We start from the raw sequence: 144179 nt of genomic DNA on the forward strand, positions 1-144179 counted from the left end.
CATGATTTACATAAAAAATGAAACAGCGTAATATGCGAAAACACGCCGCGGTTAATAAAGAACCGCGTGTAATATGTACTGATATATGGAATCCTATTCAAGCGTGCAACGTTATTTGTGCCGTGTGACGTATAACCCAATGCCGTTGACTCCATTAAAACGGAATAATGAAACACCTGCGGTTTTCGTCGCGAGTCCACAAAGATGCTAAATTTATGGATGCAGTAGTGTTTATTATTTTTCTGTTTAATTTGAAAGTGGAAACTTTATAAAGCAACCATATAAGAAAGTGCAATTTAACGATAACAATATGACAAAATCGAAAAAACTTAGCAATTAAATAAAATCAATTAAAGCACAATTATGGGAAAATAAAAATGCCAAACATTGAGCCAAGTTTCAAGGAAACGCTAAAATATGCCTTAGATAGAGATTATTAAACTTATCAAGATCTAAGAGCATTTCATGAGTTCATGGCCTTATAAAGCAATGGAAATAATGTTTTGGCCATATTATGCCTATAAAGAAAAATACAATTAAAAATCAAACGGAACTGTAAAAGTAAAATGTTGGTATACGTAGGTAGTAAGTGAAATAGATTCATATAAGCGAACTATTAAAAAAATACTGGCTTTCTGCCCGCACTTCACCCGCCTAACCAAAGGAAGACAGACAGCACAGGGGAATCGGCCGCGTCCCATTGCCATGCGACCATTCCCGTATTTTTTTTTTATTTATTTTAGGTTCACCAACAGGTATTACATTAAAGAAATTATATCAAGTAAATATAAAAAAAAATAAGAGCTAAATGCACACCTTTAAAAGGTAAACACAAAGGTGTGATTTATTTCATATTTTCGTACGAATATCCTTTCTTGTCACAAACTATATTTCTAATAAAATTTTTCCAAATCGGTTGAGTGGCTTAGGCGGGAAGAAGAAACAGACAGACAGAATCACTTTCGCATTTATTATATTACGAGAGATAAAGTAGTATCAGCTATTTCTATAATAAATTACTTACCACGTTTAATATTAAAAATGTTGTTAGCAATTGTAATCTGAAACTAAATTTATTAACGTTTTCATCCAATAACGAGAGATTATATTATTTAGTTATAACATTTCCAAGATATAGCTTTATAAATATTTCAAATGAAATTACTTCGTAGTCAGACTGTTAAAGCATTCAATTGCGGTTTATTTGCCTTACACTAAGTAACCTCTAATATTTGACCTCTCGAGTAACCAATACTGGAGGGGATTAGCTAGTTAATGTATATATAGATCAATCAATTCAATGTAAAGAATACATACATATACAATTCATCTTACTGCTTATAATTTCAAAAAAAAATTATTATTAAAGTAAAAATGTACATTAAAGTATAAATGGTTTCCATTTAAAAAAATATCATTAATATGTGATTTTTTAAACTAATGATGACTAAGTACATATAAAGAGAAGAGAAGTAACAGGCTTCAGCTTCATATTACTTAATATAGTATAGCAAGCATCAATATTATTAATACTGATTTCGAATATCGAGAAAAATTGCATATATTCTGGATCCAAAAATATGGAACGTTTTTGAAGTCTGTTGATTATAAACACAGACGAGATTGATAAAGTAAGATTTTATTTATCTTGTTTCGAATGGAGCGAAGCGCGTATCCATATTAAATGCAAACGGAATAGTGAATAATTACAAGTCAATTACGTTAGTTCTACGAAAATCACCCACTCACCAACCAACCAACGTAAACTTCATTGGAAGCTACGCCACTGATACAGTTATGTCATCATCGTTTTGTGAACTAAAGCACTATTATTTACAGCAAAATCAACGCTCCATCTCCGCTCTAAATATTTACCCTTAAACGCGAACAGCTGAACATCCAAGAACAACCACCTCGTAAGTAAGCACAAAGACGTAATTACTCTAACCAAATTCGAGTGACATTATAAATGAACGCCAGAGCCACTATATCACAAGTAAAACGATTATCCGCAACATATACTGGCACTTCTAGCGTTCAGTTATCCAGTAAGAGCTTTGCCAAAGTCTCGCTTTGTTCCGGAGTGTCCGACCGTACAAAGCAGGCGTTGCACAAATAATTATGTGCATACAATTATTTTCTAAGCGTTTGTACGCTCCCTAACCACGAGACGCTCGGAGCCTTTTAATTTGAAATCCTTTTATTAATACGCTCGCCTATTTGTTAGCGTATGGATTTTACTTTGTAAGTTTCTTCTTTGCACGAGGTACGTAAGATTTTAGTTTTCTTGTACCTTGAAACAACGATCTTTGTATTGCCATACAAGTAAAAAATAGTAGATTTAATTTTTTACCGCCAAGGGGATAAAATAGGCGACGAAAGTTTGTACAACGAAAATTTATGTAGACCGTGCGGGCGAATTTGCGGGCTAGTTCATAAATAAAATATCATACTATGAAATCATCAATAACATATTAATTCATAATAATTAATTCATCTTTACCTAGAACTGGTACATCTTTTCTTCGATCTTATGTGAACATGTAATGTCCCCTGTGACCATATGACCCAGTTTACAATATCTCATATCTTATTTTGTTGAGAACAAACTACGATATCTAATTATTAAATAATAATCGAGACAAGTCTATTGATGATTGTTTCTTTGGAATTATCTTTGTGAAGATTACTTTTTATTAAAATAGCAAGATAAAATCTACATGTACTGTTTGTAAATGAAATACAAGGAAATTATTGTAAATAGTAATATTTGTATACAGAATCCACATATACGTGTACATAACCGGGCAACCATAACTCAATTTACGTAAGAGATAAACAGACGGTGTAACGAATCGTTTCCAAACTCTAATGAGCTTTCAAACTATGCGCTTTAAAACCGGCGAATCATTTGCGACACGCGTCATTGTCACACGCAGAATTCTTAAGTCGAGCGTAACTCTGAGCTGTCGGCGACGCATTGTGTTTCCGTATTAACGAGTATCACACAAAAGGACCCGCTCGTATATCAAACTAACGTCACGGCGATGTCTTCCTTCCTCCTTGTTACACTTGGCCCGCAAGAAACGGCCCTTTTTTATTGGGCATTTATGTAGTGTACGAATTATGGCGCGTAAAATTCACTGCTGCGTAAATTTCATTCAATTAAATTTGTTTTTGTCATTTTTATGTATTTTATACTCGGATACTTTATATTAATTTCCCTGCAAATTAAAAACGTGTAAGTTTTATATTCGTAATCTTATAATAAATCTGAACCATACCAAAAAATATTAAAATAATCAAGTACAATAAAAGATAAGCGCTTGTAGCGTTAAAAGTAATTTTATACCAATTTATCTGAGATTGTCATACTCACCAAATAAAACTTTGTACTTAAATTCAAAAACAACAATTTACCCTTAAGCTTTATATCTCCATAATATTACCTTTGATAATACCTTTAATGGCATCAATAAAACTTTGTAATTTCTTGAGAATTCTTTGAAATAATTCGATACAAAGAAACTAAACAAAATCGGGGTATTATTGTTTCCCCTATCCTCAGAAAATATTTATCCTCCCCGGGCGTTGGAAAGTCCAAAGTTCTCTAATGACTTCTTTTTGAAGTAAGAATATTTCAGACGGCTATTCTGGAGGGCTTCCTATCTGCTTAACATTAGTCAAGTCTTTATTGTTTTACAAAGTTTTCACGCTAATCGCTTCGTGCTACTAATACCGAGAAATGGGACAAAATGAACAGCGTTAAGAGTTCAGAGTTTTATATCACTTGAGTAATCTCCTTCGAAATAATATTGCGAATTGTTGTTAACTTGAAAGATATACTTAAATTTTGTTGTTGGCTTAAGTCGATAGTATGATTCGCTACGACTTTATTCGCTGTTCAGATATTCTTGGAAAAGTACGAATAAGATTTAAAGAAATACTCGTAAGCTAAACGTGGGTGTGAACTTGATTCCAAAAATCTTTAAGCTTACATTGGATGCGCGATCCTAAAGGGATTAACAAGTAAGGGACGCATGGGCGAGATGAACAAAGCTAGGTATCTGTACGACATTCCTTTGCTTGGCTTCAAAGTTACTATCGTGAACTTTGCACTGAGCCCCTATAATATTCGAAACATACGTTGCTAAATTCGTTCGTATACCTATTCTATTATTACATAAAGTAATTTAACGAATATGTGATGCAGATAGATTTAGTTGATTCAACTACAAAATACGCAGAATTACTCTTGATCTGTTTTACTGAGAACCGCCATGTTTGCTATTTTCCTCGTTATTATAAGGATGTGAAAAAATAGCACATTCAACTCAACTCATTCTCAGCTTACAACGCAATAACATATTTTCTTGCAAAGTACGAGTATGTTATATCATAGAAATGATTGTTAGATTAGAGGGAAAATATTTACAAAAAAAATACCTTCAATCATCGAACCAAGCACTGAGCAAACATAAAATATTCTTCAACGATATTCTTTATCCCAATGTAAGCGTGGCAAAATTTGTTTATGAGAATTTCCTATAAAATATTAATATCATTTATTTATTTAATACTTAAACGTAGTGTGTATTAGTCCAGATCATATTGATAAAGCACTGTAATCATTAAATCTGTTTAATTTAATTTATTTTAGAAGAAATAAATGTGGCCTGATACAAATTCTCCAAGTTATACTTTATAAACATCTGAGTTAAAATAGAGGTTCAAATTAACGAGGTGAAAATATAAAAAGACGTCCTAAATTCGCGGAAGAAACAAACATTCTACAGAACTGCTTTCGATAGAAGCTTTCGAAACACTTTTAAATTTCTTCTAATTGCTTTTTCAAGAGGTGTTATTAAAATGAGATTGTATTGCATAATTGATATGCAGACGGTCGGTGTCGACGTCAAAATGGCTGAATACTTTAAAGAGTGCTTAATTAGAGTTTCAAGGCGATTTTAATGAGCTGAGTCGACTAGCTAAACATGCGATACTAAATCTGTGTTCCCTGATATCGATTCTCTAGGGGTTCAAGTTTCTTCGAATACTTTAACCTTGAATGGTTCTTTATTCGTAGTTTCTCACAATGTCAAGTACAACGCCAGCTTTCTTATAAAGTTCCGAATGTTTTAAGTGAAAATAGGTAGTGAATGTATAAGCGATGTAAGCCAACCTCCGAACTAATTTAATTATGAAAGCACAATAATATTGTGAGGTGTTGAAATATTACTGATTGAATTAGTTTTTTCGTATAGATAATCTTTTATGTGAATTTTTTCACATTTAACTAAGTATATTAAATATTAACGGGATACGTCGTTTGAGTGTTTTAATGATTTCTTTATTAACTAAATGTAGAGTATACATATTGTACCTATTCTGAAATAGAAATGTAATAAAGACATACTAACTTCATTCGCATATACGAACGTTACTGTTCAATGAAATTTTTAATTGACATTATAATAAAATCTCGCTCATGCTCGCTATAATCAAAGTGATGTTTGAACAGATGATTGAATTTATCATTTGATGTTCAATTCAATTATAGCCCTATGCACACTTATTTAGAGTTTCAATTAAATATTTATCATATCCAAAAATAAACACACCGCACCGAAAATATTTGTTAATTTTCCATAGTCAAAAGCTACTATCAGAAATAATAATCTTTATCAAATACTACCCGCGCCCCGCGGTTTCACCCGCGTAAGATCGTATCCCGTAGGAATATCGGGATAAAAAGGTGCCTATATGTTATTCCAGTTGTCCAGCGTGAAAGAGCAACAAACACCCACACACATCCTTACAAACTTTCGCATTTATAATATTAGTCAAATGTTTCGTTTCGTTTTATTTATTTACCAATTTTTTATTAAAACAATATTTTTTACATGCTTGAAATATATAACGCTATTTCAAAGAGCAACGCAACGCAATAGGTTTAATATTTTGAATTCTACTTATTGTTAATTAAAATAATATCTATAAAAAATATTAGTGTTATATACTTCTTCGGAAAACTGAAGGAATATTAATAAGATAAGGTAACGCTTAATGAAAAAAATTTCAGTTCTTTCAAGTACCTAAATGTCACTCGCTGATGTAAAGTTTTTAAAGCAATTAAGATTTAAAAGTTTTTCAGATTCATTTAAGTTTCAATACAAATAAATTGAACGTTAAAAGCTAATTAAACTATATAAACCTTGTGTCTGCCTGGCGCGCTGTGAGCTGTGAACTGTCATGCAATGCTAAACCTCTAGTGGTTTATTAGTTATCATGTGCTAAAGGATCATAAAACTGCGCAGTGTCCAGTAGAAAGTATTAAAAACATAGAAGATACGATATAAGTGGATCACTTTTCTGAGAAAGTAAACTCTTATTAGTGGTTTTGGGTTCGTGTAGTTATTTTTGTTTTTGTTAAATGCATTACGTTTTTTTACTTCTTTTCATTACATAGTTTGAGGCCTGTATGATTTTCTTTTAAAAAGTTCCACGCAAACGATAAAAGAGTTACAGCTGTAAAAATATCGTTCGATAACCCTTAATTTTAATTCGTTCGTACCATGTCAACAGAATTTAAGATCCGTAAATATGTTTACTTACTTTTACGACTATGTCTAGACACTGGATTTCAATGCTACGTGTTACTTTTTTCTTTTTCTGCCCTTAAAAGATTGTAAACGTTGGGGTTCCTTTTAATCTTTTGCAAATTGCACGTAATATTTCCCACGCTATTTTAAAATATTCGTGAAGGTGAGATTTACTTTGAAGTTTATTATTTAAGACTTTTAATATACCGAATATATTCATATTTGGAATGATATAGAAATATTTTTGATACACTTTCATTATATAAGTATCGTCTCCTACTTTTATTCTTTTTTGATTAATTAATATAGAGCTATCGTTCATGACGAACCAATATATGCATTTTTATAATAAGTTGAAATTAGCATTTTATTTTTACGTACTTCTATATATAACTGCATTAAATATCATAATATTAAATTCAACCGCTGCCTTATTCTGACTTGTTTTCATTTAATACTTTAATAAACACATTTGTATAATAAAATAACACTTCTAGTTGCCATTTACGAATATTTCCCATAACAGTATAGCTGAATGAAATCTCAACTTGCCACACTTACATTGCCATAACAATAACGTTCAAAGGACGAGTTAAAAACAATTGTATTCCTTCAGAAGACCGTAAAGGTAATGGCTAGCTTTAGTCGGGAAATATTTGCAAAACCAACATTCGACCACAACTCGGAGTGTGTAATTTTACGTAGCTATCTTGTGAAATGCACTCGCGAATGGACAATTACGGTAAATGCTCCATTTCACTTACAATACCAGGTTGATGTGTCCGGTTGCATTTACACATTGATGCGCACAGAAATAGCAGTAATTGCCATCATTTCTTTTCACATTGAATTTTGTAAACCTTTGAATACGACATAGCTGTTCATCATACTCTGTACGCACACAAGTATCTGGTTATATTGCTTTGTATGCTTACAAGTGTCTTAACTTCTGAGCTTAATTTCTAAACATAAAATATTTATGTATTCAACCATATAACCAAAGCATACCTATGTCTGTGCCTGCCCGAATCAGAATGATATTAACAATTGTTTAAAGACGTTTATTCAAACAAGTTTAAACAAAATATCAATTCCTTATGCATGGAGGCAGTATTATAAATTGGTGTACTATGAAATATCATGATAATAAAGGAATATTAAAAAAAATGTAATAATACATTGAATTACAACGTTTGCAGTATATGGTTGATTGTAAATTTCACACCATAAGATTAACATTTTATTTCGTTGTATTCAGTCGTCAAAATATACGTTTCTGCACATTACAAATACTAAGTAACAAACATCCAAATTGACAGTTCGAATAAACGAATACGCCCAATTCAGAGAATAACTAAAAACGCTGTCACACGTCACTCTGTACAAGGATTGAGCAGAATAGGGTTTTCACAGTGACGGGTAACAAAATGCGGTGACCTCTCCCTCCGCGACGTTTTTCAAATGTCACTTCTCTTTTTATATCGTACAATTTCATTTTAATTACGCAATACATACACAAGTGACACGTTTGTAAGCTCAGTTGAACATTATTAAATAACTATATTTTACCAACTAAATTAATTTAGCTTTGATGATTTCAGAATTTACAGTATCCAAGTAACGAAATTTACAGCGGTTATTCACCCTACGTAAATACGATTGTATAAATTAATAATTTGAAATTCTAGTGGATTTCGAATTTCTCAATAGATATCAATAAAGACTCTGATACGGATCAGAGAACAATCAGACTCGTCACCGATAATTACGTTGTTTCCATGACCGTTTAAATCTCCCTAATTATTCAGCGTTTAACATGCACCAGTTTGTTCGCATTATGTAAAAACTGGGTCATATTGAGTTGCATCAGAAGCACGTGAACTGCGTAATTACAGCAGGGCAAACATGTAATTAATTTACGCCGGTTAAACTCACGTATTTTCGGCAAACAAATATGTGGCGACGGACGCCACTCTCAACTCGATACTAACTTTGTATAACTCCGCGGCACAGCCGTCTAAAATTATTATTTACGTTTCGCTCGCTCGAGTGTATGAAGGATTAATTTTTAATTAATGTTTTAATCCTAAGCAAATTATGAAATTACGAATTACACCACGTGTTTTGTTTGTTTAAGGTCTAGTCGAAGAGAAAATATGCAATAAATGGACAGATGTAAATGTAAACAGCACGATGTTGAGTGGATAAAAAATTTTTAGGTACAATAAACTTAAAATGAAAATATATCTTTTTATACCTTATGTTTAAATGGAAATCCGTCGCGCCTGTGTTTGAATGAAGAGCCTAAAGGCTCACTTTGTATAAAAAAACAATAGCAAATGTAGGGTGTCTAAAAACAGACTGATAGGTATGACTTGTAGTATTGTTCTGTCATTTCCCCATTTAAAACAATAGAAATGCTTTAAGAGCGTACAGAAAGGGAATCATTGGGAGACGGAGTTATGTGTATTTAAAACTTTTCATTCCACTCGTAAACATTTTTTTTTATTACTCTGAAAAAATTGTTTACAATGATCTTATAATATCTACAATTCTATTCTACAAATTATTTATGTGACGTAATCATTTACAAACTTAAAATGACCTTAGGCTCCAAAGATAATTTTTTTTGGTTATTACATTATTCTTTTATCATGAATTATATAGGATTTCTTGGACTATAAGGGGATATAAAATGGGTAAGACGCAGCACATACACGGGGGCCTCGTCTTGAGAGAGTAGCGTCGAGGCAACCACACAGTTGAGGGCCCTCGAGCTCGGAATTCGTCAAACCAGACAGTCCAGCAATTTACGAGGTCTTTATTGTTGTAACTCGTCCAATAGACTATGTAGGCTCGCACGAATGGAGGGAAATTGGAAAACACCACATAAGAATATTTATTTTAGATTCGCTTCTACACACGTCTCGTCTCTGTTGGTACACACGGAGTACGTAAGCGTATATGATTTCCAAAAATCTATTGACTGTACTAAAAATAAGCCAGTAATTATTTATTTATAATATGTTGCTAAAAGATTAATTTGACAGAAAAACGGGATGATTGTAACAGTATTTATGAGCATACTTTTTAATCATTAAAGTAAAGTTTTGGGTGTGATTATTATTTAAATCCTTAATTACAGAGTTTCTTGGCAGTTTGTCCTTGTAAACCACTCTCTGAACTGGTGGTAAATAATTAAACGCATTTTTACGATTCAATCGCGCTTCCCTATGATCTAGTTGAGTGGATAAATGTTTGAGTTTAACTAAATTAACCACTAAAAACAAAAAACTTTTGTGTTTTGTAAAGATACAAATTTCTAAAGAATAAAATTATACAAGTACTTTTTAGTGTTTTACTTTTAAACCATATAAATCAGCTACAATGTATCCATGTGATCAATATTGCGTCATTTCAAAACAAAGAATATCTTATAATTGTTATATTCTTCAAGCAACAAATCAAATAAAGATTCTCTCGTTTCTTCGACATGAAAGAAACTACATTTCTGCACATAAATGAGTGTAAAGTTACAATTTCATTTTTATCTCTCCTACAAGGGAAAGACAATTTCCTCTTGACATTTCACGGGTCTGTTACAATAAAATACAATGTCATACAGTCACGTATTCTTCACATTTATAGCTGTTCAGTTTCAGGTTAATGGTTCGAGATCAAACTGCAGTTTAATGTTGCAAAATTATACTATAAAATTTACGTGATATGCTGCGATTGTTTCGCAGTGATAGCTCAATAGTTAGATCCAGATTTTCAATGAAATTTCAAGATGATATATATTATCTAATATAAAAAAATAATAATTGGTTATCAAAAGGCAATTGACATGAATATTAATTTGAACGTATTAAGAATGCACTCTGATTCTAGCTTCCGTAAAGTTCTCTGGGATAGCAAGTATCCGTCCAAAACTATTGTTATCGGAAACCACCATGTTTTAAAAAGTTTTATGTTGCATCTATGAAACCAATCAGTAGCATACAGCGGAAACATACGTTCATACATATGTACGTTTTTGGCATTTGTGTAGTCAGTGGAAAATTACACTTGTTCTGAGCCCTGTTAATATCAAGTTTTATAAATATTACTGAACCATGAAACTATATATAATTAAGAAATACTTATATAATTTAATATCAAATACTGCTCTTCTCCGTAATCGTTGGTCTTTTAACTAATTCTGATGATAATGAACCACTAAAGCATTTATAGTTTCGCTTTGCAAAAAGAAAGCTAAATGTACCTATAGGTATTACAAGAAAATTTAAATTTATTCTTGAACACGAGACTTATAAATAACTTATAGAGTTATCTCAAAATGATTTCGTCTGCAGAATATATAACTATTTTTCATAGATAAATGAGCTGTGACGTTAAGCATGCCAGATGAGAAATGCGGAGAACATTATTCAGGAAAGCTGGACTGCCAATCGAAAACTTTGAGACGTGATCTCGAACTAAAAGTAGAGGTTGAAACGATGCGTTATTAAAAAAGTTTAGGACATCAGGTGGCAAAAAACGATACACATAAATTGGTATTCATTCAGCGAATTCAAATCTTACAGTGAATAATGAATTTTAAATTAGTGTACAAGAGTCTCATAATAAGATTATTTGGATTATTTAGAGAACATTTCGATGGAAGCAACGAAAACCCTTTGAAATATTTCATATAATTGCCTACGCTCTGTCGGAGAAATATTCCGGTCTAAATTTTCAGATTTATCAAAACATATATATTGTGAGTTTACTCAAAGTAATGTCTCGATGGCTGATTAAACAATGATTTATTGAAGGATAAACACTTTATACTTTAGTATTATTTTAAATATTTTGTAGATAAAGAAATCTCCCCGAGTATCACTCAAAGTTTAGTGGAAGGTAAATTTGTAATAAGTTTGCCATAAACGACAAATATAATGCAAATATTGTTCTGATTTAGTTATATTATTTTATGTACCATTGCATTGGTATTCAATGTTGTTTTCAGTTTTACTGAATAGCTGTAAATTAGTTCAATGATTGCATTTGTTTACATCAGCCATAAATCATAACTAATTTTACACTTGGTGTTTATGCGATAGAATTTATTAGTACTGTATAAATAATGAAGTTTCGATTATTGTTGTACAATATTGCATTGCAAATTACGGGACAGTATACAAATGAATACCGAGAGCTTTATTATTAACATTTCAAATTTTTTCCGTAAAGAGATCTCTAATGTAATTGCATTTACATATGTTAATAAATTGGAGTGTAGCAAAAATGCACTTTAAGTAATTGCTGATATTATAGAAACGTTGCATATGCATTTTTTGCATGTCAAGTTAAAGTTGAGGTTTCATGATATTTGTATGCAAAAAATTCATACACATTTTAATATGAATGTTTGTGACATTTCTATTTATATTATACTAGCGACTCACCCCGACTTTTCCCAGGTAGACTTTGTTTTTTCAAAAGATTTCAAAAGGTTAACTTATCATGCTGATGCAAGTGGAACCAATCTAAATATCGCTCAATTCTATTTAGGTCATATAATTTATTATTCTGAGTGAATACATTTCTCTTATGGCTTAAGATTTGTTAAAATATATGTTTCCTGTTTTTCTTGCCTAAAACTACTAAACATTGATAATTTTACTGAGATACAGACGACAATAACACCGTGACAGAGCATTTAATAAACTTGACTGCTAAAAATGGATTAACAGAAACGAAAAACAAATATAGCAACTTTATGATGCTGCGGGATCGAACAATACTTTGTTGCCACGAACGAGATGGATCTGTCAAAACTACAAATTGTTAAATAATTTCCTGATATGGAGCATCATAAAGTTCTGACACTTGCCTTTCTCCCGATTGCATCAAAAGGAATGTAATGTTTTTTAAAATCAAAAAAGTCCATTATTCAAAATAAAAGTATGAAATCAAATTATTTTTATATAATGGTGTTTAACATGCACTGGAAAAACATTGCACTTCTGTATAACATAGCCACCAGGCATAGGGTTACCATCTAAAATCCTGAGACGAATGATATTCAATACTTTATAAAATTGAATTGCATTTAAACAGAATTCAATTCACACGAAAGTACACAGTCTATAATGGGCAATATGTGATTAACTTCAGATGTCACGACTCCTTGTCAGATCCTCTAAACTTTAGCCACGTCTTTGATTGCTTTAGAAGTGCAGTAAGTTTACAATACAGGACCAATACAAAATAATTTCTGTAATTAACAATACAAAATAATTTCAATTTTTAAGGTAGCCTAAGAGAATGCTGATAAGCGAATAGATTGCCTTAAGACGAAAGTAGTTGAAAAGGTTAAATTACTACTGCGGATGCTTATGATTATGTCTAGTAGTTGTCTATGTAGGTATGTATTTATCTCAGAAACGGTGGCTCTTAGGGAAAAGGCAAATAGTATTTTTATTGATAATAATCTGATTAACAATATTTACCAGAATCGTTTTATATTAATGCTTAGTTTTTTTTCTGAAATTCAACGTTTTTGACTTTTCACCTATTGAACCTAAGTAACTTTTTTCCAGGTATCGAATAGGTGCGGTTTTTTTAGATTTTCTTTATGGAGTAGTTTTAAAGAGTCCCAGCAAATTTCTATTAAAATTATATTAATCAAATAATTTTATGACTATTGCTTCTATATTTTTATTTGACCGGACTATAAGCAACAATATTCATAATCTTTAAGCAAATATAATTTATAAGTGTGCCATTTCGGCATGTAATTAATTATCTTTTGCTTTATCATTACAAGTTTTAAGTAAAATCATTCCTTGTAAAGTTTAAATCCTTTAAAAATATACATGTACATACGAAGTTTTCATTCGTCAGACGTTTAACGTAGATAACGTAGAAATGGCAATCATTTCACATCACCGTTCTGGCATTACGCCAGACTATCACTTTGTCTCGTCAAGAGCCTCTTTCTTAAAGTAAATTACTCGCTCCACTTTATAGCATATTATATTTTGGTCCTGTTTTACGAAAATATTTTAACCACGTCATCACTGAATACTATGTTAGCTTTTATTTATTTAATATAAAAATGACTATAATAGTAATAGTAATAAGTAATAAATCAGTAGTTGAAGTTAATAAAGCTTGTTAAAAAAGACGTTCTACAGCTAGTAATAAAAAAATAATCGCTTTTGCATAAGAACAAAATTAATATGAGTAAGATTTATGCCTAATATAATACAGCACACAAATTTCTAAGTGATATGATAATACGTTTTACCCGGTAAATGATATCAATATCGTTTCAAAATATTTTTTAATGCAAAAACGTAAAATCGCATTTCACAGTAACGAATCTACAAATTCAAATAACCGACTATAATTCATAGCACGCAAATCATGAGGCGTTTTATCTTTTATCAATTAATCACCGCCGCCCATTAAGATATGCATCTGTACTGAAACATCAATATTAAATGTAGACTGAGTACCGATTCATATATTCTAAGACCTAGAATATTGTGTTTGGTAGCCTTGGAGTTAGATTAAGTGAAGATAAAATAAAAATTAAAACCCCATTATCACGTTCATTGGTTTAAAACAAACATAACAATTTTTAAATTAACTAACTGAACATCACACTACCACGCTCCTATTATCAGACTAATATTAAAATGTGAAAATTTGTTTGTTTGGATGTTTGTCCGTCAATCGCTTTGAAACTACTGAACGGATTTTGGTGAAATTTGGTATACAGACAGGGTATGAGCTGACTTGGGTGATGGTATACTTAAATGCTCTCTTAGGATAAAGCAGGAATCTTGATATCCGGGCGGAGCCGAGATGATCGTCTAGTAACTAATAATCCATTAACTGTCAAACCTTTACATTGATCCATGAGCCACTAACAACCGACCGAACAACAACTATCTAAATAACTAAAAAAAATCAAAGTCGAATCAACGTTCACATTCCACTCAAAACAATTTTTCTTCGGAACATTTCAGAATCACGTAAAATATTGCTAAGTAACGCTACTTAAAAGGTATCCAATTTCCTATCTTTACCTTTTATTCCACACCTTGTACAGTTTAGCCGCGCCTTATAATGGATACAATTTGGAGCACTGAAACTAGATAGACAGAAACTATAATATGGTTGTATAACCTACAGTAAAATAAACGGATTACATGAAATTAATTCAATCAGATTATCCATTAATTACGAGCACAGCATCGTTTCGTTTGGTTTTCTTCGATTTATAATTCTTGCTAATTGATATAATTAAAATTTTAATTCATTAAATCTTTGAGAGCCTAATTACAGAGAACTACAAAGCTACTTATTCATTACTATTCTTATTTAAAGTTTGTTAAAGTTCTTAATCAATTTATTATTCAAAGTCACAAGTGTGATTTTAGTAAATAGATAAATAGTCTAAAGGCAAATTTAAACTAATTCCATACTGCAAACATTCTCACTGACATTTAAAAAGCCTTAACAAGACAAAGAAATTGGCGAAATGCCAACTCGTTTCCTGCAAGAAGCCTTCTTAGTTCCTACCAGTAAAGAGTATGAAAATACTGGAAAGCGAAACGATCAAAGATTGTTCTGTTTTAAAACGACAATAATGCAAAGTTTTCTTGTTTGAAACCGGCAGTTTCGAAAACAAACATTTAAATAGTTCCGCTTTTGTTTATTTCAATGTTTAGGGCGGTTCACTGCACGAGTTTTTATGAATAATAAGGCCGCTTCATTAAAAGCTGAGCTAATTTTTCATGATTATACACAACAAGAAGGAATGTCGTGTTAATTACTGGATTGTATTATAGTGGACCGTACTATAATCTGGTAACAAACCAGATTATAGTACGGTCCACTAAAATACTTTATGTGTTAGTTTATTCTGAAATCATATTTAAATGGATCCTTTTTCTCTTGCATGTACCTAAATCTATAGTCAAACCAAAAAATCTATTATGTAGAATCAAGAACCTACTGGCTAACTCAATAGATAAATCTGTCTGTCTGTCTTCCTGTCTTCGTGCAAACTGTGAAACGCGTGAAATTTTAAAAGCCGTTAAATTCTTTTAATATTTTTAATTATTTCAGTAAACTTCTTAAGATTTGCATGCATTCCTTCTCCTGAAAATAACGAACAGAACAAGATGGGAATTAGCGAAAACGATCCAGCTGGTCACGCGTGCTGCCGTGACCAAGGGAAATAGGAATTAATTCTTTATATGTTGATTTTTATTGAAATTAAATGTTAGGTATATTGGTAGTGTTAGCTTTCGCTCTTTGTGGTGCACTTTAAGGTGACCCCTTTCGACGTAACTTCCTACTAATAGAAGATGAAGGAATATAATGTTTTGTAGTTTATTGGGTTACGTAGGCCTTTAATATTGACCACTGCTACTGCAGTCTAAACATCAAAATTATGGAAATTCAACAAATTTAAACAATTGTTATAAAATAAAAATCCATCACGTTCTTTAATTCAAATTAATGATTAAAAAAATACTCTAATTATATTAATTGACTACACGTTTAAATCACTTACTTTACGATAGTATAAATATATATATAACGTTCATATAAAATAAAACATGTTATTTTATATGTGTTTCACGAATTCTTATTGTATTTCTATTGTATTTTATATTTGTTATCATTTTGGCACAATGAAGTGTTACAAAAACTCACGATAAGGCATTCGTGTGTGCGCGGCGAATATTCTGGAATTCAAACAAAAATGATATAATATTTCCGCGCGTTAGGTAATTTCGTCTTAGAAATTCAGCCTAATTTAGAGGTACCCTCAGACAGCACGTAGCGATAAAATACAATGAAGAAAGAATATAAAGTCAAATCAACTCCACCTGCAAACAGCACATCTTGTGAATATTAAGGTGAGATCTGGCGTTCTATTGTAAAAGCTCTCTGAGAATCAACAGCTTGTAATATATTTTTTATTTCATTTCACTTTGAGTTTGCGTGATCACTTGAAAGGACGGCTGAAGTTACCTTTTTATGTAGGGTTTACTACTCATTTGTAAGAAAACATTTTTGCTGAAATAACAGTTCGCTGGGTTCAAAATCTACCTGTACAATTAAGTAAATGCAAATAAATAAAAAGTAAAATGCTTACCTAAATCTTCCGCATCTTCACTCCACTCGCCTGTCCCCAACACTAATACCGCAGATGTCAAAATCACTAAAAAGTACTTAAGTGCCATTTTATCATGCATATAACATACGTCGTATCACTATATTTACACTATTTACTAATTAAACTTTGGCGCATATATTACTTAACTTAATTATTGTCGATTCACATTCAACTCGTATGCCTAATTTACGTAAAAGGATATCGTTTTCAGTGGTAGGAAAATTTTTAAAACTAAAATTGAACGTCCATTCCGCGCTCGCTTTTTGGTTACTTTCATTATTCTATTGATGATAGCTTCGATTTTAGTCATTCAATATAGAGGTTAAAGTCACTGATTCAGCACTTTATTATTTCATTTGCACCACTATTAAGTGTCTTTTTATTTAATGTTGATTGTGTATTAGAATGTCTTTCAGAACTCGCGCCAAAATTAAATAAGCGTTCATACAAGTATCTTCATTGCCAGATAAAAATAATGAAGTCTTGTCAAATGTAATTAATGTTATGTGTTTATTTTATATGCTGGCAACACCGGCGCTATTTAGTGTAATGTGTAACACGCACGGCTTCGCTTGGGTCCCGGCTTAATATGCCGATGAATTATTCAAGACTCTTTTAGCAACGGTGTGCGCTCGACGACAAATGGACACCTGGAACAAAATACAGTACCTCATTCATGTGCGCATATTTTGACAGGTAGTATATAAAATTGATGGGAAGGCTACATTGATATTAGTTAGGGACGGAGGGAGATATTTGTACCCTATAGTTTAACGACCGCTCGTTGGATCGTAGTTTACGAGCTCGCAAACCAAGAGTTGTCAATAAATATGTACTTAAATTACTTGTTGCGTTAAGCTTAACGCCATAAACCAAGGCTTTAAGTTTCATATAATAAACATATATATGGCTTTATTAAGACTATAGTCGTATTGAAGTATCAATAAAAATATATGTACCAGTTTTTCATTGTAAATAACAAAAACGAAAATATGAAATTATATGCACTATCAGAAATAACATTTTATTTTTCAATCAAGAATTTGTATGCCAGTAACATTGTAATCATATTTATAACGTTCTGTATTGCGTGAAATGTTAAAAACGTAATATTATTAGCGACACTATTGAAACAAATGTTATTCTGCATTTGTTTAATATACCATCACAAAAATGGAATACGTCTCAAATACAAAAATTGCTTTTAAAGTAATTGGCCGTTCCCAGAAACCTGAGAGGCTAAAGAAACTATTATGAAGCCATAACAACCCCGGTACAATTCTGTCGCCAGTAAGCCATTTCTATTTATTTAAAGAGGGAATTTCTCTAAGAAAAATTTAACAAAAGCTTTCAAGAAGCAAATCCTTCATCAAAGCAGCTCAACGACCCGGAGCGAGTGCCGAAGCGCTAATGTAGTTTAGGAGACATCGTGTCCCTGTATAGCTTTTAAGAAACATGTTACGTGATGGTGTTGCAAAATATAGTCAAGAATTGCCGCGTAAAAGGAAAATGAACTTCGATATTGTGTTATGCGAGCTAGTACAATTACTGGCTTATACACATTGAACTGGTTGCTTTCTATTGAAATAGCGTAAAAATGAATTCTACACGTAACTGTTGGTTTTTTCACATTTTCTATTACCTGAATCTCAGTTATGACAGCCTAATGGATTTTTTAATTAATGGAAGTTGAAAGTTGATGTTCTCAGAGGCGACGTTATTAAAATAAAATGTCAAAAAAAAAATTGTTGACATTCATTATATTCCTTATTTTTTCTATGACTCTCCAGCCTATCATCTAACGATCCTCAGATTCACGATCCTCATTTTAAGTCCATTGGTTTGCTATTCCAGTAATTACAGCCCTTGTAAATGTGTATTAGTAATTATTAAGCGAAAAAAATAAACAAGATAGGTTTTCAACCTACAAACTGAAACATTTTCACATAATATACTTTGGTCAAAATAAGCTAAGAGGTTACAAATCAAATTTATATGTAAGAATTCCTCAATTTAAGAACTGCTATTAAATGGATTAAATTTGCGATAAAGAAAGATGATTGTCTCTATTAACATACAAATAAAATGTACACATAAACTGAGAGTAGATTTTGCAAATATAAATTAAAATAATGCTAACCATTTCTTGCACGCAACGTTCTCACGAATTTTGTATATTAATCTAGATAATTAAAATGTTGTCTGAATACCAAACTTTTCCAGTATATTATTGACGATATTAAAACAATCAATGTTGATATGATGCACTTATTGATTATTGTTCCTATCTTCATAGTCCAAAGTATTTTTTTTATAAATTTTTTATTTATTGAATGACATGTATACGAATGTTTAAAAATCTTAAAACCGAACTGGAATAATCGCATATTCTGTGGTATATAAAAGATCTTGCAAAGATACATAAAATCTAACTTTTTCAAATTTATTTATTTATGAAACTACAAATATCTAGACATGTTAATCGAAAATATCAAAAAGATAGAACAAATAGATTCACAAGAAAAATATTTCAAACAACAGCCACAACAAACAATAATAAAAATAACAATACAGAAATGTATATAAAGACAAGTAGTAATAATTTACTGAAGTAGGCAGTATATAGTATATATAATACTAATAATAAATGACTGCCGTATTATATTTGCATTCAAACTATGAAAACAAGAATGATGTAGTAATCAAACAACAACAGCAATTTAAAAGGCATTAGAATGGTTTTATAAAACTGATTTTATTGTCACGGTCTTTTGATGTCTTTGATTATAACTTGTTATGGTTTATATATGACTTACTGTCATATATTTTAGGGACATTTTTATTTGAGTTCTAAATTAACTTTTAAATATATTTCAAGAAAATAGAGCATGGAGGTTACACTATTCATACGCAATAGTTCATAAATTTCATCAATAAGTAGTTGTCTGTTCTTTCGTAGCACGCGCTACGAATGTACGTAGCACACTTCTTATACAATAATTAAAGAACGGTGTGAAAGTCATTATATTACATAATTACTAGAAAGTATTTAATAGATTATTAAGTATATTAGAAGTAAAACATTAGTAAACAAAAAGTAAAGTACAACAATTTTTAAATACTAACTTCGCTATAAAATCCTAAATAAAATCCTAAAATAAACAGCGGCACAAACCATATGTAAATAAAAATTAAAAAAAAAAAGTATTTAAATTGTCTGTTTATTTGTGAGTACAAACCTAAGTTGCGCTATCAGTCCAGTAAACAAACATGTGTACGGTACAGTCGGTACACAATCACGTGTCAATGAGGCACAAAGTTCGTACTGCTAAGGGCACACGCGTTCAGCAAAGCGCGTGGCGCGCGGTGGACTGGCTATGCCGAACGAGTCAATGTGTATCGCCACCTCGCTACCTACGGGGTGCGCAAACCGAACTCGCCTCCAGGTAAGCTTTCTCACTGCCAGCTACATATTAATTGCTGCGAACCGAATTAGCGCATTGACCGTACCGTGGTTCTCGTTAAACCTTGTCAAAATGCTTTCCAGAATAAATCGTTATTTCGAGAATTGTTCTAATAGTTGTTTTGACTTTCGCTTCACCTCGACACGCGTATAATTAATGATATAGAAGCAATTTTTCGATATTAATTATTAATTAACAGACTTCGTGAACGTAAGATTTCTGTAATTAGTGTCGCATTAGTGTTTTATTATTATAAGTAAAATGAGCCATATAGGAAGATAACAATTGAATATGCTCATCAGGGAGAATATTGTATAAATATTTGGGTTATGTTGTAGTTATAAAACTTTATTTATAATTAGAGTGCGAATTAATCACATTATTTTCTAAACCATACTTTATTTTACTTAGTAAACTAATTTGATTAGTAATCTTTAGAAATATCTGGATGGTATTATTGCTGAAACTGAAATTTTCAACTTTAACTATAATCTAGGCAACTCCTCGTATTTTAATAGCAGTCTAGCTTTGAAGCTTTCGCTAAATCTCCCAAGGTCATTTAGCGAAAGCTTCAAAGAGTTGCTTATAATGGATTGAAGTTTCATATCGATCCGTCCCTTAAGATTTTTTTACAATCCGAATTAAATAATGTCTATAAATATTTTCTGTGAATGTTGAGAACATGCCCGTAAAACATAATTACTCATCCGTGATGTAAAAGAAATCGAACACTGTACAGTTAGAGTGAATAAGTTTATTGCTCAAAAAAAGTAGAAATACATTTTAATTCAATAAAGATATTAGCTCCCTAACTAGTTTTAATTATAACTCAAGTGTCATTTTCTCTACAATTATTTTATTTACAAAAACTTTTTTTTATGTACATAACCTTAAATGATAAATATTTTTCATGTAGTGTATGTAATATTTTTTTTTATGACACTGCCTTATGGAAAGCGATCACCAACGCCCATCAAAACAGCCATGCCCGCTTTTAAGGGGAAAGAAAAAATAACGGATTGATGTCGGATAAGGAGGAATGGACTAGACAGAGTGAGCAAAAGGAAACAGAAAGGAAATGCTACTATTTCACGCTGGTCTTCTCCCGGTGCGAACTGACCCAACACGTGACGAGGCCTGCTTAAGTCCCACTTTAACATCTTGCACAATAAATTCAATAAACGCCCCACATTCTTAAACAAAGTCGATATATATTAGTGATGTCTAAGCTTATCGATGGCTCGAAACGTTTATGAGAAATTCGTGCCGAAGTTAATCTTCTCACTTCCGTTATCGATAAACGTGGTTACGGAATTCGTTCTGTGGAAAATTGGCCAAATGTCGCTGTGTATTTACTGCGTGCGACCATATAAACTAGCACTTCTGTCATTTATATAATGGTTTAAATGTTTGCGAGTAATGTGTTATACACACGCTCTTTAAGAAGCTGTGGCGTATTTGGTATATTTTCTACAGTCTTATGGTTTCAGAAATACAATTATTTAAGGTATATAAAAGGACTATAAGACTAATATAATACATAATTATTGAAAAACGACGACAGTATTAAGTGAAAGAAACTATAATTGTTAATAAGGATCGCTACATAAATTTAATAAGTATTCCTGTTCATTTCATGAAAAATTGGTGATAAATTCAACGTGGAAAGATTTTTCTACAAAAAAAGTCAATATTCATATATAAAAAGTAACAATATATTTCTATTAAACACAAAACGAATCACGACAATCGCTTGAAACCCCACGGAATTATCAAGTAGAGAAAACCCAAATAAAATACAATCGAATTGACAACCTGTGTTGTTTTTTATAGCCTCGGTTAAGTAAACCATAAACTTTAAAGTGTACACGAATATTATTTAATAGTCCAACAAAGTTTTAAGGTATGATATTATATGAATTGAAAACTTTGGATAACCTACGTAATGTGAACACAATGTTTGAATAAAATCATGTATTTCTATAATTTAACTAATTTACTTACTACTACAGTTGTATGTGATAGTCGAGCGCGCTTCGGCACAAATTGAGCCAGCTCGCACCGGGGAAGTACCACACCCCAATATAATGAAATAGCATACTGCTGTGTTTTGTTCGGTGATTGGGCGAGCCGGAGACCCATATCCTCATTCTTACCCTTCCCAGTCCTTTCCTCTATTCCTCTCGTCAATTATTTATTTATACCTTTCTAATTTGAAGTCGGCAATCCATTTATATAGGCGTAAAGTCTTCAACTGACCTTACGCCTCTCCAAATGTTCATGGGAGGTGGTAGCGCTTACCATCAGGTGACCCCCAGCTCCATTACCGACTATAACATAAAAAAGCTAATTTACTTCTTTAAGGGCATATGATATAATTAAGTTGAATTTTATAATATAACCAATACTTTGCAATACAAGATATAATAAGTACAATAAGTTTAGCATGTGGTTTCTGTAGCTTTTGTGACATCGTAGCTGAAGAAAATATAAACTGATTATAGAAAAAAAACATGTTGAGAAATTCAGGTATTACTTGGAACTAGGGCTCGCTTAATTTCACCAATTTTAAAATTATGGGAAATTTTTATGTTCTTGAAAAAGTTTTTTAATTTAAAAATCACTAAAACTGAGCAAAATAAATTCATCTGACTTTCTATACTATACAATTATTTTCATGGAAAGGTATTTATTAAGATTTAAAAGGTTCTCGGAACAGAACAAAAATATTAAATTATATACTATTCAGAGAAACGGTTAATTTTGTTTGATGTTTTGAACGTATAATACATATAGGGTATAATATGGCTGTTTTTTATGTCATAGAAGAAATGTATGTATGGCCGGTGCTGGTTTCTCGCCATCAGGCGACCCACCAGCTCCTTTGACACCTATCACATAGTAAATATTTAATGACTAGCTGCGCCCCGCGGTTTCACCCGCGTAAGTTCGTATCCCGTAGGAATATCGGGATAAAAAGTTGTCCAGCTATGTACGTACCAATTTTTTGCAATTAGTTCAGTAGCTTTTGCGTGAAAGATCAACAACATCCTTACAAACTTATGTTTTTTATTATATTAATAGGATAATCTAAAGCGATCTCTTTCGCACACATTACACGGAAGGTTGAGATAAAAATACATAAATGAAAATCATAAAAGATCGTTGTTTTAAATATATCATAGATAGATTGTTTGTAAACAGTATCGAGAAGTCATCAGCTATGAATCTATACCGTATATATGTACTAGGCACAAATTAAACAAGACAGAAAAACATAAGAACGGCTCAACTATTCCGTCATGCGGAAAATGTTCATTTGGCTTACTTATATTACTGTAGAACGCCTGAACGATAATCACTGAGTTGTCTTTCTCAGCTTCATGTAGTATATGAGATAAGGGATTTAAGTTCTTATGACAAAAATGATATTTTAAAATTGCGAGTGTATTTTAATAATATATTTTTGGTGTCGTCGCGCTTTTTTTAATTTATGATATGAAAAATGGTATTATATAGAATTATAAATTACACTAAAAATATTAAAATGATAATATTTCGGTTCTTAAAATAGGTAGGTGTTTATTAAAAACAAAAATCTGCAGAATATTTTGAAGTTGTTTTTACTATATATCTAGTAAAATATTGTTAAAATGAACAAAATAAAATAAATGCGTACAATATTTTCCATGAAGTATTGCGTAGTTGCGTAAAAATAAAGCTTAATCCACACACACTAAACCAGGCCATTTCTGAACATTAAATATTTTAAAAGATTTGTTTTTTAGATTTGTTGTAGATTTATTGATGTTTATAGACTCAGTAACAAAACAAACAAAAGTAACTACTTTATATTTCTACTTGTCTCTGTGTCTGATCGGATATATGCTCCTTTGATCGTTTTGTCTGTTTGTATGTGCATCAATCACGCTAAATCCCGGGGCATATTTTGACAAAATGTAACATTGTATGTACATATACATACATACATACATACGAATATTACCCTACGTTTAGAAATTAAAAACTTTTCAACGGATTTTAAACGCGATTTATTCATTATATTATTAACCCAACGTTTCGAACTCGTTCGTTCTTTCTCCTCACTGTAAAGTGTTTAAAAGTTTAAAAGTTTTTATTTTCTAAATGTATAATACTCGTGTAAAATCAAACACAAGAAAATACTATTACCATACGTTCTATTAAAAAAAAATGAAGTGTAACAATCCATACATGTAACTGATAAAAAAAATCGCGAATATATAATTAAACGGTGGTTTTATTGGATACTTCTATAAAAATGAAATAGAAGTTTCCTAACTAATTTATATATTAACGAGATTTTAAGATATTCGAAACGCTTGACGAGATATACACATCTATAGTCGTAAAAAATGTCAGCCTCTTCTTCAAATTTCCACGACGTATAAAATGTTATCGTCCACAAGTGAGAAACCGAGATTTTAAAAATATCTAAAAAATAAATACCATACCTACGTACCTAATGTTTTATTGAAATCTTAAATAAGAAAGTCAAGTTAGTAACATCACGAACGGATAAACTGATTTTTGATATTTTGTTTCTTAAATTTTTCTCTGCTTGGATTAGGATAACATAATTTTGTAAATTTCAAAACGTTCATATAAATAGTCCGAGCGTAACATGGAGAGGAGGAGTCTAGTAGAATTTTAAAAATAAAATAAGAAGAAAAGGGAGAGGTTACTGCTTTCTTTCAAATTATCTTTTTCATACTGAGATATAATTCATTTTAGGAAAAAAATATCTCCTTGTCTACATAAGGCTTTGTGAGCCCTTCGAAATAAATCCTATATTGAAAAATAATGGAGTTGGCTGTATACATTTATTTCCTATAATTGAATTATTCCGTTATTATATGCGGTAACTCCAAATTGCTGATCTTCATTCCCATTTCATCTTATTTTGTGAGGAATTCTTTGCGATTTTACAAAGGACTTTTATTGTTAGGACAATTATGTTTTATGAAAACGTTTATATCTTTATTGCTGCCTTCGTTAAATATACTTACATATGCTGTTATGACACGTGTAAGTAACGATATTTTACAGATTAAATATGTGATTTTCTTTTTTCAAACGAAATAAGTAAGTAGTCAAAACAAAGAAGTGGTAAATTGATTATGTGTAATTCAGTATATATCCAAAGAATTCACCGATAAATTATTTCAAAATTAATTTAAAATGAACGTTTGTTTTATGCCGGAGTTTTTTAATTAATTAACTCGGACCTACGAAACTCCTTTCGAATCTTAATTATGTCATATTGTAACATTGATATTGTTATTGAGGAATTTACAAATACTCCTATTGAATTTTGAAAATAATGATTTTCTAATTATAAAGTCCCGTCACATTGTAATCCTAAATGGTGCTAAAATTTTGATGGAAACCTTACCACTTTTACTTTACTATTACGAATCACTGTCATAAATAAAATGTCAAAAGTCCTCCAACCCAATGTGTTATGTATGTTGCAAAAGAAATTTAAGGTGTTATGGGTATATTTCGATAACGGTAAGTATAAATGTTCCCAAGACATCTATATATATAAAAGTTGTCGCTTTGTTTTTTAAAGATCGTAATTTCTGGGAAATCGTGATCGTGAGATAAATAGATATCCTTTGTCACTCTCAGACACAAAAATCGTATTATAAATTCACTTCGTTGCGACGTGAAAGAAAAACACACAAACAAATGGTTGTAATATTATACCTTACTAATATTATAAACGTATGTTGTGTTATATTCGAGCCACAACGTCAAAAATAAAAAATAAAAAAATTATTTAAATATACAACTGAGTTTGTTGTTCCACGAAACTATTTTCATGTGAGATTTAATTGGCTAGTTTCCATACATACGTATGCTACAATTTTTATTTATTTATTTGAGTAACTGTAGAATATTTTAAACTGCATCGCCCACATTCGTACTTCTATTAAATTGCAAGTATTAACACCTTCAAACATAATTAAACGATAGGCTATAACTGAATCTATCTTAATCAATATTATGTAACTTCCTTAATAATGTAAGTAATCAAACAAAAAAAAATACATAGAAACATAAGATTCAAAACCGCAATTCCTTACTACGCTTGGCTTCTATAAACTCTTTAGTCATATTAGTTTTCTAGAATAGTAAAGGCGTTATCTGTTTTTCCTAGACAATTTTACGCGTCTATGCAAAGTAGAAATAAACTCTATGATTCAATACGGTCATAGAACTTTCAATATTTTTCGCATGCAAAGCTCGTTTAATCCGTGACGACTGGGCTTGGGCGCATTGTTCACAGTGATCAATGGCTCGCCCATCAAACTATGAAAAGGCAGTTTTGCAATACTAGCTAAATTCGGGAATACTATATTGTACATAAATTTAAAATTACTAAACTAGCATTTGAAAAATTAAGTATGACACTTGACAACATATATTTTTTTTATAAGGCCATGAAAGAAGAAGTCGTTTATTAATTTTGTTATTGTTAATACAGATATTTTTTATAGTAACGTAAATTTAAAGGAAAGATTGTGTAATGACGTTATTCATACGGTGGCCCAAAACTTTTGATATTCCATAGCAAAAGAATCATGTTATTTTTATTTCAGGTGCTCAATAATACTAAATAATTTATTTAACTGTTCTAACAAAAATATCTCCTACAAATAACAACGTTATATTGTAACATAATAATACCAAAGCGAGAATTCCTGAATTTGCTCAAATTGAAATAAATTTCTTATCAACATCATCTTACACAATAATATTAACAACTGTAGTATTAAGCCCTCGTGTTTCACTTATTATAAAGCATTACACGTTAATTCGTCTGCCGTCATATCCTTAATCCACGTAGGAGCTTAGATTTAAACAATTATTCAAAACATTTAACATACATTTCGCAGGAATAATTACGTTAACCCGGTAACCTAGTACGAAAGGTATTGGAGGTCGGGTCGGTTGGTATGAGATAAAGTTGCAACCGCGCCGTCGCCGTAATTTACTGTCTACCGACTTACACCGACTATTTCACTATCGTATATATACCTATATTATGTATTGTTATAAATGAAACGTTATGCCAAAACAGGAATAAAATTGGGCAACATCGGTCGCATTACATGTGGTCCACGTGTAAAATTGAAAATGTATGAAGCTTGATATTTTTAGCCGAGAGGTGAAGCTAATTTATTCACAAAATATTAAAATTAGTTTACTTCAATGACTGCAGTATAAACAAATGTATAAATATAAACAATACGTTGTACGCATAATACGCTTACCTGAGAACTTAGGAGAGATTTGCGTCGCAATATAGTAGAAAATATGGATATTTTTATTTAATATTTCTAAGCTAGTAATTAGCAGGGATAGCAAGAGACACATAGTTCAGACGATGTTTAGTCGCTTATGTATGTGGCATTTTTTAATACTCGAAGTGTCATTATATTCAGCATTGGAATGAATTGGAAATAAAGTTTAATTTGCAATTTCTTTATTACTTTTAACATTTCCATACATCTGTAATGATGATATTAAATCTCGGATATAATTTTAAATCACGTAAAATGAATGCAGTACTTTAAGCTCATACAGACTTTAATAAAGATAAAATACAGTTATCTCTAAAACAAGACAGCGGACCCACTATAGAAACGTTACATAAAGCTTGGTTTAAAAATATAACTTACTGTTTCTAGTTTCATATAATATTAAAAGAAACCGCACGTTAGTCTCACTAAAGTTAGTTATAGTGTAATTTTAAATAGTAATATGTATTGCGTACAGATTTAATAGTCCAGAATCATATGTAACAATGTTTTTCCTATCTTTTTTAAATTCGACCATTAACCACAAAGGTTTAGGCGTTCCGGTGGAATGTCATAACTCGTTAACTTCAAAACAATCATCGCAAATGAAACAACAAATAGAATGCCTACATAAAAGTCTAAGTCAGTCTTACCAATAAGCAGAGCATGCATCTTCGAAAAAGGAATATGTTTATAATACAAACGTTCGAATTAGAAGGAATTTAGGGAGAGGGTAGGTTTAGAATTAAATAAGACCTAAGATGTATCATAGAATTAAATCTTCTGTAAAAGAACGGTGAAATATGTCTTTTACGATCTGGTCCATTAGATCTTCAGTGGGCAAACTTTAAAATCTTATATTCACGATGAAGACTCAGTTCTACTTCAAAACAATAATCGTCTAAGGATAGAGGGACGTTACTGTTTTGGATGTAAATAAATAAATTAATAAAAAGCCATTAAAGAAATGACAAAATGACCGTGTACATTGATATTTTTTAACTAATGTTTATGGATGTTTTTGTAGCGTTATTAATTAATATTATTTGCATCTTTTTTTTCCTTGATCTATTTTAAATATAATAAACTAGCTTTTCGCCCGCGGTTTCGCCCTTGTCGACAAAGGAAAAACTCTTTCCCGCATTATTCCCGTTCCCATGGGTATTTCCGGGAAAAGAACTATCCTATGTCCTTTCTCGGGTTATCTTTGTATGAAATATTCATCAAGGTTTTAGCGTAAAGAAGAGACAGATAGACATATAGTTTTGTATTTATAACATTATCAGGGATATCTTGCACAATGATTCAAAGTGAATGAAAGAGTAACAGAATATTTTAAAATAACGTCAGAAGAAAGATCAAATGTCATGTCATATATTAATCTTAAACAATTTTTTTTTATTAAACAACAATTATCAATGCCCTAATATTCAGCTACCCAGAAAGAACACTATTGTATGAAATTCAAACCTTAGTTAATTTATCGCAAAATACCCTTCTCAACGTTTAATTGACATCGGCTTTCCAGTTATTATTATTTAACTAGAATGATGCATTAACTTCAGAAGTGATTCTACCCTTCTATATCTTCTATAATGTAATTCATTATTAACCACTTTTAATATCTTGATTCCAAATATTTTCCAATATTGGTGAGATATAATAAAAAATAACTCAAAGGGATATATAACGATCATCTATATTTAATGGTGACGGTCGAAGACGGGGCGAACCGCTAGTAACAAGTGCATAGCCTGGATATATATGTCGGAGTATATACATATGGCGGATATTAACGAACGCAAGCGCCTCACGAGTTGCGCTTGGATATGGCCGTTGGAGCGTGCGGGCATTCAAAATAGTGGAACTCGTGCTGAGCGGACGCGTCTGTTCGAGTTCAGATATTTGTTTCGAGTATAATTTGTTATATGAAGTGAAGTCAAGTGATTTCCGTGAATTTAATGATTTTAAATATTATTGTGAGATTAAATAAGTGTGAAATTCCGTTTGTGTCTTTTGCTGCTCGAAGTTAACCAAGATACCCAATGTAGTAGACATAATCAGCCTACTGAGCCCTGTACAACAGCTGGAGCTGACATACATTTTAACACATATTAATTTATTTTTGTCTCATCAGCTGAGCTGTTTGATAATTCTGAAGAAATTAAAAACGAGCATGGTCACGGGGAGAGAGTAAAGTGTTCGAAACGTCGGGTTAATAATATAATGAATAAATCGCATTTAAAAACCGTTAAACAGTTTTTAATTTCTTCAGAATTATCAAACAGCTCATATATCAGCATATTCTAAATGTATAATACTCGCGTAAAATCAAACACAAGAAAATACTAATTCTGAAGAAATTAGGAATACTACTTCGACATCTTGAAACACTATAAACAAACAAATTAATATAAGAAGAGCGGCTCTCTTACTATTATCATAATAACTTAACGTCTGAGTGATTTGATAAAAATTCAATGTATCAATTTAGTTATCTTCAAACTCGTCACTTAGTCGTCTAAGATAATAATTTAATTGTTGATTTAATTATTTGATTGGATTGTTTGGATTGCAATTTGTTTTATCATTCCATTGAAAGTTTAGATTTTATATTACGATTGCTGGTGGCTTACGGCTGTAGTGAATTCAAATTTTTATACAATATACAATAAAACGTAGTATTTTTGTAAGTTCAATCATCAGAAGCGCTTCAACCATAGTAACAAACGATTCTCTCCGATTCTCCGAAAGTATCGGTTTTTATTTTACTCGAAAAAGTGAAGCAAAACTGATATTTTTATATTATTTGACGCATACAATTTTTCATGGAAAATTTAAATTCTCGCGTAACTTTTTATTATATTGTTTTTTAAATGTGTAGTTTCTTTGTATTTTTGACGTAAAAACCAATATTTAATGCATGAGCCGATTTATTAATACAATGATGCTAATCGTAAACAAAATGCTTCATATTTATAATAAAAGTATATTTCATAATGTTTGAATGATCAATTTTATAATTAATGTTGGTCTCATATAATACTAGACGTTCGTCCCGGCTCCGCTCGGATATCAAGGTTCCAGTTTTATCCCAAGGGAGCATTTAATCAGGATAAAAAGTATCCTATCATCCGATTCAGCTCATACCCTGTGTGTATTCCAAATTTCATCAAAATCCGTTCAGTAGTTTCAGCGTGATTGGCGGACAAATATCCCAACAAACAAACTTTTACATCCTACTAATCCTATCCTTACTACTAATATTATTATGCGAAAGTTTGTAAGAATGTGTATGTATGTTTGTTGCTCTTTCATGCAAAGACTACTGAACCGATTGCAATGAAATCTGGTACGTAGGCAGCTGGACAACTGGAATGGCATATAGGCAACTTTTTATTCCGACTTTCCTCCGGAATACGGAATTACGCGGGTGATTCTACTTTCATATTTTTTAAACTGATAAAAGCCGTTGTTTATCCAAGTGGTTGTAATACTCGTGATTGAATATTCTCCTCTTTAAATTAAATTACAATGCAATTCACTAATAAGATAGGTAGACATTAACATAACAATAAGTACAATACAATAACTTGGTAAAAAAAAGTAAAAATTAAAATAAATTGTGAATATGCATTTCAAGTTTTGCACATATGTATTAAAAAATATTTTGGGAAAAAAGTAGGCAGAGGGATATACATGTAGCCGGTTATCGAGAATGATATCGTATAACCTAGACAAGGCCGGCCCAGAAACAGTGTCTCTAGAGAAACATACGAGACCAATCCCAAACATCCCCGACACGGTTTAAATTTAAAACAAAATACACCCTCTAATCGCTACAAGTTAAAGTTTCAGATAATAATTCACGCCCTTGAAACCTTTGGAAGTTTATACGCGTTCGTGCAACTTTGTTTTATAAAGCCATTACTCATTCTTTTGTTAGCGATTGCGACGCAAATTTTTCACGATGAGACAAATTTTGTGAATAAATTAAGCAGTGTTGTAATCTTGTGTTATAAAAACAGCAGAAAAGAGTTTCATCTTTTGTTTAGGAAGTGAACCTGCCACTTGAATTAATTGTGTTGTGGTAACTTTTTAAATTCTTCTTGGCAGATGCTTTTTACATTATTAGGATTTACGATTATTATTTCGTATGAAAAATAATCGCATAGGATTTTACTATAATGTATTCTCTATTTTTTATTTATTTATATATTTATTATATAATAGTTTATTCATATACTATATCGTAATTTGCGTGTTATATATCTAATAGTCCCTCATAGGAGGCCTGTGTCACAGCAGTGGGAACATATATGGGCTGATGATGATGATGATATCTAATAGAATGTACATGTATGTGTATATATATTTATTCTTTTGACTGGCGCTTTAACAAGGGGTTACTGAAAATCAACGCTGCGCAGTTCGTGTAGCACATGCTTTTTAGCACCACATTGATTAGTTAAGAGCCCACGTTTTTTATTTGTTTGTTTTATAAAGAGATTGCTATAATAAACATTCTTTCTTTATTCTTCCTTTCTTTCTAAATAGAAGCGTTCTCGTTGATACAGATTAATCAATACCAGGTCATGTATGCCTGTCTGTACGTTTGACACATTCAGTTAACACGGCTGCCTATTGGCGATAAATCCTTATACGTGGACAGTATCATATGTAATAATAAGTTTAAAAGTGAATCGCAATATAGAAATCTACATATTCGTGTATATTAAATATGAGTCTCTGACGGTTTTTAAATCTTATGTTTTTAAAGGAATTTATGCTCTAAAAGTGTAATTTTAAGACAGAAAATTCAAGGTCAATACTTCAATAAAAGTAATAAGTTAATAAGACAGAGCTCTAGAGATCAATCAGATGTTTTGCTTCTGAAATAATTTGACTATCTATAGTTTAACGAACAAAAGATTTTTTTTTGAGATGAAGAGTTTACAGACTTTTGAACTTGAACACAAAATGTTATCCTCGTAGCCACTGTTTTATCTATTCAAAAATTTCCATACTACTTCAAATTGTATAATTTGAGTTATTATAATAGATAACTAAAGGGAAAGATTTAACAAGTTTAATTGTTTTAAAAATATTTTATTTAAGCCGCAACAAGGTTTTGTAAAGAAGTTATGTACTTCTCATCTTATAGGTAGATAATTAAGTTTATAATTTTCCTAAAATGTAGGTAACCATTCCTTACTTTTTTATTACTTGCGAGTATGTATAGATTTTCTTGTTAAGAAAGTTAAACCGTTCACTTATTTATACAAACCAATTGATTCAATCAATAATGATAAAAGAAAGTTAGAAGTCAGTTTTTCTTTTGTTCGGATTCTTGACAGTTCAAACAACTTTTCGGCGAAATAAAGGAATCAAATCTCGGAGATAATTTGAGGTAAATTTGTGTTTGATTTAAAATCGCTAAGTGGAAATGCGAAAACAACGAAAAGAGCAAAAACGGTCGTGACACTTTTTCACAATAAAATTCAGCATTTGGAAATCTAAAGAAGTCCGATAAAGCCTTGCGGAGGGTCTATGTTAATCTGCTTTCATTAGTCATGTCTTTTTTCAAGAGGTCGTTGTTGTAGGATAAATTTACGTAACGAAAAATAAAAACCAGAATCAAGCGTGACATATTGAGAAAAAGGACTATATTATGATTTTGAGTTCTTATAGAAGTTTACATATGTTTTATTTATACACCAATAATAAAACTTAACATCATCAAAAAAAATAATGAATGTACACTTTTTTATGTGATAACGGGCAACTGAGCTGATTGTTCGCCTGGTGGTAAGCTATCACCATCGCCCATAAACATTCGCAGAAGAAGTGCCTCTGCGAATGCGCTGTCCGCTTTTAAGGGGAATGGGATAAGGAACCCTCATAAAACGCCTGTGTCCCAGCAGTGAGAACATTGGGCTGATGATGAGGATAAGGAAAAGATTGATGACTGGAAAGAAGGAATGGACTGGGAAGAGCGCGGAAAAGAAAATGGCTGTCACCAGCTCCCTCATTCACCGTACGAAACACAGTAAAATGCTTCTATTTCACGCCGGTTTTCTGTAGGGTACTGCCCTGGTGCGAGCTGGCCTAATTCATGCCAAAACATGCTCGACTCCAATATCAAAAATCGCCTTTGTTTACATTGGCTTTATGATTTCATCGAATTCATTGTTATACGCTGATTGCTTTTTGTGTTTAAATATATTTTAATTGGTGACTGTTATTTAAATTAAACTATTTAAACACAAATCACGAGATTACCCGCGCTGCTACCAGGAGCGTGCGGAAGTTTCTCGAATATTACAACTTTGTTTTAAAGTCATTATTCATTCTTTTGTTGCTGACGTAGCTCTGCAGAATTTTATGAGGCAAAAAGAAAATGTTCCGACAAATTAAAACGCTTTGTAACGTGAGGTCCCCGCGTCGTTGATAAAGAGTTTAAATTTAATATCTTAAGAATTTACTTTAAACATGGCGCTCTAATTACCCGTTGAAACGCCTTGTTTAAATTTTCTTCCGTCTCTGCAAATTAAAATAAACTGACCTTTATTATTCATCGTTAAACTAATGACAATTATGTTTTCGTAAGCATTATCGAAAGCTTAATATCTTAAGTGCCTTAAAAATTAAAAGCAATGAAGTTTATACAGTAGGTACTTAACGTGTAAATATGTTAAATTCAATTAGTGTCGAATAATCTGGTAACCTTTATAAAATAAAATAAATAAAAACACAATTAAAATAAAGCTGAATTTACTTACAATTTCTAATAGTTTCATTTTATATAATCCATATATTTAATTACATTAAATTGCAGTAGCTACAGATATCCTCAATGAATAATTATTCAATGTATCCAAAATTGTAATATTATTTAACTTATTTTACGTAACCGTAATGCCGCGTTTATGATGAATTTTAAAATATTTATATTTATTGAAAATCAAATTTGAAGCTGAAAAGCAACTATATTGCAAAGTTTAAACAAAAACAGGCTCTATGAGAGGTGTTTCGAATCCCAGCAAATATCAAGGTATGTAGGATTGGACAATACCAGTGCTCAAAGCGACTACCGGGTCATTTCAAAGATCACTGTGTGAGTGTAAAGTTCGGTTCACACTTTTCTACAATAATATCACTTAGAACACTTTGGCTGACAAATTTTTTAAGCATTGATATCAAGGGTCTCTGAATAATGTGTATTTTATATCATAGCCGACAACCAATCATGAGTACCGCTCTTGAACACTTGCAAACTGAGAAGAGAGTTGAGAACTGGAGAGAAAGAATGCACTGGAAAAGGTGAGGAAAAGGAAACGGGCCTCCGGTTCCCCCACTTGCCGTACGAAACTCAGAAGCATGCTACTATTTCACGCCGGTTTTCTGTGAGGGTGTGGTACTTCCCGCTGCGGGCTGGCCCAATTCGTGCCGAAGAATGCTCGACTCCCACATTAAAAAATATTTTTAATTAATATTATCTATAATAGAATATTATTAACTATTTTAATCGCACTGAGCTCAGTTTATTAGCACAACAGATTCCCATCGATATTTTGGTACCGAAATATATTTATTTACTTATATAACGGAATTAAAAACGGTTAAAGTATTTCTATATAAAACACAGTCGTTGTAAACTAATCCTTATAATGCTCGTTCTGAAATTAAAAGTGAACTTCATGAGATGCAAGAGAATAGATTTAAGCAAAAACAATGTCCCTTCTCGCTTGGCCCGCTGCATCTGATTTACCTTTTCAGTACAGAGTATACAGATCCTATGTAATTCACGACAATACTACATTTACTAAGCATCGGGCTGTTTACTTAAGGCTTAAATAAAACATTTGATACGTGAGCTGTAACTCGAAAATTATTATGGATGCCAATTTCGCATCGCTCATTGAAGTGCGGTTAGATTTTAGTGGTTATTTGAGTATTTGCCAAACGAATCAGATATTAGATGCATAATATTCGAATACAAATGTAGTAAAGAGAAATGAAGTTGGACATTAACTGGAATAAATTGTAGCCAAACTATAAAGTGTCAGAATTAACATTATATATACTTTTGAATATCGAAACTGCTAGATCAATTCTATTAATTATTTTGCTATTAAAATGCTATCACTATCTAATAATGCATCTAGGCAATTTTTTACCCTTTTCATCGAAGATAAAGCCAAGTATCTACTAAATCATTTATTAACGACAATATAATACTTGAAGTGAGACGTGTTTTTACGCAGAAAAAGTAATTTTACGCGGATTATTGTGCAAGCGTATCTTTATCGTAATGGTAACACGATTTAAACACTATACCATTATTTTATTATGTTTTCTTTTACAGTATAAATAAATATCATAAACCATTTAATCAAAGACCAGAACAATGCATATTGTACAAGAAAATGTACCATAGCCATTTAAAGTGTCACCATATTAAGTGTTTTTCTATCTAGTAATAACTTAATTCGGAAGACTTACATGACAAATGTACCGATGTAAATAATCAATTTAAGAGTTTGTACTACAAGCTGTATAGATTATTAAAACAGACACAAATCGTAGGTACCTTTCTTGCCGCATGTCAGGTGGAAAACAGCACAATAGTAGCGCAGTCAAGCGTCTTGGCTCTTGACGCCTAGATTAAGATAACACCTACGTACGAGCAGCGTCTATTCTAGGTATTTGAAAAGATGAGATACGTCTACTTTCCCATCCAAAGTGCATGAGCAAATTTTTCTTCAATACGAATTAACAAGCCTTTTAAAATAATTAATTTACCGTGTTTACATACGAATCTGACTAAAACGTATCATCTAAAAAGTAAGTATTCAATGTATTCTGAAGAATTTCAAGATTTTCATTTTGTATTTATTCGATTCTATTCAACATTTAAGCATGATAGAAGTTACGGAAGATTTTACACAATATTTTCTGTGTTATATTTCACATGCTCACCTGTTTTCCCATTTTTGGCTCTTCATCAAAATCTTTTCAGTAAAATTATGTTTCTACTGCGTTTGACAATAATAAAAACCCTACCTTTAGGACCTTTACAACAACAGTTAATAAGGACACAAATCACGCGCCCCAGTGGTCACAAGGCATTTCAATTATATGCTTTGGCTAACATTTAGAATGAGGACAGCTCTGAAGAACATCTAGTCTGGACTCAAAGTTAAGGAAACGGTTCAAAGCTTTGTGATTCCGTTCACGTTTCAGAATGACCCTGATTAGAGTATGGAGGTAGTTGTGGCAATATTTTATTATGTATTTCTAAATATTCTCGATACATAATTAACTTTTTATTTAAAATCATTTAAAATGCGTATTTTTAGACCCAAGAAGAAAATTTAATAAGTAATTGAGAAAGGTGAACAGATGACATATCTAAATTAATAAAACAGAAACGGTTTACTTCTATATCATTTATAAGTAAAGAACTAAAAAAGACTGATGATTTTTTGTTCACGGTACGAACTTTGCCAGGTTGGCAAGATATTTGTTAAAAGGATTGATTAAGCCTTCTTATCAATATATCTTAGTTCTCAGGGTAAATCACGACCGTACAACCAATAACGAAAAATCTCCTTAAATTTGTTACCTTGGCCAATTTGTTAAAATTTTCAGCTTACATTAAAGACGGGTTATACTGTGGAAGTAGGGAAGCCACTTAGCACTACCATAAAAGTTAAATGCTTCATAAATCATGACACAAGACAGCGGCACGCCGCTTTAATGAACTGCCTTCTTATTAATAATAACTTGTTGAGTCGCTTCTTAGAGATGAGCTCGATCTAATTTATTATTAAATTTGATGAAATTACTTTGATATCGTCACAAATACAATGAATAAGCCTCTAACAAGCTCCGTAAAACTCTTCTTCCTTTTTTATGGGTTACTAGCTGCGCTCCGCGGTTTCACCCGCGTAAGTCCGTATCCCGTAGAAATATCGGGATAAAAAGTTGCCTGTATGTTATTCCAGTTGTCCAGCTATCTACGTACCAAATTTAATTGCAATCTGTTCAGTAGTTTTTGCGTGAAAGAGCAACAAACACACACACATCCTTACAAACTTCCGCATTTATAATATTAAGTAGGATAGGATGTTAAAATAATTTTTTTTTATAAGATAATCATCTAATTAATTGTACTTTCAAACTTTGCATTTTGTTACATATCATATACTTTTGTACTCTAAATTATATGGTTTTTGAAATCAAATGATTGTTGGTAAACCAATAAAATAAAACAATCAACACGATTACGTAAAATAAAAATGTTAACCTAAATTAACACAAGAACGGCTAACCTGATTTTAATAATTTTCAGTTTGTTCGTTTTGTCTCCACTTAGATTTGAATAATACAAAAATTTTGAAAACGTATCAAAAAAGGGTAGCGGGTAAAGCCGAGCTGAGCAGCTAGGATTAATACAAATATAAAATTATTCATTTTTTATAGCTAGGAACATAAATCGATAAGATTTTCAAATCATTTAAGTTTTAAAAGCCACATAGTGGCTCTAAAAAGCATCGTACTGGCCAAGTATGTTATTTAAATGCAGTTGCACAAAGCAGTTATTTGGGTCAACCGCCAATGAAACTCCGACTACGGTACATTATTTCCTACGCGGTTAGGCAAGTACAAAATAATGATAAAAATTTTGCCATACACACGCCTCTGTATTTTTATTCATGTTTTAATAAAATGGATCACTTGAGAATGTTCTGGAAAGCGTCGAACTAACATTATCGACTGCCAACCTCAAATGAAAATTGGAATTGTGATGCGATTTTAGGATAAGAAAAGGGATCAAGGATATGGGGTCCGGTTCTCCGAATTGCAGTGATAAGCAACATAAAAATAACTGTTAGATAATCTCCTGTTCCTTAATAAGAACAGATCCCTACATTGAGGCAGTTACGTTTTAGTTTTACTTAATAAGAAGCGAACTAGTATATACAATATCAACCTACAAATCTATTCAGGGATATAATTACTTATTAATTATGTTAGGTATTGCTTTAACTCAACCCGATTTCTGTTGCATATAACAACAAAAAGAAAACAGTTCAATATCTGTATCTATCTGTTGTAAATTATAACAAAACATTAATTCCTTAGTAATCTCATTAGAACTGTTTCTAAGCCACAGATACTACAGATATACAAAATAAGACTCAAATAAATGGAAAAAAAACGCAATAGGGCTGCTCGTCCCAATGGAGTAGTTTATCATTATTAAGTCTTGTCGTAAACAGGCGTTCCCGAGGGAAAGACAGTGGTTCAGCCTCTCTTATTAGATTAAATCACCACTAAATAATTTGACAACAGATTTTTGCTAGAAAATGCATTTTTTTATGTCCAATGACTTAAAATTGATCATATTAATGTACTACACATTTCTTCTTTGTTAACTGATAAACAACGTTATATTCACATAGTTACCCTCGAAATGTATTAATATATTCCTTACATTTATTATTGACAAAATAGAGTATTCAGGTCAGAAAATAAAATATATACCCACGAAATAATTAAATTCTTGAAATTATAATGTGCTACTCAGTCCATAAGAATGATGTTATTCTGTGAATTGGGCGAGTCTTCCACTCTCTTCTTATGTACAAACCATCATTTATACACTATACTGCTTCACGTACCATACGAAAATAAACAGAGGCTTGTTAAATGATCGTTAAAATGACGACATAATGTTTATGTCCCGTCTTTATGTTGCTCACGGGTAATGGACAACTTCCCCACATATACTTGACTCTCGAGCATATTGTACCACGCCTAAACAAACTACACTGTGTACTAACAAAGACTATAAACTGTGGAATGTTCTTGCACTAATGCCATTTACGTTTTTACAGAGGACACTATATCATAAAACTGAGAAACTAATAAACTCAAGATGTTCGTAAAGGAAATGCAAAAGTATGCATCTTTGCGGGACAAATATAAAACATATATGTAAAATGTACTTTAATTTTTCGATTTATGTGATAGTTTATTGAATTGATAATTATTTTACTTTTTTTCATCCATTCAGTCGTCATATACTGTTATTGCTCAGCCATTTTTGACTAACGTGTTTAAAAATAATCAAAATTTTAAAACTTTTTAATTTCTTTGCATTATACGAACTGCCTGAATGCATTATTACATAACAACGTCACAGTCTAGACAATTGGCAAATTATTATCACGAAGCCGTTATCGTAAAATGGCTTTTATCACTCTCAGTCTGAGACTATAACAGTATGAAGAAAACACTCTGTAATATGAAACTCAGAACCGTATTGTCTATAGACTATAAGCCTCTTTAGAAACTGCATATAACGGATTAGTGTGTAAATTTACTTAGGCTACGTCTCCCGTCCCTCAAATAAAGATCGATTGGCGACCGCAAAGTGGCGCTCCGAGTCGTGCGTGCTTATAATCAAATTACATACAAGCAAACACTACAGAACAGCATTACGAAACAAAAATAACACGTTGTTTTAAACAATATTTCAAAATTGCTGCGATTTCTTAAATCGTAAACGTAGAGGACATTTTCTATATACAAAATTTTAATGATGTTCTGTAAGTACTAAGTACATGCATAATTATTACAATTGAGTAGTTAAAAGTAATACAAATACTTCCTTCGATATGTTATATCCTTGTTATGTTAATATTCATATATGCATTCCTCATTTATTAAATTATATTGCGATAGATAAACCTTTACTTATCTCCTCTTTAGTACACACATCCAACTGATGTTTATATGTATATATTCTGTGGCACTAATAAGAACATTCCAAAATTAAATTCAATCGCTGCAAAAACGTCCAATCTCCTTCCAAGTATTACCCAATATAACACCACAGAGCGAGGATTTGTGCTCGCAGACAAGGAGCCACTTACATTGTACTGTGACGTCACATAAAATGCATCGCGCAATCTTCCTCAAGAATACACAATCCTCCGTAAGCCGCCATGTTTGTGTATCCATTTGCTGTATCCCTTTGAATACGACATCTCTATTGGTTTACTTAGAATCATGCCACATAATTTCCCTATTGATTGCTCGGATCGTAAAAAGCAGTTGCATCTTTATATAGTCTTATTTTCTAGACTTCTAGAGTTGATGAGATTTATAAGAGCTTTAAAGGTCTATAATTAGTTTGCTTAGCAGCTTTCAGGTATATTCCTTTATGAAATTTGATGATTACTTGACATACATAGACGTATTTCAAAATTAAACACACATATAACAAATATTTTTGAAAATAATATGTAACAATAATGTTTACTTATGTTATAATATTTTGTTACCAAGATTTAATGGTAAGGACAAAAATTAATATGAAACAGAATAGTAACATATAATAACACACAAAGGAAACTATCGTTTATATTCTTTTTAGAAGTGAATCCTCGTGATTTCTTATAACATTTTCAATACTATTTCCAGCTAATAATTTATTTTTGATTCATCCCATATTGGCCCTTATATATATTATAACATATACATTTATTCGACTTATTTCATAACCTAATCATAAAAGATCTGCTAATAATATAATAATAAATATGAAAACAGCAATCACATTTGCTCATCGAGCGGTCGTAAAGAAACCAAGCTAAACTTGAATTTATTTCTCAATTAACTTTGTTCTGAATTACAAATGAAGTAAAATATTACTTCATTTGTATATAAATTCCACATGACCATACCATATATATATTCTACATGAGATGACTGAATAAGTCTTTAATGTCATATCGGCAAAGGAGCTGGTGGGCCGCCTGATGGTATACCGCCCATGAACATTTGGAGAGGTCATTGGAATAAAAGTAAATTGTTATGAATCAACATTCCAACAGTAGGTAATGTAATTTGGAATTATCTTTATCCACTCTACGCCTCAAAATCAGTATTTAGAAAAAAAAAATAATACATAACCATTCAAATCTATTGAAGTGCATAACGAGATGGAAAGCTCCAAAAGTACTATGGCAGAATCGTTCATGTGTTGACTTCTAAACCTGGTTTCAACATTGAATCTGGTAAGCAAATGTCTTACATGTTGTAGGAGATTAGGCAGGCGTATTTACCTAATCCAATGCCGCAAGATGCAGCCGTGGAACTACGAAATAAATTGCCGTAAAATAAAGTGCAACCTCCACACGAGGTTCATCTGCGATGCAGTACTTGAGTCTACGTAAGATGCATTGCACAAGGTGGCGTTTAAAATTGAATTTTATAGAGCGCTGCTATGACAGCTTTCTGAATTGTTTACATAGAAGCTTAGTTCACAAACAAAGTTTGCATGTAGAAGATTATGCATGTCGGATTTAAGTGGTTTTGGCAAAAAATACAGGTCTTCGTTGTAAATTGGAGGTCTAATTTTTTTTAAACTTTGCGAAGAAGCTTAACGTACATCCAGCATGCTTACATTTTCCATATTCTTAAGTTTGGTTAGATTTTGTCCTCGTTCCTTATACTCAATAACTGCAAAGATGTGATTTATTTACGTAGTTATTTTTTGGAAGATAAGATAAGATTTTGGGATATTTTCTTTGTCCTTTATCATAGCAATACTCGATAGAAACTGGTTATCAAAAACCATTTATTTTAATAACAAAAATCTAAAACAGAAATTTATGTTAACGCAACTTTATATTCACTAATTGGGAATCGCACTGGGAATGAAACAAAACAAAATGAGCTTTAGCTTTGACCCTCGCATATCACTTTTTGTTTGAACTCGCTTCTGTCTCCAGAGGAAACTTAAAACAAAATATGTTTTGGTTCACATATTTTGGTGTATGTTTATTTATACGAATCTATAGCGGTTATTTAGGTTTTGTATATCACTTATAATTTTTAATTAATAAATATAATGTACGATTTTATTTTATAAATATGTCTATTTTAAAAGCAAACATGCATTAGATATATTTGTTCAAATTAATTGGCAGGTACTGACCGAATAATAAATTAACACATATTGATATTAAATTTAAACCATTACCACTTTCTGAATCTGCAAATAAATAAATAAAAACATACTCTGAACTCACCCATGAAACCTCACATACTTCCTCTTTTCATCATCCACAGATCATAATTCATAAGGTGCAATTTTCTTGGATAAATTAATAAATAACAAGTCATTCTGATAGAGGTCTTTAATATATCTTCTAAATAGTCGTTCAAGATTTTTAACACCTGACTCAAACGGGTGTTTGATGACAATTTGTTGAGCCGTTTGTACGTCATTAGCTTTTTTCTAGTTGTTCGGATCTAGTGATCTGGAATGGATCGGACTAATTTTCTTATGTTGCAACTTGAGGGAGATATATGGAAGGGCTTAACAAGTTAAATTCACTATTTCAAGGTGGCCAACAATACAAAATGTGGTCGGGGTTTTTTAATTTTATTGCTATTAAATCTATTCCTTTGATATTAAACTATTTTATTATTACCTAAGAAGTTGGAACTACGCACACAAACCTTCAACCTACGTATTTATGTGAACGAGTCTATTTTAAAGAAAAGCATGCCTACGTATGTGGGGAAGACTGTAATAAACATATTTTATAGGAAATCTTGAGTTTGTATTGCCCTAACAAAGGAGTGAATACCAGTTATTTTTATCTCTAGAATATGATCATATCTTTTTTGATTTTTATAGATTATAAACAATACTGGAAACAATTTTTAAATGAAAATGATTAGTGTACCAGAGCATACAGAGGGGAGTATATCGGTAATATATTATAATTAACTTGAGTTTCCCTTGATATCTGCAACAAATGTGGTAATTTTTTCCTGTAAATGATCTTTATGTACGTCACCAGTTATGAAAAACATCAAATCTATGGCAAACAAATAGCATATTAAAAATATATGTGAAAAAATATGCCCATACATACAGTTTATAGTTTTCTTTGCTTTACCTTTATTAAAAAATAGGACGAAAATAGAACATCTTTATGCCGATTGTACCGAAAAGTCTAGACGAGAAACTAATACCTTAGAACACAACTTCTCCAATAAAAATCATATCCCTCACAAAACCAATGTTATCTAGGAAAACCAACACAATGAATAAACTTCAGCAGTAATCTGGAACTGTATAGATAGTCACGTTTCGTAATCCAAGCACTGTTTTACAAATAAGGAGCTATGTCTATACACTGACCCTTGTTAGAACATCGACCTTTCTCAATTTCCAGCTGGTATGATCTCAAAAAACGGATGAAAGAAGCCCAATGCAAATAAAATTTACCAATGCCCCCGTGACTCTTTTGACGGTTAACTTATTCAGATACGCGTGGATGATGGCATGTTGCCGTGAAATGTAAGGGAATATTCTAGTTTCAAGTTTAATCCCTATTACCTTTTATTTCGGCGACCATTATTATGTTTTGGGTCGAGCTAACAAGCTTAACTTTACATGAATATTTCTAACAGAAGAAGGAAATGTACAGTAAATCTTTTGATATTTTGCGATCGTTTATTTGTTCCTATCATTAATTTCCTTATTTGTGTTTTAAACGTGCTATATTTTTCAAGTGGAATTATTATGATTCCTAAAAAATTAATGTCACATGTCGTATGTACATATTAATAAGACGAAGTTGATAATAATAAAGATATATTATTAAATGATAAAAGATTTTTCATGAAAAGCATAAGGTACAGTATATTCTCTATACTAATGATATAAACATGAAAATTGTCTTTGTCTGTTTGCTTGAACGCGCTTACCTCAGGAACCAGGGGACCGATTTCAAAAATTTTACCTCTGTTAACTATGCAGCCTATATGCAGCTCGGAAGAACCTGGGATAAAAACGCCGGCAGTAAAAGCATTAGACTACTGAATACTAATCTTAGACTTATTTTTTTATCTGTATTATACAATTTATCATAAAGAAATGAAGGAAGCAAAAGCTCTTATCACAAAAGAATTAATGTAAGTAAATAAAACTAGAGTTATAAAATAAAACATTGTAGTAAATTTTCATTCATTCGATACTGATAAACAGGAGGTAATTAAGTATAACGAAGCGATACCTCGTATTTCTTTCCAGCAATTCAGGGTTCTGTAGCCAAATACCGCTTTTATACAGAGTTGTATATTACACAGAGGTCGCGACTTTATCTCACTTTCCGCCCGAGTTGCGTTCACTAGCGATATAGTGAAAATAGTAGTACAATAAAACAGGGTTCAACTATATCGGTGGAGAGGCCAAGAGCCCACTCCTTATCGGAAAACTGTTACTGTGATTCATTGCTTGCCGCTATTTACTTACCGCTCTGTTAAGCGTGCATCACAACGCGCAATTGCTCGCCGCGAATGCAACTGCGAGCAAATTCGCGAAGCTTCTGTTATTGCTACTGCGAATTAACTCTGTAAATGCGAATAACTTCTGTGTCATAGTTTAAGAGTGTATTATGTTAAATCCCTACTAATATTATAAATGCGAAAGTAACTGTCTGTCTGTCTGTCTGTTACGCTTTCACGCCTAAACCACTCAACCGATTTTGATGAAATTTGGTATGATGATAGAACTAAACTTGGGAAAGGACATACGATACTTTTTATTGCGAAAAAAGTGAAGAAGGGCTTGAAATAGGGGATGAAAGTTAGTCAAACATAAATGTGAGATTATTTCACACCTAAACTACTTAACCAATTTTGACAAATATTTCAGACCTATGGGAAAACCTATTAGCTACTCCTTACCATGTCGCGCGATATAACCAAATTCCACGCAGGCGAAGCCGCGGGTAGAAAGCTAGTGATGTATATAAGAAAGTTGTATAGCAAAAGCAACAAAGCTTATTTCAGGCATAGACGGCTTTATGTGAAATGAAACAATATACCAAATGAATCCTTGTTAATTTTCGTTGACTTTTTCTAAACGACAGACCTGTTTATTTACCACTTATTTGCCACTTGGAGAAATCTGAAACGAATAGATGCGAGCAAAACTCGTTTCGTGTGAGATAAGCTTTACTCTGCATCTGTGCACCTATTACATCCTCTGTGAAGTACCTACTTACGTTACTCACTCGTTTTATTATGGTAAACCTTGATTTAAAAACAGAGATTTGTATTGTTCAAATAGAAATTTTAAATTAAATCTAACATAAAGTACAATCATACATCTTAAGATTTATGTGATATCTGAAAAGGCTTATGATATTTATTGTTCTGATTTTTCCATTTCTAGAAGATTATCTATAATTAATGCATTCATTAAGTGTTGATGTCAATGTAACATTGAGCAATTAAAATATGTGTATCCAACGATAACCGCACGGAAGTTTACCACAGTGTATAACTATGTGTTCATATGAATTCAATTCTATTATTCCCACATTAAACGGCAGTGGCTAAGCGGGGTGCCGATCGCCGACCACAAACCGCACCCTATTTGTAGATATCTCCCTAGTGTTACGCTTAAATTAAATCATTGCTAGCTCATGCGCTATCATTGCTGTATTTGATTGATTGAGTGAATGTAATGAGTACTTGGGCAAGCTTGACGATGAATTAATTACGTGTGTGTCTAAATTCCCAACAACAGACATGATATTGTTTAATTGGTGATACAAGCCGGCGTGTGGTTTGACAATCATACGCTCGCCAAGAGCGTGCACGTGAATAATAGCTTTCGTGTTTTGGAACTTTTTTCTTTTCTTTCATTTTTATTGAAATCAAATTATCTATTGTTAAGTAAATACAAGGATATTTCCCATTGTTAAAATTAATAATGTCAGGTTTATGGCATGACGTGGAACAGACACGATATTGGGTATTATATACCTTTTTTATATTATATCACATAATATAGTATGTGATAGTATTTGAAAGTATATTCTCATAACAAAATTTCATATTTCAATATAGCATGTGATATTACAAAATTAGCGTGATTTTAGCCAATCACGTGTCGTCAGACAATTGGGGAAAAAATAAATTTTTATATTGATTTCCAAATATCAAAATTTAATACATGTTTATAATAAGAGAGAGAGAGAGAGAGTTGCTTTAAATATGAGGACAAACAGAGAACGAAAATAGAAAGAGATGTCCTTTTTGATATTGATAATGCCCATAGAGTAAAGATAGTGTTAAATACGAGAATATTATCTTTAATAATACTAAGAAAATGTTATAAGACATGGACCTGGATTAACTTATTGATAGTGATAATTGACACTGTATATAATAATATAATAATATATCCTTCATTTAAGCTGATAGATAAGAATATAGCCAGAAACTGTAATACCGGTCATTTTTTAATTTTAAATTATTTGATGATTTAATTTATTTCTTCTTTTTCTTTTTGTCTTGAATATTAGAATAAATTGTTCACTATACACATGGACACAATATGGTAATATTACGCCACCATAATCGGTTCTTTATCGGAGCTTATAGCGTTTGGTCGATGCTGTGTCACGCTGTATCCGAATTCTTTTTTTTTTTTTTTTTATGTCATAGCGGGCAGCTGAGCTGGTAGTTCGCCTGATGGTAAGCTATCACCACCGCCCATAAACATTCGCAAAGGTAGTACCTCTGTGAATGCGCTGCCCGCTTTTATGGGGTAAGGGAAAAGGAAAGGATTAACGACTGGAAAGAAGGAATGGACTAGGACGGGTGAGGAAAAGGAAACGGGCCTCCGGCTCCCCCACTCACCGTACGAAACACAGTGGCATGCCACTATTTCACGCCGGTTTTCTGTGGGGGTGTGGTACTTCCCCGGTGCGAGCTGGCCCAATTCGAATTTCCAGCTACTTGGGCGCTAACGTAAAAAAAAACTACTTATATATTATACTTTAGAAAACCATAACATACATACTTAGTATATTTATTCTTCAACAACAAAAGTAAAATATCTCGCACAAAACAGTGCTAAATCTCCAAACACTTTATGCTACCATCGCGATATTCTCATGTTATGAAGTTTGAATGTCGCTACAAAATTTTAAATTTACGACAATATAAAGTTACAGACCGAGTCACATATGCAGAAAACATAAAAAGCGACGCTATATTTGTGGATTAGTAAAAATCTGAGTACATTGTTGTGTAAAGGTCTTAGTTGAAATTCCTGGTGGCCTTTGTTATGCCGTGCAATAAAATATTTCATTACTGTGCGAAATATCCCACCGGCATGTACGTGTTTTATTTAGTTTCCCTAACTGATGTTTCTGAATTCCTATGCAACTTGGATGTTGTGTCATAAAATATTCAAAGTGCTATTTGACGCTGAAATATTTTAGGACGCTTGTTGAATATTAGCTGTGAAAAAATGTAGGTATATGAAGAAACATTGTTATTTATTTAATGCTTTTTGCTCTTATGTATCACTAGCCTTTCGTTCCGACTTCACATGGGTTGTCCGGGAAAAAACACAGTAAATATAGTTTTTATAATAATGTGGCTTTCCATTCCTAAAAAAATTTTTAAAATCGCCAATTGATACAATTCTGTGACTCGAAACACAGTTCAAGATATTTTTCTTATATTAATAATATGTAGTATCACGTGTGCCAGAATATATTGGACTAAGCCAGTCGTACAAATACAATAGAACTTTAGGTTCAGGTAAGTTCGTTTAATTAAACGTATAAAATATTATAACTATATAGAATTGAATACTATAAATATATTGTTAATACAGAGTTAAAGCAATACACGACAAATACATTTGAATAAAAGGTATAATTTAGCAAACCAATATGTGTTATTTGCAATAATTATTTGTATTCCATATGACCCAATATCATGAATATTTTGTTAGTAAAATAATAATTTGGTTACACGAACCAATCAATATATTAATCATAAAAGATCGAATGAAACACGATGATCCTTAAGGCTTAAGTGCCTCTGATACAACGAGTGTAATATTATCTTAGTGAAATATATTCACATTAGTGATATTGATATGCCTGTAAGGGAAGTCCGTCTGTCAGACCCTATTCAAGCTGCGCTGACACGCAGAACAAAGGGATTATAGTAAGTAGCTCCGATGTAGATGTCATTACCAATGTACTTGAATGCGAACGTGCAAATTATTGTAGTTATCTTCGCAGTGTATTTACAACTAATGCTCACTTCATAGCTTAGTTGGTAAGGGCCGTTTGGAAAACATTTGGTGTGGCGGTCGGCGTATTCCCGCCTGAATTTATTTTATATAACCAAAGAATGTCGAATTTAAAATATTTCATTTTCTGGGTATTAGACACCATGAAGATAATTTGAAATTTAACGTGAATCATATTAGTTCTGTAGTAAACAAGAAATATCCGTTTGTGTTTATTGATCTAGATTGTGGAACTCTGCTTCATGATGATGATGAATGCAGAGTCTTTAAATTTATATTTAAAAATCGTTATATAGCCTATTATAACTATTAACTAGTAAAAGTGAACGTAAATGCTATTTTAAAACTTCAATTAATATAATGTTACATATTTATAAGGAATTTATTGGTATTTGTTTGTTCATTGTGGGTTAGCGTCCACGTCCCTAAAGTTTATCCCTACGTATGCGTTTAACACCAATTCCGTGAATCGAACTATATAACAGTTCCATTCCGCTCATTGAAACAATTTATATTAGAGCTAACTAGTTAACCAAATGTTTAGAAGTTTGGTTACAGTATCGTTGTATATGATATATAGATATATATTTATGTTCGTGTGCCTATTGCAATCGTCAATATAAACATTGGTTAATTAGATTCGGGGTATTACATTATTTAATTAAGTGAAAATCTCATCCCATGCTCCAGACCATTAATCTAGAGCTGCTATTCCATATAAAAAGAAGTTACTTATTACTATAATAAGGTACTGTATTTAAGGCCATCAACTTTGGGCGTTCCTAACAAAATAAGTAGGTGTTTGAATGGCATAAACGTCTTATGCATCCAATCAATAGCCTAATTTCATATAGGCGATATAGCCCGTATTTTTATAGCCTCATTTCGGCACATTTCGACACAGTTCCGGCCATCAATCAATCCTCTATGACGTACAAACTGAAGGATGATATTTATAAATAAACTTCTATTTTTCATAATACTTTTAATGAGAGTATGGGGTAAATCGATTATATGTTGAAAAATATGAGACCTTAAAGATAAATATACTTATTTGCATACGCTTTTCCAATATGCTTTATTTTTTGTATATTGCAAAAGCGTAAAATATTACCGAAATGATATAAAAAACCATATTCTAAAAAACTTCTTTCCTCATCAGTTTTATCGCGAAAATAATTTGTTACCACAGAACTGATGCTATTTGAAGTTAATCCGAAGGAATCCTTATAATTTTATTCATTCTTGCAATCATTAATATAAACCGCTGGTTTACGAAAATCGCTTACGATACTAATTTCGTTACAATATAAATAAGGCAGTGTCAGACTCAAGGGGGTCGTTTATACCCTCATAAAATAGGTAAACGAGCACGATCATCCGCATCTACATAATTAAATAGGATTTCACGCGGAGAAGGAAACTTTGCGATGTTTCCAACAAAACTCCTGAAGAAATAAAATATGCACATCTCGAGATTTTGAGCGACGCTCTTCGATGCCGGCAAACTTGCGAACCTGTTGAAAAATTGAGAACGATTCAAAATTCCAAATTAAGGAAACTGATAAAATCGCGCATCCCGTGAATATCTTACACCAGATGCGCACAGAGCAGTGCAGTTAACAAATAACTATCAAGTATCGAAATTTCATGGAGCATTCATAAATTTTATTTCAAATCATCATCATCATCAGCCCATATATGTTCCCACTGCTGGCACACAGGCCTCCTATGAGAGTTCAGGCCAAAATCCACCACGCTGGCCAAGTGCGGGTTGGCAGATGTCACATGTCGTCGAACTTTTTGATTCTCGGACATGCCGGTTTCCTCACGATGTTTTCCTTCGCGGTTTTAAGCAGTGGTGGTGTTATCTATATGCGCAGATAAATTGAAAAATCAATTTATTTCCTGCACGTTCGCCCAGTCTTGAACCCCGGCTTATCGATTTTGAAGTCCGAGGTTCTCAACACTGAGCCACCACTGCTTTTTACTTCAAATATTGTCATCCAACTTGTAAATATCTATTCCTATTACTATAGATACATAAAAGCTTTTATACTAACCGCCATGTTGTTGCAGCGCAATAACATATATACGAAACAAATATTTTCAAACAATATACTCGACGAACAAAGTCATCTTGTACAACAAACATGAATGAAAGACTTGAATCTGTTTGAACTAGCTGATGTCCAAATACTTAAAAATGTAACCAAAACGTGAAGATTTACTTCCCGGCAATATATTTGACAAATGTTCCATTCTCGTTATAGATTACGGTTCACTTCCTTTGTTTATTCACAAGTTGAAAGCTAGTTTGTGAGAACGTTTCAAAGCGAAATAGTCTTCTGGACATGCTATTTCTTTGAAGATTCTATTGGCTATCTGGACATCTGTTGGCATTCTCCCGTGTTTACATTTCATTTCTTCAAGCTACAAACGTAGTCGGATAGGGATGCGCGCGCAGTGATCTCAGACGTGATAGCATTGTGTGGTCGTTATCTTGATCTCTACTGAAAAAATGAACTCGCTGCGTAGCAAAACGTAACTGTGTCAGGGGTTTGTGAAAAAGAGCCTTAGACGATGTGAGGTGTAAATAGATATGAAGGGAATGAATTTTTAAAATGCTTTTTTCGTGATTTATGTTTGTTTTTTTAATTTATCACCTTTGCTTTAAACCTCATTAAATATACAGGAGAACACTAAATTTTATATAAGGATATTCACTTAAAACACAACTTTGTTTTAAGGAGCGATTAATTTACATTGACATGAAGAGTGAATGTGAATTTGATTAAGACAGTCGTCACAATGTTTTACGGTTAAATTACTCTTAGTGTCAGGCTTATTTTTAATGTCATGAAATGGTTTTTCGTAAGAACTGCTCATAATTTGTTCTATAAATTTGTCAACTTGTTTGTTTGTTTCCGCTTCGTCGAGATCGATTTCATCTTTTTTCATTTCAGTTGTATAATATGGTAAATTGAATGTATTAAATTTAAGGTGCTTTATATCATTACTCCTTGATAAAGATCTCAATAAAGGAACTTTTAAAAGTTCCAAGTAGTCTCTTTTTTCCTCAGTATCATCATTTTCCTGTTCCACCTTTAAAAAATCTTTATGGTTTTCAGTTTGAGCAGTCTGAGTCACAAAATTTTGATTTGATTTTATTGTTTCTTCACTACCTCTGGCTTTGAAGAATCCATTTCTCATATAGCTATCAAAAAATTTACGAGCAACGTCGTCGAATATATCATCACCTGGTAATACATGAGAATCCAACTTAGTACCTCTATCCGTATTGAATAAATGATTACGAACGGGCTTAACGCTTTTAATATAAATAAATGCTCTTTCATTAATCTCACTCTTTTTATCCTGAGAATCTTCTAACAAAGCCTGATCAAGTTCATTTAGGTTTTTCATTCTTTCTAAAATAGTTATATGACCCATATTTTCAAGCTTATGCATTTTATTAGTTATTTTATCAGCAGACACATTCTTTTTTTTCTGAGAATCTTCAAACAATTCAAGTTCGTTTCGGTTTTTAGTGATTTCTAATGAAGTATAATTCTCATGGGAAGAATGACTGTGAGGAAAAATGTTCTTATTGATCACCCTGTGTTCTTCCTGAGAATCTTCGAATAAAGCTCTGTCTAGTTCATTCGTATTTTTTGCTCCTTGTAAAGTTGTAGTACGATCCATATCGTCAATGTTGGAAATATTTTGAGGTGTTGTTATAATTCTGTCTTGTATACCATTCTGCAAATTAAAATTTATTGTTAAATATTTTGTCGTTCTAAATTATTGTATGCATTTTTAACAGACAAGCGTAATTTTACGCTTAAATATTTATTTAAAAACACATGATACTTGAATATATTTCTATATCTTCACGCAATTTCAATGATATACTATTTGAATGAAATTTATCAGATCTGTATGTAGCATTCAAATGCTCACCTCTGCAGCTCCTTGGGGTGCAATAAATTCGTAAGTGAGTCCAATATAGTAGGAAACTATAACAACTATCGTGTATCTCATATTATATCATTGAACGGATGCAACGATATAAATTTGAAGTGCAGTAATAGAACAACACACGAGCGACGTCCAAATGTAAATTGCGTTGGGCGAAGTACTGTCTAGAGAAAAACGGGTATTTTTATAAACAATGATTCAAATGCATTGATCGAGTGTTTGTGTTTATTTTTAAACGGTTGTTTATTTTCTTTTTAGTACCGCTTGTTACGTAATTTTTATTACTGTTTATGATTTAAACTAGCTTAACGTCCTGACCTCACTTCGTTATTTAGATAAAGAATAAACATATATTATGCTTTATTAGACAAAGGGATTTGCCTGCCTATTTTTTTATTTTTTAATTTAAGACGCATTAAAGGACTGAATGAGTCGTATATTACTACTGGTAAAAATGTGAGATAATTAAAAACTCAGATTGCCTAATATATGAAATATCTAAGTACAATTTGTAGTTTTCTTAGCGTTTAAGATATAAAAAAATAAAAGCATGTTCATTCATAAAGAATATTAATAAGAAATTTCAATACATATTGCTTATTATATTAGTTTTGTCCAAAAATAGCAAGAAGTTCAGTCAACAATGCTTTTACATCGATGCCATGTTCACCCAAAGTCTCGACTTCTGATTTGAAGTCTTCAGATTCCCAAAGCGCATCCCACAGCTGGTCCCACTCTTCGCTTTGCAGGCTCTCCATAGCCCTCTTGAATTCTCCATATTCTTCAACCTTTTCATCAAACAGAGCAGCCAATTTTTCTTTTGGGAACAACGCGATAGTATCCTGTATAAAAGAGCTAACGTCCGTTCCACTCAGTTCATGTCTTAATCTTCTTTTGTCGGGAATCATAATATTATCTGCAAATATAATAATTATAAGTAGGCATATATTAACACATAACTTTCAATAAAAATACTTTATAAAAATGTAAATTTGAGTATTATTTTACCAATAAAATCATTCAGCTTGTCAATGAAGAACAAAATATCAATTTCGTGTCCTTCCAAAAATTCTACCACCTGAAAAAGGAAAATATGAGTATTTCAATCAAAATAATGTCTCTGATAAAACTGAATTTGTTTCCGTGCATCCAAAAGCAAAGCATAGGATAAAGCCTAAAATCGTTCTACTTCCATGTTGCTGTAATTATATCCTTTTTTAACCGGCTTCAAAAAAAGGAAAGAGCCTAAAACTAAAATATTTAATATAATATGACATTTTCGACTTGACTTAATTTTTTATCTACTTTTGTGAAATGGTAGAATTTTGTTGTTCTGTTAATATTTTGTTAATTTTTTAGATATTTTATACCCACCATTGTCATAGATGTACTTATAATTACGTACACTAATTGAAAATTATTTAGGCTGGTTTCAAGAGTCACGCTGACGGCACGCTGAACGCCGTTGCTGACAGGCGAAACGTAAGAACCTCTATGAAGCGTTTTTTAAGTTATTGTTAAGCGTTAGCGTGCGGCCAGCTTGACAATAAAAGCAGCTTTACAGTCTAGACAGTTATTACAGATAAACACTTTTCAAGAAAATAAGAAATTGTTATAAAAATTTAGAACAAAACAACTTACAGCTTTAAATTCGGGCAAATCTTCCATTTCGTGGATTAACTGGTTGAAATCTTTCGTGGAAACATATTCGAAGCTTGCGCGGAATTCATCGAATTCCAAATAATGTTCCATAACGTGTTCTATTTCATCACCAGATTCCTCTAGAATAATATCCAAGAAATCATCAAAATGCTCATGGAAAGATTTCCTTACTTGGGGGGCAGCTAAGCCCAAGTTAAATAAAGCCAAAAGAATGAATGCGGCCTTCATTTTCTCTTGCAAAATTTTTACTGGGTGTAAATCTAAAACTGCATTATATTTATATCCAGATTTATTTTGGTGCCCATATGATTAGCTAGGCTAATACATCAGAAGCGATCATTGTAAGATAAAAATTGGATAACGTCTATCAATCTCATATATTATCATAATATAGCCAGTAAGTAATAGTGGTACCCTTTATTATCTACGATGTTTGTGATAACGTTGATCTGAATAAGAGAATAGCGAATTATCTTATCGGAAGGAAGGATTACTTGTGAGACAAGATATTAAAAATAAAATATCATTCTTATTATCTATTATGTGATTTGAGTCAAACCCTATTGGAATACTATTAATTTTTTTGATATGGGTACTGGTAAGTAGAATCTACCTACGTACATAGTATATAAGTGAGTTTTCAAAGGCAAAAATCGAAAGCACAATGATGCGTTAATTCAGAGATTACGCTATTATATTCTAAGCTTTGACTACGATAAACAGGTTTATCGATTATTATTATTTATGTCATAGCGGGCAACTGAGCTGGTGGTTCGCCTGATGGTAAGCGATCACCACCGCCCATGAAAATTCGCAAAGGTAGTGCCTCTACGAATGTGCTGCCCGCTTTTATGGGGTAAGGGAAAAGGAAAGGATTGAAGACTAGAAAGAAGGAATGGGCTGGGACGGGTGGGGAAAAGGACACGGGCCTCCAGCTCCCCCTAGTATTATCTTACTAATATCAAAAACATGAAATGTATTGAGCATGGATATATGTATGTCTGTAGTTCTTTTACGGATATAACACTGAACGTATTTTTGTAGTGCTTTGCAGTGTAGCCTTATGTACCAAAATAAGATAGTAATTAAATAAAAAATGTATACAGATATACATACGATGATACAAAAAGTGGGAAATAGAAGTAAATAAAGGCATTGACGTAAAAAAGTTAATGACTGTTTTTAGTCACTAATACATTAATGCATTTATTTTTGTCCGTATAACCTCCTGATAAAACCTAAGATTTTCATTTATATTGTAAGGCGTATAAGGCGATATTAATAATATTTTAAATTTGTGAAGGATTAAATCTCTATACTATAATTGCGATAAATATTCGTATTAAATAGACTTGAAGGATCAATATTAATTTAGGCATACATATAAAATTTGTATGCATGTTTTTTCATGTACTCATCCACAACACTCATAACGACATGATACTGGCAAACACAATAAAAGAAGATATTATTATTACATTCGTTTTATTTACAAAACAATCCAGTCATCCGGATGTCTAATTCTGGCCGAAGACAGCTTGGATTTCGATGAGGAGCCAGTAAACATCAATACCGTGATCCTTAAGGGTTTGGACTTCTTCCAAGAATACTTCGCTTTCCCACAGAGCATTCCAGACCTTGTCCCACTCTTCGCTCTGGAGGTTGTCGATAGCGGATTTGAATCCTTCATCCTCACTCATTTTCTGGTCGAACAAAGCAGCCAACTTTGCTTTAGGGAATTCGGAGATGCAATCCTGAATGAATGCGTTCATGTCCCTGCCGCTGAGTTGATGCCTGGACTGTCTCTTACGGTCCACTTGGTCTGAAAAATTAATCATTCTTTCATAAAAATACTCAAATAAGTTTGTAACAAGTGATTCCCACAATTTTAATGATCAATACGAATTTTAGTTTTTTATAAGTATTTAAACTTAATAGAATTAAATGTTATTCATAAATACTTTGAAAAATAAAAAAAAATATTGATTATGAAGCGTGATTTCAACCTAATACATCGTCATATATCTTTTTATTGTGTAATGTAACCTTTCCATGTATATTCTATTCCTTTTCTTCGAATATTTTAAAGAAGTAGAACTAGATTAGACTTTTTAACTATAAAAGTAAAACTAATAATCATGACCGTTCTTTTCATATAGAAAATATTGAAATTAAAAAGATTTTGTTGCACTTACCGATCATGGAGTTAAGGATGTCAATGAAGAATGTGATATCAATGTTGTCATTTTCCAAGAAATCGACGACCTGTAAAATAATTTAACTATAATTAATAAATAGTATATATTGAAAACGCTTTAAGGCTTGATTTTTAAATATCCCTAGAATACTTTCATCCCAAAATACAATCTAATTTATTCAACTATATTGTGCACATTTCAGTTTAAAAACCGCCGACCGCCTCCTTGGTACAGCAGCTAATACGTGAGCATTAAAAGCAAGCATCATAAGTTCGATTCCCAGAGGGGACCAACAAAAAAATGTTTACCTCCATTAAGACATACAAGGCTTATAACTTAAAGTACATCAATAAAATCAATCAATATTTGTTGAATAGGTACCAGCTACCAGGGGTATATGAGACTTTACTTATTACTTCTTGAGCATACGGAATGTAATATTAATATAATAAAATCTACATTAAAGTCACTAGTCGAACAATACTAAATATTTTAATAGCCATGGGAAAATCGCAATATGCATTAAATACAAGCAAATGTTAGTTAAATTAGAATCTCACGGCTTTTACAACTATCGTTGTTATATACTTACGGCCTTGAATTCAGGTAAATCTTCCATTTCATGAACTAGATTGTAGAAGTCCTTGGTTCTAATATAGTCCAGAGCAGCGTTAAATTCTTCGAATTCCTGGTAATGTTCCATCAAATGCTCGATATCATGGCCAGCTTCTTCGTCTATGACCTTCAAGAAATCTTCAAAATGTTCATGGAAGACTTTCCTGGGCTGTGGGATGGCTAGCCCAAGAGCGAGCACAGTTAGGAAAACCAAAGCTGTCTTCATGTTTGCCGCGTCGGATGAATGTGTAAAGGATAGAAAAACCGCCGCTTAAATAGTGAAAATATAGACGATAATCCAATACTCGACGTGAATATAATCTATTCTAAAAAATAGATCTTATATTCATGAATATTAGAGCTACATATATAAACTTTATCTTCCCTTACGTCTGTCAATACATCGGAATGGCACTTGAAATGTACGTGATGGTGGAAACGCAGTTTTTTATCATAGATATTGAAGTGTGATTACCAAAATGACTGTAGTTTTTTTGCAATCTTTTATATCGTATTTAAATTATTTTATGTTTAGTCTAGTTACTAGATTTCATTCTAGTTTTTTACATATTCATAATACATAGTTTAAGAAAAGCTAATAAACACGCTAATAAGCAGTGGAGGCTCAGTGGTGAGGACCTCGGACTTCAAAATCGATAAGTCCGAGTTCGAGACCGGGCGAGCCCGCAGGAAATAAATTTATTTTTCAATTTTTCTGCGCATGTAGATAACATCAACACTGCTTAAACGGTGAAGGAAAACATCGTGAGGAAACCGGCATGTCCAAGAATTAAAAGTTCGACGGCATGTGAGATCTGCCAACCCGCACTTGGCCAGCGTGGTGGATTATGGCCTGAACCCTCATAGGAGGCCCATATATGTTCCCACTGCTGGGACACAGTGAGAACATATATGGGCTGATGATGAATAAACACGCTATACCATCGACTAAACTGTCTCACTTAATAAAAGAGCATATGTAAGCGAATTTATTCCTAGCAAACTTAATAAGATTAACTCATCTAATATAAGTAAAAATCTAAAAAGAAGTAGCAATCCCTTCTCCTTCAAATATTTGACTATGCTGATGCATGCTTTCCTGATTTAGCGGCCGAGCATATTGATAAACTTGAACGTCTTCAACATTTATCTTTTAGATTTATTTTCGACCATATTTTTGAAAATATGTCCATGTTTAAAATTTGTTTTTATTTGTTTTCATTGTCCCGTGTGAGGTACACGATTGTTATCTTAAATTATTTATGTGGTTTTGTGTCTAAATATAACTACCCGCTAAGGTAACAGATATATCGGTACGGTAACCTATCTTACTCAGGAATATTGTAAATAGGTTAAAAAGTTTCCAGGTATTAAACATTTTTATTCTAGTCTTTTAGACTTATTCAATGATTTTTTTTGTTTGTCTGTAATAAACAAAACATCAAATATTTGTTACTTTTAACCGATATTCCTAATACTTATTTATAAATTTTGTATAATCTGTATATTCTGTAACAAATCATTATAATTTAATTTAATCTGTGTTAAAATTTTATTTTTTATTAAATCTCGAGCGGGTAGAACAGAATTAACTTTGTCATCCAAATAAAGACCTGTCACAGTAGCTATCCGATAACACCATTAAAAATGAGTCACAAAAATGTTAAAACGTCTAACGAATCGACTTTATCAGCCAACGGCGGGTTTTTTATTGATGACTATTCACATCTACGCTTCTCGTACTATCGAAATCGGGAAGACCCACTTGATTCCTCACTCGAGACGATGTGCAATTCCACGCTCTCGAGCGATGATGTTACCTCAACTACCATGGAAACAAACGTAAGTGATATCGAACATATCATAGATGAAAGGCAGAAACTTCGGAATTATTACGTCTCGCAAATACCGGAATTGCCGCACCCAGCTAACACGGTAGCTTCCATTATAGCATCTGCTTCAAATAGTATGAATTCAGGCAATATGCGATTCAAATATGCTGACAAAATTGAAACGGCTAAAAAGCAACCTAGTGCTGAATTGGAATTTTCGCCTTCGCGCCGATCGACGCTCATGCCTAAAAAGAATACCTAACCGAGTATAATTTTATGATTGCTGTTACTAATTTTAATTAAAGTGTGTTTCTTATGTTTTTAGTCTAATACAAAGTGAATAAAAATGTGTCAAAATTGTAATATAACTATGATAAATAAAATTGCATAAATAAATTACATTAAATGGTATGTTTTATTATTGTATAATAATAAGTATCAACCGACTTCAAAAAAGGAGTTATCAATTTAACTAACCTTTTTGACTTTATTAATTTAGAATTTTTGACTAGGTATGTGGTGTTTAAATTTGGCCTAGTTCTGACAAATTAAAGGCGACTTAGTTTTTCATTATACATAGTTAATTTGTATTGTAAATTAATATTTTATTCAATTACCAGATATTTCTTCTTATTCAATAATACGCAAGTCTAGTCTAAGTTTCTCTAGTCTAAAATCTTGGCATAATTGAGAATATCGTGCATGTATTTATAGTTATAGATAGTGCTTTATATTGACCATTAAGGCTGATCAAAAAAATACAGTCAACAAGTACAGTATCTGAATATACACAACCCAACGAATACAATTCGTGCAATATGTAGATTCGACGTCTTTTGTTCCGGTTATGATAATCCGTGTTTATAGAACATTTTCAAAATAACAAGGTTAAAATATTTACAATCCAGAGAATTGCTTAGTCGTCAGGCCGCATCAAAAGAACTGCCGCGGAGACAAAACATATAATTACTGAAGCTAGTGATTTCCCTCGGGGTTGCCGCACTGCAGCCGAGTATAACTTTTATTACACTTATTTAAAAATATGATATTTAAAGTTTAAACCAAGTTACGGCATAAAATATTGTATTTAATATATTTGCAGCAAATTTATATTTATAAGTACATTATAAAATAAAGATATTCTTTATATGTAGGTAATAATTTTTCAAGCGAACGTGGGTTTATTTGTTGCTATAAGCGATAATTTTCCTATGTGATTTTAAAGGTGATTAGCTATTATTGTTGTTATTTCCTAAATAACCGAGCAGATTTTTTTATTATTTTAGTTTATGTTCTAACGTGTTATCCATGTGAAAATATGTTCATGCTAAATAATATTAACTTTTGAAGTAATTGGTAATTTCTCGATTTCATTTCTCTATAACTATAATTAAAATTAATTTATGAACTCCATGAAATAAGTACCTTAAAATAAGACTATAAAATAAAATTTATATGCTACTACTTATTAACTTCATACATTATTACATATGTATGTATTCGTATGCACTGCAATTTTTCTATCAAAGCAATTTCATTGTTACTATTACCTACATATAACCATAACAGGTGAAATAGTTTACAAACTCTCATACAACTCCTGAAGGGACCTTTTACAATCATGAAAAACACTCGGTAATCTCGCTATTTCTTCCTCAGGGAACCCTATTTATAAGGTCTTAACTTAAAGCGAACTGTCAAAGTAATAACCCCTGGGAAGAAACTTTGGTTAGCGGAAAACTTTTGTAACGTGTCTTTATTTCTGATTGTAACGAGAGTCTGTTGTTGGGGAGGTAATGATTTTCGGGGAGTAAGTTGCGTTACTGCACGTTAAAGGTCCGTTTGTCGACAACAATGTGAGATGTTATAAAGGTAAATTAGGAAATACAACCTTACATTTTATTCTTCACAACCTCGTTGAAAAAATTATAATGATCAAACAGGATCCTATATGAAGTCGGCTTAAATTACTCCTAGAAAATTCACTTAAAAAACAAATATAGCACTCACTGTACATTGTAGGAATATAATTTCTTACCTAACCTAAAGTAACTAACTAAGCTAAATAAATAGTACTTTCTTCGCGAATAAGACACTTACCGAATTAACAGTTCTTTTTAATTGTATCAATTTTATTTGATAACAATTTTGTAGCAGACAATTCTCTGTACCACTTAAGCCTGTACCGTTCTATAATCTTTCAGCCGATACAACCGTGAAGAACATTCCCTTTAGGGCGCTCCCATCGGATATTACAGTTGACCTAGATTAACATAATAAGGATGAGACCCGAAAAAATCGCACCGCTACAAAATTAGCATATAGATTGTGTGCGTGAAGACAGCGCAATCAATCAGCAGTTTACAGGTACAGCTTTTTGCAATGCAAACAGCGTATCCTCCTTAATAAAATCCGCCCTTTTAAAGATAATACAGAATGTGTCGATTTGGAATCTTTTCTTTATATGACACAGAATTATGTCAAAAGGCAAACGCATTATTCGTATTATCTGTGTTACAAAAAATTAAATGTAACAAAGAATTAAAATTGAAAACCTACAGTATATATATACAAACTACAGTATATAGGTAAAATAATTATTTTCATATTTAGTAGAAATGAACTTTTGATCCTGGTGGCAACTGAAATGATAAAAAAAAAGTCCCTGTCGGGCAAGACGTGAAGGCTGAAACGGATGCATGCTGCAAATGCCACAACTTCATTAACTCCCTTACACGGGAATTCACTTATTAATCCTTATTAAGTACCTACTCTCCAAAGTACATGTTACGATGCATGTAATATATCATTTACTTAATACTTTACTAGTTGTTTATTTCTTATAGATGTGCCTATTAATAAAACATTACATGAAACAATTTAGACGTGTAAGTTTTATTAAGTTGCCTATGCGACGTCCTTCTACATTTAGAATAAGGGATCTTAAATCGGTTCATATTACGCACCTTTATCCTACTCAAACGTGATACATTAAATTTTCATGAGCGACGTCTGCTAGTGTTTCATATACGAAATTTAATATAGATCACGTTTATCCAAGTAAGATGACGGATATTATTAAGTTTTACGATAAATATATTAGCGCCTATACTATTGAATATTATGCTTATAATACCGTGTATTTTTAAGGCAAATAGTGCTTAAAATATGACTTTATGCCATACCGCAAATAATATAATTATCTACTATACTAGCTCATACTGTACCAATAAAAAAAGAGTTTTTTTTTATAAAATGAATTGCTCTTTATTAAATACTGTATATGGATGTACACACATCAGGAAGGCAGATATTTTTTTGCAACGTTTGTCTGTCAGTTTGTTCCGGCTAATCTCTGGAACGCCTGGACCGATTTTGATGGTTACTTTCACTGGCAGATAGCTGATATAATAAAGTCTCCTTTTTATATCAATATTTCTTCGGAAATTTTGGATTCTTAAGGAAAAGCTTATTCAAAGTCTAAAATAGTCAAACGGTCCTGAATGAAATTCGATGCAGAGATACTTTATCACCTCAAATAGTGGATGTATGACTATGTTCCTAAATTACATACTCCTAATATGAACAGGGTGAGTTACTCAGTTTTTTTTCAGTTACCTATGTTACAAAAAAAAACACAGTTTATTTGTAACATAGGTACCTAACAGAAGAACACTCATAAATGCAAAGTGAAAATGCAAAATATAATTTCAATAAAGAAATCGTGAACGAAATATGGAGGTGTTCATTTGGATTGGAGCTCCGTAATTGCACCAACATAGTACCTACGTACCTACATATCGTTACGGGAAACCAATGGAGCGTACGAACGCCAGTCCTGTTTTGGCAATATTCAGTGCGATGCGAGAAACAAGCTCAAAACAAATTGGGCTACCTAGACCAAATTGCAACGTTTTGTCTGTGGAAATCCGTACTGTGACTACAGCGACGTGAATAAAAATTACGTCAGTGGGTATATTTTTGTAGTTATTTTTTTTAGCGCTCAGCAGTTGCGTGGTTAGAAGATAGATTGATTTAATACTAGACGCTCGTTCCGGCTCCTCCCGAATATCAGATTCCTGTTTTTTCCCAAGGGAGCATTTAATCGTTCTATCCACCAAGTCAGCTCATACCCTATCTGTATACCAAATTTCATCAAAATCTATCAGCGTGTATGACAGACAAACATCCAAATAAAACAATTTTTTCAATATTGGTGTGATAAAAATCAAGTGCTTCCTTGTACACTAAGGATTTGGTAATTTATCTGTGTTTTGAATTATTGTAACTTTACGTAGTTATATAATCAACACAAATGTGAACCTTAAGTATGATGGGGATAAGGGGATGTGAAATATGTACGATCATCTCGCAATACGTAAAGCAAGCGATACCGAGGGTGTGAAATAGCTAGTCAACAAATAAATTTACAGTCCTCATTCTCGTGACTCCTTATAAGTTATAAGATATACGGAAGATACAGTTTACATTCCGTTTTACTGCAGGAAGGTCAATAGCGTTCTACCTCTTATTTTTATAGTCTACGCCGCAAGCAGAACCTTTTGTGACTTAGTGCACGCATTAACCACTGCACTTATAAGGTAGTTTACTAAGTAGGACAGCAGGAATCAATTCAAATTGAATAACATGTTATTTTATAACCTAGCCAGAAAAGCTTGATTTAGATGTGTGTAAGTCTATCATTAAAAGTTATATAAATAACTCGACGACACATAATAACGGCCAGCACTGTGATAATCATTGTAATTTACGCGCCAATCGAAACGGAAATAGAACTGAGATGGATTCTCTTATAATCTGAGCTTATAATAGCTAACCTATCTACCTGTTAAGTGCCCTTAATTATCCAAACTGATTATGGTTTGCGCGAATATTGTAGTTATATTTTACGTATTTATATACGTTCGAGCATTATTGGCGAATAAATGAAATTTATGTAGGTATATACTTACACATATTTACAGTATTTGCATATTTACAACCATTAAAAACCCTCCTCCCCCTTTTTATTCTTAAATGAATGAAGAAGAATGAAATTTAGAGTTTTTGAGTGCAGAATGCAATTAAAAAAATAGATAATATGTAAAAAATTATATAAACTATGAACAAATTTTACACACACTGGCTTGTATTTGCTTTTGTATTTCTGGCTTTTCTGGTTTGCATACAAATACGCCTAGGTATAGTTATACGCCTATAGACTTAAAGACATTAGTATATTTTATTTAATGTAAAGCATAATGCTTGATTTTTAAGAAAGCATGGCGATAACTGTCAAAATGTTTGAATATACAACAAAAAGGATGAAATATATCAATGATTTACCACTACAGTATTAGTGAATCCATTATAAACAGATTAAATAATTTAGAAATATTACGCATGGGTACACACCCATACGTAATATTTCAAAGACGGATATAAGACAATCATATTTTTGCAACAATTTTCCTTAACTTCACTTCAAAAAAGGAGAGTAATAAGAGAAACATCACTATGTTCTATAATTTATTCATAACGTAAACAACAACATTTCTTTGGAATGATCTAGTAGAATGTACAGCTATTTACACTAATACTGCCTATCACCAGATCCCAACTCCGTCAGTTCATTTCTAGACTCCAACAGCAGAGCTTGTATCTGATTATATATCACTTGGAGCATCATCAATCTTGGCTTTGTATACTGAAACATAATTTTAATTATATCACAAACATAATTATGTAAAAGTTTAGCAGTAGGATGTTTTAAAATTTTAAACTTTAGATTTCGGCTCTGATTAAGCATTTACGCAACATCTGTTGGCTCCGATTTAAATAGTAACTAGAGCTTTATTTATATTAGACGTGCATGGTACCCGGAAATAAGCCTATATGGCTATCCAGACTTTTGGTATAAATTTCATACAGATCTTATCAGGTGTTTATACATGCAAGACTAACAAACATGCATATATAGATATTCTTCAAACCTTTCGCATTATAAATATTTGAAGAATAAATAATACAATTGTGCATTCCATTGCAATTGATTTATCAGTGTGGCGAGGCAAACCCTTTACTCCCACAATCTTTGTGTAGAAAAAGAATAAAATTTATAGGTACACACAAACAGTACAGAAAATAGTTTTTTTTTTGTAATGCGTTATAATAATATTATAAATGCGAAAGTTTGTGAGGATGGATATATGTGTATGTTTGTTACTCTTTCACGCAAAAACTACTAAACCAATTGCAATGAAACTTGGTATGTAGATAGCTGCACAACTGGAATAACACATAGGCATATTTTAAATCCTACGGGTTACAGACTACTTGCACATATTACTGAAGAAGTATGACACTTATAGGTAGGGATGTTAACAATCATATAAATATAATGTATTCATTAAAAAAAAAGAAAATTTGTCAAATTTCGTAGAAAACTTTACCAACCCTAATTTCATCCTTCCACTGCTACTTTGTACTTTCTACTTTTCTTATGCACCACTTTTGCTAGTTAACATTATATGTGTAAGAGTTGCACACAACTTTGACCATTTTTTTTTTAATGTCATATCTGGCAACTGAGCTAGTGGTTCGCCTGACGGTAAACGATCACCACCGCCCATGAACATTCGCAGTGGCTCAGACCTCTGAGAATGCACTGCCCGCTTTTAAGGGATAAGGGATAAGGAAAGGATTGAAGGATTGATGACTGGAAAGAAGGAATGGACTGGGAAGGGCGAGAAGGAAGGCTATTATTTCACGCCGGTTTTCTGTGGGGTCGTGGTACTTCCCTGGTGCGAGCTGGCCCAATTCATGTCAAAAGCATGCTTGAATCCCACAATAACTACTACTAATACAACATAATATGTGTATGGTATTAGATGGGAATTCATGGGTGGAGTTAGTAAATATCACACACCAACCCTCCAGTTCCTTTGCCGACTATGAAATTAAAAAATGTAATAAAAACTTATAAGCAGCAGCATTCATACTCATTATGTGTGCAATTCCCACTTTTTTTGCTTATTGTATCTTGTTAGTGTTTTCCATTAATAGTGATATTTTGATTTAATTTGTAGATTATTCTTGAAGCATCCCTCACAAATGGTTTATTCTTACTTACTTTAAACATTGGCATTAGTTTAGGGTTGCCTTCAGTTTCATTAGTTTTGACTAGAATTGTTAGAAAGTATAAAACACGATTCTGAAAACAAACAAACGATATTAAAAATACTCTATTATTATAAAATATTTTTCCATATTTATAAAAAGATCTTATGATTATGCGAATTTGAATAAGTATTTTCAAGTGACCTCAAGCATAATGATTCCTGATGTCCATGTAACATGGCCACACCAGAAAATTTTAATGATTCTTCAACAAGATTACAGACACAGTACAAAGTATGATTATAATTTTATAAGATAGATTTACATCTTTTACCAGGCCTACAAATTATGCATTCCTGACTGTCCCATTACACAAAACATGGGCGGAGTGAGGAATACCGCCAATGTTATTTGCTGGAGCCATTAACAAGAGAAAAGGAAAAAATATGTACATTAGGAAATAGCATTGTATTAATCCTTTTGTGTTGTCATAGCCACTTTTAATTGAAGTGGCTTCAGTTATACATCTAATACTTTATTATAGGTGAGAGTACATGAGATATGGAATAATTTTACCAACCATTTGGACAACTTCATTTATGATAACATCATCAATATTAGACCATGGAATGTAGTTATCCTCTCTACCAACTACAAACTTGACAGAGCTTTGTACACACACAGTAGGTATCACTAATACACTTTCTGAAAATAAGAAATTTTAAATACTTATTAACTTTTATACCTAATGTTGATACATTAAGGATTTAAATAAAAACAATTTACCTTCTTGTACAGTATGTGTAACCCAAAAGAATATCAAAAAGGCTATAACAATAAAAATTACTAGGGTTGTGGTTAAACTTATGCGAACATAACTAAAACCTATAATGTTAAATAATACAGCAAGTAACAATGATTTCAGAGGCCAGGATGAATGTCGTTCCTTGTTTTTGAATGATATTGTATAACGTTGAGAGATCGGTGATAAATTTCGGCTTTCGACTTTTAGTGAGATACGGAAGCCATTCACATTTTCAAAATCAAGTACTTTGCACATTTTCACGGAAAACCACGTTAAATTGACTCGCTTTAGAACATGCCCTTGTATATAAAGTAACTACATTATTTTGTATGTTGTATTTCAATACAACATTTTTCAAATTTCACATTTAAAAATCAAATTATGCAGCACAAATTTTCTTGAACTTGTTTCGGCGAATAATAAATCAATAACAAACGGATGTGTCACTTGTCGAATTGACTTTGACGGTTTATTGACAGATGCGACGTTCAAAAATATATGGCAATATACCTCCGTTACTTGTTAAACTTACTAATAAATAAATTTATATAATAGGTACTTAGATGGTTAAATCAAGAACTTTTTTATCTAGTTAACACTCTATACCTACTTTTATACTAACAAAGCCGAATATATTTGTTTGTTTAACGCCCTTATCTCAGTAATGACTACACCGATTTCTAAAATTCTTTACCGTTGGATATGTACTTAATTCCCGAGTGATATATAGACTTTTTAATATGTGCGAAAGCCGGCAACAGCTCCACAAAAGCTATAACAGATTTGTGAATGCTCATGGGCAGTGGCGTTGCCTCATGTGACCCACTTACTCGGTTGCCCGCTCTGTTATAAAAAAAAAGAAAATGTGCCACAAGCCACGGGCGGACCGATAGCTAATAACATTATACAACTATTTACCTAATTTAATAGCATTTTACATACATATACAAATATTGGCCGGACGAAAGCTACTTATATATTATCTTGAAATATCATTCAAATGACCATAAAAATACTTAGCTATGAAGAGCTTAGCTGAACCAAATATCATACAAATCGGTTCAAAACTTGAAGAGAAAAGATTTACTTTCACATTTATAATAGGTATTACTTGTACATAACAACAGCAGTAACAGTGTAACAGCTACTTATTAAATTAAGTTTAGTTTTGGATATTAGATTAATAAATGATACCTAAAAATACATAGTAAGTATTTAAAAATAATCTTATATTCTAAGCATTCAAAGGAGAAATTCGGGTTAGTTGCATCACTTAACTCAAGACCGGCTCAACATATTTTAATGATTTTCGGTTTGTAAAATGTTTTCCGATTAGATTAGAATAACGATTTTGAGAATTTGAAAAATATTTAGTAAAAAGGGTCTGGGTTGAGCAGTCACTTGAATAATATTATATTATAGTCCCAACAGTACCTAACGCGTCACTATCGCGTTAATTCTCTGCATAAAAACAGAAGTACGTAACGTAGCAACCAAAATACAAATAATGTATGAATGTCAAGGTGAAAATTACCTACATTTTCAGCCTGCAGTTTATTAGAAGCTTAGAATCTTATAGGTATATGTGCTATTAAAACTTCCTTATGGAAAACTTAGACAATAATGCTTGGGTATTTGATTCCCTTGTCGGATTTTTACATGGCCCAGTATGGAATGTTCCGCTACAGACATTTATAGAAGAAAAATCGCTTCGTAAGTTTTCATTTTTGTTTTAGCTGTGTTTTATTTTTATACAATGATATAAATTGCCGTATCATAGATTTTCACCCATATCTAATTTCACATAATGCACTATATTTCATTGATTGTATCGAAACCAGTACCGTCCACTCGTAACCATATCGCGCTAACCATTGCACGTAGTCACTGATCCATCTTCGGATTTTTTTCGTAGTTTCTGTTATTAATTGAATATTATATCTTTTAAATTGAAGCGTTTGAACCAACGGACGATGGGGAAGTTCTAGATAGACCTGAATACAAAAAAATTCATGACGAATACAAAAATTTGGTATGTATCCTATCAATTAATCATGAAAAGATTGTCTCATATTAAGAAATACATATGTAATATTAAATGACCAGGTGGATGTAATGCTTGGGTCTTTTATGGATGACATTGGTATCTCAGCTGATCAGTTCGAGGCAGCGTGTCGACTATCGGCCCATGATCTTGCTGGCCTCCCGACTTACTTTCATAAAAGACTCTTTGAACAAATTTGGGCGGCTAACGACTATGAAATGTTTGTTAAAATGATGACCCATAAGAATGTCGAATTGCAACTACAGGTACGAGATTAAGTTTTATTACAAATATTAGAAATTAGTTCTTATAACATAAGAAGTAAATTGAAAGTTTGTGTTTTTAGGCTTTAGAACTCATTGAGAAAAGATATGGTGCTATGCCAAGTTTGTACTCAACCGACACTGATGACTTTGATTCGTCGCGAAGTGATGAAAGCGCAGAGTGGCCCGATAATGATGACGTAATGATAGAAATAAAAAAGTAACACACTCATAAATTAAACATTATTAGCATAAATAGTGAATACAATTATGATAAGATATTTTGCATTCTCAGATTGCAACTCGATGATTTCGAAGTAAAGGATGAACCTGCAGTGCCACCAGAACAAGTAATAGCAGAAAAGCAAACACTCTTATCGAAACTGCAAAGTTTTGAGAAGAAAGAAGAGAAGTCTGTTAAATTTGACGAATCCCTGAAAGTGGATAAACCCAAAATTAAACCGAGCATTCCTTTACCTGTGCCAAAAAAGGCGGAGGTAAGCTTCAGTCTAATCTAACTACTTTATTACCTCATGAATATTATATTCAAAGTAAACTCATTCTCTCATTCATAGGTATCTGAAGAGGAATTAAAAGCACGCCAAGAATATCTAAAGCAACAGCGCGACAAGTTATTAGCGCTTAAAAAACATGTCCGTGAAAGGCAGCTCGATGCGGTTGAAATCGAGACGTCCTCTGGAGGTAACAATTACAGCTTACACAAGATACACCCGATGAATTAATTCAATCTTTCATTCAGCCAAACAAAATTAGATGAGATTCATCTCTAAATTTTAAATCATCATCTTTGATAATTAAATCCAGAATTGTATATGAATGCAAAACGGCTGAATCGATTTAAATTAAATTAGCACGGTATAAGTAATGCTGAAAGAGGACATTTTGAGCTACTTTTCTTTTCATGCGTTGTTAATGATCAAAGCGTATTGCAGGTGGAGAAGGCTCACAAAAGGCACAAAGGCCTAAATCGGCTCGCATGGCTCAAGCGGCGCTGGCCGGCTCCGCGCCCGCGCCTCCCCCCGACGCCATGCAACTGCGAAGGGCGTTAGCGTCTAAACTGAAAACCGAAGTTGTCGATGGAACAATCTAATTTGCCTGACGGCTCGATCGTCGTTCTTTCTGTACATTAGTGCGAGAAATGGTTGTATTTAAAGCCTCTCAGTCGTGTTATCTTTCATGTAGTCATTAAAATATTGGAAAAATTTGGTCAGGTATAATTTGATCTTTTTTAGGGTTCTAGAGTTATCGATAGATTCTGTCGAAGGGATGAATGCAAATAAATAACACATGTTTCGTATTTCCTTATATTCATATTGCTTACGTAACTAGTGACATCATAATAATAGCATTATTGTAAGCTTATTTATATTACACAACTTGCCAATAGGTAAATCTATTATAAATTTAATTCTGTGTATAAATTAGTTTATGATGGTCATCCACCTAGACAGATAAAAAATAGTTATTGTTACAGTCTACTTTTATCTAGAATTTTGTATCATAACCAACGGGAAGTCATTTCAAGGAATATAAGAATCGTAATAATAAATCTAATTGACGGTTGGATGCTATTAGACACGTGGATTTTGACAGAATAAAAATAAAGTATTACATAAAACAGTATTTACAATTTTTCTGACAAATTCATTCCACGCATATAATAATAAATTTTGTCTCGCAGTCACTGTGCACTTCACTATTCAAATAATTGCAATCTAGCGAGATTATTCAACAAATGCTTTTAGAACACTTGGCTATACAATTTCTAACAAAGATATTATGGAAAACTTGTTTGCCATGCCGAGGGAAGTATATTTTAAGTGACCATCAATGTTTGTTAAACATAAACAGTAATCAATTAAGAGATCAATATTTTTTCAAACATCCTTTAAAAAAAACTGATATGTTTGAAGAGCAGATTGCAGATGCATTGCATACATTGTATTTGAAAATCTGACGCAATTATAACGGTTAGGTATCAAGCTTTTGGAAAGTCTAAAGATTATTTATCATATTCGTTCTGAGATTAACATTCATAAACAGAAATTTCACACCCTATCAATCCACATTTTTATAAATTCAAATATTTATATACCTTGAATATAAAGTAACAAAATACATACATACAATACATATACCTTATAACTGAATTTGATTCAAAATAATTTTACAAATTTGTGTATTGGGCAAAGGTAGAAACATTACAAAATATTGATTACAGGCAATATTTAAGGTTTGTTGTTACATAAATAATATCATATAAATTAGTCGATAGTGGATAGACTTCTTTAATTTTAAAATAAAATTTTAAATAATTCACATCCATTAGGAAGATACAACTGATGACGAAAACAAATATTATTATACTATTTAGATACATTTAATTTATATTGAAAAAAAGAAGCTATTTGTATTATGTTATAATTTTTCCTAGTTAATAAAATCGTATCTATTGTAATGTGAAAAACAATCATACATACAGTAATATAATTATTTCTTTGAAATACACTTCACTATGAGAAGATTGTTTTCTTTCTCTATTTCATACACCTATGAATGTATTGTTGACATCTTTTCGAAAGCAATTCCGATTCAATGAAGAAAATTTAAATACTAACACTAAAAAATCTATATTCTCTTCATTTCGAAATTCAAAATACATTCATAAATCATAACTTTTGTGACATTAGAGTTTAATTTCGTTACAAAATATTTTACCCGATTATGGCGTCATTATACACAATAATGAATACAATAATGTTCTTTTATAGTGATAAGGTTTTAGAAACTGGCAGATTAAACTCGCCTTACTTTTTAAATTAATTCAAAGTTTACATTCTTCTGTTCTTTAAACAACTTGATACTGAGAATAAAAATATAATATTTATATTGGACTATACATGCTGTAGATGTCATAACAAATTGAGTTAAAGATTCCGAATAAATAAATAATCATGAGAACTGTCCTCACTTATTTTGTAACGCGATAAATAATAACACATAAAAATTCAAGATTTACTATAATAATAATCAATAAAAAAATCACAATGTTTTTCACATTCAATTTACACACTATTTCATTATTAAACTACCATAATATGTCACAAGTGTCGCTCAGAGTTTTATTTCCATTGATGATTGTAATCATATTGTTAAATTAGCATTATCATTATCAGTAGTTCAGACAGTATTCATCAGTTTTTAAATGACAATAAGGCTTCATCCTATGTGGACAGTAAGCAGTTGTAGGTTTTTAACACTTATCGAATTTATATTGGTACATATATTACACTTCATGCACTACGCGTAATGCAATACCTAAGTGCTAATTATATGAACCAAAGTGGTATAAATCCAAATTAGTTTTTATGAGCATTCAAAACAGTACATTGACATAACACTAGCTAAAATAGCATTTTTATGTGCGGCTTTAATTAGATTCATGAAAAGAAAAAAAACGTTACTATATGTTTACAATTCCCAACATCAATGTACTGCTATTAAATACACATTTGTATACTAAACTTGAAATTCTTTTATCGAATTTATCATGGTTTTCTTAATGTGCAAGTTAGATCACTTCATATGCCCTCTAATATGATTTATAAGATAGAATGGCAACAATAATTTTATTTGATAAGAAACAAGCCTTTGGAAAATTAAACCTCGACACACAGTATCACACTATCACTTCACTATACAAAAATGTAAGTAATAGCATGAGACAAACAACATTTATTATTAAAAGTGTAATATTCAATGATACACAAACGCAAAACATTTATGACTCCATACAACAATGCATACTGTCCAGTGAGGATGGAGAAAAACGTAAAATTCAACTCCTTTTGAATATTCTTCGCATTGACACATTAAAAACTACACAAATATAAAATTTAAGAAACGTATCTAAAAAAGCACAACATTTTGTTCAGAATGATTAAAGTAATGTTCTTTTTTTTTTTCAAGACAAATCTTTTACTAAAGTATAGTAAATATGTTGAAATAAAACTATTTTAATTAACATAACGAACATGTTTGATTAAAATTGTTTTATTTCTTCTTAATAGTTAGTTTTGTTGAAGATAAGTTCTGGTATATATATTTAATTTACGATACGTTTCTTAGAGAAAAAGTAACCAGCGTAATTGTGCAGTATTACGGCTTTACAATTCGACTACAGTTTCGCAATTCCATTGTAATATTTAATCAAAATTAGTCTTAAGAAATTGTTGGTCATTTAGTGTATTTCCTTAATAAACATACATCTACACATCCATTCCGCATTCACTGTATTCCACTTTTCTAACAGTAATATATTTTAAATCCCACTCATATTTTCTTTGTACTTTAGTCGATTACAATTCTTCGGAAGAGTAACCTAACCGTTTAAAATGTCACATTAATACATTTCATAACCAATATTTGTTCTACATTCTGATACCATCTGGTTTATACTCTACAATGTATGAACATTTTCATACGTCAACTAATAATAATGCAACACTTAAGTGTCACTCGTATTTACATTATATAGAAAGCATAGCTATATATTGGTGTAATAAATAAAGTATCTGAAAATTACGGCCGAAACTGTATGCTACTAGTAAACAATGACGTCACAACCTTGAAATCGATCGGTTGACACAAACAACACAAGCGCCATCTGTTAATTTTCCCTTACGTTTCCATCGAACATTTACTAAACAAGAAGGCATCATTAATCAAAAACTTACACGTCATCTAATAAACGTTCAACGGCCACGCAATAATGTCGGCCGCAATTTTCACACATAACACACTCTTCTACATCGCCGATCACCATAAATAACCGCATATCGGATCCATTGTTAGATCGGGCCGAGCCGTTCGCGGCGCAATAATAAATATAATATAATTCTGTAACCGAACCGGATACGTCGGCGTAATATGCAACGATATTGTACCGGAGCATCGAGAATATAATAGAGCGGGCAACACATACGTACACTTACAAATTATAAAGGGCTCTTACGCAGTATCCGTATGCACAGGTCAGCGAGACGGGTTCGCGGGGGTGTCTATATTCCTTGAAAGGCGCGCGCGGGGCCGCTGGCGGGCGCGCACTACGCGAGCCGCGGCCGCTTGGCGTCCCGCTCGTCGCTCGGCGCGCCGCCGCCGCCCGCGCCGCTGCCGCTGCCGCCGCTCTCCTCCTCCTCGTCCGAGTCGCCGTCGTAGTCCACCAGACCCTGCGGATTGGGTGCGGTCAGATTTGTGACACTCGGAAAGTAAGGTTCAGTTGCACACACAAATAAAAATGGACAAAATTATAAAAGAGTCATGTGCTCTTCCTATTGACTGCGTTTTCGTATATATCAAATAGCTTAAGCCTATTGTTTTTAATTTATCATATTGGAATGAGTAAAGGTAAAACAATTTAACTGTTTACATTACACATTTGTGGAATTCAAAATTTCTTCAAAACCCTTTTTTTTACTGTTTCAGGAATTTATGAAGGTAAATTGATAATGTATAATTATTTAGATATTTAATATTAATAAGTAAAATTTATGTTATGTTACATATTATAATAAAAAAGAAATATATCTATTTAAAAATTAATTCAAACTTGTTAAACAGAACATAACACACCAAATTAACAGTAAGTCATGATAATTGATAGCAAATATTCCAATAACTAAATTCTTCAAAATAAGCAAATTGTACGCATTATACTTTATATCCTCAGCCATGCATTAGTTTCAAGATGAAGAGAAACAAATTATGTGCAGATACGGTCTGACTACACAACCAGAACCGATTTTAATTTATTATACTTTTATTAATTACATAATCATTAACAAAACACTTAAAATGAGTTGAGAGTTTTTATTGTTATTTGATCCCAAATTTGAGCAGAAACATTGCAGACCCATTTATTAAATACATACACATTAAAAGCAATAAGATTATAAGCGACAAAACAAATAGGACAAATCCCTATTCTGATTATACATAGAAATCTGTCCCGCGTTCCTAATGCATTAAAAGGAATAGTAATCTAGCACAGACAACCCAAGGGAATTTTGCTCAATACATTCCTGCGTTCCCGAAACGATAATGAAGAGGTCACACCTAGCGGCCCAACCCAATTAAAATTTAGCACACCACGTTCCCGCGTTCCGAAGCGTTATATGAAGAAAATGGAGGGGGGGAGGGGGGTATATATTACATCCAACGCAACGCAAAATTCTCCCATAACACGTTCCTACGGCCCCGAAGCGTTGTAAGGGGTCTAAATTACCTTATCGAGTAATCTGGGCGTGGATACCTGAACGTCAGCGTGCGCCGGCTTGGCAGCCGCCGTCGTCAGCAGCACGCGGCTCGGCCCGTTCACGCTCTCCGTACTCGTGCACACTTTCTTCTCGACTATTTTACCTGCAATTATAACGAAAACGTTACATTTTCATTTTGATTACAACTATATTTCATTATTCTTAGTTATTTGATCAGATGCACTTTACATGGGCATATATTAGTTAGAATAGTGTATAGGTATTTGTGTACTTCATAAAAATAAACAATAATCTCAAAAATCAAACCTCATAATTTTTTAGCAAACACATTTTCCCAGCATTTTTAATTTAACAAATTTACAAAAACCAAAAAACAAGTGTGCGTGTCGGGATGCCCGGCAAAAGTGATAATGTCTTAAAATAATCTAACCATATGTGTAACAGTGAAGCGCACCCTGGTGCCGTAACAAAGCGGGTGACCCTTCCATAAGAAGTTATCACGTTAAAAGTGACAATACTACAAAGCCCGTACCAATGGCGTCGAGAGCGTGGTGCGCGTGCGTCTGCGGTGCGTCGAGCGGCGCCTCGTCCTCGAGCTCGTCCTCGTCGTTGAACCACATCTCCTCCTCGTCGTCCGGCTGCCGCGCCTCGCGCCTGTACCGCGTGCGCAGCAGCGACGGCACCACCGCCTCGGCTACCGTCACGCTGCCGCTCACTGGAATATATTACAATTGAATAATTAATGTTTGAATTGTGAATATACATTGTACATACTTATGTTATATAATAATGCTTAATCGTTTAGTAGTGTTTCCTATAATCAGATATATTGTATCTAAATTAAGTCAAATCAAACAACAAAACATTATCAATCAAAAAAACAAGAATATTTAATTTTGCTGCTGCCTGTATAACTACTTATACAATATTACATTCTAACGGTAAACAAAAAAAATATCTAAAAACTGATTTTGTAAAATCAGTTCTTAGATTTTTTTTGTCTACCATTGTTGTATGGGTTAGCTGGCAAAGTAAAACTAAAGTAAATGTGGTGTATTTATAAAAGCCTTAGTTTATTATTTAAAGTTAGGTACTAAAAAAGTATTTAGATAACTATGTAGAGAAAAAAATATTACCTACCTCTACAGGCAAAATCAATTAATATAGATAGACAACACACAAGGACAAAAGTGTAATTTAAATCATTAAGAAAATCAGGTATGATAATTCACTTTCAAAAATGTTCTGGTCCAGTTATATTATGCATCTATAAAAAACATGTTTATGGCCTTCAATATGAATACAATCATTTATTTAGGTCAAAGCTTTCAACTCAAACTTGTAATAAATGACTGGTTAAACAATCACCGAACACATAAAAACAAAGTGCAAAAGAGGTTTTTGTAGTACATCATAATTATTTAATTTGCAAGTAATAAAGTCATTATGTGTTTATATAACTCTTTTTATAAAAATATATTTTACTACTACTTTTCTTTGTGATTATAGATAATCAGTTTTTATTTGACATTATAATATTTATGTTACCTGACAGTTTAAAATAATAATGAATGATTTATCTATTATGTTAATACCACAAGTATTTGTTACCTGTGATACATAAATATTTTTTATACATAATTTGCTTTCTTTCTATAAACATATTCAAAATACAGATACAAAGCGGGTATTTTTACTAAGATATTATTATGATTTATGTATCTTTATTTCTAGCTTGTTTGAGACAATATTCAGAATACAAATTCACACATAAAATAAAAATCACTTACCTCTATCTCTCTCCTTCAGTTTGTCTTGATTTTGATCGTATCGCGTTTTTAACGCTTTAAAGGTTTGCACATATTCAACATCCTCCAAGATCTTCCCATAGTTTTCAACGACGTGCGAACATAGTGATTTAATGTCTTCAAGTTTGATAAATTCAAATAATTCTAATATAGCCGAGTCTAATAAATTATATCTGGAATAATAGCATAATTATTTTTAAGTGAAAAAATATAATTTGATTCATCACTTCATAGTATAAAGCAAAGTTGCTTTCCGTGTCTGTCCCTATGTATGTATATATACTTAGTTCTTTAGATCTTTAATGTAAACAACGGATTTTGGCAGGGGTTGCTTTATTAAATAGAGTCTTTCAAGAGGAAGATTTATGTGTACAACAATATCTATTAAACTACTCCGATTATTATTTTCCTTTATAATTAAATTGGGTAATACACTATTTTTAACTCAATGACTTGGGAGTGCAGAACAAATATTTGGCTCTTTAATTTTTGAAAGACAAAATACAGTTGTCAACTTATATTTCCTTTGAACTATTTAAACCAATGAGGCATTACTAAGTGTTATATTTACCTTCCGTTATTTCTAAGGAACGCATCTATCACTGGTGCAAAAAGGTTGCCCTTAATTATGTAACGGTTGTAGTATTCATCTTTGAGTGCAATGATTTTCCTCATGAACCTTAGTGCACCCAGCACAAGGAAAGTGTGTGTAGATCTCATAAGCACTAAAATGCGCCGTAGTAGATCCTGAAAACGATAATAATATCAATTTTCTTAAAGAGACTTTTTCAACACATCCATATAAAAAAACACATTAACAATTCAAAAAATCGAAAAAACTAAATAAGCGATAATACTTTTGTTCACTTGTTGGTAGAAAATAATATGAAAAGTCGAAAAAAAATGCAATAATAAAATATAATATGATGTTTAATTCTTGTATGGAATGAAACACATTTTAATTCAAATAGTTGTCTGCATATTTTTCAATAACTTTAGTGTCATGTCTGAACACAGATGATTGCTAAACATACCTTATTTAATATACAGGTCTTGATATGGTATGTGTGATGTTCAACACAAAAAGCCAGGAGTTCTAAAACTAAACCTAGCAGCTGCACTGTGTGGTAGTCTTCTTTGAGAGGCTTCTCACCTGTTGTGTTATCTAATAATGGAGCTGTAATGTTAAACATTGATGTTTGAATGTCAATTTGTGTTTCCATCGAAATTATTACAATTATTTTTGAAACACTTAAGGTTTGGATAAATCCAAAATATAATTTGCACTTGACAGTAAACAAATACATCATTATTATGAAAAAGTGAGTGTATGTGGGAAAATAAATTGCACCCTTTTGAAATATTTGTAATGTATGTGTCTGGTTCAGTAGATTACTTATATCCACTAATTAAATTGTAAGAAATTTAAAACCATTATAAATATTAATTAATGATTCAATGCAAAATATCATTGTCAACTAATTTACAAACACTATCAAGATAAGTTTCATATATCCAATAATTAAATGTCATTATTTGTAACAAAAGAAATACTAAATGGTTTAATATATATAACAAACAAATATTTTTCTCAAAAAAAATTGTCTTGTGCTTTTGTCAGAACTAGACAACACAATAAAAATAATACTAGAATTGAGTCCTCCTGCTTTTTTTATTTATTGTATTTTACTGATGTATTTTTATTTTTTTTATACATTGGAAAAAATATACATACCTATTAATGTCTGTATACTGTGTTTGTAGAAAAAATTAAGGAAGTCAGCTTTTTCACTCTTATTGACTGATGCTAGCATACTCTCTGGGTCCAAAAGTATGCGTAACACACCCATAAGTTGCACAGCTCCTCCCAATTCAGGGTCTTGATCCCTCAGCATTTGTTCTATCACAATATTTAAAAGCATCTGCTCCTAGAATGAAGTAGAAAAATGTTATATAAAAATATATTACTGCAATATATCTACCGAGTGTTAATCAATCCTTTAACATTTAATAAAAAAACAACAATGCAAATAGAAGTAAAGAATTATTGTAAAGTGAATGGAATGGTGTGGAAATTATAAAAACCATCGGATTTTGTTATGGTCCAAGGAATTCTATGCAAGGATGACAATGATAGTAAAAGTATACATGAAAACATAAAATTTGTATAAATAGTTTACATAAAAGCATAACCCTTACCTCTTCTGTATTACTTGCTTGCTGTAAAGTATAATCCCTTACAACTGATGGTGAAAACTCAACTATGTAAGTCAATATGTCTATAGATGCAGTCTTGGTTTTCTGATCATCTATACTTAGTGTTATTTCTAATGCTGGCAGGATCCCCAATGAAACTAAAGTTTTATAAAAGGCATCTTTGTCTTGTGGCTGCAGATTTTGTGAAAAATTACAAAACTCCTTTAAAAATAGAACTAAATCTCTTCTCTTGGGATCGGGGGTCTTATCATCCATTAGTAACTTAAATAAATCTGTAAGAAACTTGTCATCCTCTTCTATTAGTTTCACTATCTCTACTTTATTGAAAAATATAAAACTGGACAATGTGCTTAGCAGATTATCTTCAAAAACTGTGGGTGTTGGTAATACAATATCTTGTATGTACTGTACTCTGTATGTTTGATGAATTTTAGCGAGTAGATCCTTATTTTTTATAGGAATGGCTTCTCGGAATTTTGCTAGCTCTCTTAAATATTCTCTATGCTTCTTCGGCTGGGGTAAACTTGGATCATATTCTAGACATCCCACTACATCAAATATAGTATCATCAGCAAACATTGTGTCAAACAGTGTATTTTTGTTGAGAAGGAATATGCTTTTAAATATCTCATACAAATGATGCAAACCTTCAATGTTCTCAATATCTTCACACATATGAAATAAATTGAGAAGTTTTTTAATGTAATGTTGAGTTTCTAACGCAGCTGCCAATTTGTCTTTCCTTGCAGGTGACACCAGACAACTGTTGACCAACTCGCTTATGTCTTCCAAACGGCCCATTTCACATGCTGGCAGTTCTACTGGCTGTACACTATCAGACATTTCATCAAACCTTTCATCTTCTGATTCTTCTACTATATCCTGAGTAATTTCAACAGACGGGTCTTTTCCTTGAACCTGTAAGAATTGAGATAATATTTTAAAGAAGTATATAATAATCAATTAAAATGATTACCAATCAAGATAATTACAAATATAGTAACTGGAATTCCCATAAGTATTACCTGACAAATTTTTTCCCAAATTTCATCACAGCCAGCCTTCTCTTGAAAACTTAAAGCTAAATCAAAATTATCACCTTCTGACCATACTATTAGAGTATCTTGCTGTTTTTGATAGGCTGTATCAGGCTGTATTTTGCTCTCTAACAATAGTGTTCCATCAGATTCTGCTCTCACCAATAAGGAAGTACCTTTTAGCCTTTCTACATAACAAGATGAAACATGGCCAGTTCCCCTATCATCCCACTGCCGGTCAGCGTTCAGAGCGTAGAGCTTCACTCTTCGTCTAGTGTCAGTCATTATATTCAAAGCAACTACAAATATGTACTCAAATTATGAATCACGTATACTGGCGCTATTCATATGCACCGTATTCTTATATTATTTAACTCCCATTGGTAAGAAAACATATATACTTCTGAAACAAAAATACATATACATTGTACACATAACCACTAAATATTCATATAGAAAAATATATACATAATTACTCTAATTACATTCGTCTCTCGATTCTTCACAAAAACACAACATTGTATAACAATATATCTATGCATATATTAAGATAGTTAAGTTTACTGATAAGTAGAAATGTAAATATCAATTGGACTCATTAAAATTTCGTACAATGGAATCGCGAAATTATCGGAAATTACAAACAAAACAATACAATCCATAGGACTTTCACTACACTTTTGTAATCCACTATAAAATGAAAACTTTATTATGAACTGTGTTATCATACTTTAATTATCACGAAAAACAAGATATTTACCGGAATACACATTACAGAATCGTCAAATTGACGTACCTTCAAAATATTAAAACATCAGATATCGCCATATTGGATTCACAACAACGCTTCGAAATTTGGGGTTCTCAAATTAAATTTAAATATGGCGGTCTATTCAAATTGAAAATAGTCTTCACTGTAATTAATTTTTAAATTCCAGTATTTATTAATCGAAATGTGGTATAAATTCTATAAATACTTCTAAAGTATTTAATGTCTTTAAAATGTATTAACTAGAAAGCGAACTAAAATCAAAAAAATAAAAGTACAGTATTTGAGTAAAAAAAATGGTTTTGAATATGAAATGGCATCCCTATTTTATAGTAACCAATCATTAGAAATATCTACTGTGGTATAGCCAATAGTCATTCAGAATAAATTTTGACAGCTTTCTCAAAATTGCCATATTTAAAATATAAACTACTTTTAGTTATTTTTTTATTTTTATACCGATTTCAAATACACGTAATAAATAAGCATCAATATGCACCTACGCATAATCGTACAACTTAAATAGTTTTCATTTATTATATTATAATATGAAAAAATAGTTTTAACTTGAACGCATCGCATAACTGTCCTATCTGGTTTTCTGTGATCTGTCAATCATTAATCATTTTGATGTTATTGAAATAAGTTTGTACAACAAAGCTTTTCGTTAAAAAAATATGTGTGTGTAGAATACTGTTAATCTAGTATAAATATTCCGTATTGTTATTGTTAACAGGTAATCAAATAAAAGCTGGTTGTTTGAAACATTACAAATAACATTTCAGACGCATATTTTATTGTAGGCTTATTCTCTTTTTGTAATTGCTAAGTAGTGATCTTTTTCGAGCTAAATAGCTGACGACAATCTTGTTCAATTAATATTTGCTATTTTTAAACGTTCTTCAGACTACTTATTCTATAATTTTTCGTAAATTAATCGTTTTATAAGTGATTTTGACATATGTCATGCTATTTGTCATTGTAATAGAAAAGAAGTCAAGAAGTCTTATCTCGTTTTCCTACAAAATAATACGTATTTTACAACAAACAACATCCTCAAGAATTAAACAAATTGTATATTTATATTTCAGTGTAGAATTGGGACCAATGACCTTGTTGCATTTCACTTATTTATGTTTATAACATTAGGTTGTAAAATGTACCCAGAATGTCCTATTTGAGTGCTTCAGAAAATGTGGGGTAAGCATGAAGTTTCGAAAGGAATAACAAATGATGAAATAACTTGACAATTACTTATATGAGTTATACTTGTAGTTTCAGTGGTATTCCCCAAAATATATCCGATGCAAGTTGTGCGACCCAGTATAAAATGGCTGTTGAGAGTGTGCCTGGAAGTTGCAATAGTGAAGTAAACATGTTTATTCATGATAGTTCTGGTGATGAACAAGCTTATTTGCCCCATTTAACAGATAACTTTTTTCATACAAAATTCAAAATAGACCACAACGATTTATACACATTTCATGATTCTGATGTAATTGCCGGAGAGATCACTGTCAGTCAGACCGATGATAATTTTATATTTTCTGATGGTGTTGATGGCAAAATTAAACTACTTGATAGTCCAAATAAAGAATTGGATATCTTGGGAGCAATTGCAAATGGCGATATAAAGGAAGAATTGAAAGAGCCTGTTTTGAATGGTCATTATGAACCAAACATTACTAGTACAGAAAACAAGATAGTTGATAGTAAGGCTATAAATACCAAAGTTAAAAAGCATCAAAGTCAAATCAATTGTGCGAATCAACCCAAAATCACTGCAATTAGACGTCCAAGTGTTCATAGCCCAAAGGCTCCTACAACATCACAGACTGGTAAAGTCAGTATTACTAACAGTAATATAAGTAATGAAAAGACAACTTCAGTGGGTAAGGGAGGGCCGGAGACATTTCTTGATGTATTCAAGCGAGAACAATGTTTTACTGAATGCCAAAGGGGAGCTGTTAAGACTGAACCTGTTGTTGCACCTGTTAAACCTGCACCCGCTCCCAAGAAGCCATCAACAGGTTTGTTTTTACACCAATTGTTAAATAATAAATATTACTTTATACTCAATTATAGACTATACAAATTTATTTTGTATTGTCAATAGTTATTATTAAACTATAGTATAGATAAAGTTTTTCTATAATATTGACTTATTTTGTATAGACCCTCGTTATTGATTATTGATAGAGTAATATATTGAATTCTGATTTGATTTTGGTTGTAATCTAATTACATTATTTGTAATGAACATGCAGACAAAAAAGTATTTTTACATAGTTTTAAATATATAGGTAGTTCATATTCAATAATCTTCTGTGTTTTTTATTATTATATTCAAAAGAAACCCTCACATTTCCTTAGGAATATAACTCTTTATTAGTATTTATACAAAAAAAGGTAGAAGTTATAAGTTGTTTTGTTACAATAAGTTTACAAATTGTTTTAATTAAAAAAATTAAACCTCTGATCTATTAAATATTTAAGTAGAATCATTACATTTCATCAAAAAAATATTCTATCAATCTCTTCCAGTTAAACCAACCCAGGCAAAAGTGAAAAAGGGCAGAGGGCCGATAATGCATGAGGCCTTACAACGGATACCAACTGAGTGCAAAGCATTAGTATTGCCTATTAAAACTTGGCACGCACCTGACGAGGAGTTGTTTCAATGTGGACCATTGGACGCACAGAAATGGAACCCATTCAAACAACTAGAGAGTAGCAGCAGTGATGATGACAATATGCCCGATTTTGGTACATGATTTTATTGTGATGTAGTTAGTTACAAATATAAATGGTATTTAATTTTTTTTATTAACTAAAATATATATAAAAATGTGTATATGTATAACATGTTATTAATTAAATGCATTTAAAGTAAATGCAGCTTAAACAATGATTACATTAAGAATGTAAGTGTTTATTGTTTTACGAAGCATTTAAATATTAACTTTTAACCTCTTGCAAATGTAGTATTACACATCAGTAATTCAAAGTTTGATGAAGGAATATGTTTTTGAACACATAAGAAATTATGCTTAATGTTTTGTTTTTTATTATTAAATTGTATGTATGTAAAGTTAACTATGTTTACCGTAAGGTTGTAAAAACTTTTACTCTTACTTTTACTTTACTCAAGAAATTGCAAACTGTGGATTAATTGTGATAACTTCTAATTGCAATTCAACCCATTAGTTTTCATTTTTCGTTACGTAACGTAACGTTCGTTAGGTTAATAATACGAATATATCGCAGTTATATCGTCACTATTATGGGGAGAATTTGCGTTTCCCAAATATTCGTGAGGTTTAGCTGGCGAGTCGACGACCCCCCGCTTTGCAGGTCTCTTATAAATCCCACCTTACCTATATTATTTTGCCTATTTTACAATTTAACAATTTTACATGTACTTATTGCAATCTACAGACAATATTTCGATAGATTGTGTTGTCGCGGAAATATACATATAAACACAAAACACAAGAATATATTGTCCTCTAACAAAATGTAAAGAATATAATATCTATTGGTGCTTAAAATTTTACTATGACATATCCATACATTCAAATACGTCATATTTTTGATTATATTTATTCAGTTAAGTTTTTTTATTTGTTTAATATTATTATATTAACCAAAAAAGTATCTTCTATAGTTTAAGTATGCATAACTTTAATCAACACATTACACCACATTTACAGTCCAAATAAAAAAATTAAATTAAGCATTGAATAATAAAACACAATACGAAAGTTTAGAAAGTTGTGGGGGCTTTCAGTCTCAAAATATTCATAATAATAGATGAATTTTGTCTGGAGAAGAATGATGCCTATTCTGTCTTATAAAGTCAGTAAAATAAAAATAGCCGAGGAGTTTGTTTCTTTGAACTTGCTTATCTCCGGAACTACTAAACCAATAAAAAAAATGTGATTGTTGGATAGAAATCTGAGTGCTAAAGTAGCATGTGAGGGTGCATGGTGCATAACATGAATAGCTAGCTGCCTCCCCAGCTAGCTATTCATAACATTCTCGAAATAGGGGTTAAAAGGCTGCAATTACAGTTAAATGCTCAAATATTAATATGAAATATGTTTTTAGAATCTGCCTCTGGACCTGTATGTGTAGAAGAGAGCGCAGCAGAATCACGTAGCGCCAGACTAGAGTTACGAAGGGCTGCAATGAGGAGGCACGTCATGAGGACTGCGACGAGCATGCACTTGACTAAGAAACATAATGAGCAAAAAGCTTTAGCAACCCTTATAAAGGTAACTTGTCTTAGTTTGGAAGATGAAGGTTATTTATGGTAACTCTGCCTGCAGTTTCATATTTGTTGATAAATAAACATAAAATATATTACTGTAACATTGTGGTATTTATATGAATATGTTAAAATATTTGTAATAGAAATACGTAATTTGTAATGGCTTTATTAATAAAGCCAGAGCCATTATGTAATGTTTTTTTTTTATTACAGAAACAACTGAATGGAAAAAGTTCTTGCCGTCTTCCACAACAAACTGTTAATCATTTATTGGCAATGCGCGGTATGTCTTCAACATTATCATTACAAGAGCGCAGAATACTGAGGCAAGTATAGCTTGACACCATATCATAAATACATATTATATTATGCAACCAAATAAGAATTACAATTTGTATGTGTATATGTCAAGTTTAAAGTTTATTTAAAAATCAAATTATCAAATTTAAATACAAACAGTATTGCTTAACTTCGATTTTTGATTGGTTTGAATTAATTGCTATATCATCACAATATGCCGCCAACCCGATTTCATTTTTAGTCATATTGCAATAGTGATAACTTCCTTTGTCCCTATCCAAAAACTGTCAAAATTCAAGAACTATCAAAATTTAAATGGTACTTGATATGTTTCTCTATAGTACTTGACATGTTTTTCTAAGTTATAAAAAATATAATTCTTCAAATTTGTAATGTATTTTGTCGTTTCTCCTTTGGAAATTGGCTGTCTGATGGACAATACTATTTTAATACACATCCACGAGTAAATTTTTATCATTGTCAGCATTAAAAAAAAAAAAAGTAAATAAACAATTGGACCGCAGAGCGAGCGGGTGGTCAGGCGGCGAGAGCGGCAAGCTCGACGCGAACGCGTCCAGCATGTGCGCGGAGGAGAAGTGCAGCGAGACGCCGCTGCCGTGCGGCCGCTACTGCCTCGCGCACGTGACGCTCGCGCCCGAGCAGCGGCTGTACGCGGCGTGCGCGGCCGTGTTCGCCGGCGGCGAGCGCTGCAAGCAGCCGCTGCTGCCGCTGCACGAGCAGACGCCGCTGTGCCCGGAGCACGCGTGGAAGCGGGTTTGTGCACAATTGCTTCTATCGAACTGATATCTTCGTTACGGAACCCCCGTTAGGACGCCACTCTCTCTGGCTTCCCTTGGCTGGGCAGGCTCCTCCTCTCTTACTCTTACCCATAGCGCTAATCGTATTTAGGACAGATATGTTCGAGCTGTCACTTTGGTCGAGCGTTCCGAGTCGCACACTTTTTTTTCACTTCGCGTCTAGTATGTGCCCGGAGGAGTAAAGTGTACATATGTGAACCCATAAAATACGTAAAAAGATAATTAACTACTATTCAAGTAGCAATATTTCTGTATTCGATTAGTTCGTGTCTAACCAAAAGTGGGCTAGATAAAAAAAAATGTCAATTTTTTTACCCCTTCCACCGCAGGACAACTACGAGCTGCTGAACCGCGAGGGCCGGCCGCAGAAGGCGGTGCGCAAGCGCGTGTGGGCGAGCAGCCGGGCCGCGCGGCCGCCGCGCCCGCCGCGCAAGCCCAAGCGCCGCCGCAGGCTCGTGCCCAAGCGCCCGCCCGTGCACACGCAAAGCCTCTCAGGTATACACTAGCGGCCCGCCCCGGCTTCGCCCGTGTTACAAATAGGTACAACATGTGTACGTTAAAGACACCAGTTAATAGTCACCTTCTAGGTAGACGTGTCTTACCAACATGGACCGCGTTTCCGCTTCCCATCAGGACGGACCGCAGTCAAACGTATGTCTATTCCATAAATAAAAAACAAACTGGTATTACAACAAAGATACATTTATTCACTTGTGTGTGGGATTCGAGCAAGCTTCGGGACGAAGCCAGCCATTTTCGGCCGGCCCGCAGCGGGGAAGGTACAACACCCGACCCAGAAGACCGGCGTGAAAGCAGCATGCTACTGTGTTTTATTCAGTGAATGGAGTTAAGCAGAGGCTTCCTTCACCTTACAACACCTGATACCTTTTAGGGGGCCGTCGTACATATGTAGTACTGCCTCTGCATATGTACATAACATACATAAAAAAAAACTTCTCAAAGGTGTCTTAATCGAAGTTAAAATGAGCAATAAACATTTTTTTAGTTAATGATTTTAATTTCAGAAATTAACGCTTGCTCGAATTCGTCATACGACAGTTCTGAAGACACGGGGGTCGGCGGTCTCAGCGAGAGCGAATACATGACAAATAATTCTGGTGAGCTTGGTAAGTTACTTTAATGAATATATAATACAAGGGAGTATATGGTAATCATACAGTGCGAGAGGAACAATTTAAAATACATCACAATTTGTTGTTATATAAAAGTTGTATTAAATATCACAGTTAAAAAAAGAATTATGTCAGTTTGGTGTTTTGTCATGTACCTAACATACTCCCAAATTTTTACAGTTACATTGCTGTATATATAAATCGTGATATTTTAGTCACAATAGTAGTTCTCATTTTACTCATATATTCTATACAAAAATACTAAAAGCAAATTAATTTTTTTCTCTTTAACAGAAGTTGGTCATGTACCACCTGATGACATTCTGGATCCTTCGGTGTTGAGTCAGATACCCGATGAGGCGTTTACGGAGTTTTTCAATCAAGGTGGGTTGTATACTACTTAGAAATTAAAAAATATTGTCTCCGGATTTCATTTTTTTTTTATGTCATTGTCAGCAATGGAGCTGGTGGGTCGCCTGATGTTAAGCGTTACCACCGCCCATTTGCAGAGATTTAAAATGGGAAGGGAATGAGAAAGGATTGACGAGAGGAAAGAAGGTGACTAGGACTAGGAAGAGTGAAGAAAAGGATATGGGCCCCCAGCCACCCCACTAACCGTACGAAACACGCTATTATTTCACGCCGGTTTTCTATGTGGGTATGGTACTTCCCCAGAGCGAGCTGACCCAATTCGTGCCATTAAAACTCATTTATTAGCATATGTACTTCTATGATGTAGTTACAACAAAATGGAACTTGTTGGTATTATGTTGGGTAATTTTTTTTTAATGTTTGTTTAGCGGAAGGTGGCAGCACATTCGCTGAGAGCTCAGAGCTGGCGGCGGCACTAGAAGCTGTATTGGACGAGCGCGCTCTTGACATGCCCGAATGTGTTTTTTCACAATCGCCAAGGAATAAGGTAGTTTTTCGTGATACTATAGAGAAAAATAACCCTGCATAGTTCGCCATTTCTTAAAACAAATGAATCATGTTAAAAAATCTCATATATGGTACTAAAACATATATATGTCTGATAGGTGAATTGGTTAAAAAAATATATGTGTAATTCCAGATGCAAGTAACCGCAGTGAGCATGGAGCCTTCGAGCGCGCCCTCATAACATAAATATAATAACCGTCTCTTTCATTTTAAAATAAACTCTAATACTATTATGTTTAGGAACAAATTTGTTTACGTGATGTGAAGTTGGAATTTATGCTTTAATTTGGTGTGTTAGTGAAATATTTCAAGTGTTCGTAGCCTGAAACGTTTGGTAAGCAGTAGTTGGTATAGGTAGGTAAGAGAGAACCGATAAATTCTTGAGGGTCAACGGAAATGTCGATCTTGTTTTTAGGACAAGTTTTTATTTTCTACGATTTTGATTAAATTCGTCATGCAAAAATGAACCTAACGGAATACGATGTAGAATTATATTATAAGTCTTTATATGATATGCGTTGATCCAATGAATCATGTCAATAAAAATCTCTAGCTTTGGCGTTTTATCTCCTATTTGTATAAAGCAATAAAGCGGAGGGCTGTTCATTCATTATGTAAGGATGATTTTTGATTGTTGACCGGGCGGGTCAACAATCAAAAACTACTGTAAATAAATTTTTTAAACCTATTCTGACGTTCCGCGATTTCTTTTAAATTAGAAAATATTACAGTGTGTACCATGGGAGTTCCCCCTAGGCCACGCATAGGTACTTTCCCTTTGTGCATTAATGAATGATCCCTTCCTCTTTGCTTTTTATTGACATGATGATTTTTTTTATTTTTTAAGTTGTACATATTCACGTATTAGCGTCACAAAATTTCTAAATATGTGTAAACCGAAAACAGTATTACTATTATGGGATTTATTTGGCTGGGTAATTTGTATTTTATATTTAAAATTAATTCGATCAAATTTCGGTAACATTTTTTTAATTAGGATTAATTTCAATTTAGGGATACTTCATTGGGAGTTATTAATACTATTAATTTAATTTCATTGTATAAACGTCTCACGTTATCGTATAATATTTATATATTTTATAACGAACTTCAAATAATAGACTTTCTTCTTGGATTGAAATTATTTCACAATTTTGCGATTATTTTTCAATAAAAGCAGACTAGCTGTAACCCGCGTAGGACTATAGACGATTTCATACAGATCCGACCAGCTGTTTTTGTGTGAAAGAGTAAGAAATTTTTGCGTTTATATTATTAGTTGGATTTATTCCAAAAATAACACGAATTCAGTGCGCAAAATAAAGCAATAATGAAGAATTTAACAATAAATTTATACACTAGAATTAAAATTATTTCTAAAGTATATATCTATCAAAATTTGTCGGTCCTCGCTTAGTATGGTAGATGTAGAAATTTTGAAGTGTTGTTGTATTGGCTCCGATTGAGGTAATGTGTGGTATTGTAATTTCACGAAGGACATAAAAATATCAGTTTATTACTATAATGAAGAGTTTAAATGAAGTAATTACAAATTGATTTTTAATCCAGTCCCCACATTTAATAAGTTATTCGAATTAAGCATGGCATCTCATATAACTTAAAGAGCAAATAATACAGACATTTATGATTTATGTCACGTCTTGGTGGATAAGGGCTTTTTGACTTTTCATCATCGAGCCAATAAGTATACTAATTACCTAGTATGTCTCGTTCATTTGCCTCTAATTTTATGAGATGGCATTATGTTTCGACACATTATACGATTACATTATTTAGATTGGTGCAATTCGCTACTCTTATCTTTTGGTTGAATATTGATAAAATGGTTGAAAGAAATTGTATGTATAATTTATGTATGTTTTTTATGGCATCTTCGTGAAATAAATACAAATTTAGCTGGATTAGGTAAGGGTTCGCGTTGTTATGTCCTGTTCTTCAATCTTCCGTCTGTGTCGTGTGGTTACTGTTTAGTGTGAATGAGTTGATATTTAAGATATTATGCGTATAGCAAATGATCTGTGGATTTCGAGGTCATTGGCGTTTAGATTGTTTTAACATATCGGACGATTAACTCATTGTTTTGGTTTAACTAGAGATGTTCATAACAGTTAACAAATTAAGCCCTAGAAATGTATGTAGGGCAATAATTTTACTCACACAGTCGTTCTGAATATGACTTATCTACGGTATTTTTGGTCATTAATCATTCTGTTTGCTCATTTTCTCAATTATAACTTCTAATGGCTTGCCCACCAAAATTACACATTGTGTTCTCATCCTATAGTAAATGAAAGTATTGTTATATATTAAAATACTAGCTGCATGGGCTAACCATTTTAATGCTATATGTATAGGTGTATCTTTTTATTGCATGAATAATTTAAACCTTTTTTCTAATGAATGATATTATCTTTTAAGTGATTACCCGACATACATTTGTTTCCCCATAAACACGTGCCTTTCTACTGAAATTCTTGTTTCCGCAACGAATAGGACTTTTAGATATAAATCTATAGGAATACGCACATCAATGTGTAATAGTGTCAGGCAACCCGGACATATTTCCTATCTTTTATTTTATTAAACAGATATTCTCAATGGCAAAGGTCGGATAATTATTTTTTTTATTACATTGACATTATGTGACTTCACTGGTTTGGACTAGTTATCTAGGAGACAAAGAAACGGCTTATTAATGCATCATGATATCCCCTTAAATTGAATAATACAACCAAATGAAATATTTTTGTAGATAACGTTATGTTCCTAATAAATAAGTATTGTGATTGTAATATCGAAGTGATAGAACTCTTTCATATTTATTGGATTTCGAACCTTGAAAAGTACATTATGTTAAGTTTATTGGGATATTAATTGTAATTTAAGAAATTTCGAAGAATAGTTATATTAAATAGTCGGTTGTAGTAGTTTATTTCTTTCAGGATTTACCAAACCAAAAAATCGTAATGCATGTTAATGGTTTTATTAAATGGCAAGGTATAAGGGGAAAGTGTCCCAATGATTATTAACTTATTGTAACATTTGTGTTACTCTAATCAAAATGTTTTTTTTTTTTTTTTGTATCAATATCACATCACTTATATGAAGCAACATTTAATTCATACCACAGAATAACTTTTGCGATTATTTTAATTACAATATTCGTTTGAATTTCAGCATATTGATTGTCATATTTTTTTATCATCGACTTAATAGTAGGTAATGGCTATTGCGTCGATGCGCCTACTTCATTTTACCACAGTGAATCACTCATCAATCATATACTAGAGAAAACCAGTCACTCATTAATTTCACATTATATCAGCCATACAAAACAATAATAAATCATAAGCTATAACTTTAGACAAATGATAGGCGTGTCTTCGTAAATTCGAGTACTATTTGTGTCTATAATATAAGAATGGGGCAAAGCCCTCCGCCTCTATATACAAGGTAGGATATTTATCGGATACGCTTACCATCCACATAGGGTACCTGCACTTTCGTTTTATAACAATATACAAATCAATAGAGTTAGAATGTTTGTATGTAAGTACTTTCACTTGCTAGTTATTTATTTGTAACTTTTGTAGATCAATTGGAACTGACTGCGCTTAGGGAGATTAAATAGAATAGTTTAAGCTATTGCACCTTTAATTTTAGGCTATGTAGTGGATTTAAACGATATTTTCACTGAAATAACACAACATTAACGTAGGTTCGCTTTAGGAGTATTTTTAGTCTATTATGTATCTTGATAAAACTCCATGACTTCAATTGCAATTTTCGCCATGTTTCATGTTTAATCGATTATCTAAACGAATTCACAAACACAAATCATGACTGGTTTATTTCGGTTCACTTTAAAATACATAAATGAAAATAAGTGTTAGGCGTACCTGTGTTAGAAAAGTCGACCCATTGGTTTGGTATGTTATGATGTAGCTATAGTTAATGGTAACTTCACATTATCGACGATTATTAAATGTAATCTAGTTTTCAGGTTTAAATTTCATTGTTACATTTGTCTGATATTATAGTAGAAGTAATACTTAGGTTACATTTAATTAATCGCTGGTCATGAGGCGATATTTATCTTAATATCAGAGTATGCTCTAAGAATGTACGGAAAACAACTACCTCTTTGAATGTCTAAACTTGTTCACACTGTGTTGTCCATATGTGTAATCGATGTTGTTGAAATTGAAAATAAAAGGCAAAATATTGAATTTTCAATATAAACACTAATGCCATTATAATTTAATTCACCCTATTATTTCTTTATATTTTCAATTAATCGTATACATAAAACAATTGATCGATAATATACCTATTGCCGGATTTATAAGAAATTTGAGTATGAATGCCATCTAGTGGGAAAATACGGGACTACCAAAATCATTTTGCTTAACTTTTTTTTAAAACAATCAATCTTAAAATTCACAATAACAACTTATATTAAAATGTTAGATTCTTAAGGTTGCAAGTTCGATTGTTGTTTATGAGCGAATCGTGGTTGATGCACAGTAATCATAAGAATCATTTATCCACCTTTGAAGTGCTTTTGTGGTCTAGTTTTTATTATTCTTTAGCGAATCCACCAAAACTTCTCTTTCTTTCAACAATAACGTGGGTATAAGACGAGAAATAAAACAAATTAGTAGGTGTTATATTTTATATTGTTGACACTTTTTCATTAACAATCAAACATACAGTATAAATTCGTAGGAACAGAGTGGACTACATTATAAATTCGTTAGAACAACTTCAGTTTGTATATTATGATAAATTAGGTGTGGGTACTCGTTTTTAGACGCTAATTTATATAGGAGCGTGTAATATACTTATACTATTTTTATATACTTTTTATCTTGGTAGAAATTCCAATATCTGAATGCGAATAAAGATTTTTTTTTTAATTTGTCAATGCGTTTGGTCTCTTAAAATAAGTTAGATTCGTATATTTTTGTATTAATTAAGAAAGCATTTTTAGTTGTAGCCACTTGTACAGTATGTAATTTGAACATCTAAACATGTAATTTATGTGTAGAAAAATGTAATAAACATTTTATTATACTTTTTTCTTATTTATTTCCTTTCTTTTTATTTACTTTTCTTCTTCTGTATGTGAACATTTTTTCATAATTCAACAATTCTATTTATAAAATTCAAGTATGCAGACTATGTGTCCAATAAACAAAATATTCATACATAATTACACATTTAATTTTTCGAAAGTGTTTCGTCGTAAATGCACAACGAGCCATATTATTTAGCTCAAGACGTCGCTACAAATATGGATGTGAATAATTAGTCTGATGGAGGCACGTGTGTCGCGACACGAGTTGGCACCTCTCCCATAAATGCACCTGAACGTAATTGCATTTATTTCAGTGCATTAGCGACACAAATGCGTTGACGTTTGCATGTATGAAAGCACTATTTTCGCATCTCGAGTCTATTTCCATGGCAATTTATTACACATTCTTCTGCTTGATACAACATTGGTATGTTCAATTTTGTAGTTAAAGATTGGATAAGGGAATCTCGGCTGTGTAATCTTGGGACAAAACTCATTCTATGTAAATTGTATCCAATTCAATATTTATTTAGTTCATCTAATTTGTAAAAAAAAAATATTGTCGACTATGCGCTATATTATTAAAGGTAATATTGGCAACTAAAAAAATCAAACTACATGAATATCGTTTTAATTCATTAACCTACATTTAATTCAATATTTATACACGATACATTTTCAAATTTTAAAAACTAAGGAATTATATCATACTGTACACATACACAAATAACACCACTACTACAAATAAAAACATAAATCAACAACAACATTTCTTTAGTGAAACGTATTATATTATATGTCAATAACGAAGGTATCGAGTGCTCTTGTCCAGACGTATCTTCCAACCGACGTGATACAGGAGTACGCAGAGGCAGTGCCGTTAGTGGCTGTTGCATATAACTTAACAACCAGCTAACCACACTGCCAAGGCGGTCAACCCAAATGTCTTGTATTCTTAAAATCTTCAAAAGGTATGTAGCGGTTGAATTGCGGAACAACTCCATAAGCAGGCTTCGAGGCTGCTCCTGTAACAAACCTCCACAAAGAATATTTAATTAAGATGGTAATTCTAAAATGAGTATACTTCTTTTTTTGTTGCCTTACAATCACATCCGAATTTTTAACGTGAATCTAAAAACGTAAAGTAATACAAGCAGATGATATAATTTATTGCTTGTAATTTTATGTTCTTATATTTCCTAGTTAAGTTCTTGCATCTGCTTCACTAATTTTTTATTTGTATTAGTTTACAAGTTTACCTTATGTTTCAGTGTCTGTATTTTACAATTTTTGTGTAAATTTAAATTTACTCAGCAATAACTAATATTTTACTGGGATTTGTACTAGATGGCGTTATAGGATAAGCTGCTCGTCGAAGCTCCGACCGGGTTGACCGGGATAAAAATAAAATATAGCCCTTGAATACTTCAGGAATAATGTACTTACAGCTGGTGAAAGTATTTTTCAAACCGGTCAAGTAGTTTCGGAACCAATTCATTTCAAAGAAGCAAACACACAATCAGTTTTTTTTTTCTCATAATTTTTTTAACCAAACGTGGAGATGAAATAACTATCCTTAACTATCTCACATAACCAAGCATTTTACCCTACAGTATAGAATGTACATTTGCATGTTGTACATAGTATTGTTAATCTACAATAAAATTGATCGACTATATTATCAAGTCTACGTCCATCTGCGTCTTATTCAAAAATGTTGTATCAGAATTGTCAAAATTAAATATTTAATAGAAAAAATACCACACAAACAAATACAGTGTGTATTTATTTCAGGTCTTTTAACCTCGATTAAGGTTTGTATTATTAAGGTTATTAAACTAATGTAAGACAAAACTAATACTCCATTCAATTGTATTTATTGTCGATATGACACGATGTTTGCGAAGTAATTTTTCATTTTCTTATCTCGTCGAGGACCTTCAGACGTCTTCGTGATCTTGCGACATCCTGAAAATAATAATTAATATTTATCAACATTCACACCTTTATATCTTATTTAAAATTAAATAAAAAGAGACAAGATATGAAAAGGACCTAACCAAAACGGTTATTAGAGCCACTACTTGATAAAGGATTCTCATAATTCCTTATGGAAGCTCTTTCGGGGTTTCTATTTCTGTTTTATAAATTACAGAAAGGTGTTAACAGTACAGTTTTAATATTACATTAGAAGCGTCGTTTTATTCGTTACTAGAGATATTTAAAGAAGATCTGAAACAGATAGAAGTCGTGATTCAGGCTGAAATTATAATATCATCTATAGGTAATATCTAACTACGCCGTAGCAGAACAGTATATGTATATTGGAATTATAGTGTCCAATTCTGCTTTACTATTATAACTATACTTTCATAAGTATTTGATAAATAAAAAAACAGTTATTTTTATTACAATTGTAAGAGACTCATTCCTTATTAAATATAAAAAATTTCGACGCCAATAAGATCATCATTTACTTAACCATGTTTTTCTAATTAATGCCAGCAAGCCCTTTCACCTGTCGGACAAGTTCTCAATCTATATGTATGCGTTTCTACGTGTAATGATTAGTATTTACCAGTTCAGATAATATATTTTATGTGCAATTGGCGCCGCGGTGATATTTTATCATTAATTTACTTCAGTTTTGTCTTACGTTATAACTTCTATAGAGTATGGATACATTGACTCTAAAACTTTCGTGAATACTTATATTATTTACCTATTTTACATTTAAAAGCTATCAAAGAAAATCTAGTTTCATTTGTTGAAAACTAAACTTACCATGCGAGTCTGTTGTTATTTTAATATTTTGATAATGCCACTTATGGTAATATTTATTAATAATTGTAGTGGCATTATCATTTTAAATTATCAAATTGTAATGGATAGCAAGCTTAATACTACTCTTAATATTAATCTTGAATTCATCATAATATAAGGAGTTTATGATGATTGTAAAAAAATAAAAAAAAACAATTCAAATTAGGTAAAATAAAATAACGTAAACTTTTTTCAATCGAATACCTACTTTTAGTCTCAGTTTCTCATTTCATTGCAAACTTATATTAATTTAGGTAATTGTCTAAGTACTGTGAAATAGTTTATTCAAATAATGGGCGATTTCACACACGTTCTGTTAGGGTTATTTCAGGAAAAAATTTTGGACACTGCAATTACTGGCGAAACTAGCCCCTATTTTTTTAAGAATAATCAAAAAATAGTATGTTATAATCAATATAAGAAATGTATGTTCCGGTTAGACGGTACTAAACCTTCTTGGTGAACAAAAGCATACGACGACGACGACTTTAAGAATGTAATAATTCCAATATAATAAAAGTTCCAGAAAATACAAACTAGACTTTAGTACTTTATATATAGTCTTTAAAATATGATTCCATAAATTCCGCGACAAGTATTAACGATGATGAGGTGGTTTGCATTACTGGCGGAATAACACAAATGAATGACATCACTGCCATTGACGTGTAGTGCAATTTTTTCCAACAACTAATTACCTATTGCTATTGTGAGGACTAAGTATAAGATTATTTTGCTTTGCGAATTAAAGTGACTTCGTTTTTTGTTGACGTTCCACTCCTATCATTATACATTAAATTGTATGTGTAATATAGTAATATAACTGATTGGAATGGAATTTACAACAAAAATAATTTTAAAGCACTCGATCGTTTAAATAATTGATAATATAAAATTACTTTTAAAAAAGCCCCCGAACCCATTTTGCTTTGTAGGCCATAATGAATTTGAATTAGTATAGAGTATACTTACTAGTCAAGCCCTTACATTTAATACCCCTTTTGAGGGAGTTGTGAAAAAATATTTTATTTGACATATTGTGGTGCTATTTGACCAATTTTCATTAAACATAGCACAAAACTAATACTAAGAAATTGGCTCTCAAATGAAAAGAAAAAACATCATCGAAATCGGTTCATCTGAGAAGTACGGTGTCACAGACAGACATAGACGTTAAACTTATAGAACGGTTCGTTTTGCGTCAGGTGTTTAACACTTAAATTTTTTTCATGAAAACATGACGTGCATGTAGTCACAACTTAAGCTTTTGCATGGACCTTCGGTTCTATTGCCAATTCTAATACATATCAATTTAGTGAGCCATATTATGAAATATAACAATAGTTGCTTAACATTTTACTAGACATTAGAAATCTACGTGTAGTTTCAAAATGTTCTGAAATTTATTTCATTCGTAATTATATTTCGCGACCGAATTCGCTGCAGTCAGTAGCATTCGTTACGAACTTATCAATTGAGCATTACGCAAACTATTTGAAAGTGAATAAATGTTATATGCATCGAATAACTTCCCATTTCGTTTGTTGTAATATTAAGTTTCTTGAAGTTGCAATTGTGGCGTTTCCGATGCGATATTATCTATTATGTATGTAATAAAAATGTCCATTGCTTCTTTTGTTAGGTAAGTGTGTTAGGTCTAGGATGTATGGTTGAATAGGTTGGACCATTGTATTATGTACCAGCTATATCGTCGATATTTTATATTTATTACGGGCGAGATATTTATAATGCCGTTTGCGGCTAACTATCGTTTTCTATCGCAGTCACGCATATCGTATCCTTTGGAAATACCTACCTAATGCATTCTACTAATATTATAAATGCAAAAGTTTGTAAGGATGTGTGTGTGTTTGTTGCTCTTTCACGCAAAGAAATTACGCGGATTTTTTTTACGCGGATGAAACCGCGGGGCTCAGCTAATATGTTATAATAAAATGATGTAAAATTGATACAACATGTGAGGGGCGAAATCATTCGAAGAAGCTGCATAATCAGGTTTCAGGGTTGCTATTTCTTATATGAAATTTATTTTAGTAAGTATCAAATTGATGAGGCAATGATATCAATACAAATATGAATATAATGTAACCAAGTTATTTTATTTCTTACGATGTCACTACGTTAAGTCGCAGTTTTTTAATAATTACAGATTATTTTAAATCAGCCCAACCGTTTTTGTACAAACACACATACAAATTATTCCTTTTTTATAATATTAGAGTATCGAAGTACAGTTATAAGCTAGGTTCTTCAAATCTTATTAATGGATATAATTGCAATCTTATGAATGAAAATAATAGGCAATTAATTATTAAAGTTCTTCACTTTTTGTCACTAAGGTTTGAAATGTAGGTATTAATTAATATGTAATAAGAAACAGGTCCTTTTTCTGACACAGAATGAAATAAAATAAAAACAACAGCTATCCTAAACGAAATGTATGAAGATTTAATTAACAGCAGTGAACAACATCAAATGAATTGCAGCGATATTCGTATAAGTAATTAACGAACCATCTGGAAATATGGAATCTCTGGAAATATTGTGGGAGTCGAGCACGCTTCGGCACGAATTGGGCCAGCTCGCACCGGGGAAGTACCACACCCCCACAGAAAACCGGCGTGAAATAGTGGCATGCCACTGTGTTTCGTACGGTGAGTGGGGGAGCCGGAGGCCCGTTTCCTTTTCCTCACCCGTCCTAGTCCATTCCTTCTTTCCAGTCGTTAATCCTTTCCTTTTCCCTTACCCCATAAAAGCGGGCAGCGCATTCACAGAGGTACTACCTTTGCGAATGTTTATGGGCGGTGGTGATCGCTTACCATCAGGCGAACTACCAGCTCAGCTGCCCGCTATGACATAAAAAAAAAAAAAAAAAAAAATCTTCTTAATAAGCATTCAAACATGTATACTTGAGGTATACTTTCACGTATGCTACTTCAATCTTCTGGGCCAAATAAGTGAATCATTTTCATATAATTCACACTGCATCGTCAAAAATCAGAACGTGAAGTTTAGTTAGAAATGATTTGGTCTTTTGGATGTTTCATGTTACCCACCAACACTATAATCACACTAACAAACTAATAGTATTAATAAATGTAAAAGTTTGTTAGTTTGGATGTTTGTCCGTCAATCACATTGAAACTACTGAATGGATTTTGATGAAATTTGGAATACAGACAGTTTATGAGCTGACTTGGGTGATAGGATACTTTTTATCCCGATTCAATACGACCTTGGGTTAAATGAGGAACCTTGATATCCGGGCAGATCCGGTACGAGCGTCTTGTATCCAATAATGCTTAATAAACTTAAATATGTTTCCAGTGAATCCATGTCATGTCGTTTATAATAAAATTTTACTAATTTCAAGATGCGAGTAATAAGCAACAAATGGTATTCAGAACTGAATGCGAAAAGATTTGTAAATAAAACAACAATGAGTCAAATATTTTATTAGCGTAAAGAAAACAAAGCACAGATATAGCGAGCCTTAATTATATCTGCGGGATGAATAATACTTAATTGATGAAAGTTGAAGTTCAGTGTGTAAATCGACCCAATCGCTCTTTCCCCACCCCCGTATTTGCCAATTTTCCGACCATATAACTATACGTTTTATGAATACTACATGATTATGGAACTACGATTACTAGATAGAGGTTTTTTTTAATTATTATATCAGGGTAACTTTATAATGCTTTATTAAAAAAAAATATGACGAAGGTAATATAATGAGTGAAAGCGTTTCTTAATAATTTTCGCAAGTGTAAATAAATTAACTATTTTTTTATAGTTTAACTCAGGTGACCTCCAGGCTGCACAGAACTGCCATCTCGTCTGCTTTAGATCGACTAACCAAATATAGCGAATAATGAATATTGCATTAAAAGCATTCAATTAATTATTTAATAATCAACAAACTATTTTATATATATACTGCAGTTAAGTATGTAAAAATCGTTTTCTTCCGCCTTAAAAAATACTGCCGATCCTTAAAATATACTTTAATACTTAGTTATTATTAATAAATAATAAATTATTTATTTGAAAGTAACAAGGACCCCATATCAGTTTTTAAAACTATTATACAAAAAGAAATCACAAATAATCACAAAAATTAAGATTAAAATAAAAATTAACATTTCAATACATGTCCAATCCAAAGCATAATAATTTTTAAATTTAAAATAAGAAAAAAACAAAATATACCATTGTACACGAACACATTAATAAAATGTTTGAGTATTGGTGAGTGATTTGCGATAATGCGTTTGGGATTCCGTTGGGAGTCGCACATAGTCGCTGAAATAATGAAGCGGTTTTTTTTCGCAAAATGGCATAAAAATCATTCGTGTGAGCCTGCGCATAAATTTCAGACACTGAGCAATGCCGCGCCAAACCCAAAAGCATCCTAAATCCATTATTATACTGCACCCCTAATGTAGTCATGCTAATTTTTCAGTATTTCAACCACAGGCTTCCCGTGTAGAAGTTTGGGCAATAAGCTTTAAATAATGTTATTTTTACCTCTGCAACATCGGGTGAACCTGTGGACGAGCATATTGCATTTAGCCGCCAGGGACCTGCTCTCCCGCTCAATGCCTGATTGTCCTTTGAGGTCCTCCGCAACACAATGTCCGAGGTATTTAAACAGTTTCACTCTCTTTAACGATGTCTGGGTTAAGAATAATATCGGCTCGTAATCAATGTGCTTTCGGGGGACCCCAAAGATCATATGAACGCTTGTGGCGACATTGTATATTAGACCGTGCCTGGCGGGACAGTCCTGGCAGGAATTTAGCAGTTCTCTAATGGCACTTGCAGTGTAAGCCGAATTGAGGATCATCCAGGTCCAGTGCTTTGCTAAGACATTTGTCAAACAAAACTGTCCAATACCTTAGCTGCTATGGGGGCCAGTGATATTGGTATGTAATTTAACCTATCCGAAATATTGCCTGTTTTGTTTTTGACAATAGGGACCACAATAGTTCTCATCATCTCAGCGGGAATATAAGAATGACTTGCAGAGAGAGTATAAAACTTAGCAAGTGCAAGGCACACCCGCATATCTCAGATGCTCCACACTAAGCTATCAAAAGCCAACCTCTCGTCATCTTATTAATGGTACCCGCCACCTGTTTAGCTGAAAAACTAATTAGATCATTGTTGTGATCTTCCTCAAGACTAAACGTATGTTTGGAGACCCTAAGAGTGATGATACCCTAAAGTGGTCCTTAAACATATTAGCAATTTCTTTCGGAGTATTGCAGCCCGCGACACTAACTGGTAAGCTGGGTCGAATATTCAGATTATTGGTTGATTTCCAGAAAGTGGAACAGTTATTTGTAGATCTGTGAGAAGCAATGTTCTCTATTTTAATTTGATCTTGATGATTCTGGCACCATCGTTGTCGACTTTTTAATATTTTACGGCTCACACACATATCCTCCCAGATCTTTCCAGTTTTTGGTTTATTGTGTGACAACCATACGTGGTATTTCGACCAAGCCTCACAGTGAGCCTCGCGTACATGTTTATTCCATCCAATCACATGACCTTTTTTCTCGACATTTGCTGAATGTGTCAATGAAGCAGCTTGGGTCAGAATTCCCACAATCTCACTGTATATTTTATCAACACAAAGTTTACGATTAGAATCTTTGCATATCTTTCCACTACAACAACGAAAACACTCCGTATAACAAATGTTTTCGAGTTTACTATTACATATGTCATGATATCTCCTAATCTGCTCCACATTCCTGTGACCCCATCTTATTTTATCAATGTCATACCCCGAGTTAGAAATTTTTTTCACAATAATATTGAGGTCACAGGTTATAGATAGCAAATGCAAATTCGATATATAAATACTCAATTCAAATTATAGAATATGTATGACGTTATTTAATTCTTTTAATGGATTGTTTTCAACATAATTACAATAATTATATACACATGTTAATCATTCAATGCTGTATTAATCACGGACCATCTTTTTAAAACTAAAATAGCGCCCAAAGAAGATATTAGCAATAAACTTATCTTATATAATTTCAGAAAAGACTTGTATTGACCTGGCTATTCTGCTGTCTATATACATATATTGTTCCTTTATACAAGAAGGCTCTATGATATCATGTACGAGGTGAGAGAAACCGCGGGGCATATCTATTAAATTATAATTGTTAGAGAAGTGTATTTGTGTGGTTTTATATGACCATAGTCACTTGTAGTAAAATGAGATTACTGCATAGGGCTTCGCCAGCAACGAGCGTGTATACTTGACCCACTGTCCTGTTATATCCAATAATAAAATATGTAAAATGTACTTTACATTTTCCACTCCTCGTGTTTGTTGTTATTTCATAAATATTCATAGGGTTTCCAAAAAATTGTTTACCAACACATTAAAGACTTGCATTTTTAGTGTTTTAATATGTTTTTCAATAGAAGTTGTTTACAAATATTACTATTAAATGTAGTATTCATTGTAGATGATGGCATAGAGAATAAATAACTTAAAACAATTTTTGTAAACAAATATCGATTATTTTCGCTTCCCATATCAGCGACCCCTCATAACGAATGTTATCAAAACGAGTCTATAAATTATTATAAAACGCATTTCGATAAGGTAATAGTGAAATAATTATATTTTGATCGTTCTATTAATCAACAGCTGCATCGCTAAGATATCTTAGTGTTGTGATAAAATTATCGATAGTTCTATATATAAAACAAGCTCTGGCTGTGGTTACTTGGATACAATGTATGCATCCAATTATTCGGTGTCAGTGAAGATTATGTATGTTCAAGTAGTTATCTGGAACACGTCTGCCAATGCGGTCTGCAATAATATTTATTCAACGTTACTTTTGTTGTCAGCTGTAAATATGTATTAATATCGTAGGTATACATTTTAATGTAGATTAGTAATCATTACAAATATATAGCTCTTACGGAGTAGTTTTTAGTTAAAAAAAATGCATTATGTTATTTATTCAATATGGTATAATTTGATTCCATAAGTGCAAAAAAAAATGGTTTAAGAAATAAAACAAACGAAAATATAGGAAGGCGCTATAATCATTAAGTACAAAGAAATAAACACAGTAGATATACCAGACATATCAAATAAAAATAAAACATACAAAAGCTTACATCAATAGGTACACAAATAAAGTATTAACAAAAAATCTAATGTTCAAAAATATAATATGAAAAAAGCATAACACATTCATAAATAAATTAAATACGATTATACAAACTATTTATAGAACTAAGGTTATATAACAGAAATAAATAAAAAAAAAATAAAATCGAAAAGCACTTAAAGTTCGTATCAGTTCCAGAGAACTGTAGCCGCTGTTCCGAATAGTTGGTCTGATGCGTCGCATCACGCGCCTGGGTGTCGTACCAGATAGTGCATTTACAGTGTCAACTTTGCCGTAACGCAAACTTGTCGCGTGCGTTGCAAACGCACTCCTGGCACGAACCCAGGCGCGTATTGTTAACGTCGAAATCGATAGTTCACTAGTCGCGGCACTAAACTGTCTATGCATCACGAATCGTCTTGGCCGTTATCACTTACTGTCCTCTATATTAATGGGTCACTATTATTTTATAAGCTAAAGCGTAATTAGTGTTAACTGTTAGTGCATTGATAAGTTAGATAGATGTTAGGAGTGATCGTCACGAAACAGAAGATCCCTATTTAATTGTACATGCGCTGATTTCATCGCATTAATATTTTAGTAGCGCAACGATTGTCAGATTATTTAATTGATTACTTGTTATTAAGTATTCACAGTGAATAGAATTGTTAACACATTACAATGGCAGTGTAATGTCGTAACGTATTATGACTGTGAAAATAATGTTAATCACGTATCCAAATTCCATTTCAAGCACGCAATGTATTAATTAATCAATTATATTAATTATTTGATGTACAACTGATTCGAAAGTAACTTAAAATATATAAAGAAAGTGTAGAGAAAACGTGACGCAAAAAAAATTTAAATGTCATGATTACATATATACCTATCAAAATATTTCGCGCATGACTTTATTACGCAGAATTAATTAGCAATATAATTTTATTTATATTTAACGATTTCATTTCCACGACGCATTGAAAGTAACTGAACAGTTTTTTTTTTTTACTTTAATTGAATTACCTCAATTAAACATACACTGCACAGTAACTGTGAGTGAAGTGTAAATCAAATAGAAAAAAACCATTAATGTAATTATGTCACTGCAAAGCCACCAATATAATATTGTAATGATATAAGGATATAAAACACTGAACCCCTATTCGACGACCAAATGATCTTTATCTTAAATGAATTTCTCCTAACATTCAACAGTTAAAAGGCCCTCGCTACAAGCCACAATTAAACATAATTCTCTTGTGACGTACAACCGCAATGGAAATCATGCTTAAATTACACGTGTAGTATTTATTTATCAATACATATCGAAGTATAGAGCAAATATGATAAGTATAGTTAAACAGTTAACAGTGGCGATAGCACGATGCATTTCTGCATTGAATATACGGCTGTTCGTCGATATTCATATTCTATTCATTTGATAAACGAAAAATAGTGCATATGCGCTTAAACAATGTACATTTAACAATAAATTCTAAAATAACTAAAATGTACTCTACATATTAAATTATTCCAAATTTAAATTTGTCTAACTCAACTGATATTTAAAACAAAAGCGTTTCATTTATATTTATATTGATTCATATGGATATATCGTTAGATTATAAATTCCATTCGATCGAAGAGCATCAATTGCCTATAATTACTATGCAATGTTAAGTCGAGTTTCGCGTAGCTCGGGTTAAAAACAAAGGTGAACTAAGTAGGTCAAACTCGCGCTCGCGGCCTTGCGCCAGCCGAGCTCCGACTGACATAGCCCTGCATCTAATGGATAAAATAATAGATTTTATTACTTTCAAATAGATATTTGAACTGCAAATGGTTTTACTGTATTAATATTTTATATTACAGGCAGTTTTTAATCCAACAAAACAAACATTTTCCTTAAATTCTCAAATGTACATATTTCTTTTGAAACAAAGTACAGGAGATAGATATCCTTATACAATCTCTGCGGTAAAGCGAGTCACTTGAATATTTACCATATTTTTTTTATTATGCATAAGTCCCAACCAAAGCATCAAATCAATTAAATGAAATTGGTTTCAACAAACCGCGATGAAACTTTTAACACCTATTTATAATTCCTTACAATGCTTGTGAAACTCCATCGAGTCAGAAGCATTATTGCACATGGCAATACAGTGCATTAATGTAGACGGACTCTGTGTCATTATCTCAATGGATAAAGGACTAATGCTGCAGTAATAGGCACTAGGTAGATCTAGCGTGACCCGCCTACGCCTATGTAGCGATGCATACTAAAGAATGACGCAATGATGCATACGTCCTGTTGCGCATTCGTTACGAGTAATTATTATTATTTATATCATGTGCAGAACTTCAGCTTTGACATTAATGTAATGGAGAATCCTAGCAATGTTGCGCAATTTAATTTAACTACAGGTGTCGCAGTCTCTTTCATTCAATTAGTATAAAATAGTAAGCGCATTTAAATAAAATAGGGAGTTCACAATTAGGCCTCTATTCAAATTGCTCAAATATATTCGTTCGAGCCCAATAAGAAAGTGGGGCAAATAATTGTTAGCTCTCTCGGCTAGATAAGCTGCATTGTGCAACGAGCATAGAACACGACGCACATGATAAATTATGTCGCTTGATTGCCATTGTACACACTATTAAAACGTCCTTGAATACATGGATCTCAGGCTTAGTGTGAGTTTAGAACGCGTGGGACCTCTCGACAATGTTTCGAGATTATAGTGATTTTACATGACGCCTGTAAACCGATCGACTGACAGCTACACTTTTAGACGTTTATTTTTATAGCAACCTACCGTGTACAATACGATAGTAGAACGGTCGGAATAAATTAGTGATTACAGTCAAATAATATTATCGAAAGTCGGATGTGTGTATCGATTGCGCACGAGTTACGACTTAGCGAGTGGCTCGAGGAAACCACCACGCTCTGAAGCACACTTTCCCTCTTGTTTCAACAACACATCCTTAATAAAAACTGAATAATTAACTCGTTGTGGATCGTAATTATAGACGTTCGTTAGGAAACTCTTGAAATATTAATGAGGCCGATAGTAGAAACGTTTAGTTCAATTTTTAATTTAGTTGTGACATGTAAATGAATGTATTTGTTACTTATAGTCATAAAAAAGGGATGATTTATAATAGATGGCAAACTTAGCATTTGTTAAGATACGTGAATAGTGAAAGACAGTACACGTGACGGATAGTGATTTTTGCACGTGTCGGTAAGCAGCGATAGGGGTTGCGACTAAGTCGCGGCACGGTCTCGCGTCGAGGTCGTCTAATTATCTAGTTTAAAATAATCCCACTGTAGGCGTAGGACTTGCGCAACACAGTTCCAACGTTCTAGAAGCGACACTAACACGACACTGGGGCACTTCACTGGAGTCCGCGCGTGCAGAGGCGGCGCGCGCGGCTGCCTCACTGCGACTCGTTCCACTTTTCCTTCCGGCGTGCGAGCCGCGAGTTGGCACCGGCACGCCTTGCATAACCGCGGTTTCGCAAAGCGGTCGGTGCAGCGAGCGAGCCGGCTTGAAATACGCTACTCCGACGGGCCGTTGTCGCAACCCCGCCGGCGGCCGATCGGTCCATTCGACGATCTCGCCGAGAGCCCACCTGTCGCCGCGCAGTTTCTCTGCCTCATTTCACGCATCTCACTTTCCCCGTATCTCGCTTTCATCCTTAACACATTCACGTAATCTAATTGGTAGTCAACGGTTACGCTTTGCTGTCTTTAGCTCGATTTAGAATTCGTGAGAGGCAAAGAGAATTAATAGATAACATTCAACACACGTTAGATGCATTTGTAACAGGGTCACCGTACACTCTGCTATATTCTTACGTCGGTATTTAGTCATACAAATTGCAGCATAAAATAAAAAGTATTGGCTATAATTTATTGTAGGTAAAACACTGTGCGTAAGGTATATACGTTTGTTACAATAATGTCGCCCGCGGGCCTCAAGCGCCACAAATAGATGCTCCATTTCGACGGCCAACCCACGACGGTACGCGAAAACATTGCAAAAACAATTCCATTCTACATCCAGATAATAACCCCAAAAGACAAGAGTAAACAAAACAGTTTAAAATGTGAAATGCATCAATTCACAGCTGCCAAATAAAACTGTTTACATTGTATGCAAAGTTGCATCGAGCTTGATAAAGATCTTGTTTTTATTTATAATTTTTTTTTCAGTTTGGAACTAGATGTTAGAGCCCGATGACCTCGGTGCTGTCACCGCTCGTTGGCCGGTGAACCAATAAAATATTACAGTGTTAGGCGGGTTTACACGGCGGTGTGAGCCCAAGGTCGCCTGACTCACGCGCCTCCCAGCTTCGAAGCAGATCACTTGGTTTGCGCGTGTGCACTGCACTTTACCTCTACAGACTTTATAATATGCATTGCTTTAACAAAACATACCGGACGTTATTGCATTTACTTCTAATATTAGACTGAATAACACAGTTCTTATGAATTTTAACATCGTATTCACGATTGAAGTCGTTACTCTACCGATTTAAGTTTGAGATAATCTCTAGAACAAATGTATATATTTTTGCAATGTAGAACACATGGCCTATTATTCTGTTGGACAAACAGCACGTGTACCATTACTAATTATTAATTAACTATCAACCTTAACCAAATTATGTCTTTGGGTACGCTATTTCAAAATAATCAAAAGTATACCCATTGTTTTGTTCAATACTCTTCTGTTGTACAGAATACATTAAATATTGTATAGTTACCGCCGCAATCAATTACAATGATATCAAATAACTTGGGTTAGAAACGAAAATGAGTCTGCTCGACATGTGATAATAATAAATGGAAATAATTATATACTCGTACTGTGCCGTAGATCATTATTAAATAAATTTTTCAATGCATATGGAGTTCGTCATATCAAGTATTTTTACATCCGATACATTATATTTAGTTTTATATTGCTAACAAATTAAAAATAAATAAGAAGCTATTTTAATAATTGAATATAATTCGAACTAAATATTATTGAACTCCAAAAAAAGTTTAAAACAATAACTAAACGCTTAATATTAAGAAGTCTAAGTTATAATTAGTTCAGTAAATGTAAACTGTAACAAAGAGCCATAAATCGATCATAATATTGTATAGAACGGATATTCAATACTCATCGATGAATAGAGTAAAATATAAAACGAGATAGATAGCTTAGCAGCAACCAATAGTCAGGAATGTTCGTTATTGAATGCCTATTGATGATGTCGATTGGTAATATGGGTGATTTCCTGCGCCGGCGTTCCAGATGAGGGGCGGGGGAGCTGGCAGAGCGCCCAAGGACGCAGCTAGGTAACCTAGGACATGCGGTCAGGGTCAGGTCGGAGCCTGGTAACAAAATCTAGGGGAATAAACGTTTTTATTATACACTGCGGTATGTATTATTTTATTGCGGTAATGGCCTTTTGTGTTCCATTGATCTGGACTATAAACCAATCTATATAATTAAACTTCTATTTCTATATTTGGCCAATTTAGTATCGTAATTGGCATAAGTGAATATTCCAATTGGACTATTGCGTATAAATCAACGGAAATATGATAATACATCAGTCAGAGTAAAGACGCAAAGAAAAGGAATTGCATTCTGACAATTTTACCAGTGGTAACATAAACCCTTTAATAATATTCTCTCGATGATGTGATTTAGGTTACTCAAGAAACCTTATACAAAATAACAACATGAAATCGTGTTTGGCTTCTATGGGAAAAGAAAGGAACGGCCTCAATGCCGCGCAAAGGTACTTGTGAAGGCTTGTCACCATTCATTGCATTCCACAGGTGGGTTGCCAAAGACGTTAGTCGCTCGAGTCGCGACGGTGTACACATCCACAAACCAATTACAGAGGGAAGTTTCGACGAATTAATTGCATCGCAAACTTTCCACGGATTTGTGGTATTACAAAAAATGGTAGCGTCGCGTGTACTGTCGAGGCGTAGTATCACGAATTACAATTGTCGGGGCGATCACCGCAGTTACGACATTTAGAAAGTCGAACCACGGTCAATGGTCCCGCAGCGAAAGTTTTGTACGTGTGTGCTTTATATGCGTTTCGCAATCGAGATGTACACGTACGCCCGAATACGAGTTCTGGCTGAGATGAAAGTGATAATGTCGATCGTCCATCAGTGACGTCAGCATACAAGTAAATGTCACTTTATGCAGCCAAATATAACGTGAAATGTCCAAGATTGAAGTGAATTCAAAGCAAATTTGGAATGACGCACCACGTCTATTGAAGAAATGCAATATTGGAGATTGTGAATCTTATCAGTGCTGAAGTTAGATGAGGAAACGTAATTATATTTCATACAATTAATACAAATTAATAGAAATAGTAATAATCGGAGGATGAATCACGGTATCATAGAGGAGTTATGGATTTACAAGCACGAAAGTTAGTCACAACATGTAATATAATGGGGAAGTACCTCTTAAATCAAAATACGTGCAAGATTACAAAGAACTGGGAAAACCTAAGGGCTTCTTATCCAAGGTCATCTTGAAAATGCAAGGAAATAACTTGATTTCAATTTTATCGAAACTTATCGGGACTGTCATCATTAGCAGCAAAATTTTGGTCCAACTTCCATCTTCATGAAATGGCAGACAATAACTAAGATGGGTATTTTACCGAGGTTTTTCCTCATTATTTAAATACAACGCGTCTATTTAAGAAGACCGTATTGTACGGGGACTTAACTTTATGTCGAAGTTATATAATGTAGAAGGTACTTGGAGTCATCATAATTCATAATGAAACCGTGCGCTGATCAAAATGGCGACTTCAACAATTGCCTAGGGACCAGCATTTGCAACCTAGATGTAACAAATCGATTAACAATTACAAGGCTACATATCGAGAGATGGAGGTCCTCTGTACCTGCGCATAACAGTCATACATAATCTCCCCCTCCCCCCTCTTCACCCCGACGCCCGTCCACGCCCCGCGACCTTCAGAGCTGCATCCCTGGCCAATTGCCAGCTGCAACTCATCTCTTCACAACATCCTAAATTATATCAGCAAACTATTTCAACGCATCCCCCCTTGCGTAACGCGACAATTGCACATTACAGCGCACTCAATGTACAAAGATTAGAACATAAAACAAATGTATAACCGACGCTCATTAGATAATTTTATCAAATGACGTATGGCTCGGGGTAGATGGGCCGATTACATTATACATTCAGATTTCACAGACCTAAAATCTCAAACAGCTGATTATTCTTACAAGCCTCCTTTGACATCATCATAATACAATACCTTACGCACAGTAAAATATCAAAATTTGACACATCAAGTTTAGCAGTAACTTAGAATAACATGGACTGGTTCATTGCAACGTCGTAGGCGCGGAATGTGAACAGTGAAAGTAGTCGCGTCCGCTACTGAGAAAAAGAGTTTTCCACGCGGTTTCACCTCGCGCAACAGGTGCGCGTAAATCTTAGAAGCACTATTGATAAAATTTATACTTGTGAAAAAATAAATATTATAATTTTGGGATTAAAAACACGATATAAAAAGCAGAGTGAACGGGGGCGTCAACTTGCATCGAGTGTGAAAAGCGCGCGCACTATACGAGGCGCGGCGAACGACTGCGACGTTGGAGGTGCACCGAAATAACTGCTCGATGCAGCCCGGCCGCTCGATGCAACCCCTCCCCCCTTCCAGGTCACGGCTGCAGGTCGCTATAGCGATGTGGAGAGTTCCGATTGAAGCCTCTATCGATCCAGCTGTTGCTTCGATGTTCCTGATGCCCTTGAACTTATCCCCTTGCTGAAGTCCGCAGGCGCAGTTTATACAAAGGATGGATTGCTTTCATGTGCACTAACGGATTGTTTCAATGATTTGTGAATTTTTAAATTTTGATTTATCAAATGAAAAAATCGTTAGGTTACGTTAACTAACAATTATTCAGTCTTTTGATATTACATTGTATTTTCACAATATTTTTTTCTATAGGTCTGGGTGAACTTGAATATAAACAATAGCAGACTAAACCATTGCATGTAGTCATTTGCATTAATAGAAAAACCCTGGGTTTTTACTTTTTTATATCTATAGGTTAAGGTAACAACAAAAGCATCAAAAAACAAGCATTTAAAACGAAATTCAACTTCAAAGTATTAGTGACCTTACTTTAATAAAAAAACGTTGCAATTTTGTACAAAATAACCGAGAGAAAATATCGCACATGCACAAAGTCCAATAAAATCAATGGTGCTTTTAAAATCGGATAATTGAATATTGTGTAACTGGCTTTGTCGCAGTGCTCGCTAGTCGATGTAGGCTGAAAGCTTCCCCGGTTACATAAATAGCATTAATTTTCAGTGGCCTTTTATAAGCTGACGTCTAAAAGCATTAAGAATCGCATTGGCGTATTTGTGACATTTTAAGTGATATATATATAGAAAATAAGTTAAAGTGCAGTGGAATTTAAAGTGAAAAGAATTAATTAATTTTGGTAACTAACGGTAGTTTGCACCCAGTTCTCTTAAACTTAGCTTATGTGTTAAAAAACCTATTAAATATAACTTTAAACTGTTAATAGCTAAATTAAATTCTTAGGGGATGTTGTTTTGGATGGTATATTATATTTATTGGCTCTAAAATGTATTATTAAACTCTAAACTTGTATAAAATGTTTATAATTTTTCCATAAAAAAATATTATATCATATAACTCTTGGAACTCAGAAGTCAGTATTTTTTATGATATACCTAATTAATAAATACATATTAACATGACCATTATGATTTTTTGATTTGAACGGATATCACGATATCGTTTCGTCACCTCGACCTGACCTTGCTGCAATTTATGCAACCAAGGGCTGTGCCAGCGACAGTTGGCATACAAGTATTGGCTTTGCTCTGTGAGCCCCCAGCCAAAGTTATTTAGACTCGAAGGCGCCAAGACACAATACATGGTATATGAATTGTTATTTTTTTAATTATTGGCATATATATTTTTTTTGTATAAAAACTGCATGGCGCCCTAGTCTTATAATTTTTTTTTTACTTTTTCTTTTCATTGTTTCCGCTGATTCGCAAAAATCTTTTATCAATTGATAAGGAATAGATGAGGAAACATGATAAAAATATTTTCCATGGCAGAAGTTTTTTTTTTTAATTAAAAAGCTTAAGGTTGCAATGTCACATGAATACATGGAAACACATGGAAATCAATTTATTTTTCATGCAAAATAGACCATAATATCGATACTGGAATGCGTTTTGTGCTAATTTATACATTAGCCTGGTAATATATGCCTTGTAAAATCCATTATTTCTTACGTTAAAGTTCCTTATTACGCTGATGCCAAAATCACAAACCATATACCATATACCCTATATCATAGAATATACATTATATGTAAACCTAACTAGGTAGTGCTTTTGGCGAGAAGAATTCATGGATGTTCGCTTATGATGGCGAGTTCGTAGTGCAATGTCCAATGACGCAAGCTCAGTAGAATTTAGAAATCAGCATGAACAGATAAACATACATAAAAACTCATATCATCATATAAATTTTTTTTATTTCTTCCTGAAATAAATTTTGAATGAATTGAAACAAATGACGTCAACTTTTTTTGATGGTAGAATTTGTAAATAATGTTTTTTTTTTTTTATTTTTTTTTATAATTGAAAACAGGTTTTCTTTGATAAAAAACAAATAAATAAATGCGTTAAAAACAAATAATTAATTATACTACTACAAAAACATACCAAACTAAGTTTTCCACCACACTGTGGTTTTATTTAAAACTAGCGGTTTATCCCGGCTCGACCCTTGGTACGTTCGTTTCTCTCCATAAGAACCTTCCTTCTTAACAAGAACGTTTAAAAATATCAGCATAACTGCGTAAAACTCAAGCCGTTTAGTACATTTGGCGATTCATTTTATTAATAGAAATATGTAAAAATTAATAAAGTGTCGTTCAGTGTCGTAATTATACACGTGCTTTAAAGCCGTATTACATCAAATATGTTAATTAGTTACCAGAACCACCAAGGCTTACTAATGCCATGTCTACGTGATTGTACATTGTTCTAAGCTTTAGCACTGACTGCAATGCTAGAATAATGAGTTACAATTTATAACATAAGAAACATAACCTACGTAGGTTAGTTAAACTTCGTATGAGAGTGAGTTGAATATTTGTGTATATTTTTGCTTACAGAATATGGTTTTAAATATAACTATCATGATTAATATTATTATTGTTAATATTTGCACAGGCTTTTTGGTAACAAATGATAAAACTATATATAAAATAGCATTGCGATTCGTAATACAAAGCGATTTGGTATTTAAACTTATCTAATAAAAAGCTAAGCAATTTTATTTATTTTTATATTAATGAATTATGTATTATAATCCGGTAAAATGTATTTTTCTTTCTTTGACAGTCTAGATTGTATTTTTAAACTTATAAAGTCAATTTTAAACTGATTGAATTACGTACACTTTAATACAACTTGTAGACAGGCGAGAAATTTGAGACATTACAATATGTAAATAAAATCTTTATTATTATAACAACCTAAAGTTGTGTTATCCAATAAGCCAATTTATCAACGTAAAATAAATAAACGAATAAATAAGGAATATTTATTGGTTTATTTAATCAAATGAAATTCGAGCCGTCTTCCATTTATTCATAGGAGTATAAAAATCAACTGTCTAACAATATGAATTTATATCATAGGTAGTTAGTCAGGCTTCATTTGCTTTGTTATTAGCCTCGTAATTTATTTGTTATGCAAAAAGCTTAATTTTCAATTACTTACTGTTTAATGATTCAAATTTAGAAAGTATTTTTAATGCCTTTATTAAAGTTCATGGTTAAATGTCGCAGTTTTATATCCAAATGGAAGAAAAGTATTTATTTTGCTTATGTATGTATACATTTATCGTATTTTTAGATCACGTGAAAGTGTTCTTGTTAGTTTATCTATCATCACATCGCAACGGAACAAGCATTTAACGTTAGCAATAAGCTGTTTTCAACCGACGTTCCCAAAACCGAAAGAGGCTTTCAATTCGCCTGCATTTTTTTTTAGGTTTTGTAACTCGATAACTCCAGGGGTTTCTTACCGATTAACGTGATTATTTTGTGTAAGATATATTTAAATCTGAAGTGGTACCTTCTTTCCCAACAATCGTTTATATATAGCGTATATATAGCATATATTTTTATCGTGTAACCAAACGGAAAGAAATTTGATTACACTTCATATAAACAGAAGAACATTATTGATAATTTATATTTTAGGCAGTTTACATATAGGTATCAAAGTATAATCGCTAGTACTCCCCGTTTGTCCGCAGCCTAAGGATGTTGAACGGATATACCTGCGGATACGTAGACTTCCTTGCGATTTCATCATCTCTAGAGGCGTCTCTTACATCTCGATTTTATTATTATTTTCTTAGTGGTGTTCGAAAGTCGAACGTGATTAAGTTTTAAGGTCAACGTTATAAGGTTTTAAAAGTGAAATTTATATGTATACCTCTCTGTAATTTTATACAAAATTGTTTCATAATTTAGATACATTTTCTGGTACATATTTAACTATCAATATAATATAAAATATATCAAAATAAATTGCTATATAGGTATATTACTAAAATGATTTCAATCACTATTTCATTATAATTCCTTTCACTTAATTATGTACATTTTTATGTCTTAATTATACAAACTAGTTATGTTGTTAGGCCTACCACCCACACACATAGTTGTGTTTTTACTAGTGTCCCTAGTGACATACATAGGAGCGCATTAATATCTTCTTTGGTAATCATCAGCCCATATGGCGTCTTATCACGGTTTAGGATTTAGGTAATCCACTATCACATATTCTATGGTCTTTCTAACTTTCAATAACGAGCATTGTAAGTATCATTTACACAATTAATAGATATTTATCATGTGTTTGATTCATATCTCAGCTGTGAGCGTTCAGACCGCGCCGCGCATTACGTAAACCTGTTTGAGGATATAAATGATGTATAATTTGCACTGAGAGGCGATTTGCCTTGTACCTAACATAACAAAATACAAAGTAGTAGTCAATTTTATAACACACACATTCATATGAAAACTGGACAATGGACATCTCAGATTCTAAATAACTTTCGGTTTAGCATAAATTTGTTTAATATTAAAGATCATACACTACAAATGATTCTGCCATACTTTCAATGTTTATTAGGACAAAATTACGATCTAGCGTGCCGTAAACACTATATTACAGTCAGGTAGTGCATCAAAGTAATGCGAGTAGCAAACACACAGTCGGCAACAATAAAACACTTCACACGCGCTAACTTGGAGCGTGTAACAACGTAATATTTCTCATAACCACTTTCACTGGGAGCCAGTACCGTAAAAGTAAGGCCTTTGACTAACGGAGCAACTCAGCAATACTAATACATTCATAATTTTATCACTATTTATTTGCCTGTGACGTAGTTTGCCTTTGAATTGGTAATCGAACTCATGAAAATTATAATTAAAATGCGATCAAAATAATAAGGCGAACTTTCAACTTTTGTGTTAGTTACATATTAAATGGCGTTTGAAAAATACGATTTACTTGAAAATAATTTTTGTATATTCTTATTTTGTCTAACTATTATATTCAATTTGAATGCAAACGGTATTGCTTAACCTAAATTATTGATTAATTATTAACACATATGGACGTCACGAAATGGCGTCGATTTAACGCTATATACCATTCATAGTTGGATCGAATAGTAGGTACCACAAATACCCACAGAAAACAAAGAAATTTTTAGAGCTATCAAATGAATGGAATAAGGACAAAACTACAACAAACTATGAAACATGCGTTTGACGTGAATTGCATAACATTTAATTACTAGGTTTTGCCTAGTCTCTGCAAAGTTTTCATGCGAGCTGTATAGCTGTTTGAATAAGAAAACTATTTTTTTTTCATTCCTAAACATCCTTAGAGACTTTCATATTAAGACGCGTTATGAATTTCTAAACGGCTACCTCTGTTTGAAATGAGACGGGCGAAGCAATTGAACTTAGAACCTACTCTACTCTATTATCCATAGACATCTGAAGTATGCTCCTATAGATTTTTCGCTAAAAATAATGATTATAAGAGATTTTCGGTTAATCACTTCGTTACGCCTACTTTCATTTGATATTTTGTTTGTCTTTATGTATCTAAACAAAATAGATAATTATTGAAGATATTAAAGACAATATTAATGAAACAAGTAAATAATGATACATAATAATTAATTGAGGATAGCATATATAGAAAATACTTTACACATTCTCTTTAGAGAATAAAAAAAACGCGATCAAAACCAATATGATACAGAATAATAAATCTCTAATATTATATCTTACTCTAGTACTACTCGTGTAAGCCGCGGCGTCACTCGCATGGTACCCTATGGACTAAAATCTATCTATGTGCCAAATTTCCTACAGATACGATAAACTGTTTTCGCGTGAATGAGTTATAAATATCCATACATCCATCCATTCATACTTACAAACTTTCGAGTTTATAATATTTGTAGGATCTACAGTACAAATGGTATAACTATAGTTTTAAAATATCACGATTTTCCGGTTGTGAATTGAAAATTTATAATCATGATGGAATAATAAAGTTATTTTCATTTAAAACTTTACTTAACGTAATATCATTTATGTATGTGTAAGTTTTTATGAGTTCGATAATGATTTAAAATACAAATTAATATAATATGTATTCCTATGTATTCCAAACGCTTTCTTTCAAATTGAAAATCTGTAGAAACAATACTCAAGCTGTATAAATATAAATAACATTTTCGTTGAAACGTGTAGGCCTAACTTTTTGACACTACAATGAATTTACTATTTTTAGTGATTAAGATACAATTCTTTTAACTGTTCAAATATAAATCAAGTGCGTAGTATTTAGATAGAATACAGAGGAGTTTGTTTTGATAACGTACAGTGGAAATAAACTGAATATACTTGATTATTCAGTAGCACTAGATAACTCAAGCCAAGTAAGTATGTCGATTGCTTCTCACTATTTCATTAGCTTGAGTTTTTGTCATTCTTCCTGACGTGGAATGTACAATACATAAGTTAATATATATATATTGTTCAGTAGTCGCTATCCGCCCACGTGTTTGCTCGCGCTAAAAGAAGAGATAATAGGTATCGGGGGTATTCCTCGGATAATCTCCGAATAGTTATTTAGGTTGTAGGATAAATAGCATTTATCCCTTGTCCTTTCTCGGATATTACACGATATCTGTGCCAATATCATTCAAATCTGTTAAGTGCTTTAGGCGGGAAGATACAGACAGACAAAGTTACTTTCATAACCATAACCATTTTGCCATAACCTTATCTCCCATTTAATAATGCCCTAAAGATTTTTAATACTTTGCGTAAAGGAGGAAATCAGAGCAGTAAGTACAAATTTATACAAACATATTAGATGGCGTTTAAATGTTGTTTCAGCCAATTTGTGCCACCTATGGTCCAGTTTTCAATTTCCATTTTAAAAATCTGTTTAACAACGACCTAACACCATTCCATTAAATTCTGTATTAACACTTTTTTGATATAACGTGGTCTTTTCACCAACTCAACTAACACTCAGCAATATAAAAGAATATCCAGTAAACGGTAAATAATACTTTCTCCGAGGAACTTACGACAATTTCACGTGACTTCTTCGTGAGAACGTGTTATGTTTTTGTATTCTTTGTCGAGATGGTTAAAATAATGCAATCGTTTGTGATTATTTTCATAAAGGAAAGTTGTGGTGTAATTTCAGTATAAATTACGCTTGTAGATTGACCATTTTTGTGCAATACTTATTTAATTAAACTACTTAATGTATGTATAAAGAATAATTCTATTTCTAAGAGAAATCTTCCGTTTTTTCGGTGATTGTAGATGTGTTGAACGCATAACAAATATCAGATTTAATTGTTAAACTAGAATATAATAGATATTGTGTACATAATACCCAATTTAAAAATGTAATTCTTGGCGGATTTGGGCATAAATTATGACGAAGTTTAACAGGATGCTGCATAATACTGGAATCTTCTTGATGTATCTCGAAGGTTCTTCTGCGATCTTCAAACGTTTTCAGGGCCAGGGAGCGGGGCGAACTACGGAACAACTGAGATACCACCAGCTGTGTTCACTCGCCACTAATCCCGAGAGAGCACAGCGTGGCACCCGGTCGTTCGATAGCCCTAGACTAATTGTCAATTATTTTCTAGAATCTTCTTAATCTGAAAATTTGTGGTTCCTTCGAAATTGGCGGCTTCTTTTGCGTGGAAAGCTTCTTCCTTAATAACGTTTACGTTTTAATCAAATAACATGTCATTCCAGTCAAAGATAGAAATGTAAAGAGATAACAATTAAAACGATCGATTAACTTGCACATTTTTTTTACATAGCGCATTATGCAATAATTGTAACGAAATCAACAAATAAAAACTAACATTTTGTTTTTCAATCTAATTAAATTATACAATACAATCCAGTTTCTTTGAAAAAATAAGTCCTTGTTTTATAACGGTTCTAAATAATTTTATCTGTTAAAAAAAATTTCGTACTCATCTATTAGTTTCGTTGGTCTGTTTTTTGTTAGATTAATCAAGAGATAGATCTATGAGCTAACATTTAATGTTAATGACACAGTAAATATATTCCCATGTATCGTCTTCACATTTTAAATCACACATTACAACTCAACATTACAATTACAACATTTCAATAAAATTGGTATCGTATCGTATTTATAACAAAACAGGTATTATACAACCCTTTCAGGCTTCATGTAAGTAAATTAAAACCACGAATGAAATCGCTACACTAGCGTCATCTATTGTGAAAGCTCGAGAAACTAATTGTAAGTTTACAGTGCCACCTGTGGCGTTACAACTGAACCAAGTTAATTTTAACTTTCTGCTGACTCTGATTTCGTCAACCGAACAAAGAGGTCTCTAGTCTCTCGATTTAAGATTTTATATAAAATAAAGAAATGTACAACGTATGCGAATTTTGACGAATAATTTTATGAATTGGATTGATAAGTGATGATATAAAACAAAACAAGGTTTTGACGTCATGGTTTATCTACTTAACACGTCTTGCGTCATAAAGTAACCTCATTCACGATTTAACTTTAATTAATGTTATAAATAAATACCTTTTTTCCTCCTTTGGAATACTCTGTTTAATTAGTAGTAGTAGTTATAATTCCTTTACTTCATGTTACGACACAGGTATATATTATAGTGTAATAACATTTTAAATGCAATTTATTGCCATGCCAGTATTAATAAAGATTTAATTTTTATTTACTATTAATTATCATTTAAAATAGTCATTACAAAGAAAGCAATTCTAATAAGCTTTATATGTTTTTCCTTCTCAAAATTTTTATATATACTAATTTGAATGGCAAAGGCCGACATTTGCACATTCTGTTGCATTTTAAATAATCAAACGTTTATTTTTATTGTATGAACGAATCGGCAGATGTAATAATACATTTCAAAGGGAGGTACGACGTATCAAGGGGTCGGTCTTCCCCACACCACGCGCCAATCTTGACCTTGAAGCGCGCACACACGCTAAGTTGCACACACACACACACACACGCTAAGTTGCACACACGCACATAGCTGTACCTATACACGTACACGCCGACACGTGCAAATTGGATGCATATTATGTTATCTCACTTGATCTACGTCATGTCCTGAGGTTCCACGTTTTTTATATTATCTAGTGTGGGCTTTGAATGTACATTGTTATGTGTATTATAAATTTTCAATATTATCAAGGTGTTAAATTGAATTATGTAATGAATTTTGATTTGTTACGGCCAAAAACAGGTTGACAATAAAATTATCAATATAAACTCTATTAAAGTTTCCATTAAAAATTAAATTAGCATTTATCATACACAAATCATAAGCATTTGAGTACATTAAATAAAACATAAGTCGCACACATCATAAGAAATACAAATATTTCAAAAGGTATCCTTGAACAACAATTATCTATTATATACAATACGTGTGAAGTTGTTAAAATAACTTATATTAATCATCTAATGCAAAATAATGCTGACAATATATATGAATGCACACATACGTAATTTATTCAAAATGTGTTGACTTATTATAGGATAATAATTGACAATTTCACAGTATACCTCTGGTATATTCGTCTGCGCCAGCAGAATAGAACATTTTTTATCTTATCAGTACAATATATAATGACATCATCGTTTTTACTCAATACACGTGTCAACAGTCAACACACCTACGATCACTTGATAAAAATATAAATAAATAATAGTCTCATGCCTAAAAAATTAAGATTTTTTTTGGAAGATTGACCGATAAATGAGATGTGTTAGTTACGTCATCTGATGTATATTTATTACCAATAACAACACAACAACTTTAAATATAAATATTCATGTTGCTTATTAGACATTCGCCACGATGATACTTTTAACGGCACTGGAAATTCCGAAATTATTAAACATATTGCACGTGTGTTTGTGCCTCAGTTCTAATATCTCTTTACATATTTATTTTGCAATAATGTAAGGCAAATAAAATAGTTGCAAACGCAGTTTTGTACGGCAGGTGTAATATTATTTGATTAACATAACCAGGATTGAAACAGTCAATCCAAAGAATAACAAAAAGTTAAATTGTTTTCATTAAAACAATTTTTAAATACACAAGCCAACTAAGTATCTAATATAGATCGAATAGTTAACTGGAAGAGAATGCCGCTTATAGTTGCCTTTGAACTTCTAATGAATGAATAAACCCTGCAAATAATCTATTTATATCAACACCACAATAACTTTAATGGACCTAACCAACTTCGCTAGACATACCCATAAATGATAGAACTTAACAATTACACATAATTTCAAATCAAATAAATAAAGGGATATATTAATTATCGATATACAAGGCCATTGAAAATGGATGGGGCGAACTGTTTCCCTGAGCATTTGTATTTAATTCCCTATAGTAAAATAAATATAAAAAGACGCATTGTGATCTGTAATTAGTATTCAAATGAACCATATACAAATGACTCATATTTGAATAATTTTAATTGATCTATCGATTATTATACCGAATGATTAGGTCTGTCTGTAGTCTGGTCTACAATTGCTAACCCTCTCTGTATCTGCAGGATTCAAAACCAATGCCTATTATTATTATCTCGTCATTTATTGAGTATAACTGAGGACTATTAGTTTTTAGATGTTTTTTAGTAATAATCATCTTCTTTGTTACTAATTGCCGTTGTGTTTGTAACACGTACTTAGAAATGTTTATTTCGTTTTATAAATAGACTTGTATGAAATATGAAATATGAATATAAAATATATATTAAGATAAAATACATCTATAACGTCATCCATTGTAGTCAGGAATAAACTGTTGTAATTATGGTAAGCAGTGGTGGCTCAGTGGTGAGAACCTCGGACTTCAAAATTGATAAGTCGGGGTTCGTGACCGGGCGAGCGTGCAGGAAATAAATTGATTTTTCAATTTATCTGCGCATAACATCACCACTGCTTAAACGGTGAAGGATAACATCATGAGGAAACCGGCATGTCCAAGAATTAAAAGTTCGACGACATGTGCAAATTTAGCCCATTATTTATTCTTTAACATTGAATAAGTGTGTGGATTGTGTATGTGGATATCAAGTATCATTGTATGTACCTACTATTCAATCGTGGTATCATAAGAGCGACTAGGTAGGCAACAGCTAACTAACTAAACGCTACAATGTAGTCAGAAATACTTGAAAATTACAATTATATCATGAAACAGACAGTTTCTATAGTGATAATACAATGTACTTATGTCCTACGTTCATAGACATTGTAACATTTATTGGCAAACCTTCATTGAGAAAGTCGGCCAGGAAACAGGTGTGTTTGTATATCCGAAATCTACAAAAAACACACGTCTCTTGACTCCTTGACTTGACCTTAAATAATATAATACTTCTAATATTATAAACGCGAGTTTTTATGAATCGAAATATCTGTATGAAATTTGATAGTGATAGTTTATAGGATATAGGCTACTCCTTTCAAGTCAGTTTTTTTTATATTTAAAATTGGCAATGCTCGACCATTTTGCTTAAAACTTTGGAAATAACATACTACAGCAAATCGTAGGAAATTGTTACTAACGAAGTATTTATGACACGACGAAACATAATGAAACTTTATGCCAAGAAATACAAAATTATTATGCAAGTGTAGGTAGTACATATGTTTAATGTTTTGCTTCTATTAATATGCTAAAGATACATCTCATCACATGAATATAATAAAGCACAATAAAATGATATCATTTTAAACAAAACAATACATAATGTGACTATTATAATCGTATCTTCATTGTTATATCTTGGTATCTTCCATTCACTCATATTCCTTTAAACACAACTAAATTAAAGCAGTGTCAACAAATAACTTAATTAATAAATATAATTCACCCGTTGGCTCATGCTTTCATATAAAATGCGAAAAATAATAGAATCATCAATGATGTTTATAAACGGTACAAAAATCGTGATTGATTTGTACCATCACCAATCTTATTCACGCGAACATCCGTCGGCTCTAATTGGTCCGTTCCACTCACAAATTCATCCGTCAAATGTAATAATTTAAATATTTACCTTTATTTTTTATTTAGGTTTAAATAAATATTAGATGCCTGTTAATTGTACTGCTATTAAATAGTACTCTTAGTATCGCAAAGTTGTTCTATATTATAAAAACGAAAGTAACTCTGTCTGTCTCTTCTTCACGACTAAACCACGATACGACGATTTTGATGAAAGTTAATATAAATATATTTTTGAGACTCGAGAAAGTACATAGGATAGTTTATTATCACGGTAACTCCACGGGTACAAGCTGGGTCTCTATTTCTTTGCCTACGCGTGTGAAGCAGAAGCCGAAAGTTAGTTATATATGAATAAAGAATTTCAAAACAATTATTATTCTGATTTATAACTGAAATGATAACTAATAAGCAACACACAAATGTACAAAATTTTCAACCCTATTTCAATCAATTTGGATCAGAAATTATAATTATGCATCAATAAGATCAATTTATATTATGGCCCAGATAAAATAAACATCTTACATTAACGTTATACGCGTCAAGTAACGAGTGATATATATGATACTTTATCATGTGACAGTCGAGCACGCTTCAGAACGAATTGGTCCATTTCGGACCGGGAAAGATAGCACGCCCCACAAATTTTCGGCATGTAAAAGTATCATGCTAATGCTACTGTATTTCATTCAGTGAGTAAGGCAGCCGGAGGCCCGCAGTTCCCTCCTCAGTCATTCCTTTATTGCCCTCATAAATCTTTTGCTTATTACAGCGGGCAACTTATTACAGGCACTGGTGATCGCTCACCATCAGGCAAGCTACCAAATCGGCTGCTCGTTCTAACATTAAATAAATAAATCGTTAATATATCCCAAAAGAGTACTAACCCATTTCGTTTCCCTCAATGCATGAATTCTCAACTCGTCAGGTCAGTGTTTATGATCGGAACGATATAATTACAAGGCTTTAAATAACATAACCTAAAAATAGAATAGCCAGGCTTGTACATACGTCATCTACCCTGCTATCCACGCCGGTTGGCGGGTGTAAGGGTGGTATGTAACAGTGCGCAGACGCGGGCTGAACACCCACATAAATGTCAAAGGGCGATCCCGGGCGAGCCTGGATCTAGGATCTGATAGCGCTAAATTGATTTCCCGACTCGTGTAGCCTAGCTGCGGCCGTGACCTTTGGTGGTACTATTCGTTTGCGTTGGTTTTTAACTCATATTATGCTAAACGTGGCTTTTGTTACGCCAATTAACTATTGTAACCATCTTAACTGATAAAGATAACATACTATAGTAGACGAGATATGAAAAAAATTACACAAATAAATCTAAAACCGTAATATCTTCTATTTTAACCTCAATATGCTCTTATTTTATTACATGGTAACTTCAAAACTGTTTCATACACGCACTAGATATTTATTGATAGATAAGTTACTCTGTTTAAGCACAATAAAATGTTATACTAAAAGCTAATAAAAATGTATGAAGGATTCATACTTTTTTACAATCAAAAGAAAACAATTAAAACCATAAAATAACGTAAATTAACAGCCCTAGCTTCAATTACCATGCGGGTTGCTTGTCGTTAATTACACTGAACGACCCTGAGCTGCTGGACATCCGATACACATTGGTATTGTGGTTAAGCACAAGCCGTTCTTTATTTAATAAAAATTCATTAGTACACAATAGTCAGCAAGGTATTCAAGGACGCGCTACGAGTTTGTGATAAAATATCACTAGATCTTTACATGTAAATTGTCACAATACAAAATTTGTATAATAAAATCGTGCGCTGACGCGATAAACATCAGCCTCTTAACTAAGGGAACATCTGACATTCGCATTCTCTGCTGTAACGACTCCATAAAACGTTCTGTTTTTAAATTGCAAGTAAACGCGGGGAGACGAGTAAAACAGAAATAAATAAGCGCTGTTGCTAGGCGCGTTCAAGGTCTCGTCGGCCGTGGCCGTGCCCCTCCCGCGAGCGCATGTGCATCTCAAGCACTCGCACTCGCTAGCACACAAGTGTGACTTAACTCACACCGACGCAGAGTAGCTTCAGAGCTCATTTTACAGGTGGTCTAGCGATACCATTCATACATTCATGGTATTTGCTAAAATACGTGAAATTTGAGTAACTTAGACATATGCTAACGACGAGATTATTTTAAGTATTCTATTCATAAAAATTGCTTAATGAGTATTGTTCGCTCAACTATTGTTTCATACGACTGCTGTATTTAAAAATGTATCTTGTATTTTATTAAAATGTTTTAAAAATGTTATCATAGGAAATTCCAATAAAGATATTTAATTGGAACAAAGTAATTACTTTTGGCAGGCAAGGCTCTTGGACTACTTTGTACAAGCCCACATTAATGTGACGTCTGATTAATAAAACTGGATATTCTTAGTTTTGCGAACCGCTGACACAGCTTTGCTCTTTTTGCAAACCACGCAATTTGTCCATTAGCGCGTCTGTGCGTTTGTTGTACGTCTTTGTTTTGTAAAAGTAAATAAGCGCCGGTTGTATAAAGAACTGAGTCACTATTTATCGTACATTTTTTGAATTCAACCTGAATAATGATTGTATATTTGTAGTGAAAAATAAATACAAATCAGGAGCTGCATAATTGAAATAATATGTGAAACGTCACCCGTACATCACGTGCACGTAGCAACTTTATCTGATTATTAAATTTATATAGTAAGTTTATTTTACTTAATACAGCATGCATGCGATGAATAAAAAGCTTATAGTATTGATAAGATTATCCAAAAGTCAGCCAATATACATATACATTAAATCCATAAATTTTGACATAACAATCGCCTGTGAGTATATAGAAAATAGTGTACCTAATTAAATGCTTAAAATTTCTTATACTGACTTAAAATAAAAAGAAAATTAACAAAAGCGCGCTAAAATTCAAACCGAATTAACTGCAACCGACAAATGAATAATGCATCGGCGCAGTACTAAAGCTCTGTCAGAAACTGAACAAATCCACGTTTTGTAAGTTCCGACCGCGGTGGGGCAATATGTATTTATGAGGCTGAATTAATTTCGGTACACGTGCGATATTAATTCTACTTCGCGATTGTAAAATTTTACGAACTGAAAACTCTAACACATGTTCCATGTGGTGTTCATTTGTTGTCAGGATCAAATCTTACATCTCAAACTGATAATATTATGTTGAAGATGATATTTCGAATATAAACTCCTTTAGCAGTATTAGATTCTGTATTCTTCATATTTATTTTTTTCTTATTTTAACTAAGCTGTATATCCTGTACAGAATGAAACAACAATTTTACCAAATGATTTAAAGTGCAAAACTATGGCAATGATGTGTGTACCGTAATATATTAACGTACTTTGCTGACCTGGCTGCAGGCAGAAAATTTCGTTGCCAAAGCGAAATTTCTGCACTAAAATATTACTGCTGCAGTTTCGCCTGCCAAGATCTCATAACATAATACTGTTATCTTTTGACAAAGCATTATAATCGCCTTACTATTTACCGCATTGATCATTGCTCGGTTAGCTTTAACCATTATTCATATCGAACTTATAACATGGTAAACAGACTATTGTTACATTGGGTATGTTGGTGATTCAAGGGCTACAAATAGGGCTATCATTACATTTAACCTTAAATTCTTCGCGTTTATTTACCGTCTCACGCCCACAGTGATTCATCGTTCGGGAACAAGTCTCATACCTATTTATTTGTAAGCTTGCCTGATTATGATGTATCGAACCGGTGGTAATTTAATCGTAATATTCATGTATGAATGAAAGTAAAATTAGTGAAGAAGTGAAATATGAATATAATTTATAGTTCAATCGTGAAGCATTATTATAAAGAAGATATTGTTATTTTTTAAAAGTTTAATTTTTTATTAAGAAAAGCAGTTTATGACGTCATTCATGCATCGTGATATCAATACTTTCTTAGATGTACGCCTGTGATGATGAGATATATCTAATACAAACTCACATTAAACCGAATAATTTGAACTTTTTTTGTTATTCAAAAAATGGAACTGGTAACGTTAAATAGTTTTTACAACAATCCGTGTGTAATGCCACGATAGTTTAGAAGTGACCTTCAATTTACTTATACAATTACGTAGGTATTATATTTTTGTTGGTAACACAGAAGTAATTATGATGGTGTTACATGTCATGTCTAATTTTAAATTTATGTCTTATGGTTTTAAAGGGAAAAGTCTAACTATCATTATTGACTACAACAGTGTTTTTTTAAAAATGAAAAAATTATGAAATGCGGAATTAAAAAATTTCATTTTTTTTTAAATAGTAATTTAGTAAAACGATCAAACTATTCATCAACATTAGAACGAAAAAATAAAATATGAATACAAATTTAAATACGATATGATGAGTATTTTAAGAATGATTTTCTAATCAAAAGGAACAGGCTAATGAATTGAATGATTCATCAACAACGTGATACGGTTGCTTAACAAATCGAGTAAGTACATACTGAAAATGTAGATGACAACTATAATTGCCATAGGTCAAGTACAAAGTACAATTCCAACAAAGGTCAATAGAAAAGAATACTATGGATAAACATCTTACATATTATTTGTATATTTTTGTAGATCAACTAGTTTCCCACAATTCAAAATCACAGAGACTTATATTTGAAGCTCTGTTTAAAATAAATGCAATAGAGGGAATATATCTAAAAATTAGGAACCTTCCTAACAAATAATTGTTGCAAAATGTTGCTACCGTAATGAATGTAAATAAGTTACTAGAAAGATCATCGCTTACTTAAGATAAGCACTTGAGTAATTATAAGTATTTCATTGTAAGCAACTTAGTTTATAACATCATACCTATCTGATGGACTAATTTAAATTCAAAAGGTACGCAAAAAATTGATAAAAAATTAACTCGGTAGCAAGTTTTAAAAAATAACTAGACTTGATATTCTTGTCAAGGTAAGTATATAAAAGACGAAGACGAATACGTAGATAATATACAGACCCGTGTTAACAAATGTATAATATAAACAATTGCCCTTCAGATATATAAAACATTCATATTCCTCGCAAATGTGGCTTGTGACTAATACTGGTAAATAAACATAAACTGTCGGCCATATTGTCCGCCATAATTGAACTATACGTCAACGTGACGCGCTAGTCGTCAGCTGATATTGTTGATAGCGAACGACACGACGCTCAAACTCATGCAAACATTATTTATTTTCCGCGACGCTTGTTCCAAGTTTGGTTGCATAAACAGCAACTAATGTAAAATTGGCATATTGTATTATAGCTTCAAATGTGAATTATCCGGTTTTAGGTTGATTAATGAACGATAAATCGCTTTGTACACAACAACGGCCTTTGTTAACTCTGCGGAAGCCAAAACTATTTCTGAATTATTTGATGATTTTATTAGAGAGCCGAGAAGTTTGTTACATGCTTATTTTCTTTTGTTTTATACGACGAGCAATTATTGAATGAATTTGTTAACGTTTCAGTAAAGTTCTCTTTAAGAAAAATGAAATTATGTAAATCTTAAGAAAACAGTAAGATTTTAATTTTCCTCCATCCGTTAAGAGGCTTTATACGCAGATTTAAGTAATGATTTGTGACAATTACTGAGGCTTCACGAGCCTAGCACGATTCAAGGTAAGCGATGTAATGTGGGAAGCCCCAAACCATGTTTTATTGTTGTTAAATTACTATTCTCTAAAATTACCGACACGACTTCTAAGACCTTAAATTATGATTTTGGAAAACAATAACTGTAAACGATCAATGTCTGTATGAGAAGAAAGGTTTGTTACAATTCTTAAGCAAATAAGGTAACTTAATTGTTCCACTACCCGCTTATACGTACTTACGAAGTACATGAATAAATATAAAACAAATACAAATTCAAATCACACAAGTTCATAAAATTCATAAAAGACGATAATAAAATATAAGTACCAAATACAGTCAATTTACGAGTAGTGATTATTTAACGTAGCCTACCAAACTAGCGTTGGCTGGGATCACCCGATTGCCTTGAACTTGTGAGATCGACATTTTTTGCGAACTCGGCAACAGGATACGAGTCAGTGTATCGGTCCCTTTGTGGATTCTTGATGCCCTTGATGCCTTGATGGGCTACAGGAATTTTGGCAGCCATTTTCTTTGACGAATATTTTACATAGTTACTATAGTCCCAGATCCATCAAATTGGAATGAGGAATTTGAAAAAGAAATTAAACGGATACTGGAGACCAAATATTTAAGCAAGTATTTTATTTCAAGAAACAGTCAGCTTACGCTTATGATTCTCGTATAAATTAAATGTGAAATTGCGATAAGGAAGATATTTCAATGAATCATTCGATGTACATACGACATAGATAAAATTGAGTAATCTAAGGTAGGTATGTCTAATGTGTAGAACAAACATGGCTACGGCTGCTAGACACGTAACAACTTTTAATTTTACATCAGCCACCAGCGTTTTTTGTTTAACACTTGAACCGGCATGATTTCAGCTAAGCATTAACACATTTTCATATAAGATTGACGATTCTGAATTTCGATTATAATCCAGCTTCGTAATTTCCAAGGCATTTGACAGGTTTGTTAGATTAAAATTATAAAGTGATTTATTAACTTAACCTATAGCTTACCGGTATTTTCACGCTATTGCATAACTGGTAGCCGGCTTCGACGCGCGCCAGAAATTGCACATGGTGTTCACCGGCGGGATTCTGTCACGTCGTTCGACAACGGCAATCGAGCGTGCCGTATGATAATCAAATTTCATATAAATGAGTGATTTTTGGATAACGGTACAAATCATTGATATTGTTAATTGGTTGGTGAATGTTAAAAGCGTTGATGCGGTATGCATCGGCGTCGTCGTGGTACTGACGGCGGGCCGCGCTGTTGGCCGCTCCTGCATTGCGGCGCGCAGTCGCACTCGCTCGCGCATGACCTTGGCATTGAACTTGGCAATGGGCCGGCGCGGGTCGAGGGGTACGAGGGTGCGGGGCCCCGCCCGCGGGCATGGTGATGCACCGGCAACTGCACCGCCCCTCCCTCCGCCATCCTTCCGCCTCGCTGAGATCACCTCTACTCTGCACCTCGACCAACCCTTCTCTACTTCAATTTAATTCCATATCCACACTGGGCCAGCTAATCAATTTACGTTTTCCAATAAACGATGTGCAGTTTATCTTTAGAATTCTTTTAATATCAATATGTATCAACAGAAGGTAACGAGTTTTAAAATACTTTTCCATTGCTCATATGGTACGCATGTGTGTACAGCGGGAGGGTAAAATATTTTTATCGCAGTATTTACAATTATAGTATCATATTATCACTATTTAGTAAAGCAAAGTCGCTTCCCGCGTCTGTCTGTATGTATGTATGCTTAGATCTTTAAAACTGCATAACGGATTTTGATGGGGTTTTATTAAAAAACCCAGACAAATTTTTAATAGACAGTTTATTCAAGAGTAAGAATTATATGTATAATATTATCTATTAAACTAACAATTCCTAATTTAGAACGTCCTTAGCCGCGGGCAAAAGCTAGTAATTTATAACGATGAATCAAATATTTATAAAAGTAAGGAATTAAGATATAATTTGAAAAGTGTCTATAATATTATTGTAAACGTATTGTTTACAAACATAGAATATGGCTAACACAAAGATAAAGCCAAATCTCCATGAAATAGAACATGAAACACCTATCGCATAATCGCTATGAATAGCAGGCACGTACTTCAGGCCGGAGAGAAATCCATCACATCTGTTTCATTACCGGTTACCTCCATTGAGCTGTTACGAAATTATTCGGATGATGTGGCGTCCCACGCTTAGGAGGCATGGGGGCAGAGATCGATGTAGTGCGAGCATGCGCGATCTCGACTAACCCAGGGAAGTCTATCGAGCACGATCGCCACGGTAACCGAAGTAGCGTTTTATTATGAATCAAGGGCGCAAATATAACACGATCGACTTATACGGGTGGACGGTTCGAGCTGATTGATGTGGGTCCCCATCATTGGAGTAAATTGCAAAGGACTCTTCATATTTAAATTCGACACGTGAGGGAATTGGGCAAAGGCTTTATCAATGTGTATTTTCTGTTTACAAATATAATACATCGCCTTCGGATTTTCATATTTACATTTCATTTAGAAACATAAACAGAAGTGAAAATAATCAAGTTAAATCTTATCGGAATTTTACATATTGTTTGCCTACCTAAAAGAGGATTTAAAAATATGTTACCTTATGAGAAATATAAAATTTAATGCCAACAATTTATTGTAACGTATTTATTTCAATAGCGTTTCTGTTTGAAAATGAAATTATTCACACTTGCTGACTATGTGCGTCAAACCAACTAGGGCATTGTTAAAAATTTCCACATGCATATTTCTCAATATACCTATCGCTTTATCTGAGTATAAATAATTTCCATTCATTAGTAGAATGTTCCCACAGCAGGGAAGATGAGGGTGAAGGCTATAAAGCTTTAATATAAATGATATATCGAAATAATACGGTATATATTTATGTACTATACCTACATATTATTATTTTTCAGAAAATCATAGAAATATAGAAATTGTTCTATTCCTTTTAATGCAATAAACGTAATATTATATTATGTTCATACTACAGTACTTATAAATCTCACTCGTAAACTGTAAATACACAGAATACAGTGATTTCGTGCGTTCATAAAAAAAATACTTTACGCATCCTGAGTAGCTATACCAAAACTTATCGTTGATTTCACGTTCGCCAAAACAACACCTTCAGAAAATGTTGCACAACATGCAAATTAAATTATGCGTGAAATACAAGGGATTCAGAGCAACAAGATCGTCAGTGACAAGGGAGACGTGGGTGGCCTTGCCCTTGTGGCAATCGATAGGCGCGCGCCCTCAACCAGCTGAGTTCCTGCGAGCCACTATTGTTTACACAAATTTTCCACTTTTACTGAAGCACTATGCGGTGAAGATAATATTGGATGGTTATTGCTTGCTGTCAGTGACCATTATTGATTATTATAGAAAATACAAAATATATCTATTTAATAATCAACAACAAAAACCAAACCGCGGAAAGTTCATTCATTGAAAGCAGTAAACTACTGATCTAAATTTTACAACACCGGAGCAAAATATTGGAAAATAAAGAAAAGCACGACAAAGTTAGGACGGAATGAAATGCTGATATGTCAGTTACTCGTACTCATTGACGTTTTAGCATTTTCCTTATTATTGGATAATTATAATCCATTGAAGCTTTGTTACCTCAGAGTTAAAGCAGCAATACAACATATTATACAGCTAAGTTTCCGCTCGCGGCTTCGCTCGCGTGGACGATAAACATGTTATCTTTAAAGTCCTATTCAATGACATCTCATTTCATTACATCCATATTGCATAGCATTAACTCTAAACTAAAATAATAAAAATAATAATACAAATATATGGTCTGACTTTGGTTCATTATATGGTTTAGGAATGTAAGGTTACTTATATTTTCTAATTATTTTTTAATGATATTAAATAGAATCGACTATCCACGCTTCAGAAATGTTTGAAAGTGAAATACGCTTCTGAAGTGCTAGTATTTACGTGGATATTGATAATCTATAAAAAGAACGCATTCCAGATACTCATTTTCTTACGCGGCTGATGCAGTTTTCGCCAGCGGCCAGACCCACGTAAGGTCGCGGTGACCGTGGATGTTTAATTTTCAACAAGTTGTTAATTTTTATTACCAACTACCGCGTTGGATGCGTAATGTATAAGACAATCCTATATAATACTTTGCTAATTAGATTTACTTTTAAAAGAAGCTGGCGTTTAGTCTGTTTGTGTGTGGTGGCAAAAGAAGCTAGTGTTTCGTCTGTTAGATTTTGTAAGCTGTGTAGCATACTTATTTTTTTTTTTTACAATTTACTCGAACAAAAAGGTTTTTATGTGAGTAGGAAGATAGCTATAGATAGCATACCATTTTTTTTGTTGTTCATTTAAACGCAATTATCTCAGGAACTTTTTGATGTTAAAATAGAATAGAATTAAATAAATATATTCATTATGCTATATATAGTGAAATTCTAACATCATTGAATATTTCAATATTTATGAAAAATTTAATACCGGTCTGCTTAAATTAATTAACTGAAAGAAAAATAAAACAATTACAAATGTATGATGCTGCAGGCGGGAACATACATATGTTTCATGCTCTTCTCTTATTTAATATGCACTTGTCAGGTAAACTCACCTTTATTTAATTTGAGGGCATCATTTTGATAATTTATATAGCTAATGTGTAGTACAAAACATGCCAAAGAAATGGATATAAAAATGTATGTAATAACTACATACGTCACACATACATACATACGCACGAAATACATTATCCTTCTTCTGACGCAGTAACAGCTAACGCAAGACTCAAAGCAACGCAATAAGACAAAGCTTATGCTATTACCCTTGTATCGCAAAAAAAATCATTAAAATATATCTAATAATCCCAAACTCCATAGCACCACATTAATTGTAATGTTTACAATGACGTTTTCCATGTATGAGTGTTACGTAATGAGACTTCCTTTCACGCACATTAATACGTTTCAATATAATTCAAGTATAATAACAAGTACCTAGAGGCAAATAGCAAAAAATAGGCACATGCGGACAAAGCATGAGTTCAGTATTTCGAGGACGCCTTGTTATTTGTGTAATGAATCAATGGTACTGTTGTCATGCCGGATTTGTGAGATTATAAAGTTTGGTGTTGCAAAAGCTGTAGGTTGTTTATGTGTATTTTATATCCAATTGTACCGTTCATATTAAAATTAATAAATGAGAGACATGTGGTAAATCTCAACATTTATAAAATAGTAACTATAGTTTTTTTTATATATCTAGTACCTACTAGTATAAAAAATCATATACAGTATTAGGCTTGTAAACCTATATACCACAATGAACACTTAGTTCAACTATGTACATTTCGCTTCTTTTATCTTTCACTTCTTCGATTTATATTAATATGATTCAGATTGAAAAATACAGTTGTTGAAAGGATACGAATGAGAAGTTCCGTTTCTCATGGAAAAGGTTAAATCAGTTTTTATTCTTATAATCAGATGTTTATGAGTTTTCCAATAAATTTATTCCTAAAATGAATGAAATTTAATAAAAAATTTACATAAATTTTTTGTCAACATACAGCAATAATATATGTACCACGGTTTGAAATTTACGGTTTAAATATGAAAGACTATATTTTAGAGCAGACTATTAGAGAGTAATGTTCAATGTACACAACTTGGGTATCTAGTCTGTAAGAGCTTGCTACTCTTTGATTATTAGGATTCGATTTACAAGTTTTCATTTCACTATAATATGATATGTATAAGAGGGGTAACGGTAATTTTTCAATATTTTATAACATTTATTAACATGATAAATATGCCTCATCACTCAGAAATAAGATACGCTATTTTCTAAAAATCTAATCATTGTACTAAACAATAAATCACTTAAATTACTATGTTCCTTGAAGAATAATTTGCAACAAGTATTACAATAAGCATTCATAATGATTGCCCGTGTATAAGCATGGTTTTTAATCGTTAAAGTTATATTTAGAGGTACATCTTTTTTATTTTTTTTTCTATTATATAAATTTGTTGCATTATGTTTTCGACATATTATCAAATTAGGATATTATGTCCTGGAGGATATAAATCATTATTTTTGTTTTACTTTAGATGGGATTATACTGAGGCAATATTAAACAAGCTGGTAGCTAACGTACACCCCAGAAAATCATTCAATGTCCATTAAACAATTTTTTATTTATTTATTTACAACTTAATTTTTATTATTTACTATAATTTATAATGGAACTTTTTTTGTATTTTGTACCATTTAAGTGCGTCATAATACTGCTATATTAATGAATTTTATGTTCATCTAAAATCATACAACAGTATAGGTAATACAATAATTACATAAAATAAATTATAATATCAAACTATCTTGGAATAAAAAAGGGTTTGCAGATATAATTTTATAAATAAAATGTTGATACAATAAGTGACAATTTCTCATCATATCATATCAGGATAGAAAAGGGTCATAATAATCTGTATGATAACATCATAAAGCGATAGATAGAATTCAATTAAACACGATAACGCAGTCCAATATCTACCGATCAATAAATGCGGATCCGAATGTTATACAAACAGCGTTCAGAACACAACAAAGTATTAAACCTTACAAATAACAAATACGTAATAGGATAATCGGCAAAACATTTCTTCAAGAGTGGGTTGCCTTAATGGAAAGTTGTTTCGAACCGTTTCTTTGTGTATATATTTGAGTTTGTTTTTTACGTATGGTCAAAGGAATTTACCACGGTAAAGAGATGTGACACCGCGGTAAAAAGTACCCTATATTACTCTCTAGCCTCCTGAGACTCCTAATTATCTGTAGACATAAAATCATACCATATAATTATAATAACATAAACTAAACTGCCTTTAAATTGTCAGAACTAAACAAAATTTAGATGGAGGACTGCATCGTAGGCACTGGCTTTCAAATAAAAAAAATTTTCGTTCACTCTGTAAAGAGCTATGAGGTAACAAACATAAAAAAGTGAGTGTAAGATAGACTTATCAAACACATTTCCTATTTATAAATTACTAGCGGTCCGCCCCGCCTTCGCCTGTGGTACATATCTATACTAATATTATAAAGCTGAAGAGTTTGTTTGTTTGTTTGAACGCACTAATCGCAGGATCTATTGGTCCGATGTGAAAAATTTTTTCAGTGTTAGATAGCCCATTTATTGAGGAAGGCCATTATACTCGGTGAAGATACAACATTTTAAAGGTGAAACAATTGTTTAATCGTTCCTGTAGTTTTTGTGTGAAAACATTACAAAAGCACAAAAACACAATCTTTATAATATTATTCTAACTATAAAAATATTAATAATTTTCATAAATATAATAACATACACGCGGATAACGGATGTAAGTAAATATTAAATAATTATTAAAAAATGTTTTTTTACACATACCTATAATCTATAATTTGGTAAGAACGGTAATTTGATTTTTTACAAGGCAAAGTATGTTAAAATCACGAATATATTGTTATTAGCGCGTGTAATTTAATTTATAATAAGTTTATAGTCTTACATTAAACCGCTTTTATTAACTAATAGCTAACAATTTAAACATAATTAATACCTATCTATTTAAACCGATTGCGCAGCAACCACAGTACAAAAGAAAAACAGCTCTAAAGCAAAAAAGGCGTATATAGACGTGTCAATTGTATTTACCGGAGAATCCATAAATATTTTTTTACCCGTGGGTGGATTCAGGAAAAGATGGGGTGCGGTCGATAAGGGACGAAGATGTGCCGCCTACGTACACTACCCTCCCGCCCTGCTTCCCCTGACCTATATAAGGGGATGGGATACGCAAGCGTATAACGCACACAGATACGAGATTTACACAGATTATGTCATGCAAAATGGCTGTTAGGTCCCCGGGATGTGCGTATAACTTTTGCGTCGATAATTGGAGTACTATTATGAGCAGGCCTGGAATTATAAATGTTGGAATTTTTTTTATATTTAGGCATGGTATTTTAGATGAATAAAAACAGAGAATTATTTTAAATAATTTAAATATTATGCGTCAATGCAAAATTTTTTTTTCATATTATTTTATTATTATATATTATTATTAATATTCATTACTCCGATAATGTCAATGGCTATATAAAACATAGAAAAAAAAACATTTTTGTCTTATAAGGAAAGCATCTTATAAAAACAAAATGACCTTAAGAATTTTACCATATGCACATAGATTAATGATGTTAATTGAGCGTTCACTAAATGCTTGTCTTTGTAACGATGCGCGTTGCACCTTGAGGCCTATATATTATTATGTTATTATAAGAGCATTCTTTGAGATAATATTTCAACCTTCAGCTGATCGGATACCGCTTCCGGTCATGAGATACAATTTTACAGTGTGAACGTTTCTCCCTATATCTAAACTTTATTGTACGGAGCAAGGGACGCACTGCTGTGATTTTCGATTTTTAAGACTAACTTACTGACCCAGTAAACTACGCAATACTATAGAACATTTTTATGATACAATTCCTTATTTTTCTTATAGTTAAAACCTTCCTTGACTTATTATTAGCAAAATCGGCTCCGGCATTTTGAGTTAAAGGCAGACATTGATCAGCAATAAGATTTATATAGGTATTTATAGATAAAAATTAGTGAATTTAAATTTTATGTTATAAATTCCATATTTGTGCATCAACAATAACTACAAATTAAAAGAAATGTAAACAACGCCGAATAGTTACAATTTCAAGAGTGAATAAATTATTGATTCCATTTATCGTTTATAGAAAAAAAAATGATTATGAATTATATTTCTACGAATACATTATTATGTTTTGCTTTTCTGCGTCATATATCCAATAAACCCATATTTATACCTTAGATATCTACTTATAGGTGAATCTCTGCGCTATTTTATGAATTTCATTTATGTTTATTAAAATTATTAATATCATATTTGAAAAAAAGTATTCCGTATATTTTGTAAAGAATAGGATGACAATTACAATTTGAATTTTAAAAGCCATGATATTGTCAGCTACTTTCGGACATTTTTTGAACCTTATTTAAAATACCAGAAACTTTAGACTTTGTTACATTATGAGATAAAATATTTATTCTTTGGGTTACGGAGAACAAATAATACAAAAAATACGTTAACATATAACAACTATGTGGGAACCTATTAGGTACATAATATCTACTTATATACATATAATGCGCCCCAACTACTAATTGTCAATGATCGGTCACTTATGTGTCAAAATTCCTCTAAAAAAATGCTATTTATTTTATATGGTCTGACTTTTAATTAGAACGTTATTTCTAAACTTTGAATATTAATTTGTTTGAATTATTATGTATGAGATATGACAATGGGGCTAAATCGATCCTATTGTTAGTTGGAACTTAGATCGCAACGTGTAATACACATTTGGGTACACACAATAATAAATTAATTTACGGTTGGTGTTGTCCAATAAGCTATCATCTACTTATTAAATTATATAAATTTATCACCATTATAAAATAGTTTGATAGTTCATACATATAGTAGGTACTTGCACAAGATAAATGAGCAATATCAATACCGAATGAATGCACAGATTTAACTCCTAGGTGAAAGTACATACAATATCAGCTGTCCTACAGCATACGCCATTTTAAAATAACGATGGCGTCTTCCTTTTTAATACAAAATGGTAAATATCTATATCAGCAAATCACAGCTTTATATAATACTTGTCTTTTTAGTTGGCTGGTATGACAATTACTAATTAAGAGTAAGTATAATGAGTTACAAACTTTGTTACAAAAAACATAAACACCTTCGAACATACCGTGTGCACATTTGTCAGCCAGTGTCAGGCTATTTCTGCTTACGTAATATCCTTTGTTTTGTACATAATTTTGGTAATTATGATTTGTGTATATTCAGCCTACGTAGAACTTCGGACATTTTTTTCGGGGACCACACTTTGAAAGTGCTAAGAAATAAGTTAAAAAGCTAAATTAAATATTGTCATGTACAAAGCGGATTTTACTTACGCCTATGTAAGGTACCTAGGTATATGTTTAATCCTCAAACGAAGATGGAAGCCGATGCAATATTGCCTATCTATTTATAGACTTCGTAAATAACCAATGTTTGAAGTATCGACTCGAACGTTATCCGTTAAGGTATTTCATAACTCTTAATAGGTATGTACGTGTCTAACTGCCTAGTATGAACATAGAACATGGTGTGTACAATCAATGCCTTATGATTGCAAGTGTAAACATATCTGAAATATTCGATTGTTAATAAGCATTTACCTTTTCTGGGCACGTTGTTTATAAAATTATGGTCACTCGCGGTTAATTGCGCATTTAACCCTCATAGAATTTGTTTCCAGAAAGAGGGCGCGCAAGATAGACTAGCCGACGCGGCGGCGCGCGGCAGAATCGCGCGGCCTCGACCTTGGCCGTCAAACCAGCGCATGCGCCCCGCGCCGCCCCCCAACGTTCCTCCGCCAATTATGTCATTATGTTTGCTGCTGTTGTGTTGCCAAACACAGTCGCGCTTCGCTGGAGCTGGATCCAGATTTCTAACATGTTTCACAAATACATTTGTTCTATATAAGCGCCTTGTGCTCTTAAATTAACACATTCATATAATTAGTAGCTATGGTTCTGGAAGAGAACATCCCTCTGAGTAGGTACTTTCTTTATGTCTTAAAAATAAAAGGCGTCTTCCATATGTTATGTAGGTAATACAGTGGTAAAACCAACAAAGGTTGATATAGATTAAATATCATGATTAAGTATTTAGCAAATGAGGCGCATATATTGTGTGCAGAAACTCCACGTCAGACTTTACAGAATAATTAAAGACGTATGTAGTTAGAATTGTATTTTAATTTGCTCTGGTTGGAATTTAGAACCTTCACTACGGTACGCCATACCATAGATAACATAATACTATACTGCAGTACGAACCAACGAATAAAAAAATAAAAATAAAAATATTTTCAGTGAAAACGTAAAATGCAATAAAAATGCAATACATAGTATGGTATAAAATCAAATAGGTACGTTACCTTACTTACCACAAAGTTATCGTACATACCTGTGGCACATACCACGTAGAATTATAAAAAATAAATGTTATTTGTGTATTAAGAAAAAGACAAATAAATTATCCCAAACGTTTTCCTAATAACATCTATGTTAAAAAAACTTTTTCGGTAATGTAAAAAAAATCAAAACTATCTCTTTAAATCAAAAAACCTCCAATTTTTACGGCCATACAAAAACGTGATGTAATTGTGTATTTTGCAACAGATATATTGGACCTACCTTAATGTTACATAAGTTTAGGTATAAACGCCATCTATAAAAAATGAAAAATACTGTGGATAGAAATTATTCATTGTAATTGACGATGACCTAGGTGATTTACACACATTTCTATAGATGGCGTTAATATCAATAAAATTAGGAAATTTTTCATAAAGTATTACCACAGTATAAGTATAGAGGACGCTTTTATCGAGTTTGTAATTTTTTAAATTTTAACATCTCAAAACTTCAATATACAACTGCTACTTTAAATGTTCAGTTGTAATGTTTATGTTGTAAAGCTAATAACATTACAACTAAATATCCTCGAACAATTCGAATTAAAATATCTTATAATTCTCGAATACACAGTTTTATTAAATTTGGTTCAGATATTTAGGAGTAGCTAAAGCAAAAGTAATATTAATAAATCTCTCCTTTTAGTATCCGTAAAGGATTCAAAAGAAATAGTTGGATGTATTTTTGATATTACCTGTGGTTTTATCTAAGTAGTAAATATTATAAAGTTAAAATGCTGATTAAGGAAAAAATAAGTTATTACAGCAAATAGGTGAAAATACATAAAATTAAAGAAATTTGTTATCAAAAATAAGACTGAGCTTATAGGTCTCGTAACCAAGCCATTAAATCTTAAAGAAAAAAATGCTGATATATTTGTTGAGGAATAAATAGCTTTGCTAAGAAGATATCTTGAAAATCGCATATATAATTTTTTTTTTAATTTATACATTCGACCCGTGTCACATTTTCCATAAACTTGAAACTGCGACAATAGGGTTAATGAATCATTTGAAAAAAGCCTATTTATCATTAAAAAGTCATATTTTTTAACGTTAATATGAAACAATTGTTGTATAAAGTGAGTTAATAAAATAACTAATATTATTTTACTTTAACACTTTATTGCTTAATGATTCTTACAATACTCTTATAGTTCGATTATCGTTAATAAATTACAACACTTATCCTAACTAGTTTATTGTAATAATAATGTTTTTTACTTTTTTACATTTACATACGAAAGATAGTTCGTTCCTTTCTTAAAATTAAATTTTGTAGTAAATTTGTTTTGGTATGTGGTAGTCGAGCATGCTTCGGCGCGAATTGGGCCAGCTCGCACCGGGGAAGTGACACACTCCCACAGAAGACCAGCGTGACGCGAGCATACTGTGTTTCGTTCGGTAAGTGGGGGAGCCGGAGGCTCATATCCTTTTTCTTACGCTTCCCAGTCCTTTCATTTATTACTCTCGTCAATCCTTTCTCACCCTACGCCTCTCTAATGTTCATGGGCGGTGGTAGCGCTTACCTTCATCTGGTGGGTACCAGCTCCATGGCCAACGATGCCAAAAAAAAAGAAAAGCAGTAACCCTAATTTTGTATATAAATATGGAATTTAATCCTTAATAATCGGTATTGATAAAATTTGGCATTAAGATAGTTATAGGTAGATTTAAAGTAAAACATGTTTTCCCCAAAAGGCGATAATATACTGTGAAAAGTACGACTGACGCACATCAAAGTCTCAAGGACATCTGTAGGTTTTCTTTTAAGTTGCAATCAAATGTTTATAATTCTACTCTCTTACGACGACGTTTATAGTTGAAACTTCTATACCTATAGCTGAAAACTTTTTATGCTAAATACTTCTTTCTCTTTACAAAATTATAAAACAGTCTTATACAGGAGAAGTAACATGAGATGACAGGAAGAATAATACCGAGGGGTTATTATTCAGTTTAACTCCTAGCATTTTCAAACTTTCGATGAATCGATTTGTACAACTGGCGGTAGATTATCCTGGAGATGGCCTTGATTTTGTTCGTTTTTTTCTTCGGTCGTTGAGGGTTCTCTCCTGCAAAAATATATTAATGGAAGTACATCTAAATATATATAACTCGCTAACGCACAGCACCACTGGACCGATCGAATAGATAGATGTTAGAGGTTAGAAAAGGAGGAGAGCTTAGAAAGGATTTTCTTAAATTCTCCCCCCAAGGAGATAAAAAAGGAGATGAAAATTTGTAACGTGAAAATTTATTAAGACCGCGCGGGCAAAGCTGCGGACAACAGCAAGTTAAACTATTAATCATGATCTTATTTAAAGGGATTTGGTTGATATCTTAATCTTATCTGTGCTCCAGGTAATAGTGCAGGGTGCTATTCTCAACAAACTTTATTGTTTAAGTTTTATTTTCAATCAAAATACCCAATCTCACCTCGGTAGTAAACAAACAGCAAGAAGGTTGTTGATCGGTGCTTCAACTAAAATCCATATAAGGAAGGAGGCAATTAATCCTTCCACCACCACCCCTCCACTCATTGTTAACTGAAACATTAATAATTTAAATAAATTCCTCCTTGTATTATAAATAAAAAAGTTCCTTAATTAAGTACTACCGTCTGTCTGAGAAGAGACAGCTCTTTTCTTCATACCAAAAACATAGAACTAATTCTAATAACATGAAGCCGAAGATTTTGTTTGTTTGAGGCTTTCGAGATTTGATGTTTTGAGTAAATGTTTTATAAGTACCATGAGCAATGCGGGGGCGTATAGTATCATATTATCTGTGCCGGGACGAGCTGCTGGTTAGGTATGAAATAGTTGAATTAAATACTTCTATAGTATGTGTATGATCTTCACCACTGATAATATAATTCTATACTATTACCTACACCTATATAAAGGGTAAGAAATTAATTTATTATCTTGATTTTACCCGATTTAAAAAAAAGCAGTTCATCAATTCGACCGTATTTTGTTATACTTGTTACCTCGTAACTTTTCTCTGGATGATCCGATTATTACGATTCTTCTGTTTGTTTGATTTAACACGAGTACTTTTTAATGGATTTTAAACACGATTTTTTCATTATGTTATTTAAAAGTCTTTTAAATAAAAAGTCAATAAAAAGTCTTTAATATCTAAATTTGCAGGTAGTTAAGTTTTTTGTTAGAAATAATTATTTTCAAAAAGTTCATGATTCACTATGTTAACGCGTCTGTCTGTTAAACTGTCAATAAATCCCTTTGAAGCTTGCATTATATTAATGTACTTAAAACAAATCATAGATATTTAAAGATATGGGTTAAAATATTTAATAGGCTACATAACTACGAAATAAGCTACTTACCATAGTCACATAATCATTATGTTGCATATTCCTGGTGACATAAACATTTCTGGCAATAATTAATGAGTGAGTCAAATACAGTCCGTAGGCCAAGCGGCTGAGAGGCACCCACGCGTGCCAGCAAAAAAAGCTTTTTATCAATGCTGAAAGAAATTTCTTTACTTAATATATAATAACCATATTAAAAAGACAAAA

At 32.4% G+C, this 144179-nt stretch overlaps 7 protein-coding genes across 11 annotated transcripts in view; 2 read left to right on the forward strand and 5 right to left on the reverse strand.

Annotated features, from left to right (window-relative positions):
* The window catches only part of LOC119828542 (neural cell adhesion molecule 1-like), an 89054-nt gene extending 68906 nt beyond the window's left edge, over positions 1-20148 (reverse strand). Inside the window, exons 1-2 of the mRNA XM_038350726.1 lie at positions 20031-20148; positions 16771-17441 (exon numbers count right to left, since the gene is read on the reverse strand). Coding sequence (XP_038206654.1) covers positions 16771-16870 — 100 coding nt within the window. The 5' untranslated portion in view covers positions 16871-17441; positions 20031-20148. The remainder of the gene's footprint in view (positions 1-16770; positions 17442-20030) is intronic.
* Positions 20149-53353: 33205 nt separating this feature from the next.
* On the reverse strand, positions 53354-57449 carry LOC119828713. Its single transcript, XM_038350954.1, has 6 exons — positions 57201-57449; positions 56606-56675; positions 55933-56232; positions 54390-54676; positions 53757-53826; positions 53354-53664 (listed from the first exon to the last, which is right to left on the reverse strand). The coding sequence occupies exons 1-6, from the start codon at positions 57447-57449 to the stop codon at positions 53354-53356; spliced, it is 1287 nt and encodes a 428-aa protein (XP_038206882.1).
* Positions 57450-64571: 7122 nt separating this feature from the next.
* Positions 64572-67397, reverse strand: LOC119828508 (phosphatidylinositol N-acetylglucosaminyltransferase subunit H-like). Its single transcript, XM_038350675.1, has 4 exons — positions 66961-67397; positions 66755-66879; positions 66188-66268; positions 64572-64762 (listed from the first exon to the last, which is right to left on the reverse strand). The coding sequence occupies exons 1-4, from the start codon at positions 67232-67234 to the stop codon at positions 64649-64651; spliced, it is 594 nt and encodes a 197-aa protein (XP_038206603.1). The 5' UTR covers positions 67235-67397; the 3' UTR covers positions 64572-64648.
* Positions 67398-68534: 1137 nt separating this feature from the next.
* On the forward strand, positions 68535-70587 carry LOC119828427 (cilia- and flagella-associated protein 36). Its single transcript, XM_038350570.1, has 7 exons — positions 68535-68692; positions 68935-69011; positions 69086-69289; positions 69370-69506; positions 69582-69783; positions 69862-69988; positions 70240-70587. The coding sequence occupies exons 1-7, from the start codon at positions 68584-68586 to the stop codon at positions 70395-70397; spliced, it is 1014 nt and encodes a 337-aa protein (XP_038206498.1). The 5' UTR covers positions 68535-68583; the 3' UTR covers positions 70398-70587.
* A 10-nt stretch (positions 70588-70597) lies between these two features.
* On the reverse strand, positions 70598-81530 carry LOC119828426 (serine/threonine-protein phosphatase 4 regulatory subunit 3). Of its 4 annotated transcripts, none has more exons than XM_038350569.1 (10): positions 81441-81530; positions 80633-81047; positions 79590-80525; positions 79126-79318; positions 78425-78567; positions 77962-78137; positions 77373-77563; positions 76115-76297; positions 75618-75724; positions 70598-74535 (listed from the first exon to the last, which is right to left on the reverse strand). In XM_038350569.1, the coding sequence occupies exons 2-10, from the start codon at positions 80927-80929 to the stop codon at positions 74413-74415; spliced, it is 2349 nt and encodes a 782-aa protein (XP_038206497.1). In that variant the 5' UTR covers positions 80930-81047; positions 81441-81530; the 3' UTR covers positions 70598-74412. The 4 variants fall into 4 exon arrangements, with proteins under 4 accessions (XP_038206497.1, XP_038206494.1, XP_038206495.1 ...); XM_038350566.1 differs by having other exon boundaries at positions 75591-75724; XM_038350567.1 differs by having other exon boundaries at positions 75591-75724; positions 81405-81477.
* A 509-nt stretch (positions 81531-82039) lies between these two features.
* Positions 82040-89510, forward strand: LOC119828819 (INO80 complex subunit D-like). Its single transcript, XM_038351103.1, has 12 exons — positions 82040-82149; positions 82505-82613; positions 82689-83443; positions 83958-84179; positions 85524-85690; positions 85900-86012; positions 86511-86760; positions 87134-87299; positions 87830-87931; positions 88232-88321; positions 88738-88856; positions 89010-89510. Exons 2-12 carry the CDS (start codon positions 82582-82584, stop codon positions 89055-89057), a joined length of 2064 nt encoding a protein of 687 aa, XP_038207031.1. The 5' UTR covers positions 82040-82149; positions 82505-82581; the 3' UTR covers positions 89058-89510.
* Positions 89511-142251: 52741 nt separating this feature from the next.
* LOC119828669 (nose resistant to fluoxetine protein 6-like) overlaps positions 142252-144179 on the reverse strand; it is a 14476-nt gene continuing 12548 nt past the window's right edge. For both annotated transcript variants that reach the window (XM_038350907.1, XM_038350906.1), the window contains 3 exons: positions 143985-144127; positions 143069-143178; positions 142252-142704 (listed from right to left, as the gene is read on the reverse strand). In XM_038350907.1, the coding sequence (XP_038206835.1) occupies positions 142605-142704; positions 143069-143178; positions 143985-144127 (353 nt within the window). In that variant the 3' untranslated portion in view covers positions 142252-142604. The remainder of the gene's footprint in view (positions 142705-143068; positions 143179-143984; positions 144128-144179) is intronic.

This window comes from Zerene cesonia, chromosome 8 (genome assembly GCF_012273895.1).
Source record: "Zerene cesonia ecotype Mississippi chromosome 8, Zerene_cesonia_1.1, whole genome shotgun sequence".
Taxonomy (NCBI): domain Eukaryota; kingdom Metazoa; phylum Arthropoda; class Insecta; order Lepidoptera; family Pieridae; genus Zerene; species Zerene cesonia.

Coding starts and splice junctions, on each gene's coding strand:
- LOC119828713 (XM_038350954.1), bottom strand. CDS start 57,449: ATGAAGACAGCTTTGGTTTTCCTAACTGTGCTCGCTCTTGGGCTAGCC. Junction 56,233..56,605: donor CATCCTTAACTCCATGATCG/GTAAGTGCAACA, acceptor TTAATTTTTCAG/ACCAAGTGGACCGTAAGAGA. Junction 53,827..54,389: donor ATTTGCCCGAATTTAAAGCT/GTAAGTTGTTTT, acceptor TTCCTTTTTCAG/GTGGTAGAATTTTTGGAAGG.
- LOC119828508 (XM_038350675.1), bottom strand. CDS start 67,234: ATGTGCAAAGTACTTGATTTTGAAAATGTGAATGGCTTCCGTATCTCA. Junction 66,880..66,960: donor TACACATACTGTACAAGAAG/GTAAATTGTTTT, acceptor TCTTATTTTCAG/AAAGTGTATTAGTGATACCT. Junction 64,763..66,187: donor AACTAATGCCAATGTTTAAA/GTAAGTAAGAAT, acceptor ATTATGTTTCAG/TATACAAAGCCAAGATTGAT.
- LOC119828427 (XM_038350570.1), top strand. CDS start 68,584: ATGGAAAACTTAGACAATAATGCTTGGGTATTTGATTCCCTTGTCGGA. Junction 69,012..69,085: donor ATGACGAATACAAAAATTTG/GTATGTATCCTA, acceptor TTAAATGACCAG/GTGGATGTAATGCTTGGGTC. Junction 69,989..70,239: donor AATCGAGACGTCCTCTGGAG/GTAACAATTACA, acceptor AGCGTATTGCAG/GTGGAGAAGGCTCACAAAAG.
- LOC119828426 (XM_038350566.1), bottom strand. CDS start 80,929: ATGACTGACACTAGACGAAGAGTGAAGCTCTACGCTCTGAACGCTGAC. Junction 77,564..77,961: donor TTCCTTAGAAATAACGGAAG/GTAAATATAACA, acceptor CTATTATTCCAG/ATATAATTTATTAGACTCGG. Junction 74,536..75,590: donor CGCCCAGATTACTCGATAAG/GTAATTTAGACC, acceptor CCCAATCCGCAG/GGTCTGGTGGACTACGACGG.
- LOC119828819 (XM_038351103.1), top strand. CDS start 82,582: ATGTCCTATTTGAGTGCTTCAGAAAATGTGGG. Junction 83,444..83,957: donor TCCCAAGAAGCCATCAACAG/GTTTGTTTTTAC, acceptor AATCTCTTCCAG/TTAAACCAACCCAGGCAAAA. Junction 88,322..88,737: donor TACGGAGTTTTTCAATCAAG/GTGGGTTGTATA, acceptor ATGTTTGTTTAG/CGGAAGGTGGCAGCACATTC.